Genomic DNA, 136,504 nt, shown 5'->3' with positions numbered 1-136,504 from the left:
TGGCAGGGAGGCGGCTGCCAAGGGACCGTCAACAAAGTGCAAACTCTCAGCAAAGATCGTTCTGTGAAAATCAATAATCTCTCAAAAACGAATAAATGTCTACATTTGTATGAGCTGGTAATGAAGACTCGTCAGCATTGGCTCAGGCGGTTGACCAGGTTATCCAAACGATCGAAGGGTTGGCGGTTTGATCCCCGCTCCCGCCAGCCAACTGTCGTGTCCTTGGTCAAGACACTTCACCCTCCCTGCCTCCGGTGTGGCTCCACTGGTGTGTGAATGTGTATGAATGTCCCGGTGATGGTCAGTAACAAACTTTCTGTACTGACTAATCATGACCTAACTATTCTACTACAAGGTTTGGTGACGGTAGCTTCGGTATCTTCAGAGCTGTTGAGCATTTATGACCAATTATGATCCATATTTCAATATAGAAAAATCCTAAAAATAAACAAAATGATTTTCGGACATAATCTCTTTGTAGTTGGACAATAGGGTTACGATTCGTACAGAAAATTTGGGGACAATAGATTCAGTGTCTTTAAAGCTATTAAGGATTTTGGTGTAACCCTTGTGCTACCTTAGATGACCCTGTGCTGTCTAGATGACCCAACTCCCAACATTAAAGTGCCTAGGATAGCACATGCCCACCATCATGTGAAAAAGTGTATTTAGATAGGATCCATATTTTTTTTTTATTCCTGAAAAAAATAAACAAAGTATGACATAATTTTTGTTGTAGCAGGACGATAAGGTCATGATTAGTCATCTGCTTGAGGCCTTTTGGACTTCAAGTAAATCCCTATGTCATCACCATTAACCCATCAACAGTTCTTCTGAAAGCAAACTGTTAGCTGGATTACATTACAATCTGATTACAGAAAGAAAAATGTACCTGAAACAAGAAAAAGCAACTTTGGCATTTCCTAATTCAGCATCCAGGTAATGAGCACAACTTCATGTAGAGCCTGAAGCTAAAGAGGGTCCTGACACAGACTTTAATACGCAGCGCTCTGACACCTGCTAATTTATATGGCCCAGCGCACGAGTCTGACTCGCACCGTGTCCGTTTCTGGGTGAGTGGGTGCTTAATCAGCCTTGGCTGCAGATGTGTTATTTGGGATCAGTGCAGGAGAGCACTGTGTGGTTTTACCCGGGCTTCTGGGCTGTCCCCATGCCAGCTGGCCTCTGCAAAAGGACACACACCTCCTCCCCTCGAGTTCTGTCCTCCTCAGCAGTCAGCTCTTCGCTGTTGACTATAATCCCAAACCGCTGCTGTCAGCTCTGCACGGCCAACTCTGCTGATCAGTCTTATGGAGGGGAAAGACGATCACAATAATGCTGATCAGAGGCAAAAGTCATACGCTGGTGGCTCTTTTAGAGCTGGAAGAATCTGTGTCTGAAAAGAAAACCTTAAAGTCCAACTCCAATCATTTGATCTATTTCAAAAGTGTTTCCAATGGTCTTTAAATTATGATAATTCTATTGTTAGCATCAATCAGAAAACCTGTTGTTTTGTAGGACAAAGTTTCTGCAGAACGGCAGGAGTTCATTAGAAGTTCACCCTCTTAGTTGTGGGCCTAACTGTTGGTGTGGAGCAACTCTGCCCTCCTTCCCCTCTCCGTTGCTGAGAGCTTTCAGTTTACACTTTCTCCTTCTAGAGAGGGTACACAAAGATATAAACATAACATTACCAGTAACACAAATCACAAGCAATATCAGAGCTATCCATTCGTTCAGTTTAGATCCAGATTCCAGCTCAGACCAGGAAAACAAAGACGTTCATGGATCTGTTTGTCTGACAGTGGATGATCAGAATGGAGCAGAGCAGGAAGACTGTGGCTCGCCCAGTGTATTTTCTGTCATTAATTGCAAGTGATGAAGAGCATATCTTTTTTTCCTAAATTTTATTGATTCAAAATGTTTTGAATAAAGAAATATTCAGAAATGCAATTTTGAGCTCAACCTTCTTTAAAACACCAAAAGCCCAATTTTAATTGGAGGGGGCCTTTAACCCTTTCACCCCGGAGCTTAAGCTTCATTGTTGTCGTTTCTTTAAAAAACATAACTGTTTGACCGTAGGATATAATTCCAACTAATTCTAAAGTGAAGAAAAGCATCCCGACAGAAGGACATGAAGGCAAACTCCTCATGGAAAAACTCTACAGGCTACAGGTTTGCTCAAGAACCTCTCTATTCTCTGACATTTGTTAAAGTTAAAACACATTTGCTGACATTGATAGTTTAGACTTCTCAGAGCTTGATACGCTGCTTCTTTCTCTGCAATTTACTCATTTTCAACTTTGTAAGCATTAACATGTTTAAAGAAGGGTGCTGGTTCTGTCATGTTTCATCTTTGATTGAGAAAATACAAAAGGCTAAACTCTTATTTTGCTTATGTTTGCGAGTCAAAACCAGGTTAAAGCCGCATCGAAATGCAACAAAGCATAGCAAGGATTACACATTTTTGATCATATATTAAAAAACCTTTTTCTTTGGCTGTTCTCCAAAATGTGCTGACAACTTTTTATTGGTGTATTTTTATCAAGGTTCTGTCATGAGAGTCAAATCTTTTCTCTGGTCACTTCCTGAATCCTCGCCTGAATCTCTCTTCTTGTGTCTTAAGAGAAGAGGCCAAGTATTTTTAGAAGATCCAACTATAGCTCCGCTTTCTTACCTCACAAATGCAGGCAGGCTTTTGAAAACATGTCGTCATCTGTGGCGGAGAGGCATACAGGGGTCTCTCACTGCTGGAACTGGGAGCATCAGTCCCATTTCAAATGTGACCAGGCTTTTAATGTTAAACAAATGAATGCCAGTTAATTGCCGGCAGAAAGTGATGATCGGTTGCTGTGATCAGATTTGGCTTTAGAGCGAAAAGGTTGATCTGCTGGTAGTTGTGCTTCTGCAAAACACCCAAAAGGGGCTTCAGTTTCCTGCCCACATCTTTGTCTGTCAGGATCTTCTAGACCAGGGGTCTGCAACCCTTCCCACTCCAAGAGCCATTTGGATCAGTTTCTCACAGAAATGGAAACACAGGGAGCCGCAACAGCATTTGGAAAACCCAGTGTTTCCAGCGAACGGCATCACTTCACTAGTTTCTAAAGTTTTCACTTCTCCTTCAACCCTATCCTACATGCACTGTCTTCAGAGGCGATCCTGCCTAGTTTGACGCCCCGGGCGAAACAAAATATCATTTATTTTACTTTATTATTAAACATAAGTAAAACATACTTTTATAGTTGAATTCACAATGAAGATATAGTGTGTAGTTAGTTCACACCTAACACACATCAATTTGTGTTTTCTTTTTGAAGGCTGGCTGCTTCTGGTAAAAACTCCCTCATGTTTCTGTTTATTTTTTTCATGAGCTGAATTCAACAGAGACACCAATTATGAATCAATTAATAAAGTAATGGAGTAATCGACTCGCCATGATATGGTAATTACCCCTATTACCATTGTTCATTCCTCTCCGGGAATCGAACCCTGGATGCGTGGTAGCCTTCCACCTTACCAACCAAGCTACCCAGCCGCTACCAGTCATTTCCGTCAACTTCATGAATGAACATCAATAGAAACTAAAGAACATATTCTTCTTTTTGTGCTCTTTTGTGTCTGATAAACCTGAACAAAAAAAAGACAAACGATTGTGTTCATTACATCTGAAGCATTGACTGTGTATGGGAACAGAGAAGTTAGATATCTATCTATCTATATATAAACTGTACAGACCAAAAGTTTGGACACACCTTCTCGTTCAAAGAGTTTTCTTGAATTAACAATGAATTAACACGTTGAATTGTATACATAACAAAAAAGTGTGAAACAACTGTTGGTAAGGTGCATGAAGTGGATAAAGAACAGAGGAAAGCCGTTGTGGTGGATGTGGCAGTGCCAAGCGATGGGAACATCAGGAAGAAGGAACATGAGAAACTGGAGAAATACCAGGGACTCAGAGAAGAACTGGAGAAAGCCTGGAAAGTGAAGGTGACAGTGGTGCCTGTGGTAATTGGAGCACTCGGGGCAGTAACCCCCAAGCTGGAGGAGTGGCTACAACAGATACCTGGAAAGACCTCAGACCTCTCAGTCCAGAAAAGCGCAGTGCTAGGAACAGCTAAGATACTGCAGGACCCTCAAGCTCCCAGGCCTCTGGTAGAGGACCCGAGCTTGGAGGAGAAACCACCTGCGGAGGGTGAGAGGGGCGTTTTTTTGGTTTTTTTTGTTTATAACTGAAGGGTCCTTGTCCACACTTCTGTTCGTTTTCTTTTCTCTTTTCTTTCTTTTCCCTTTCCTCCTTGAAAAATGGCTAAAAGTAACAAACACTGATGTGACGGTTTATATTATTGCATTTTGCATCAAAAAAAGGGGGATGTTGTGATTGAGTGTAGTAACATGTGTTGACCACTAGCCACTACCAGTTGGTTGTCAAGTTATTTTATATGCACATAGTTCCTGTTATTCCTGTGTTATATATTAGAATCAGAATCAGAAATACTTTATTGATCCCACACGTGGGAAATTTGTTTGTCACCATAGCAACTGACAGCAGAGGGGAAAAAAAGACTTAGAATGATATAAAAAAACAACAACAAAGAAAATGTAGCATAAATGCAAACATCAAGGTAGTATAATTTAAAAAGCTATTTACAGAACAGTGCAGGTAAAAAGATGTGCAAAAGACATGTGCAAAAAACAAACAATAATGAAATAAATAGATAATAAAAATGCGCAAAGGTTATCTTTTGCATTGTGATTTGTTGTACAGGGTTATTGCATTGGGTATGAATGATTTTTGGTACCGGGCAGTTTTGGAGCGGAGCTGTCTGAGCCTCCTAGAGAAGGAGCTCCGCTGTTTGTCCAGAACAGGGTGGAGAGGATGCTCTGGGTTGTCCATGATTGAAAGGAGTGTGTTCAGTGACCTCCTCTCCATCACTGCTTCAAAGGTTTCCTGTTTGCAGCAGATGACAAACCCGCCTTCCTGATCAGCTTGTTCAGTCTGTTGGTGTCACTGACTGCAATGCTGCTTCCCCAGCAGACCACGGAGGAGAACAAGGTGCTGGCTCCACAGACTGGTAGAAGATCCCCAGTAGTTCCTGTTGAGCAGAAATGATCTCCAACCTTCACCTGACACATAAACATTCATGCTTCAGTGCCTCATTAACCAGATGTGCAGCTTCCTTAACCCTTATGCTATCTTAGATGACACCCCCCCCCCCTTACATTGACGTGTTATTCCTACCAAGGTGGATAAAGGTTGGAAATATTTCATGCAATCAATGGACACCAGTGAAGATCACAAATCATTGAAGGAAAAAGGTTCAGAGCACTGTCTAGTGGGTCTAGATGACCCAACTCCCAATGTTAAAGAGCCTAGGATAGCACAAGGGTTAAAGGGAATTGCTGCTAAAAAAGCAGGAGCACCTTGGCTTATGAGAGTCCACCTTCACCTGGTTAGTTTTGCAGAAGAACACCAGCTGCTTAACATTTCTTTAGTATTTTCAGTGTTCCAGAAGAAGGAGAAAATGTTTTTTGTTCAACAGTTTGTATATGTTTTTACCATGACTCATTTATAGCTTTTCTATGACCTCAAATGTCAATAACAAAGGACAACAGGGACATTTCCCATTATGAAGTACTTATTCAATCTGTAATGTGTAGTTTCAATCAGCTTTTACTAAAATCAGGAAACAGTAGAAGTCTTTTACTATAGAATAAAATGGTCTTTGACAAAGATGCTGCCAAGCTAATATTTTCCAGGGTCCATGTCACGACTGCATAACCACTGCAAAATGATGGAATATAGACAAGAGACGGGCAGAAAAAGAGGGCTTTAAGAAGGGCTTTGCTGAAGCAAGCCGATGAAATATACATCACAGAATGCTGTTCTTTTGAGATCCCACCGCAGTCTCAGGAGGTGCAGGGGTGGGATAATGGAAATCATACTCTGTAGTCACACAGAGAAGAAACTCAAACACTGCAAGAAACAGAGAGGATGCAAAAGCGGAAGCTGTTCAAAGAGCAGCAAGCTTGGTAAGAGCATGAATTTCAGAAGCAGGACTGGGTAATGTTAATCAGGGATGCAGAGGGCTCTTGATGATTTTAGCAAATGTGAAGAAGATCACAGGAATGTCACGGAGATGCACATTACTTGATCAGGGATAGACAATTGGACAATCTGCTGCTGAGGACGAGGTTTACAATGGAGAACAATGTCAGGGCGATCACTCACATTTTTTGAAATTTGTGGAATGTGTTCTAAAAGCATTTTTTTCCTATACATTACATGCACTATCATGCTGTCTTTGTGTAACTTGTCTCCCTCTGTGTCTGTCTCTGTGTTTGTCCTAATGTGTGTGATGGGAGAGCAGAGGTGTCTGCTGGTGAAAACATCTGAATCCTCTGCTCCCCACTACTGTGACTCATCATAGACTCTCAGTGTGATCTGAGTTTATACAAAAAACAGCCAAACCTAGACAGACAGACACCAGAAGGAAAGCACTTGTGAGATAATGAACTTTAATGGAAATGTTCGGACTGTTGGAATTCAGCAGTTTTAAGATCAACTCGGACTTTGCATCCTGCTTTGAGTCTGTTTGTCTTAAGGAGGCTGCTCCTCTGCTGCTGTGGTCTGTGCAGCACCTCAGACATCTTCAGTTCAGCCAGAGCGACAACAATCTGTGCTTTTTCTCCCTGTGGATCCAAATTTGCAGACGGAGAAGGGCAGCTGTTCCGCTAACAGACAGCTAGGTGCCGTTATCACGCAAAACGCTTGTTACACAAACAAGCTCAGATCCTGCTTCCAATTTGAGACCAATTACACGGTGCTCACAGGCCAAAGGCAGACACACAGATCTCAGGGCAGATTAGGGATTAGCCCGGCATGCCCAGCGCAGGGCTCTCAATGATGCTAAATGCTGCCAGTGATCCAACAGATGGGCAAAATGGGAGACAAATCGAGATGTGTGAGTGTCTGCAGATGGCGAGTCCATTGATCGTGAAGGTTTGATCAGAAGCTGCAGCTGCACTTGACAGGGGGCAGAAAAATCATTTGACAAGATTTTGTGCTAAAGAGCATCATCTGTTCTGATTGTGTAAAACTAAATAAACGAAGGCGCCATGACAACGCCGCAGCTTCCACGGTACTTTTCTCAGCCTGCATGCAGTAACCTGGATACTGGCCATATTCCCACTGGTTACTGTGGTGACACTAAGAGCTGCAACAGAGCCTCCAGTGTCTCATCAGTAAATGAGTGCGAGGTGATTTTTTGAAAAAGAAGAAAGTCTTGAACCATTTCACCTACCTGAAAAGGCCATGGCGTGTGCTTTTCCAGAAAATGTTCCCCAAGATTTGTCCTAGTTGTTCTCTGGTAAAATAATTTATGCAAAATGTTTGTGCTGTTAGAAAGGGGAGAGGTGTGTGTGTGTGTGCGTGTGTGTGTGTGTAGGTGTGTGTAGCGGGTGGGGATTCAGAAATATACTAGTTTTAAGTGTTTTTTTTTTTTAGTATATAAAATTTAACCCATCATTCTAGTTTGACAAACAAGTCAACACATTCCCTCCACAAACAAAACCAAAGTTTACTTAAAGCACAAATTTAGGCTACGTTCACACTGCAGGCTGAAACGACCCAATTCCGATTTTTTTTCCCCTATGCGACTAATATCTGATCTTTTCATGACAGTCTTAACGACACAGATCCGATCTTTTCAAATGCGACCCAGGCCACTTGGGGATGTGGTCCTGAATCCGAAACATATCCGATCTTTTCAAATGCGACCGCCGTCTGACCGGCCAGGCCACATGAATCCGACCCGTACGTCATTGATATGCTACAAACGTAATCATTCTGCGTTGAAGTAGGCGGGAACGAGAACACAAACATTAACCATGGCGGACGATGCTGCTGAGACCAGTCAGTGGAAGGGAAGCGAGGTCACCGATTGATTCATATTTGGGGTGACAGCTCTATTCAGGCCAAACTCAAGGGCTTTTATCGCAACCGGGGGGTTTTCGAAAAAATTTCCAGCTAAATGGCCGAGCGTGGTGTTGAACCTTTCCCGCGATTACTTTTTTTTTCTTTCTCCCCTTTCCGACCGTGATCAGAAGCGCGGGGGACCCAAGGTGGATCCTCCTCCTCATCCCTGTTCTGACCCTTAGATTCTCCAGGACTCTCTAGAACGGGTTAATAAAGAGTCAAAGGCATTTATTCTGGGGTAAACCTTCTTTTATCACCGTTGTCCTTCCTCCGTAACACACAACATGAATGCGCGCCCACTGCCTGTCTCATCATTCTCTACCCCGCTACGCGCTCTCTCCTCTCTCTTACACACACACATCCACATCCCCATTCCACAACAGTGGGTCCAGACGATCCTGGCTCCAATGCCTTCTTAAAATGAGAAGATTGTTATTGTGCTGGCTCCTTTGTGAAAATGAATGTAATAATGCAGAAAGAGCTCTGCTGTTGACAACACTGTTGTTGACATCCATTGTTAATGTTAGCTACTTCCACAAACAATGAGTGACGTCGTTCACCGTTGAGTACTCTTCTGCACTTCTGCACTTCTGGGTCATTTCCCGTCCACACAAAAGTTTGCATTTAATTGAAAATGTTAAAGGACTTGCAAAAAAATCAAATTTTTCAAAAAATCAGAATTGAGCATTAAGCCCTGCAGTGTGAACGTAGCCTTAGTCTTGCTTCAAGTAGGGAAACATTTCTTTTATGAATTGCTCCAAATCCAGATGAGTAGTCAGTTCTTATAGCAGTAGAAACCCTATTCATTTATGTTTTTTCTCTTCTTTATTTTATTTTCTTTATTTATCTGCTGTCATTTATTCTGTGTTCTTATCCTCTTCCCTCCTCCTCCTCAACCTCAGGGGGCGAAGCATTGTTGTGCTTTCAGACCAACGTTGCAGTTTTAGGCAGAGCTGCTGTAAACAATTTAACCACTTAAAATATAGGGTTAAAAATAGTTTTTCTGTGGGATTTATTAAAGAAATGTTAAACTCACAACAAACTTTTTTCATTAACAGCTGCTCTTTACTGTCAGTTTACAGCTTCGAGCCTCTTCAGCTTATTTATTATAATATAATGTATTGAATAGTTGGATACATAGCACATTGCATTTCCTGTTCCATCACATTCATTAATGCTCTCAGAAATAATGTAACTTACTTTGTAACCCTTGTGCTATCCTAGGCACTTTACCATTGGGAGTTGGGTCATCTAGACCCACTAGACAGAGCTCTGAACCTTTTTTCTTCAATGATTTGTGATCTTCACTGGTGTCCATGGATTACATGAAATCTTTCCACCTTTATCCACCTTTATCATGGTAGGGAGAACACATCCACTTGGATGTATTCAGACTGAAAAGTTTTTCTGGATTATTGGGGGAAACGAACTCTGGCTCACTTCAAGGGAACTAACTGTTTCCAGTCTGAATACACCCTGAAAGAACAATGGCCCGTCTGGCCCAGACTTTGACCAAACGCTTGGGGGGAAAAAAGGTGAAGCTTTTATAAGCTCCACCCACTTCAGTGATTCTCACACCCACAATTTTAAAGCAGGGAAGGGACTTGTTTGTTATATACTCTTACTGTAGTGGCAAAATATGATAAATGAAGAAAAAGGGGAGCATTCGAGGGGATCCTGCAACTTTTCCATTTGGCAGCTACATGGTTTGGAAATTTGGAAACTTCATGTATCAGTTACAGTTCTGATCATCGTCTTGAACTTCTGACATTATCAAGCTTTATCCATTTGGGCTACAAATACACTGAAATGCTAGTCTCTGAACCACTGTCACTGTCTGATGGTAAAACACTATCAAAGGGATTCTTAATTGTCTTTCATCTGGAACAACCACAAACCACCAACCAAGGGGGCCACCCAATGCAGACTGCAGTTGCATCGCAGGCACCTGCATTTTTGCATTGCATGCATCCAATACTAACCCAGAATCCTTTTCACGAGCATCCTTCAGTCAGGCTGTTGTGCTTTGAGTGTCTGTTCTTCCTTGTTGAATCACAATAGACCGTTTTTGCTCAGTTTAAAACCCCTTTAGTGCTGATATGAAGAAACTTCCATCAGAACCTTTCATCCACTCTCAGAGAAAACTCAACTTGCTTTTAGTTTGAAAAGCCATAAACAAATGACAAACAACAGAAATCCACGCAGCCTTCAGTGTCTGACTGCAAACGCGGTGCATTTGATGAAGGAGATTCCTGCATGCATGTCAAATCTGTGCTGCCTGCAACATCAACGTAACCAGACCAGGATGATGAACGTTTCTTTTGTTGATTACACCCGGCCTTATGAATAATGTGTATGTCACTGAGTTTGCCAGGAAGACCTGAACACAAGCAGCAGGTTGGGGATTTTGGACTGAAGATATTTAAGTCTTACGAAACAGAAAAGAGGAAAAAAAAATCACTGCAAAGGTGAAAATCTAACAAAGTCCAAAGAAATGCCTGAAAGAGCAGAAACCAAACTGGATAAAGCAAAAGGAAAAACAAACCAAGTACAGACAGGGAGGATAAGACAAAGGAAGACAGAAACACAAGGAGTCAAGACAGCAGGTGAGTGGTAGGAAGCAGGTGTGTGATGGAAAAAGAACAGCAAGATAATCAACAGGACTGAAAACAGGCTGTTAGCAGGAGAAACATGGAAAATACTCACAGGGATAGAACGTGTAGTTCATTTACAGAAAGGAATTTAACCCCTTTAATTAAAAACAGTTTTGCTGAAAGATCAGCATCCATGTTCCTCAGCTCTCACAGAAAAGTGAGACAAATTATTTTTCTAAGGATATTTGAGAAAAAATGCCACTTAGAAAATAATAACTTGGCTTTAACTTTGCTGCAGGTTGTAGAAGTTTAACCCCCCCCCCCCCCCTTTTCATTAGGACAGAATCTACAGGTTTGAGAAAAAGTGGCTTCGGCTTCACTCCATCCAACCAGGTTTAGACACAACTCAACAGCTGTTCTATCCTATGACCCCCCCCCCCACTGAAATCATGTGTCCATGGATTTCATGTAATCCATGGACACAGTGAAGATCACAAATCATTAAAGAAAAAAGGTTCAGAGCTCTGTCTAGTGGGTCTAGATGACCCAACTCCCAATGTTAAAGTGCCTAGGATAGAACAAGGGTTAAAGGAGGAAGTGCTTCACATGATCTTCCTCCATCATTCATGCGGTTATGGAGAAAAGCCCCACATCAAAGTTTTTCATAGGTTTTCCTGCACACACCGCTTTACTGAGAACACTAATTACTAATTACAGAGCTGTCAAAAATTTCATAACACTACATACTGGGTACTATTGCATCACCATAAATATAAAACTGGAAAACTTCATACACATTCAAAGCTGTAGATCCAAAACACGCTTTGGTGGAGTTGATTGAATTTAGACATAAAGCAAATTCAACAGTAACTATTGCATGATTAGGACCTCTAGAAAATGTAACAAGGAGGCAAATAAACAAGTAAATCTGCTAAAGAGTCTTCATTTTCTGTCACTCAAGCTTCATTTTGAAATACTTTACAAACAAAACGCAAACATTGTTCTCACATTAGCATACATGATAATATGGAAAACAGGACTGTTAGTACATTTCCAAAGGATTTCATTTCTCAGACTGTCCTTCCTACCCCTCTGTTGCACTGCAGAGGGGTCACTGTCGAACTCTGATGCCACACTGCCATCTTGTGGTGTCTCAGAAACCTCATCACTGCTGTCATTTCTATTTTATTGGAGCTAACAGGTTTGCGAGCTGAATAAATAGATCTTTAGACCTTCTGTCCGGCCCAAACAGGAATCTTGTTTTGGAAAATTATATAAAAAACAAACAAAAAACAAAAGTACTACAGCAAAATTAAAAGAAAATGCACAGGCAAATGACAGAAAAAGCAATTTAGGTTTGAAAAGTTAGAGAAATGCAGTAAAAAAAGGTGATCTGCTTGCTTGCTATATTGCAGAAGTGTAAATACACGACGGTACCTAATATTACGCAGCTCTCACTGACACAATGTCATCCATTGAATTACTGAGGGCATACTTTCATGTGTGCACTTAATGCATGTTTTTTTTTTTTTTTTTTTGCTACAGGCTGCATAGCACAATGCTGGCAGCTCACAGCTAGAAGGTCCTGGTTCAAATCCTGGCTGGCTTCTTTCTGTGTAAAGTTTGCGTGTTCTCCTCGTCCATGTGTGGGTTTTCTCCAGGTACTCCGGCTTCCTCTCACACTCCAAGAACATGCAGTACAATGGTGTTTCTAAACTGTCCCCAATAGGTGTGACTGTGTGGTTTTGTGGCCCTGCAACAGACTGCCGACCGGTTCAGGTTGTACCTCGTCTTCACCCAACAGTAGCCGGGACAGACTCTGGCCACTGTGAAAGGGATTCAGCGGGTACAGAAGATGGATGGATGGATTTCTTGTTACCTGCTTTGTCAGTGTTGTTTTGCAGAAATTCAACAAATCAGAAGTTGCTGTGGCAAAAATAAACCACAAAAACAATCACAATCAACACCATGCGTGAATGTACATTTTTAAATTCTTAAAAATGAAAGGATTAAACCATAAACATTACTTCTGTTTCATGGTATCTTCTTCTTCCTCTTGGCTCACAACTTCAGTGTTGGATCGTCCACAGCTGTTTGTGCTTCAGGTAGAACTTCCTTCTGTGTGTGTAACCCTTGTGCTATCCTAGGCACTTTAACATTGGGAGTGGGGTCATCTAGACCCACTAGACAGTGCTCTGCCATGGTAGGGAGAACACGTCAATGTAAGGGTGGGATCATCTAAGATAGCACAGGGGATAAGGCCAGGATTTCTGCTGGTTTATGACTGATCCACCTGTTTACAAACGTTTTATTTCAGAATGGCTCTTCTCGTTGCGTTAGGTAGGACACTGCAGCGACATCTAGTGGTCATTTTAAATGTGTGTTCACTAATTGTGTTTGTATCTTTGTTTACCCTTAAGTGTTTATTAGTTAATATGTTAACATGGAGGCATGTTTGCTTATTTTAATCCGTTGTTTAATAAGTTGTGGTTTTGAATGTGCTCAACTTCACCTGTGGACAGGTTCTGCTGCTTTGCAAAACATCCTCTCATGTGGGGCTGATGAGGCTGGGAGGCAAAGATGTCCTGAACAAGTGCCGAATATGAAAGACATGTCCTAACATGTTGGGATCTTTTTTATTTTCTAAAATAAAAGGCTTTTCAGGATTCTGAACAAAGTTGATTTGAAAACCAAGATTTCTGAACGGATGGGCTAAGTTGTGCTGGGACTCTAACCCTTGCGCTATCCTGGGCACTTTAACGTTGGGAGTTGGGTCATCTAGACCCACTAAACAGTGCTCTGAACCTTTTTTCTTCAATGATTTGTGATCTTCACTGGTGTCCATGGATTACATGAAATCTTTCCACCTTTATCCACCTTTGTCATGGTAGGGAGAACACGTCAATGGAAGGGGGGGTCATCTAAGACAGCACAAGGGTAGAATCGTTTGGTCTGGGATGTCTCTCCAAATTGTTGGAGTATTTCTGCAAAGTGATTGCAAAGTTTAAAGTGATCCCGGACAGCTGACCTTGTACCCTCTCTACTTCCTCCTAGGATTACGTCGTTTCTTTCTAAGATCCTCCAAATCTCTCTTTCCAACATCATGATCTGCATGAGAAATGTAAAACCTTACTCAGATCTGGACTCAATAGTTTATTTAAAGCAGAGTATCAATTCATGACTGTTTGTGTAAATATCCCAGAGAAGATGTGGACATCTGTTGGATAAGACTAGCTTTCAGTGTTTACAGGAGAGCAATCCCATTTGGAAATCTGAAAGTGGAAGCTGATCACTCTCTGGGAAGTTCAGTTGTCAGCAAATTGTGCTTAACTTACTTTTCATCTCAGTAAAAGGCCACTTATGTGAACACAAAGACATCAGTGGAACACAAACACTGCTTTCAGCATCAAAAGCCCGGCAAATCATTGTGAACATTTCAAATGTGTTTTTGATGGAAACATCTGGTCGCAAATGAGTTTGTTGTTCCCATGACAACGTTTTCTCCGGAAGGCCCACTGAAGGGAGGATCTGCTGCTTTTGTGACTGTACTTAGTGTTTTCTGTCCCCAGCAGAGCTGCGCTCTTGCACTGAGTCATGGGAAGGCTGCTGCACTGACTTGGTTTAGGTCAGAGAAGTGTGGATGAGCCTCTTTTGGACCCCAGAAATGTCAGCCTGGCCATGTCTGTGCTCCAGATTCTGCTGATAAATACAGACACTGCTGTGGCATCTTCTGCATCCCTGTACCTGTGCATCATCTGAGTTTTTTTCCCAATCTCAACCTTAAGCTCTCTTTGAGAGGTCTTTAACTTCAGCTTTCTCCAACATGGATAAATAAAAACCAAACTAAATGTAACTTTATGATATTTAAAGAACTTTAGAAACTTATGAATGTTTTTTTGTTTAACTTTAGCATTATTTGCTTTTTGCAGCCCCTTTTATAAAGTTTTGGGGTATTTCCTTCATATTTTTCTTCTCGTACTTCAGAGTTCCATGCATGCATGAGTGGGACAGGTGTCATTGCAACAACCTGATTTACTGTTGGACAACCCATCTAACTTCCATGGAAATGCACTTCAAACACTTGGAAGGACAGGTGCCTTAGCTGATCCATGTCCACAGCTTTCATGTGTGCCTCCCTGGACCTGTGATCTCTTCCTTTCTTCTGGATAGAGAGGTGGATCCTCCTGAGATGTGCTGGTTTCATCCTGAGAGCAGATTGGCTTTACTTTAACTCAGGGCTTTACATTTTCTGATTCTCATTATAAAATGTACCTCATTACACTGAGCAGAACTAAGATTAATCGACCCCAAAAGTTTAACACAAGTAGCTAAAGCATTCTTCAGTTGTTTATAATGACTAAATACATGAAACAAAGAAAGGATTCATGTTTAGAGGAGCCTTTTAGTCCAACTCATGAAGGAGCCCAATTCTGCTTCAACAGGAACTTAGCTTGATCCTTCTTGCCTCAAATAGAACGTCTTCATTTGGAAATGAAAATCCTGCAGAGCCTCCCATAGATCCTGTCTCTAAATACTAAAGAATTGAGTTATACAAGTTTAGATTTGTGTATTCTGTAGACAGTCTTGTGTTTCTTTAAGAGGCACTTCAACAAAGCTGAGATGACACCTGATCAGCCTGAGCCATCAGTCCACGTGATGGCTTCTGCATGACTTGCTGAGAACACACTTGTTTTTTCTTCTCACGTTGGCTTTCAAAGTACGAGATCAGAGTTTTGAAAAATTCTCAGGACTGTCTTCCTTTGAACAGTCTGGGTTTCAGATCATGTCTGCTGAGTTACACAAACAGACACACAAGGAAGTGAGAAGTCACAAATGCCCCCATGCGACGCAAATGCTTTGCTGACTCAGCATCAAACACTTGCAAGACATCTGCAGATATCCGAAAAGATATTAGGGTGAAATGAAACAGTCGAGAAGAAACACATCAAAACTTAGTTTATTGCTATCATTCATATTCACACACCAAATAATCATGCATAGTGTTTTCATGTATGTACAGAGTATGAACATGTTACTGGAACGTATAAATACATTTCACATGAACTGAAGTTGAAGCTCAAACTGACAACAAGAACATTTCCAAAAGTTTCTAATATTTTCTGTCACCAAACAGAACAGTTTGTGTCCTGGCATTGTCCTGTTTTCATCGTTGGATAACTTCTCTAAGCCCCGCCTGATTCTGGAAATAATGGACGGAAACTGAAAGACAGTGAAAACTTAGATCTGATTCCAATCAAGCTAAAGTGAGAGCATGACTGTGGAAAAAACAGAAATCTCTGTTTTACCATGGCACTCTGAACCTGCTTCAAAGATCCAGGTGGGCACTGAATGAGACTTGGTTCTTACCTGGACATAAAACATGTTCCACTCTTTAACTTGGACAGTTAGTCTACATCAAAATAAATTAAAATGAAAAGTTTGACTTGATCATGCAGAACATAACCTTTTCTAGCGTCAGGCAAAGGTGCACATTTGTTTGTAGGTCGCATTTAAATAATATGACAAACTGAAGCAAAGAGAAATCTGAGGAATAGTTATATCGTATATAGTAACAGTTAAACCAGGAACGTGTGAAAGCTGCTGAATCCATGTAAAAGAGTGAAAATACACAGCGATAGTTAACAGCAATAAATAAACATGCATCTGAGTTCCCAGTCTGAGGTGGGACGTTCCTCTGCTCAGTGACTGCATGCTTTTTCTGAATCCCCCACTACTGCAGTAAAAACTAAACTCAACAATGTAAACATTTTAAATGAAGAGAAAAATTCCTGGTGACTAAAAAAGCCAATACCAGACATTTCATTTAAGTCTTTGGTACTTCGGGCACATCACTGCCAGCAACCACACAGCAGCATCTAAACTGACATGCTCAGTGCTGACAAAGCACAAGGTTCAAAAGTCTCAAGCATAGACCATCCAGACCATTTTTGATCACATTTTCTATTTCAACAGGATGTCATCCTGTTGAAATATTCGGGTCACTTCGTTTATATTCAAATCCCTCTGCAAAGTGTAACTCATGAAAATCCGGCTCCAGCTTCAGTCTTACAGAATAAATCAGAGAATCTACAGCTTGTAAAGACCAGTTCTGCATTTCTTTAGCAGCCATGTTAGTTGATTTTTGCTACACTAAACTTTACTACCACTAACCGGCAGGCAGAGCAGCTCAAATGACCCACAGCAGTTATGAAGGGACAAGTCAAAAGGAGTCAAATGAGCCTGGCTCCTAAAATCTAAACTTCTAAAAACGAATCTTTATAGAGACAAATCAATTGCTTTAGTAAAGAAAAGAAGCCCTCTCATTTCTGGTTCACTTCATTTTCTATTTTAACCTTAAATCACAAACATCCAACAATATTTGCAGCCTCCAGCTGTGCTCCTTGTTTGAAAACCCACAAGCCATGAACATGTGCTTGGTGACATCTTTGTTCTGTTCTTTGCAGATGTTTTTTTTAGCTGCACTGTCAGTCACAACAAGTGGGGCAAACAAGTGGGGCAAACATGGGTCAGAGGCTGGAAGCTAAGGAGATGATGGCCTGCAAATTAAAACAGCTCAACTGTATTTGAGCATGGTTTCCATCTCAAATACAAAAGAAAAAGATTTCAGTTCCTAGAATCAACTTCAAATACAAACATCCTGGTACGAACAAGTCGCAGCATTTTAAATAAATTGTATTCAATTGAAACGTATGAAACTGGACCAACCACCCAAAAAAAAAAAAAAAAAAAGTAGAGGACAAAAGAGACATTGAAAGATCTGGTAAGAGTTTCCCCTCTGAAGCAATGCTTGATCAAATACTTTTAACTTTCTCAGTGAGCGGGCTTATTCCACGCTTCATTTAAAACTCTAACTGTTCTATTTGAAGGCAAAGATGAAAGACTGAAAATCCAAGTATGAACAAGTGGAAACAAAATGAAACAGTATTTTGTTGCCACTTATCAGTGCTGATCATAATCCTTAAAGTTCAACTACCAAAAGCTTTTGGAAGCATCATTTCTTCCCTTTTGGTGTCAGAATCTCTGAAATCCCATTTTCTCTGGACCAGGTCGATCACGCTTTAGGGCAATGACAATCCCGGAGAGACTGTTAACCAAGCATGTAAATATCTATGAAGATGCTGAGATCACAACAAAATTACCTTATATGATTATGTAACTTTGGACACAAATCTAAGATCAGAAAGTGTTTGAGCCAAAGTCTAGACCATGCTAACGCAATGCTGTCTGGACAGTGGAATACACTTCTGGTCCTGAAACAGTCTTTGTCTCCCGCTCTCCAGGGCATACGATGCTCTCCAGCAAACACTAGAAGTAAAGATAATATGTCCAGTAGAGGAGGTTGACAATGACAAAAGACAAAGGGAAGGTGACTCTGGAGTAGTTGTCTATTTGGTGGGGGTTCTCCACATGACAGCAGTATATAACACGGAGGATTTTGCGAAGCATGGCCAGAGCAGTGAGGCACCAGTGGGTGGGCTCTGGAGGGGTGGTCTCAGACTTAGGCTCGCTGCCTGAAGGACTGGGGGGCCTGACTGTGAGCTCTGTTGTAGTGGGAGCTGGGGGAGAGGTGACTGCAGCCTCCTTGCGTCTCTTGGCCCTGTGGGGGTGACTTGAAATGGTTGTGATAATACCATTCATCTCATCATCCATGTCGTGCAGGTGGTGGCCATACTGTAAGAGAGGTATTGTCCAAAGAATAGGATTGGAGTAAAATGGAAGCATTAAAACACACATTTTCTCTGCAAAGTAAACAAGATGTGAATAATTGCAAAGACTATGACAGCAACCACCACAAAAGTTACAAGGACGAGGACTGCAACAACAAGGAGCACAACACCGAGGAGATCTATGGAACAGTATGTGTGAGAGGGCTTTACCATCAGCATGTGGGCATCAGGGTGAGTCAAGGTGCAGAAGTGTGCCACGGCATACTCAATAAGTGCCCCAAATATGAAGCTGAAGCAGATTCCCAAGTAGACATCGATGGCTTTGATGAAGCAGTTGGCATTGGGGAGAGACGTCCGGGCTCCCATCATCAAAGTGGTCATGGTGAGGACAGTGGTCACTCCTGGTTCACCATAAACGCACATACGGGGAAGGAAAGACATCAGAGATTGGAGGCATTGATAACAGAGATCATTTAACCAGAGCATTTTCAGGACAACATATAGAGGCATAACCCTCATGTTCTGTGAGAAACGGCTCCATTCCAAACCACAAAAACAAACAGTCCAGAGACGGACTGAGCTGCATTTACACACCCCTCTTTGAAAAACGCCAAACAGCTGTTTTTTAGTTGACTGCAGTCAACCAGTCCATCAGTTTTGGGATCACACTCTCTGAGTTGTTTGTCCCAGGACGCACCAGTTAGACAGCCCTTATTTCTGATGGGTTACAGTTGAGTTGCATCACCCAGGTTCTAGTGAATGGTTCTAGGTTCTAGTCAGTTGTACATAGGTTCACGTAGGTTCTTCCAATGTATAAAATGACTTGTGCCTTAGAAGCTAGAAATCATTAGGCTAGTTATGAAATTCAAGTGATCTGTGAAAAGCTGATAGTTTTCTGTTTCAAGCTTTATAAAAGTGAAAACAAACTGCATGATGTATAAATCCAGAACTAAGCAATAGCAGCAGACAATCAGAATCAAAAATACTTTATTGAGGAAATGTGTGCGTTACCGTAGCAGCATCATAATCATAAAAAGAAAATAGAATAATATAAAAAAAAAATAAATGCAAACAAATAAGGTGGTATAATACAGATTCAAATGAGATTATAAATGCACACTTTAATCCGGCTGTTTTGATAGTTCAAATTTTATTTCTGTAGATTAATTTGATAGTCCAAAAGTGACTAGTACTATGGCCAAAATATTTTTAGAAACACTTTTGTACCTTCTTCAGCGTCAAAAGGGCTTACCGGTATTTGTCTCATTTGCACACATTCTCACATTCATACACAGAAACACACATTCATACACTCACGCACACACCTATGCACAAACACCTACACACACACACCTACACACCCACACCTACACACACACACCTACACACACACACAATGTAAATAAATGGCGGTGTTGAACCCAAAACACAGAGGACCACATGTGTGGAAAACTCAAATACATGAACCTAAACATGAAGAAACAGGGAAACAAGAGAGAAAAAAATAGGTTGACAACAGCAGATGAGCTGGTAATGACAAGCAGACACTTAAATACAGAGGATGATTAACTGAAATGAAGGCAGCGGTAGATAATTAACAAATGAAACCAAGAGAGATGTAACTGGGAGAAAACAAACCCAAAAACATGATTTTACAAGAATCAAAGAAAACAAACCAAAAACAAAGGACACAATCAATCCGACACACACACTCATATTCACACGACAAAGCTGGCAGAGGTGCCATGCAAGGGGCGGACCAGAAACACTGTGGGGTTTAATGTCTCACCCAAACACAACTCAACATACAGACACAAGACCTGAGTGACCGCTCTACCCCTGCATCATGGCTGCCCCAAGTGTCTAAATTGAAGAGATTCACAAAAATATCTACAAAATATTATTAGGTAAAAAAACATACATAGCCATCAGCACTTTATGACCTATTCTCAATATGGACTTCATGCAAAATTAAGCCACATGGACTAAAAGAAAAGAAGCAGTAGGCTCAAGTGCCAAACCCCGCAAGCAGAGAAAGGAACAAAGTAGGCGCCACCCCAGGGGCTAACCTAGCAGGCAGCCAATCCTCCCAGACTCCTTCCTGCCAGTAGAGCCTTCCCATCCTATGAACAATATTCCATACAGGTCGGGATTGATCGACCGCCCACCCGAGCTCGCCACACCCAGACCCTGCATGTACCAGATGTACTGGTTCTGTTTTTCAAGATGTTCAAACATTTTAACTGATACCAGACTGTAAAGAAAGCAGATTTACTGTTGAGACAGCTTTTTGTCCAACATCAGAGAAAAAGAGCTACGAAAGTTTGACAAGAAATGTTGAGGGTTTTGAAGGCCCAAACTAAAGGGCATGAAGGATGGATGTGTTGTCTTAAACCTCAAACTAAACCTGCCTGTTACCAAGTATTTCTCATGTTGTGGCATCAGAGCAAAAGACAGATTCTGTCACGGCAGCAAGCCAAGCTCAGGTGGTAAGGCAAACCTTCCACAGTGGAGTCATGTATTCATTTCATTCAAAAAATTAACTGGGTTTTATTTGTATTTGGTTAGTATGCAGTGTACTTGGCAGGTTTTGATCATGTTGAAGATGGAGTATAAAGGCTTCTGTTTCTCTGCTTGCATATGTAAAACATGCTTACCTATACAAATACGTGCTGGAACAGAGGACAGAGAAATCCAAAAGGAAACCCAAGAGAGGACCACGAGCAGGCTTGAGGGGACGTATGTCTCCAGGATGAAATACAGAATGCTCCTCTTAAGCTCAAAGTGGAAAACCAGTCTAGGATAACGTCCTTTGAGATAAAGCAAAGAAATAAAAAACGGAATCAAATCAAATATATGATACTATTTTGGAAGTACTGACATAACATAAGTAAATGCAGAGTTTGACATGTTAAAGACAACAAATACAGATAAAACGAGTAATCATCAAAACCTTTTTAAAACGGTAGTGTTGTCTGTCATGATGTCAGATTTTGTGTTTACACATTGTTATTAAGATAGCAGTGTCACTATTTGCCTCATATTAAATTGTAGGGGACAAGTATGATCTTGATGTTTCAACACAGGTTAAGTGTCAATGCGTTTCTTAAAAACCCACCCCAATGAAAATGGTGTTTTTAACATGTTCTTTAAATGCCGTTTAAAAAAGCTTGTAGCTATGAAACTGATTAGAAACTAAAATCTTCCTGGGCAGAAGTCTTCCTGCTCTGCTCCATTCTGATGCATTCACTGTCAGACAAACAGATCCATGAACGTCTTTGTCTTTGTCTGAGCTGGAATCTGGATCAAAATGGTAAAACTGGACAGGTCCAATGTTCTGCCGTTGTTGCAATAGTAATGTCAGCTTGGGGTTGTTATGGGTTGCAAGCAAATGTGGGGGGTGTAAACAAAGGAATGATGGGTTCTCAGCAGAAGCTTACTTCTTCGCCAACAGTCCCGACCACAACTCAGAGGTGAGTTTCTAATGAACTCCTGCCGCTCTGCAGAAACTAAATAATTGTGCACAGCCATACCTCTCTGAACTTCTCTGAGCTTGCTCTCTAACCCCGGTGCCTCGAGTCTTCTGATCAGCTTTTCCTGGAGGAACCGAGGTCCAACAGGAAGTTCAGAGGGGAACGAGTGTTTTCAATCTGTGCAATGTGTTGCCACGGAGCCTTCAGCAGGCATAATCACTGTCTATTATTAATAAAACATATTAAAACCCATTTTTATTGCCAGGCTTTTGAGGCAGCATGAGCTGTTTTGGTTTGTTTTTATCTGGTGTTTTTGTAATTTTACGTCACTTATTTATACATTTTATCTTTAATTGTTTAGTCTTTTTTTTGTCTTTTGACTCAGGTCATTGTATCCCTTGTGCTATCCTAGGCACTTTAACGTTGGGACTTGGGTCATCTAGACCCACTAGACAGTGCTCTGAACCTTTTTTCTTCAATAATTTGTGATATTCACTGGTGTCCATGGATTACATGAAATCTTCCACCTTTATCCACCTTTGTCATGGTAGGGAGAACATGTCAATGTGAGGGGGGGGTCATCTAAGATAGCACAAGGGTTAAGGCTCCATATAAATTCATAAACTATAACTATAATTGGGAACACACAACAATATATCAAAATATGATTGAGGTGGGATCTTAAGCTGAAGTGTGTTCCAACAGATTCAGTAAAATATAGATCTTGATGAAATAAACCAAATAGGGGACTAGATACATGTGGTTTAAGTGCAGTGTGTTGGTATGACATTGACTGTCACAACTAAATAGTTGCTCCAAGAATAGAATATAAATTCAAAAAACATACTCTGGTTCTACGTGGTTATCCAGGAAAACAGGCATAGATGTAAACTTAGCCATTTCTGGTACTATGATGTTACATTTTGATTTTTTTTTTTTAAATTCTTAAGTGTATTTTTCTTACAATCCCTCTGACAGTAAGTTTACTCTCAGGCAGATTTGACATTGTGCTGCTCGGTCTTTGAGAGGAGAACCACAGCTATTTTAGCAACTACAGCCTTGTGCTGGTTACCAGTTTCATAGACGGCTTCTGACACAGATGTGTAGTGGTCCTCCACGGTGTACTGAGCCAGCTGGAGAGTGTCCAAACCACTGACGGACTCGTTTCCTCTGGTCCAGTAGAACATCACATCATTGATGTTGTAGCCCCCTGCACACAGAAAATCAATCTTTGGATTTCATGTACAACCATCTTCATGTACTTGATGTACCAGCAACGTTTATCAGGCACATTTAAACCTTCTACTGATCTGAATGGTAACTTAGACATCCCCCCCACGACTTTTAAGGCAAATGGCAGTGCACTTAAAGAATACACATTTTGGACTTGAGAATTTTAAGCCCAAACGGATCATTAAACACCAAAAAGTCTGTTGAGAAGCTGAGAATGCTGAGAAGATATTTCACCCTGCGGCGCCCTGAAGTGGTACTTTTGGGAATAACTGGCTCTTCTTAAAGTTTGAGGCTTGTAAGAGTCATGAACGTATAAAAGCAGTAGTGTTTTTTTCTTATCGTTTAGCAGATATTTGTTTGATACTGTCCTCTGCTCTAACGCCGTTCACTTGGAGCTGAATAAATCCTTCATGTCCAAAAGCTTCTTGGCACTGTGGCTTGTTGAGATCCCAGTCTTTAGGCATCTTTAAAATGCTGTTTGATTTGGTGGTGCTGGCAAAAACAGAATAGTTCTAACTGCAACGGTCCCTTTGTGGTTGAATGAACAAATGCTTTGTTTTTAATCTTGTGGAGTTGTTGCACTGGAAGCCGGCTTCTGCCTTCAGTCAGTCTCCTGCTGTCTCAGGCACTGTAACACCTTTGTGATGAACCGATTATTTTATTCAGCTTCTCTTTGGGGTGACTAAAAACAAAACAGCATCACTCTCTTAATTAGCAACAGCATAAGCAGAACCAGTACAGTGTTTGGAAATCCATCTAGAGGCTCTGAGCTGGAACCTCTGCATTCTGTTAAAGGTTTTTGCTGTACTTCTTTACTGTAACGTACAGTTTTTCAATCATTGACATTTTTCTCTAAAACTATCTCTGACAGAGATTTGCAGACACTTTCTTCTAGAAAACCAAAATGTGAAGAAAAGAAACAAATTGAAACTTGAAATTGATAAACTATACACTATTAATGATTCTAATCAAAACAGACAACCCAAATAAGTATAGAACTTTAAATGCAGTTTTGCTCGACAACCTGTCAGTTCAATCAAGTTTTTATCTTTCCACATATGATTGACAATTTTTACACCACATAAGTGCTTAGTCAAAATGTTTTCAGAGACACTTTACCACAGGAAGTGCTTGCTAGAGCACTTCACTTCCACTATCAATAAATCAAAATGTGTGAAAACATTGTCAAAACCACGAATGATCCACGTTAAAAATCGCAGAAAAACCACGCAAAGAACACGGAAGCCAACGTAGAGCGTGAACCGTGCATGACTATTCCGCTGTTTACATGCAACTCATTAGTGATTTGTGCATCAATGACATCTTTTTCACGTGAAATGATCGCCGTTTGCGTGACAAGTCTGTTAGACATACGTGGAACAGTCGTGGAAAGACACAAATTTGTGTTTGTATCTTGCTAAAATCACGCACATTTGCATAAGAATAACATAGTCATTGCATATAAACTACGTAAAATACGCATAAACTGCATATTTCTCAACCGACCAATAATTTTGAGCAGCTCTAAACAAATTTCACGTAAAGACCCGTTGGCCGAAACCAACCAAACAACAACAAACGACGATTGTTAGAAACACATAAATTATGTATATCACACATGTACGTATTGGCTGTGTGACGTGGCCTTGATGGTTCACTTTTTATAGCCTGTTTTAAACTCAACATGACATGAATTTCTAACCAAATCCCTCGCTCAGTCACTCAGGGAAATCTGTAAATCAGTAGAAGCTACACACATCAGAATACTATTCATTGAAAAAAAAGGGGTAGCAGCTCATGTTTTCTTGAAATGACTAACAGCTTGTGCATGTATCACTATGTAGTTAAGGACAGAAATCAAAAGAGCTGGAGTCAGGAAATCCTGCAGTTGAAATGGTGGAAACAACTGGGATGTTAATTGCTAGGAGCGATGCTGCGCTCTGATCCCGTTACAGCTGAGTTGTTTGGTATTGCAGCTCTTTGTGGGTGGGACAAAGACAAAAGAGGCGAGAATCAAAGAGGATGTTAAAACAAAGGCTACTCCAGAACATCTGTAGAAATATTTTAAATCGATAATTTGAGTGACAGATACCCATCAGACACTGTTAAATGCATTTCTGGTGTCCATTCAATGCATCAAAAGGGTGAGAAAAGAAGGAAGGGGAGTCCTGGTGAAGTCCTCCTCACTCTTGCCTCATCCCATAACAGACTAAACATGCATATTGCACTCTGCCCTGGAGAGCTTAGATAACCTAAATAACACTTAAATAAGAAGTCATGCTAATTTAATATGATCAAGGATGCCAGTATTATCTAGAGCTTTTGATGCATCAATTCACCAATACACACTAATGCAAGGCATGACATATAACCAGGGTCCTCTTTTCAGATTTCCATGGAGCAAACAGGAAAACTAGCTTTCAATAAGGCGCATTTTCCTCATTTATCTGCAGAGGGAGTAAGAGAACAGGAAGAAACATCTGGCTGTTGGGGCTCTTTTATTAAGCCCATGAAATTTGTGTGTGAAATTGTCATAAATTTGCTGTTGCTCACTTACACCCATATGGGCTACATATGGCTACAGGAAGAGGGAAATCCCCACTTTTAGTGCTGAAACCTCCAATGAATTTCTGTCTTCTTTGCTGCAGAAGAACTTGTTATTCTTCTGACGTGATACAGCAACAAGGCGGCACAGATTAGAGACACAGATGGATGGTGACATGCATTAAAAGAAGCCACGGGGGGGGGGGGGGGGGGGGGTACATTCAGCTCCACTCTGAAGCGTGGCCCCTTCCAAAGCAAATAGACAAAAGACATTTTTTTAAACGTGCAGCACAAAAAGTAGTTTCCAAAGGAATGAAGCCTACTTCTGACTCCTTTTGCTGTCAGAACTCTGTAAATATTTTACTGCAATCCTGATTTAAACACCCCACACACTCCCACCACATGGCTCCTTTTTAATCTCCTTCCTGTGCAGAGGATCCAGTTTTGGCACAACATTAAAAGAACTAAATCCTTGAATATACATCTTCATAAAGAGACACAGGGACAGAGCAGGAGGGAGAGGGAACCTGAGGAGTACAGGATGAAGAACAAATAGAGCAGCAGGAGGAGAGAAAACATTTGTTATTTTGTTGTTGTTGTTTTTTTTTGGGGGGGGGTCACATAGAGAAATGAAATAGCAGACTTTTAACCCAGAATTAATAAAGCAGGTAAGGATAAATATATCTTTATACCTAATTTTGAACTCCATTGTCTTCTGTCTTCTCAGTGGCCTAAATGTTTCATTTGCCACTGGAGTCCTGAGGGCTCTATGTGGATCAGAGCAGCCTTACCTGCCTGGATGTCATTTATAGCATGGAGCTGGCACACACAGCCATGAGGGTGGTGGGTGGTGATGGGTGGGGGGTTTCCTTCTCCCACCCTCCGAATGCCAAAACAAGACATCAATGAAACATATCATTTCTTGATCGGTTCTTTGAGTTTTGAGTCTGCATGATGCCAAAACAATCCGGGTTGATAGTAAAGAGGTCAAAGGATCCTTTATGCTGATGAGTTTCTGAATTTACACTGCTGCTTCTGTTATGGCATTGTTGCACAGAGAAGTATCCTTGATGAGCCTTTCAGCCCCAGCACAAATTTCTAGGAACTTCAAGAGTTATGAAGACTTTCTTGCAGAAAGGTAGAAGGTAGAAGGTTTTCGAGAAGCAACAGAGTCCAACGTATCAACAGATCTGAGTTCCCTGGTTAGAGGAACAGGATCAACGTTGCAGTGTTGTGCAGCGCTCCTCAAGCTAACATCAGTTTGATAAATAGGTCTAAATCAAGAAATGTAGTGTCTCCCCCAGGGGAGGGGTCAAAAGAGGAGTAGAAATCTCACACACCCCAGGGAGTAACAACTAATAGGACTTCAACTTTTAACTTTTACTTTAATTTGTCACTGGAACATAAAATGAAAAAATTAACGAGTTGTGAAAAAAAATGATCTGATGCGGAAAAAAACAAATTGACCTTCAAAGACTAATATTTTCTTAAAGCTGCATTAGAAACATCTTCCCACACTGGTAGAGAATTCTCCCCCCCCCCCCCCCCCCAATACAACTTCTATAGATAAAAAGACCCCCCAGCTCTTATGAAGCTTCACCTCTCTTAATTCAATTCAGTCTAGGAGTCTGTCTGGATGTTTGGTCATGACCGCTCAGGCAGCACTTTTGCAGTGTTGGTGATCACTGCTGTGATGTAAAACCCTTCAACCTCCAGCACCACCACTTCCTAAGAACCAACACCAGATCCTGTTTGGGAGAACATCACAAAGAAACCATGTCAAATCCACGTGGTTGTAGGAAAAAGACTTTCCTCTGTGTCCATAGACCGCGTGGGGAGATGCGGGATGAGAAGAATGTGTCAAGCTCTCCTTAAAAACACAGTTGGGAAACAAAAGTGAACAAAAGCACCAAATTGGCCTGAGCAGCTTTTAACAATAACATTGACTTCTAAATCAAAAGCACACCAATCTATTGAGCAGGAAATGGCAGGAAATCCCACATCTGAAACATTTGCTCCATGAATATTAATTCATCTTTTTCTCTCACAAAATTTTCACTATCAACAAATTCCTTCTTTAATCAAATAAAATATAAAAATCACTAACAATTCCCTGAATGCGTTTAAAGCCATTAATGCCTCGTTCACACCAAACGCGATCCAGGCGGTGACTTTGCTACTCGATGCCGGTCCAAAAATGTGCTTATGAGCTTGATGCCTCTGACGTGTGTGGGAGGAGCTACAGCCAAATGTTTTTAACCTGATTGTTACATGGAGCGGTGTCTGTGTGTATTCAGTTTACAATGCATGACAAGAGATCAGGTTGATTTCTTCTAAAGAGTTCTATAAAAGCGTCTGTAATCAAGTCTCCATGTCTGGGTTCATAGGATCATTCAGAGATTCTCCCAGAACGGTGAGGTTTACTCCTGCTGCAGGAGCCAAGTCTGCATGACGGCCGTCTGCTGTGTTTCCGTGTCTATGTGACCCCGTTTGACAACTGTCTGTCCAAGGAGGGAAAAAATCAGAAAACAATTACAGGATCTTTTTATTGTTGTCTCAATGAAAATGCAAGAAATATATATCCTAAAGTTCAGTAACAGAATAATCTGCTTCTCCCCATGTTGGATTAGGACTCCACCTGCTGATTGTGTCACTGAGCACGTCACATGTGCATCTGAGTCCCTGATTGGCTGACGTGACGCATCGTCCTCGCCAAAATTCAGATTTTTAAACTCTGGACGTGTCGTGCTGCGCTGCCCAAATTGCGCCCCAATGCTGAAATGGTGCTGCTGCCAGTCTGACACGCCATGCGAATGGCGTTCGGTGAACGCAGCTTTAGTCTTATGCACCTGTACAGGTCAACCCCCCACACAAGTGCCGCAGGTTTTTGGGTTGAGCCAGTAGAGGGTTGCAGAGAGGAGGGGCTGCCTCTTAGGGGGGCAGATGTGTCTCACAGTTCCCTTGAGGCTCGTCCTATGAAAATGGAGCTTAGGATTGTAGCGTGCAATATCTGTGTCTGAAATTTACAAAAACCCCTTTTGTCATTTAGGCTTAACTTTATTTAAATTAATGACATTTGTATCCTTTTTCCTTTTTTTGTTGTTGGACCAGACAGAAAAGAAGAAGATGAAAGAAGGGAGGGATGTCGGAGACTGGGGGTAAGGGGACAGAAGAAAGGGGGGAAAGGGGAGTTAAGGAAGTCAGGAGGATGATTACAGAGGAGGTGATGGGGGGGGGGGTACAATGATCAAGAAACAAGATGCTGCAGGATTATCATGATTATTCTTTGCTACAAATGTCAGTGAAAAGGGGCGGGGCCTGTCCACACACATACTCAAGTGTTACAAACATACCTGTTACATGACACAATCATTTCTATTTTGATGATCCTATTGTTAGTTTGATTTAGACAAGAATAATGATGCCAAAGGTAACACTCCAGTAATATTACTGTCACTTTAAATATTATACATATTTATCTTATTTTCATTTAGCCTATTATTATTTGTAGTTGTATCAACATGATCATTATTTGTATTAATGTGGTTACTGTCATGATATTGATACTAATAATTCATTTATATGGCATCTCTTTTATTTGTATTGATTTATCTATTTTTGCCAACATTATTGTTCTTAAATATACACTGAGCAGGCTCAACTACACCCAACACACACAAATCCTTTATGTCAATCTACATCTTCACTTTCTCTGCATTTTTTTCATTTTTTGATTACGGTCTTTGCTTGTTGATTTAAAATGATGGGGGTGGGATGGAGGTTTATTGAAGGTGAACACACCTGAAAACATTACTTCATAAAAACATACATAAAGTGAAATAACAGAAAAGATAACTGAACCCAATGTGGTAAAGTATTTCTGCTCTGTACTTTGTTTTTAGTTTCTTTTTATGTATGACTTAGTTTTTTAATTCAGGTCACAAACTCTCCTGACCTGCAATGACCCAGCTTCTGACTGCTGGGAGACATCATCAGTCCTTAAAGACACACGTACGCATGCAGGCGGTGCAGAAGATGAGAGGAAGTCATGTGTTTGATCCCTGAGTTTGATCAGGTTCACTCCAGATCAAACCCGCACAGCACTCTGCCGCCACAACTCTTTACGTTTTCTTTACTGGGTAAGAAGTGTCCTTACAGCTTTCCAGTTGCAGTGTGCACGTCTGCTTGTCCATGGGATATTTTGTCAGGTCCATGTTGCAAGCCACAGTGGTTGTAATCCTAAAAGCAGAAGAAAACAACATTTTTATTAAAGGTGTATTTGAAGAATATAATGATATTCTTAAATTTAGTTTAAGCTGAAATGTTTCCTGATTAGAATTTAAAGATTTTAAATAGTGCCTTACTAATATTTTCTTTTATTAAAACATTGGGGTGGAAATATCATTCTTTGAGGACAGGATACGTAATAAAACAGAGGATGAATGGAGCCATTAATAGTGAGATTTGGGGCAGAAACGTCTCTCCATCAGTGAGCGCACTGAGGATAAAACATGGCTGCAAGCACGACAATGATCTCAAACACATCGCACAGACAACCCAGTGGCTCCTCAATAAGAATTTCAATAAATATGTTCAAAAAACAACAACACAATGTGACTTGCTGGATGCTTTGTTTACATTTTGTCTTACTGCTGACGTGTATCTATGATGAACATTACAGACTTCTAATCGTTTTAAGAGAGACAAATACACTGACTAAAACCTTTGAAGAAAAACTAAACCAAGCAGCGTGTTGACTCATTGGCTCATTGTTCTTAGACCAGGGGTGTCACACCTAACTATACTGTACAATGGGTCTTAATAATAAAAAAAAGACTTCTATAGCTTAAGGGTTTATTTAATATTTATATAGAACTTTAAAATTATCTTATTAATTAATTCTACCTGCAAAGCCTGCAAAACAGAAAAATCAACCAAATAGAAAATAATTCAACTTCTCACTGACTATCAACTGTCAAAAATATGATTAAGAGGAAACAGGAGTGTATGTTACAGCAAGAAGAAAACTAAAACATAAATAAATTAATTAATTAAAGCTCAGTTGGCTACTTTGTGATTCACAGCAGCTGATGCTGGACAGTAGAACCGACTAAAGTGTATCTAACAGCTGTGGGGCTGACTTGGGGCCCACCTTGACTGCCCAGGTACTACAGGTGTCCTGGGTATGACAGTGAACCTCAGATTTTGCTTGGAAGTTATAAAATCTACATTCTTGTTAAAAAAAATCAGAAGGTCCTGTAAATGCAACAAAAAAGAAACTGGCTCATTTTACAGCAAGAGCACAAATTCACAGGATTGACGGAAGATATTTTTCATAAAGATGACTCCTGTGTGATGATTAGTTCCCATTTATAGAAGAAGCAAGGACTCCTGCTCATGGGCTTTAAATAGGCTCTCAACCCACAAACACAATGGAAGTGTGTTGATGAATTTGTAGTGTATTGGCAGTGCACCCAAACCGGCTCCAACAATGATCAGTTTTTATCAGGCAGGCCAGATAGCTGGCTGTCCTGCAGTTCCAGATTTTTACCCCCACTATTTGTGTCTCTTTTCACAGCCTCTGCTCCGTGTCCCCACTGGGTTTTCCATCTTTTGTTAGTTTTCTTGACTGCTGCGCCTCCTCTGCTCTGCATTTTCTGTCACAGTTAGGGTCTTTGTATCCCCATGTAGAAGCGATGCTCCATGAAGATGCACATTCAGACGTCAAATTTTCTTTTCTTTTGTGAAGTCTTGAACACTTTTGAAATAAAGAGAAGCCAAAACCTCACAGACAACATTTGTGTAGCAGCAAGTGTCTAAAGCCATAAAGAAAATCTAAATCAAGAAAGAAAATTCTGTTTATCTCTGTCCTGTAACCACTTTGAAGATTTGTGGTCTTAAATTAAGAGCCCCATTATTTTTTGTGTGCTAGGAATCAGTCACTAACCACTTGGAAAGATTTGAATGTAAAATGTATTAATAACCCCAGAAGGAGATTGTTATGTGTATTTTTTGTTGTTTTTTTTAAGCAAAAATCACTCATTTCCATGCAAGAGTGGTCACAGCAAAAAGCACAGAGTGAAGACTGTCAGGTGAGAATCATTGCTCAGCATCAGCAACCCTTCCACATGCAGTCAGGACTTGACCCACAAGTTAGATCTCTCTTTCCACATTCTAGTGTGGGATCACAGACACTGCTAACGGCTGCTGAGTCTGGTTCACCATCTGTGATCTTCTACTGGATCTGTCAGTAGCCTTCAACCAAAACATACCCCCTAGACCCCTTTACTCCCGTTTTGTTCTCCCTGCTTTTGAAAAATTACAAATGATGGAATATTTTTTATGAAAAAAACTTTATGTTAACATCCCTGTAGGAAATTGTCTCAAACACAAAGTTCAACTAAATCCAAGCTGTGAAAATGTTTCAGATCAATGCAGCAGATGTTTTGTGAGTTCCAGCCAGCTTGAGCATCCCATAAAGAGAAATACTAGAACGCACTCAGCAGAGCATTTCTGGTAGCAACAGCCTTGATACGGATTTGCTGTTTGTGGTTTGATGCTCCAAAGTTGGATGTTACAACCAGAGACCAAAATCTCCAGATAAGATGAACGGTAGTTAAAAACCAAATGATTATTTTACAAAGAAAAACTATAGGTGTTATTTAATAAATGATATCATGTTAAATTCAAACAGAGAGGAAGTCACATCATCAGAAAACATCAGATAAAAACAACTGTTTTCTTTTCTAAGGAACTCCTGTATTGATTTCTAATCAATCTTTGTCTTCTGCTTTTGGCGTTTTCACGCCGTCAATGGAATGGTTGATTTTCAATCCCACATGAGTTGTTTGTGTTTTCGAGCTGGAACCCCCCCCCCCCCTCCCCCTCCTGATTCTGCTTCCAGTTGATTCATTTTTACATGAAACCAGAACAGAAACAGCCTAAAAACATGATCATGTTTTGGATTCTCGTCATTGACAGTAAAGATGCAGCACTCTCATGAGGGGGGGGGGTTTTCAGCTCAACACCGGCTCTGTCATGTTACAAAGACACTACTAGTAAAGTTCCATACAACGGGCCTCTTATTATATGTATTAAATACAGTTTATATGAATGTTCTATGAATTCATTTTGTTGCATTCATCCTCCACGTCTTAAAGTTTGCACCGTCTGACTTTAAACCGTGATCACATGTAGACGACACACGGAACAGCCCTTTAATCATTTAGTATTGATCATTGATCATCAGTGTGTAACAACACCGCCGTCTCCCAATCAACCCTTTTTCTTAAAGTTTCTGTTGCTGCTGTTAGTCCAACAGGTTTATCCTCCAGTTCAGCCTGGATCCTGGTAAAAATCCTCACGTTCCGCTGCTGCATCAGCCAAAAACTGAAAGCTACACGGAGGCAACTAGCCTACAGGGGGGTGTAGGGTAGGGGGCACTTCTAACTTTTTTTTCTCCCAACCTCGGGAAAGAAGTTTTTCTTTGCTTGCTGCTGTTTTCACATCTGTGCTTTGCTAGAGATGGGTGGGCTGACCTTACTCCAAACAACAGAAGCCCAAGAAAGCGGAAAGCTGGGAAAATAAAATCCAGATTTTCACAAAAATAAATGGTCTTAAACAACAAATCTGAATTAATCAATAAAAATGATTTATGGCACGCCTTAGCTCAAACACTTCCACTGCTGCATCAGGGATCCTAAACCATTTCTAAAAATGGACTCCAACACATCCTCTGTTTGGATTCTTGGATCTTGGTCCTCACATGCTGCCTGGAGGAGATGAAGGCACGATAACCTCCTTCAGCCAACTTCTTCTCCTTTTCGTCTTTTTTGTCTTCAGTGTGTCGTCACAGCATTCAGCTTCCTCCATCTATCCCTGTCTTCTTCACCCTCTAACACCAGCTACACTATATTACCAAAAGTATTGGCTCAGCCATCCAAATAAACCACTTGAACTAACTACAGGTGTATCAAATCATCACTCAGTCATCCAGACTGTTTTCACAAACATTTGTGAAAGAATATTCCGCTCTCAGGAGCTCCGTGAATTCCAGCCTGGAACTGTCATTGGACGCCACCTGTACCACAGATCCAGTGGTGAAATGTCCTCTCTCCTAAATCTACAGTCAGCTGTCAGCTCTATCAGAACAACATGGAAGAGTTTGGGAACAACAGCAACTCAGACACCAAGTGGTAGACCACAAACTGATGGAGAGGAGTCAGCGGATGCTGAAGCACAAAGAGGTCACCGACTTTCTACACAGTCAAATGCTCCAAACTTCATGTGACCTTCAGATTAGTCCAAGTCCAGCACACATAGAGATTGATGGAATGGGTTTCCATGACCAAGCAGCTGCATCCAGACACACATCACTGAGTGCAATGCAAAGTGTCTCTATGTTAATTTTGTATCTGTTTTATCTGTTTTTTTACAGGACTTTTGGAAGTTCTTTAACCCTTTAAGACCAAGGCGGTTGAGGTTCTCAGTGTTAAACAACACGTTCACTGCAGATAAATTTATCTTTTTTTTTTCTATCTTTTTTACAGGTTCTTCCTGGACTCGTTTGGCTCAAGAACCTCAAGAAGATGACTTTCTTGTTGTTCTCTGACAGTGCTGTACTCAAATAATAGTGAGACACAGTTTCTTGCATTGCAAACATACTCAGCCCGTCCAACACATTCTCCTTTACCCTTCTTTATTCCCAGGCCTACTTCTGTTCTTTTGTCTTTACTACAAAATACATACCCTAACAGAATCAAACAATCAGCTAGCCTACCTCAGAGCATAAAGGACTGTCCCGTTGGGGAAGATGCGGATCAGTCTGTTCTCCACAGTGATGTCATGTAGGAAAGATTTCTTGGAATCAACAATAAAAGTGTCAGGGACCCAGAGGAGCTCCACCAGTCGCCCGTCAAGGCTCAGGCTCTTGTTGCCCTCGAACACTAAACGCTCGTCGGTCCAGCGCTGGCGAAGAAAGATGGTGGCTGTGTAGTCCTGAAGAAAGAGCGCAAACAAACTCCTCAATGATTTGCTGACAGGGATATAAGTATTTTCCAAAGTAAATTTTGGAACTCATCAAGAAACATTCATTCTTTACAACTAGTTTATTCAGACTTTTTGTTTTCACAGTGTTTGCATTTGGATAGAAGGACTAATAAGTCATTCTTTTTCTGATGTGGCCGTATGTAAAGTAACTAGCCGTACAGAAGAATAAAACCAAAGCTCTTTTATGTCACCCAGGTCAACTTGTCCTGGTCAGGGATTACTGGGTTGCTGGAGGCCACACAACTACTTTCTGATAAAGGTGGGGTACACCCTGGCAGAGGTTTGTGACCTGAGCCTCTGTAGCCACTTGTGGCACTTTTACCACTCTATTGTGGCCGAGGAAAAAAAATATCATGCTGTTTTTAAGCCTAAGCCTTTTAAGTAAACTGTTTCCATATATATGTTTACATATCAACTTCAGCACACTAAAGAATGATTTTTTAAATGAAATATGAATTATTTTTCGTGAGTTCATTTTCCTACCCAGAAGTAAAATGACTCGACCTCTGAGGCACCGCCTTTTGCTCCTTGTGGGTGACGCCCATTTCCTGACCATGACACAGGAATGAACATTATAATACACCTAGAAGCTCAAAATCTTGATTTTGCATATGTGTTCTTTAAGGTTAGGGTTGTGTAAAGTTGTTTTAATGGTGCTATTAATATTACATTAAATAAAGAAGCCTTGTGTGATCTATCATTCCTCCAGACTGCACAAATAACACTGAAGTAAATGATAGAAAAAAGTTTGATCTTCTTTATGCTCTGTTTATTATTATACGATTAAGAGAGCAAATTATCTTAAGCTGTAAAACAATGTTTAGTTATTACACAACGGGGAAAGTTGTACATACGTCTTTTTTTTTCTTTTGGATCTGTAATCAAAGAAGTCATATTTATTCATGGAAACATTAGTGAGTAGGGAAAATAATTATGGTCCACCAAAGTAGACTTACCTGTACATAAAACTAAAGAATGTGTCTTTGTTGACCTCTGTTCTTCACTTTTTCATATTGAAATGAATTGCTGCAGCAGATGACCCTTTGTAGCACAATTTGTCTTATTTCTATAGGAATGAATATGTGCCTTTGTAAAGAGTAAAAACCAAAGCCATTATATTTCCATGGTTTAGTCAAAAGAGCAAAAGTTTAGCTCTAAATTGAAAAGACAGTTACATAAACACAGCAGGGTTGTATTTTTCTAAAGGGTGAAACAAGATTTTGTGGCCTTTAATAAGTTTTGGTCAATGAGAAACTGGCCTCAAAAGCTATTTTAGTGATGAAGGTTGCAGACCCCTGGCCTGGACGATGTGCCAGTCCATTGCAGGCCACTCCCACAACCACACACAGTCACATTCATACCTAAGGGGGGGAATTAAAACAAGAACCAAACCTTGAACTTCTCTAAATAAAGACTCTCTTAATCTTTATCTAAAAGAAACACTGTAAAACTTTGGGTGGATTTTAGGTTAATGTGTGTAGTCATTAAATTGTTTATTTTTGCTAAATGTTGAACATTTAGTATTTTTGCTCTAAATCCTGTGTGGTCCTGCACGACATAACCTCTTATTCATCTCTATATCTTCGCATGTAGTAAAATGACAATAAAACTCAACTTAAACTATTAAATGGGTGCATTATAAACCTAATTTTAGGAAAATTGTCAAATGTATGTGTTTCCTTTTCATCAAAAGAAGCAGCTAATGGCCAAAGGTTTGCCAGACCCTTTCCCTTCATCTTGTAGCTACTCTGTCACCCATCATGGCAAAAGTTCTACGGAGCAAAGCATCTATCTACCAACGGGACTTCTCTGTAGCTCACACTGTATATATGTCAAATGTTTAACCCATAGAAGGAAACAAAACAGAAAAGAGTCATTAAACATAAAAAATAAGTATATAAAAAATCTTACCATGTTGATCTCTGAGATGGTGTCAATACTGGCGATATCCAAACTCATGCCCACAGTTACAGGACCATCTAGAAGAAGGGCAAATAAATATTTATATTAAAATCTACTATTGTTCATTTAGGTAATTAAAAGCAGTAAAAACATATTTACAACTATCTTTGCGAACATTTCCTAAGGAGTGTTTAGTATTAGGCTGAACGTTCTTTGAGGGAAGTTTTTTTCATAAAATCTTAAATACTTGTATATAAAACTTAAGATTTACGCCTTTTGTAAGTCTTTATTGCAAAGCCAGCTGGAAAATAACTGCATATTTGACATTTTACTATTTTGTGTTAGTTTTATTGTTGTGCTTCATATTTTTCTAAGACGTACTTTCTTCCTTATGCCTTACTCACATGCACGTGTAGGGGGTTAACCTGAATGGGTGCTGCAGGTTTTTGGGATGTCTGGATCTGGTAGAGAAGACTGGCTGCATCTCTAGTGGAGAGCAGGTGTGTTGCAGTTCCCCTGAGCCTCATGCAGCCAATGTAACCCTTGTGCTATCCTTTGACCCCACCCTCACATTGACATGTTCTCCCTACCATGACAAAGGGATGCGGGGTTAACAGCTAAACACCCCTTTCAAAATGGTTTCAGCTGAACATTCAAAATGGCTGCCAAGCAGCTTAACAAACATTTGTCCAAACATGCCCTGGTGAGAAGCAGGTGAGCAGAAAAACAGGTAAAATCAGGTGGACACAAGTTGACACACACAAGCAACAAATGCCACTTTGTTACAGTGACCTTAGAAACAACTCCAGTCATTAGTACGTTAGTATGTTAGTAAGATGCGAGTACTGTCTCCTAACTGACCGTGCACGAATGCTGCACACACGGGCTGTGCAGGTGATACATACATGGCCGTCGGATGACCACAAAAACTACACTCTGATAGTTATTTATTATGTTTTACTAGTTATAAATTAGACACTCTGTCGACTTTCCTGATTTGTAACAGTCAGGCTGAGAGCAGGAAGGACACAAGAAGCGCTCACTTGTCACATAAAAAAGCACTAACGGACTATTTGGGGGTCAAAATGATGAAAAATCTGTACGAAACGCCTGTGTCTCACCAACTTTCCCAAGTGTTGTGTAAGTGTTCACTTGTTGTCCCCGGCATGCCCGTATAAAGAAAGTGTGCTTGAATATTTTCACTCTACAGGTCTTCTAAAGTGGTCTTGATATTTTGTGCAGACCACCAGTGCTCCGTACCATTTGGCCCAATTTATGCCCACAAACAGCCCATGTGTAGTCATATTTGTAGTTTAACAAAGGCTTTTATATAACTTTTTTTTTTCTTGACACATTGTATACATAAGAGTTTTTAATTTTATTGTCAGCTGAAATCTTTATTTCCTCGCAGTGTATAGAAGTAACTGTTTATGTTCTCTGCTAAATCTGTCTGGTATTTTTAAACACATGTCTGTATTAATTACTTGTGTCCTTTATTAATATTTATCGAATGTAGACAGAGCCCTTTTCCACAAACCAAATAGTTTTAATAACATGAAAACGAAACGCCCGCTGGCGTTCCAAACAGGAAGTACCCACTGGTTCCAAGAAGCCAAAATTCCATAGAGAAGTGAACAGCTGCTTCTCAGTCATTCTATTGTTCAGAATAACCATTCTGGATCTGATACATTTTTTAACATGTTCTTGATAAACCATAATATTTTTCCACTACATTTTTTGTTCAAGTAATATACTGGCCGATCAGATGCCTGGATAAAAGCATGTGCTCTTGCATTAAACATTTCAAGGGTTTGATGACAGATTATCCAAAGCTAGCTTTCAGTGGAAGGGCTGTGGAGTGTGGAAAGCGTAACATGCTCATTCCTGATTGGTGAGAGTGGTTGACATAGAAATGTGATCTCAGACCAACTCTGACCAATCACTGCTACCTGACGATTTCTGGTTCCAACATGGTGACATTGACTGTGCTCTTATACAGTCAATGAAAAGCACAAATCAAAATGCCCAGGTTGCTTAATAATCCTTTTTTTTATTAACCCATTGAAGTCCCACTTCGATCACATTTTGATCTATTTTCAAGGCATTTAAATTAAATTAGTCTCTGAGTTCTGGGCAGGATTGTTAGAGCAGAAGTAAGCCTTCTCATAGTTCATTTGTTTTCACTCCCTCCTGCTAGCTTACAGCTCCTCACACCCCCAACCTAATTCAGAATTCCGAACTCTGTCTCCCCGTCTGGTCACCAGCAGGAAACATCTTCAGAGTTCTAGCCACACTCCCTGAATGCTGCTCATCTGACTCTCATTCACTCAATCAGCCACAGCATACTTAAGCTCTGCACTGAGCTCAAGTATTGTTTGTGCCACTCTGCCTTCATTACCGAGCGTTACATCTGGACCTGATCTTCTGTCTTCTGACCCTGACTCCGTTTGTCTGCCGCCTGTCCGACCCTCGCCTGGATTTTGACCGTCCTGTCTCTCCTCTGATGATCTCATGCCCGTTATTGACTCCTGCCTTCCTGACTCTGATTTGGCTTTGTGGACTTTTACCTGAGCTAATAAACCTGCATTTGGATCCAGCCGTCTGCCTGTTCTTGTGACACTAACATTGGTGGTGCAACAAAAACAGCGAGCAATACTGTTGCTATGCAGTCGTACAGTTTAGATCCAGATTCCAGCTCAGACAAGGAAAACGAAGACGTTCATGGATCTGTCACGAACTGGTGGTGGAGGACCCAAATGCAGGAGACCAAGCTTGGTGACAGGAACTAAAACATTTAATAGGCAAACTGAAACATGACAAAAATATGAGCAGAAACAAAACTGTGACACAGCAGAGCAGATGACCTGACAAGGAAGAACAGAAACCAAGACACTTAAATAGGCTGAGGGTAATTAACTGAACTGAAGACAGCTGTGGATCATGAACCTAAAGGTGGAGTGACTGACAAAGAAAACCAAAAACATGACCAAGAACAAAACCACTGAATCCTTACAGGATCTAATTGTCTGCCTGTGGATACATCAGAATGGAGCGGAGCAGGGAGCTTGTGGTCCACCGTTTTCATCGGAGTTGGTCTTTCAGGACTTTCATGTCTTTTCAAAACATGAATGGTGTATTTAAAATTAAAATTGTTATTCAAAAGTGTTCTGTTATCAAAATGTGAAGGATGGTGGACTGTTTGTTCTCAATGCAATGTTTAAGCTACGTTCATACCAGGCATGTGCGCATGTTCAAGAACGTGCTAAACATGCATTCTTGAACATGCATGAAGCCCATGATGGTCACACTGGACTGTTGCTACCCAATACTAACTTAGTGCAGAATGCAGATGCGGTGTAAATCTCGTGAATCTTTCCTCAGGCTTTGTCTTTCACTGCTCTTTTCTGATATATGACAGACTTGGTGACACATAATTCTGGCCAGGCCATAACCGCAATTATTAGCCGGAAGTTTTGTACGGAGATCCCAAAAACGGACTTAAAAACCTGCATAGCGATGGGTGAACATAAGAGTTTTGAAAGTCTAACTCCAGACATAAGTAGAAATGGCAGAAGTGACAAAGTTTCGGTCTTTACTTTTTAAAGTTGGAATTCAAGGCGCACAGGTACATTTTAGTATTTTTGTTTTCCTGTTTTAACAACTTTAGCTTTTATCTGTCCTCATGAAGAGGCCCTTTAATGAGGTTCCAGATGGGATATAAAACTGTGTGAGCTTGTCAACAGTGCAGTTCTTTTTATGTTTCCATCAGCTTCACGCTGCCAGCACAGTAATAGAACACCGAGTTGTCCTACTTGATGGAAGGAACGTGTGCACTGTTAGTCTTTTCTAATTAAATCACTTATCTATCATGATTTATCTTTAGACTCCAGCCAAGAATGGTTCTAAAGGCAGAATTTCAAAGGAGGCAGGTTTTACAGACATAAACACTGCTCTCGAAGAAAAAATACTTTTACAAATGACTACTTTTCTGTATTTTTTATTAGTTTCTTTTTTCCTTCCTGGTCTCATTGTTGAATCAGTCTCTCTAAACTTATAGTTTAATCATGAAAATGATGGATTTTATTTCTGTTCCCTTCAGCTTTTTTTTTTTTTGCTATGCATCCACATGATAGTTGCGTTTGGGAGCGACTTGTGAGTCAAAAGTGATGATGTAGTTATTAAAAAGGGTAACAGATCTACAACTGCAGCACATTTTCCTAACCTGTTAGCGATGCCCGAGGCCGTGTGGACCAAGAGGGATGCTTACTCGTGTTGAAACATAAATTATGCATTCAATACTGAAAACCCTAGAAGTAAAAATGCCAATACACATGTGAGGGTGTTTTTCTGATGAAGTCTTTGGCAGCGCTACAAAAATGAAAATGATTTTACACCAACATTTGCTTTGGGGAAGGATATAGTTAGAAAATAAAATCCTTGTTCTATGAAATTCATTCATAGTTTAATTACTCAAAGCCTAAAATGCTGCCATAATTCAAACCACAATTGGTATAACAAATTGTAGCTAAACTTCTAAAATAGTATTTACAGCTTTTTTTTCTTTATGCATTTTTTTTAGCTGAAGACAGACAGATGAAAACAAGACCCCAAAATAAAGTCATTTCCTTCTGCATTCCAGTGTGGCTTTGGAGGAACCAAAGCTAATGCTGTATTTAAGAAAATGTTCTAAAAGTAAAAAAATGTTACATTTAATTCTTAATGGTGACATGCATTACAATTGAAACTCTTCCTGTTGAAGCATTTTCATGTGTGTGCATCTTTGGGGTTTCCTTACTGTCAAAGAAAGGTCGAAGGTATTTGTTGTATCCCTTCATCAACCTGTGAATCGTAGGAGGAAGGATCTCTCCTTCCTTCATTTCCGCGCTGAGCAACGAGTTCTCCAACAACCTGGAAGATGCAGAGGAAACCTCAAATTAAAGTTTGTACTTCTTTTGCTTGCAGAGGATGTTTTTTTCTTCTGCTCTGGTAAAACCTGCAGGTTCAGTAGCAAATGTTGTGAAGCATCTAAGAAAAGGTTTGAAAAAGTCAACCTTCAACAAAAAGATGAACAGAAAAGGACAAAATGAGTATTTTAATTAATAATAACGGTATGTCTTCCTATGACTTCCATCCCCTCGTGCCTTTGATGTTGATGCTTTTCTTCCTCATATATTTTTCATACTTTTCTCATATGTTGGTGTGTCCTGAAGACACTGAGGAGAAAGAAAACCATTGTGTTGCTGATAACTGCACCTTCCTGTTACGTATTTGCTTTTGGCTTTAAATCTGCTTCAGAAAACAGCGAGTTTGCGCTGCAGAGACAATGCTCCAGGGAGCTGCAGTGATGTAAGAGAAGCTCAGAGCAGGCAAAGCGCCATATTCAGAGCCAGACAAGAATTTGTCTCAGAATGAGAATGCTCGTTTTCCATGTCACCTATTTGGAAAAAAAATCACACAAAAAAACGCACTTAACATGAAACGTATTCTCAACTTTTTATTTTTTTTTATTTTTGGCACCCAATCATGTATGACATCAGGGGTGGAAGGGGAGATGGTGGAGGAAGACACTGAATCTTTTTTTTAAAGAACATTTTCAAAATTATTCCTCATTTATTACATTTTATGAAATTATTTCAGTTAACACAGAACAATAAAGAAAAATATGATAAAAACGGTGCCATGTGTTGGCTGGAACTAATTACCAGAATATAATGTCTTGTATCAGCAGCAGTGAAAAGGAGCCAAAAATGAAAAAAAGCAGAATGCTTTCAGGAATCATCATCTCATTATGACCACTCATTGCTGTGCATTTCATTTTTCATTAAAAATCAAAAACTATAATTAAATGTCTTTAAGAATGTAATTTCTTACCTATTGCAACATATCAGTTCATTCTTTTCATCAGCTGGACCCATTTAAATACATGACAGTGCACATGGAGAGAGAAGCATTTTCCATTAAAGGTTGAACAGAAACCAGTCTGCTTTGCTGTAGCTGAAAGATTTGGTGCATTAGCCACTTAGGAAAAGCTGTCTTCTGCATTTTCTAAAAGCACTCTGGTCCTTCTCACATCATGAAATGTGCTTACAGATCACCGTGATTAGACCCACTGTTAAATCCATTATTGCACACAATGCATCAAAGCTTCAACTCATTTCAGGACTTTCATTACAATGGCACTCATTCCCTAATAGCTCATTTAAACTCTATTAAATGTAATCAGAGTGTATCAAATTAAAGAGTAAGAATATGTTATTGCAACAATGGGAGAATTGGAAACATACTACCAGGGTGCCACTTCAGACATAAAAGCTCAAGTTTTTGGCCATTTTCTACTCTTAAAATAATACAGAAAAAAACAACAATAGAGTTAGAGTTTTGTTAGTTGTCTATACCTGGGTGGGAAAAATTTGTTCTCTGCATTTAACCGTGCTGACATCTCAATACTAAAAAGACGGTATGTATGTTTTTTTTTCACGTCAGCCAACAAGGGAAGAACAACCATCTGTAGTGGTCAATGGAGAGCGATTGGAAGTCGTACAACAATTCAAGTATCTTAGCTTAATCTTCGATTCAAACTTAACTTTTAAAGATCATGTAAAGAAAATATGCAATATTGTCAAATTTAATCTGTCAAATTTTAAGTGAATAAGGTCTTCTGTGACTACTGAGGCAGCAAAGGTTTATATGCATTCATTGATTTTTAGTCATATAACTTATTGTCTCACTGCATGATCCCAGACAAATGAAAGCACTTTGAAACCCCTCAAGTCTCTGTTTAAGGGAACCCTGAAGATTTTAGACAAAAAGCCTCTGAGTTATCATTACTGTGACATTTTAACTAAGTATGGCACAGGGGTTCTCAAAGTGCGGCCCGGGGGCCAATGGCGGCCTGCCGGAAGATTTTTTGTGGCCCTCAATAAAAGAGAGCCAGAGCAGGTTCTTTTAAGGGAAAAATGTTGTGTTGGCGAGGAGAAAAGGTGCTTTCAGGCTAAGTGGACAAATGCTTACTTTGTTCTACCTCATGGATAAAGTCATGTGCCGGATTTGCAAGCAGGTAAATGTAATGCTCAAAGAATTCAATAAAAAATAAAGTAGCTGACATTGTTTGTCCAGAGCAGAAGAAAAAGTTTAAAGAAATAAGTCTGTCAAGTGTTACAATTACTAGACGAGTAGAAGATCTGGACAGAAACCTCCGACCACAACTGGGAAACCATCTGGAGGGCCTGGTTAACTGTACAAATGACACTTGGTCATTAAAGTTTTTAAAAACAACTTTTTCTGTTTATCCACCTTTTTCACCAAAATTGGCCCCCAGTCTAATGCCGAGTTACATATTTGGCTACAAAAACTTTGAGAACCCCTGAAATAGCGTAATGGATTTTGAAAGTTAGAAAATGTCCATGGATGCCTGTCTCGTTTTTAAAAATGTAAATGGGCTGGCCCCTTCCCCCATTATTAGATTTTATAAGCAAAAAAGCAAATGTTGGAATAGGCACCACGTCTTTAACTCAAGGGGACTGTAATGTACAAAGGGGAAGGACTAAATTTAGCCAAACAGTGGTGTCAATCAGAGGAACAAAGTTATGGAATACGCTGCCACAGCACATTAGAAACTGGGAAAACTATCCTACCTTCCAAACAAGTCTTAAACAATGGCTGAAAACAAACCAGTCCTGCAAACATTGATGATAAATAATCTTTGTACATATCATTATCACTTATATTGTGCTATTGTATTGTGTTGTACTGTAAATGTAATTGTTGAACCTTTTATCCTGCCTTAGGACAACGGATGAAATTTAGCTCCTGTGCTAACTCTGGCATATTTATGTTGAAGCAGCTGCTAAAACATTGTTTAATATGCACTATCCTCATTGAAATAAATAAAATAAATTAATCCATCCCCTAGGGAACAGTGAGCTGCAATCACAGCTGCACTTGGGAACCATTTAGTGGTTTAAGATCTGAGAAGATCTAGCATGAGCAGAACTGGCTTTGACATTTTACTGTAAAGAAAAACAAAAGGCTTTATATTTTTGAGCCCTACAGATTCTAAAATTCATCATATACATGGCACCAATTTAATTTATAAGAGTTTAGGCGAGGAGCTCATTGGGGAAGAAGCAAATGCAAAACACTGCTTTCACATTCTGTGTCATCGTACTCTGTGATAAAACCTTTTTCCCACCTCACTCACATTCATCTCCATCCATCAGAATCCCGGCATATGAAAATGTCCGTCCTGTAGCATCAAGCCCAGAAGTAATCCCAAAACCCATCCATATTTTCCAAGAGTTACAGTATTGCTGTGTTTAAAATGAAGAGAATTAACCCCACGCACATAGAGGGTGCAGGATTGCTATTTTTGACATGCTTTACCAAGTCACAATCAAAGATCACATTCAAATGAAATATATTTTGAGAGTTTTTCCTGCTATTTCAAATGGATCACAGTTTTTGTACTACATGACACATGCATAATTTGATATATTGTTAAATACTTTGTAGTTCCCAGTGGATTAATTGACTGCTCTACTTGCATATTTTAGACGGATCTAAGATGCTACACATAGCAGGCTAACCTTTCAGATGGCTCACAGATTCAATCCCTAACTTTCTACACAATCGTGTGACTCGGCAGAGTCTGCACCAGTCTTTTCTTCTCACCATCTGACTCAGGCTACAGCTGAAGTTGACTTTAATCTATTACGGAACAGCAATGAGAGGATGAAGCAGGGCGACACGCCGCCTGGTCCCCTCACACACCATCTACTTCAAACCGATCTAAATAATCTCTGCCAACAACAGCATAAGATTATCATGCAGTTTTCTCTCTCTAAAAATGACATGTGCTCGATAATGAGTGCTGCAAGTCTTGCACACAGAAGATGACACAGTAATGTCATGTTAGCTTTGGTAGTCCTTTATTTTGGAAGGCATTAAAAGAACCAGCAGAAACCCCACCACTGGAAAAACAGAGGAATCCTTCATAGCTTTCCTTCTGTGACCACATTAACCACATAATCAAGTTGTCATCTGGTTGATTTGTAAAACCGTCTATGGCATGAAAATGGAATTTAAACCAAAAATGTCCAAGTGAAGGCTGTTGTTGTTTTCTTTTAAATAGAACAGATAATTAAACCTGACTCCATTTTCCCATTTCTTTGATTCATAAATAAAGCCATAAATCAACAAAAGGATTTGTTTTATCGTTTCCCAACTTTGAAGACAGCAGTGACATCAAACAGAGACAGACCTTTACCTCTTGTAATGATGTGGGCCTCCACACTCTCTCTGCTCAGTCTTTTATCATTTAAAGCCCTGTTTGTTCTGCAGATCTTATGTGCCACCAACCAACATGTGTTTAAAAATAAGAATGCTGTATTGTAAGATCTATCATTTAGTATAGATACATATAAGCGGATCAATTATTAAATCCACCTTTTCTGCACAGAATCCACCAAGTCATGAAATTTTAATATTTTGGATGCAGAAAACATAAAACTAAGAAAATAGTTTAACATCAGACTCACATTGAAACTGGGGCAGAAGTTCAGCCTCAGGCTATCGGTGTTGGAGGTTTTCGTTGCTGTAAAGCTGTTTAAGTCGTCATCAGAGCAGCGCATGGCGCTTTCATCTTGCTGTTGTGAAATGCTGGGAAATGTAGCTTTAACAAGGAGTGGCCTTTCAAGGACAGGTATCAACTGTGGCTACAGAAAGACCCTGAAATGATTTTTGCACCAGAAACCTGCAAAATGCAGACTTTGCTCCAAGTCCTTTGACAGAAGCAGCATGAGAGAAGCGATTTTTCAAGAACTCCAAAAGCAAAGAACTCCACACAGGTTGGACTCTACCCTCATCTGTTCATGAAAACTAGAAGATGAGCTGCAAATAAAAGCTGAAAAGACACCAAGTGTCCGTGTCACAGACATGATCCGTGTAGTTATGTAATTGTCACCATATCACCAGTCGGTTAGTTTTTCCTACTTTATCCACAAACATTAAAGAGCAGTCTTGGGAAAGTATTACATATTGACCAGGATGAACTGTTTAGTTATTTATTGTGTTTGTGAGTCAATCCCAATGACAGTATTGAGCACAAAGCAGCAATCAAAGTCTGTGGGTGACCTGCTGGACGCTCACGTTGTGGGTGTGGTCAACTTTGTCAACTTCGCTGTAATTTTTTCAGATTTATGCTATTGTTTCTTTCAGAATTCGTTTTCATATTTTTTAGGACTACAGTTGTAGTCTGTTCACTTTGAGAGAAAGAGGAATGGCATAAGTGATTTCTGTGGAGTTTGCTTTAACTCTACTGTAATGAGTTCTAGTGATGTTTAAGAGATTACCGGTATTTATGGTGAGTAACTGAGAAACTACTTTTGTTTGTCTGGGGTGTTTTCTTGTACTTCATTGATGTCCCTGCCTGCCTCTGCAGATTCACATCAAGGTAAACTCTGGCTGTAATTCTTTTCTGCATCACCACAGACTAAAATAAAGTGTTCATGCTGGTAAATAGAACTACATCCAACGTTTGGCTCTGAAATGTTTGTGGATAAAGTCAGTAGGAAGAATAAAACAGACCGATATGGTGACGAGCACATAAACTTAACGGATCATGTCTGTGACACGGACACTTTGTGGCTTTTCTACTTTGAATTGCAGCTCATCTTTTGGTTTTCATGAGCAGATGAGGTCAGTAAGTTTGTAGTTCTTTGCTTTTGTTGTTCACTGATTCTTGACAGTTGGGACAAAATATTTATTATATAAAAAGTATTTTGTATGGATATAAAATATGTAAGGGTTAACCGTCCTCCGCTTCGCGTCGGCCGGTTCAGGCTTCCACGGCGTGCGTTAAAAAGTAATAACCGCACACTTCGAAGGCCATTAACCCGAATTGAAAAGGCACTTGACTTTCCAGGCAATGAATACATTTGAAAACTAACAACTATCCAACACTGAGTTTGTGCTAGGCCTGCACAATATACCGCAAATTTATCGGTATTGCAATATCAAGCCGTGCTATATGCATATCGCAAAATACAGAGAAAATTGCAATAAGTAATTACCTTAAATGTGCTAAAACAATCTTATGGCAACTTGAAACATTTAATGAATCAAATAAATCCCTTTTTGCATTTCACCAATCAGATGGAGCCCTTCACGTTGTTGACCAATCAGATGGAGCCCTCTTATGTTAGACGTTAGCCTCCTGATGAGGGTCATTTGGAGGATAATTTTTAAACTATTGCACTGAAATGGGAATTATGTTTTTTGTTATTTTGCTCTTTGTTTATAAACCGCAAATTATATCGTTATCACAATATTAATCTCCAATATCGCGAGTTGTCCTCATATCGTGCAGCCCTAGTATGTGCTCTCCTCAAATTTGACTAATTCTAGAACTTTCAGAGGTTTTAATTCTTCTGGGGTCATCCTGAAAATGATCACCCGCTTCTTATCTCTATTTAGCAATTCCCAACTCAACCAACTAGAGAACTTATCTATGCTCATTTTCCCTCCACTGACTGTTGCTCATTAAGTAGGTCAGCTGTGATTCAGAGGTAGAGGCTATTCAATTCCCAGCTACCTCTGCTTCTTAATGAAGTGCGCCTGGGCAACACTGGACACTGAGACCTTATGCAGTTTGGAGTGTGTGTTAAAATGAGGACTAGACTAAAATGTTCCAACAAGTAAAACAAGATTACACAAGTGAAGTTCAGACTGTTTTATCTTCTTGCTTTAAATGAAATGACAAGCTTGTTAACGTGGCTCCAAGAACTTTAAAATTTCGTGGGCCTTCTTAGACCATACATGATTTTGCCTATTTCCCCTTCTCCCTGATTTCACTGCACTCCGCACTCATCCCCAGTTTTCTCTCCGTCATCCTTTTACCCTCATTCCTTCATGTACCCCTCTGTACACTCCCTTACCCTCCAAATCCCATTTCTGTACCCCATCAGATTTCCCCATTCCTTCCCACCACAGGCTGCTTCATGATGTCTGATATCTCTCATTAAATCCTTCTTGTGCAATCATTAGAAAGAGACTTCATATTAATAAGACCACTTATCAGTTACCTACTCCTCCCTGAATCACACTGAAAGGTACAATGAAGAATCATGTTTAAAAAAAAAAGCGTTCAGCCGGAGCACTCTGCCTGTTTCACCTGACTGTGTCAAATTGGCTTAGACAGTGGGGTGACTCTCCCAGCAGAATATCGCTATGCTGCGTAGAGTTTCACTCACATGGCTTGAAGCCTGTTGTTTCAGCTGGCAGGAACCTTGGATGGTAAAGCCCTGTTAGTAATGGTCCTGACAGCACTCCTCTTCTACCATGCTACATTTTCAATCTGGGTCACCCTGCGCGACCCCGTTTTACCCACACAAACAGTTTTGCTTAAGTTATTCTGTTTGTTTTTTACACAAGCACCAAATGATGTCAGCTGAACCAGATTGACTGAAGGTGAAACGTTTTTTTTTGATGGAAAGAAAGATGAATGAGATGACAAAATAGGATGAAAGAGAGCAACATATCAGGAAATCAATTTCTAATAACAGAAAGCCTAATGATGGCGACACACACATTTGTCATTGGTGCTCCTGAGAGTGTTAGAAAGCATCTTTGAGCAGAATGTTTACGGAGGCTTCTCATTCCTTCAGTCTCTTCACGTCCCCAGGCTACGTTTGGCTGTCTAAACCTTCAGCTACAGATAGGGATGAGACTGAGCTCTCAAACCTGCCAAACAGTCACTATCCACTGAGCTCTGACAATGAAAAAGAAAGGTAGCTCTTCAGAGTCTTCCAAGAACCACCATAGTCGTTAACATGGATAATTTATCAGATTTCCCAGGCAGTACTGTCATGAGATTGAGAGCCTAGATGCAACAGAGTCCTCTTTAAAAACATAAACAAGAATTTGTCATAGTTATGTAATGCGGTTCCCTTCTGTCCCTAGATGACAGAATGGTGAGGGGAGTACATATTTTTCAAAAAATATACATTGACAAACACAGCGTACCTGCCCACAAAGCTGCATATCAAGAATAGCGAGATGACAGAGTCAGTGCCAAAGTGAGCAGAACATCTGGAGTTTCTGAAATAAAGCTTTTGTTTGTCTGTAATACTCTTGTTGGAACAATGCATAGAAGTTTTTCTCATTTTTGCTTTTTATGCATTACCTAGATAAATGGGTGAAATAATCATGTTTGCAGAAGTGTGTTTGTCCAACTCTGTTTCACAGGAAGGTGGAGGTGAAGCCCTCGGGGGAAAACGACTATCTGTGCGTCTTCCCAGCATCCTCCTGAGAACTAGCGTGTTAGCTACGTCTAGAATGAATCGAAGGACCCTCTGTGTTAGTTTATCCATGAGAAAAGGCTTTGCAGGTCTGAAGCTGATGTGGGAAGATAGAAATGTCGTAATTAATGTTTTCTAATCGTGCTGTAGCTGTGCTTTCCTGTTCCCCCCTTTAGAGCACAGCGGATGTGTAACTTAGGGGAAACCCAAAACAACTTAATAAAGGAGAGAGAGGGACAGAATTTGCGCCAGAGTGGAGAGAGATTGTTGCTGGGTATGATCTCTGTTCGCTCTCCTCCTAAAAGGTACCTTGGTCTGTCGTTTTCTTTCCTTTTGTTGTTATTCTGATGTTGTAGGTTGGTTTAACCCAACAACTCTTTCAGAACAGAAGTTTTTGAGTTTGTGCAGCACATTAGCTTAGGTGCAATGTGCATTCTGGGTATTGAGGTCGACTGGGATCAGGACAGGTGGGAAGGCATTGGAAGGTGGAAGTAATTAAAATAAACATCGGCACATGCTTACACTGTATCAAACAGACACAGACTGCAATCCAAGCAACTGTAGCATTCACAACAGTCTCCCCCCACGGCAAGAAGGCCCAGGTCTGGGTGGGATCTTTCTGTGAGGAGGATGTCAGGGTATGTAGCCTTGGCTAGGTAAGTTCAGGAAGTTCTCTCAGGGCATATGTGGATTTTCTGACACAAAAAACCCTTTGTAGATTTATTGATGATGTTAAATTTCATTTAGTTTTTTGCTGTATTTCTTTTTCTATTATGCTTTTTTAACTTTACCTCTGTTTTATATTCTTATGTGTAGTTTCTTTCTTTTCAAATCTGTAGTTCATTCATTAACATCAGGACCAGATGAAAGAATGCTGTTTAAAAAGCATATAATTGTTACGTACAAACTACAGTCGGCGAGCCACAGTCTCTCTCCTCTGCTCCATTCTGATCATCCACTGTCAGACAAACAGATCCATGAAAGTCTTTGTTTTCCTGGTCTGAGCTGGAATCTGGATTAGAACTGTACGACTGGATAGCTCTGATTATGCTGCCATTTTTTTTGCACCGCTAATGTTAGCTTAAGGTTGTAAGCGGCTGTAAGCTAGTGCGCGAGAGTGTAAACAAAGGGTTGATAGGAAATCAATGCAGGCCGACTGCCGGCCAACAGTTCTGCCCACAACTCAGAGGTGAATTTCAGCCACTCTGCAGAAACTGTGTCCTAGAAAACAACACAGGTTTTTGGATTTTGTCTTAAAACGGCAAAATCATAATCTTGGAACGCTTTAAAATTGGATCAAAAGATGATTGGCATGGAACTTTGGTTTACGTTACATGCAGACGTAAACAAAAGTTGTAGAAGAAAAGAGGGCAAAAGAAATTCACCAAAAGGACAGCTAATAAATACGACTGAGTTTCAGGGCCACCCAAAAAAAATAAAAGTAAAATTACGAGATTTAAAGTCGTAAATTTATGGAAAAAAAACTCGTAAATTTAAGAGATTAAAGTGGAAGTGAGCGTGCAGAGCAGCAGGTGAACGCCGCGCAGCAGCAGAGCAGACCGACTAAACATAGTTGAACAGGTGAGCTGAATGTTTATTGACAACGTTCCAAATGTCTGGAAGCTCATTTGTTTGATCTACAATTTATTAATGTTTTATTTATTGATGGGTGGTTTTCAGGATCTCTGCAGCCCAATGAAGCCATCGGTGTCCCTGCGGCTGTTCACTTCAATCCTTTCTTCCTCCATTAAAGACAAGATCTCTACGTCTGTGTGACTGAGGAGGAGCACTTTTTCAACGTTCTAATGCTAATATAACAGACTGTTTTCTTTCCTTTTTATTGTTTTATGTTGAAACAGGATGTTTCCTCTGGAGGAGGGGGCGTATGTAACACTGTTTGGTGTTCGGATGACAGGTTCATGACGTAATGAGACAAATGGGTATGTGAATAAAAAGGAAAATAAAGTAGCGGTCCTCTACACCCAAACGTGCAAAAGGTTTAGAATCTCTTTGTTTTGTAACCCTTGTGCTACCCTAGGTACTTTAACATTGGGAGTTGGGTCATCTAGACCCACTAGACAGTGCTCTGAACCTTTCTTCTTCAATGATTTGTGATCTTCACTGGTGTCCATGGATTACATGAAATCTTTCCACCTTTATCCACCTTTGTCATGGTAGGGAGAACACGTCAATGTAAGGGTGGGGGGGTCATCTACGATAGCACAAGGGATAAACAGATCCGGGAATAAAGCTTCACAAAAGGCTCCACATATTTCATCTTCTAGCTAGGCTCCAATGAATGGAAAACGTTGGTGTTTCCTATGCCTTTTTCTCGTAAACTTACAAGATTTTAAGTCGTAAACTTACGAGATATAAACTCGTAAATTTAGATAAAAACCGTAATTAAAAAATTTTTTTTTTTTGTAAACTGGCCCCAAAACTCTGTCGTAAATAAACATGAACAAGTTTACACAAATGTTTACTCCCCATGTGGCGACTAAGCCTCACCAAAGAGGAGAAAATGTTCACAGCTGGCAAGTGGTAATTTTGGGACCCTTCAGAATAAAAGTCTATTGCGGTATATTTAATTTATATATTTATATATTTATTTATATGTGCTAGCTCCCTAATCAGTTTGAAAAAGTCATCATTTGCTTCTTAACTGCAGAGGGAAGAGAAATCAGGAATGCTCAAGGTGCCCCTGTTTGTCACCACCAAGGCCCCGTTCACTAATGAGTCCTCAGGGTGTTCTGCCCCTCTTACCTGTCTTCTAACAGTGAATTTCTAATTTATCTCTCCTTCCTCTTTCGTCTTCTTCTCACCAGGTAAACAGATTTCTGTCTGATGATGATTGGATTGAATAGATATATGTTCTTTTCAAAATGTGGGATCACAAATATCTAGTTTAATTAAGCATTGAAAAAAGGCTTTTAGCGCACCTGTACATTTTCTCTTTAATTAAATATTTTAATATCTAAGTAGCAAGGCCTTATTGGACTTAAATTCAGCTGCTTTGTTAGATCAGATCTGGTCCTGCAACAACTAACTTTGTTTTTTTTCTGTCCAGTGACAGATATTTCAGATGTTTGGTGCTCATCCATCATTGCTGCAGTTACTATCCTACCTTAATTATCTTACAATCGGTGTCCCTTTGTTTTTGTTTGTCTCTTTTTTGTCCTCTGAGAATCCACCTGGTTACAGAGTAGGGGTGGGAGAAATAATCGATTATTAGATGCATAGATTACAATAAATAAAAAGTTCTGAATCCTTTTATGATTTTAAACAAATTGATAATCAAAAAGTAGCAAGCAGAAATCACACTGTATGGTTAAATCCGGAGGAGAAGGAGTGGGAATCGTACTGGTGCTACCAGCGTGAGTGCAGCGTTAACAAGTTCTGTTGCGAGCACGTCCAATGGTCAAACAACCATGTTCCAAAGAAACCTCCATCGGAAAAGGCTAAGCGAATCTTCTTTCTCTTTCGGCTTTTCCCATCAGGGGTCGCCACAGCGAATCATCCTTTTCCACCTCACTCTATCATGGACATCTTCTACCCTAACATTAGCCAACTTCATGTCCTCTGTTAAGACATCCATGTATCTCCTCTTTGGCCGTCCTCTTGCCCTCCTGCCAGGCAGCTCCATCTCCAACATCCTTCTACCAATATATCCACTATCCCTCCTCTGAACATGTCCAAACCATCTCAGTCTGGCTTCTCTGACTTTGTCGCTAACACAGGCAACATGAGCCGTCCCTCTGATGTACTCGTTCCTTATCCTGTCTAACCTGGTCACTCCTAAGGAGAACCTCAACATCTTCATCTCCGCTACCTCCAAATCATCTTCTTGTCTCTGTCTCACTGCTACCGTCTCTAACCCATAGAGCAGAGCTGGTCTCACCACTGTCTTGTACACCTTTCCTTTGAGTCTTGCTGGCACTCTTCTGTCACACAACACTCCTGACACTTTCCTCCACCCGCTCCAACCTGCCTGCACTCGCCTCTTCACCTCTTTTCCACACTCCCCATCACACTGAACTGTTGACCCCAAGTACTTAAACTCCTGCACCTTCTCCACCTCAGCCCCCTGTAACCTAACGCTTCTACCTTGATCCCTCTCGTTCAGACACATGTATTCTGTCTTACTACGACTGACCTTCATGCCTCTTCTTTCCAGAGCAAACCTCCACCTCTCTAGCTGTTCCTCCACCTGCTCTCTACTCTCACTGCAAATTACAATGTCATCCGCAAACATCATTGTCCAGGGAGATTCCTGTCTTACCTCGTCTGTCAGCCTGTCCATCAGCATAGCAAACAAAAAAGGACTCAAAGCTGATCCTTGGTGTAGTCCCACCTCCACCTTGAACTCCTCTGTCTGACCTACAGCACATCTCACCACCGTCATACTTCTCTCATACATGTCCTGAACTACTCTGACATACTTCTCTGCCACTCCAGACGACCTCATACAGTACCACAGCTCCTCCCTCGGCACCCTGTCATACGCCTTCTCTAAATCTACGAACACACAATGCAGCTCCTTCTGACCTTCTCTGTACTTTTCCAACAACATTCTCAAAGCAAAAATGGCATCAGTGGTGCTCTTACGGGGCATGAAACCATACTGCTGCTCACAAATCTCCACCTTCTTCCTAAGCCTGGCTTCCACTACTCTTTCCCACAGCTTCATTGTGTGGCTCATCAACTTTATTCCTCTATAGTTGCTGCAGTTCTGCGTGTCACCCTTGTTCTTAAAGATCGGGACCAGAACGCTTCTCCTCCATTCCTCAGGCATCTTCTCACTCTCTAAAATCCTATTGAACAACCTTGTTAGAAATTCCACTGCTGTCTCTCCTAAGCACTTCCATACCTCCACAGGTACGTCATCAGGACCAACGGCCTTTCCGCTCTTCATCCTTTTCAGAGCCTTCCTAACCTCATCCTTTCCAATCTCTGCTACTTCCTGCTCCACAACAACCACATCTTCCTCCCTTCTTTCCCTGTCATTTTCCTCGTTCATCAGCTCCTCAAAATACTCCTTCCATCTTTTCTGTACACTCTCCTGGGTTGTTAGCACCTTTCCATCTCTGTCCTTAATCACCCTTATCTGTTGCACGTCCTTCCCATCTCTGTCTCTCTGTCTGGCTAGCCTGTACAAGTCCTTCTCTCCTTCCTTTGTGTCTAACCTGTCATATAGCTCATCGTAAGCTTTCTGTTTGGCCTTTGCCACCTCTCTCTTCACTCTACGCTGCGCTTCCTTGTACCCCTGTCTACCTTCCTCAGTCCTTTCTACATCCCACTTCTTTTTAGCCAACCTCTTCCTCTGGACGCATTCCTGTACTTCCTCATTCCACCACCAAGTCTCTTTACCGTCTTTCCTCTTTCCAGATGACACACCTAGCACCTTCCTACCTGTTTCCCTGATAATTTCTGCTGTAGTTTCCCAGTCATCTGGAAGCTCATCCTGACCACCCAGGACCTGTCTCAACTTCTGCCTAAATTCCTCACAAGTTTCTTCATTCTGTAGCTTCCACCACTTGGTCTTCTTTTCTGTTTTCCCTCTCTTCTTCTTCCTGACCTCCAGAGTCATCTTACACACCACCATGCGGTGCTGTCTGGCTACACTCTCTCCTACCACCACTTTGCAGTCATTAACCTCTCTCAAATGACCTCGTCTACATAGGATGTAGTCCACCTGAGTACTCCTACCTCCACTTCTGTATGTCACTCTATGTTCCTCTCTCTTCTGGAAGTAAGTGTTGACTACAGCCATTTCCATCCTCTTCGCAAAGTCCACCACCATCTGTCCCTCCAGATTCCTTTCCTTCACACCAAACCTGCCCATCACCTCCTCATCACCTCTGTTGCCCTCACCAACATGCCCATTAAAGTCTGCTCCAATAACAACTCTCTCTCCTCTGGGAAAACTCTCTATGACCTCATCCAACTCACTCCAGAATCTCTCCTTCACTTCTAACTCACAGCCAACCTGTGGCGCATACCCACTGACTACATTCACCATCACCCCTTCGATTTCTAACTTTAAGCTCATCATCCTGTCTGAGACTCTTTTCACCTCTAGAACACTGTTTACAAACTCCCCCTTCAGAATCACACCTACCCCGTTTCTCTTCCTATCAACACCATGATAGAACAGTTTGTATCCTCCTCCAATACTACGTGCCTTGCTGCCCTTCCACCTTGTCTCCTGCACACACAGTACATCTACCTTCCTTCTCTCCATCATGTCTGCCAGCTCTCTGCCTTTCCCTGTCATTGTGCCAACGTTAAGAGTCCCTATTCTCAAACCTATGTTCCTGCCTTTTCCCTTCTCTCTCTGGCCACGGGCCCTTCTGCCTCCCCTCTTTCTTCCACCAACAGTAGTCAAATTTCCACCGACACCCTGTAGGTTAACAGCATCGGTGGCGGTCGTTGTTAACCCGGGCCTCGACCGATCCGGTATGTCTAAAGTGTTGTGGATGATTCGCATGGTTATTTTGGCAATTTTTACGCCGGATGCCCTTCCTGACGCAACCCTCTCTATTTATCCGGGCTTGGGACCGGCACAGAGGCAACTGGCTTGCAACCCCTGTGGCTAGATAGAAAAGGCTAAGCGAATAACAAAGTCAATCCGATATTTTATAGCAAAGGAGTTAAGACCGTGTTCTGTGGTGGAGAACGAGGGCTTCCAAACGTTGCTCCACATGTTAGAGCCGAGATGCAACATTCCTATCCATCGCTTCTTTACCAACACGGTCAACCCAGCACTGTATAGAGACAAAAGCTGAAGTCATGGCAGCAGGTGGATAGCATTAACGTGTAACGCTGGGACGTCTATTCCACACAATCATACTTCAAAATAACTGCTCATTTAATAACCGGCATCTAAAGTCTCATGTCCTCCAAACTCAGATAATGACTGGAAGCTGCATTGATCATTGTTTATAATCGAATCACTGCCTCCTGAATTGTAATCGAATCAAAGCGTGAGGTGCCTCAAGATTCCCACCCCATTACAGAGAGAGGTTCTGCTGGGGATTTCCTCCTAATCTTCCATTTTGCGTGGGTTTACCTCTTCCCAGCATCTTTTGCTTGCTCAGTATAGAGAATATGCTTCAAACACTTTTGTGTAATCTTTTGGTTCCACAGAAAATGTAGCGGGGCTAACCGAGCGGGCTTTTTCGCTTCAGTCTAATGACAAAGTCTCTCTCCACAGATCTGACAACTCATCTCTTTATTCCTTCCCGTCTCAAAAACACACAAGAGATGGGTCCAAGCAGCCCCCGCACATTTCACAACCGATTAATTCAGCTGAGCATAACCCCTGCAGATAGCTGAGCAACACTCTCAGTGGACCCCCCCCCCCCCCATTTAGCAGTGTGCTCCACTCCAACACACTTCACACTCTTACCCCTTATTTCATTGATTCAAGTTGTTCCTCCCTCCCCAGGCCCTGTACACTTCCCCTCCATGTGTTACACAAATCCTGAAGCAACAATTTAATGCTTAGTGTTGGGCCTTCATACTCCCATCCAACAGCAACAAAGTTAAGAAGCTAGACTTTAGTCAAATAAAGATGAATCCTTTTTTTCACATAGCCTTACAGTGCCAAAACACAGTCCTTCGTTGTGTGCACATTCTGTATGTTGAGGAAACTTCCTGGTTGAATTTCATGAAGTTTAGTGGAGAAGAAGCAGATTCTTTGCTGCAACAAGGCTCCTCTAGCATCAGAGAATTTTCTGTGTTGCTCATCTCATCAGTATAATAGCCTGATGCATTTAATCATCCTTATATGATGTGCTAAATGGTACACACGTCCTCAGGGGATCGCTTCAAACTGTGTGAATTATGTCTTCATCATGCATGTATGAATATTAGTTATTCAGCACATCATGAACCAAGCCCACACTCAGTAAGGCTTTAAAGTCCAGCATTCGGGCGTTTTAACACGCAGAAATATTTGGTAATTGTATCATTAATAGAATGTAATGGGAAATACCATAGAAACAGGCCTGTCTTCTCTCCACGATGGACTGCATTTACAGGTACCCTTGTGTTTCTGTCACTGTAGGTCGTCAGTGAGAGGACACACTCACCCTTGTTACAAACTGCAGCAATGCTGCAAACATAAGTTCAATACTCCAGGTGTTGTGAAAAAACTTGGATGAGTTGACTGTTCAGCAGAGATTTTTCTTTTTTTGCAACATGTGAGATGATATTTTGGACTAGTGGCTCCTGTTCTGGTTCATAAAAATGATTCTCTCATCAGGGACTGAGAAGGTTTCCTCAAACCTCTTAGCATCTAGAGGGAAAGGCAAGAAATCAGGCTATCCAGCAGGTTCTAGGCTCACCTTGCAGGCTTGTGTGGATAAAAACAACAGTTTCTGTCTTTTATGCTATCCAAGGCAACTCCCTAAGCCCCTCCACAGGGGAGAATAGAAGAACCCCCTTCTATCAAATGCTGAACATTTGCTGTCTTCTAAAGCCTCCTGCACTTTTTCTGAAGTGTCAGAAAATGACATAAGAAATGTGTGACTTTCCCTCAGTGCAGGGGGGCAGATGCATAAAATCTAGAAGATTCTGAAAATATATTCAAAGCAAAAATGCTAGTGTACTCATGTGCTTTGTTTCCTTTTCAAAGACCTGTGCAACTGAAATGACTGCACACAGCAGTAAAAAGCAGCAATGAAGATGCATGAATGTGATGCAGACGATAGGTAAAATGGAAAAAGTAAAATGGGTTTTTACGGTCTGACTTCAGAATCCACAGAGTAGAAAATCTCCTGACCGGCGGAATAAACATTATAACTTGCAGCAAATGACCCTAACAGAGATAAAAGCAGAAAAAGCAGAGAGCCAGAAAACACAAACACATTCAAAAAGCTTTTTCATCACCAGGGCAGCCATCTTTCAGTGACTTTTCTGCACAGTTGCATTTATTTACCCACAAAATAAGGTTCACAGTGCTTTGCACATGAGTGTCTTTTAAATGAATAAACGTGTGCGAGTGTGTCCGCAGGTCTCTGACACCAACAGGACATTCATGTTCAGATGACACTTGAGATCCTTTCACACTGAGTGTGCATCTGTTCCAGTCTGGTTCATTAGGCAAGTCTGGAAGCTCGTCTAAATTCTGGTGCAGACCAAAAAGGCCTGAAAATGAGGGTCTCACCTGCCACGGAAAACTGCTGCGGTTCAGCAGAAAAGAATCACGACTACAGAGAATGGAGCCTAAATAGAAAGAGACAAGAGGAAAAGAGTAGCAGCAAAGATAACTAATGTGCTGTGCTTGATGCTGTCAGGACGTGTTGGTGATTATCAGTATCAAATTAGCAGTTTTTTCCCCCTTCCTATAAAAGGAGCAGCTGTTGCACCAGCATGATGTTTGCAGGTGATTTGAGCTGCTCATTGTGAAAGGAAATCAAGTCAAAAAAGGGAGAGACTATTTTTTATTAAGGTGTTCCTAAAAATCATTAGTCCTCAATCACATCCCAGGTTACAAGTCATAATAAACCACTTTGGTATAGTGATCATTCTTGATTTGTTGTTGTTGTTGTTTTTTTACTTATGAAGTGAATGAACATTTGCAGAAAGAAACATTTTTTAAAGGAAAAGTCATTTTAGTTCCTGTTGAAGGTCAGTCAGCTTGAAGTCACCAAATGAGCACATCAGTTCTCTTTTTAAATGAACTGAGAGGATCATTAACAATGGCTTAAAGAGATCAGATTACTCTGAACATCACAAGTATGTGCGTGTGGTCTCTAATTTTTATCCCAGATTGCCTGTAAGCCAGCACCTTTGTATATCTGTATTTGTATCTCATTAAACCCTTTGTTTTTGGAATTTCCTGCTTCCCATCTCTGCATTTGGGTCCTTCACCAACCCCCGACACAACAAAAAATATTTTATTGTACAAGAAAACACGTTATTTTGTAAAGTAAATAAAATACTATAACAGTTGGCCTGCTTTGTTCAGACGTTACAATGCACATCATTTACATTTCTATAGTTTTAGACAACCGGCAGTTAAGTAGGCATAAGAGGAAGTGGGATTTAACAAAGTCACCTTTTAACCCATTGCTTTGCCTACATTAAAACCAAAGGCAAAATAAATTGTTTTTTTACTTTATTTTTTCTACTGTGTTTTTCACTGCAAATCTAACTTATTTTTCAGTACAATAATTCAATTCAATTCATTCATTCATTTTATTTGTACAGCCCAAATTCACAACAACAGTCGTCTCAAAGGGCTTCGTATCGGTAATTGAAAAAGTGAAACATGAACTCAAAAGGATCATGAATACATAGAATTCAATAGGAAAATACTGAAATGAACTAACAAACTGACTAAGCTAAACTGGACATCCCTGCCCTTAACCCCCCCTTCGCGGTATGGAAAATCTCCTAAAAAAGACGGATTCAGGAAAAAAAGAAGAAACCTCAGGGGTGTCCACAAGAAGGAGGGATCCTCCCCCAGGACGGACAGGCGATTTACCAGAACTCTTAGAGAAGAATTAACTTATCAAACTCTAAAATTACATATTTAAAGTCCAGCAGACGAGCTTCATCCCGATGGAGTTGGGGGGACAGTCAGGAAGTACACTCAAAAAACGTTCACTTTGAATGAACATAAAAAAATTATGGAAAGGATTTCCACATGATTAGATTGCGTTACTTGAACAAAAATGAATCATGTTGGTCCTACTTAATTTATTTAGGTTGGCTCAACTTAATGTATTTAGGTTGGGTCAACTTAATGTATTTAGGTTCAAACTAATAAATTTAAGTTGATTCAATTTAAATAGAGCAGTTGCACCCAACTTTAAATTGATATTGTTGCTCACTCTAAAAAGAAAAAAGTTGATCCAATTTAATTGAATCACTTCAATTGGTCACACCTAAGTAAATTAAGTTTATTTAACTTGAATTTCTATTTATTTCTATAATTTTATTTATTCATCTGTAATTGATATGTCGTTCCAAAGTTACAACCAATGGGTCTTTTAATTTTCACATCAAAGACATGAATTACCCAGCAAAGTCCCACATCACAAGACAGGAGCTCAACTACCGCGAACTCTGTGTTAAGTATTGGAACATTAACAGTTTGCCACACAAGGGGGTTGGTCATCATCCTCTACCAAACTTTAACTCATGGTGCAAAAAAAAATAAACATAACAGTTTAAATCACTAGTTAAAACAGAGTAAAACAGCTAGACAATAAAACCCATGGACAAAAACTCACACTTAAACCCCAATCTGCCCAGATAGACAAAGAAAATGGAATCCCACAATTCCTTGCGATTACTAATGCATCCAATTTAATGGTATCATGTTGGATCAACATGATTGAAATTAGTAACTTTTAAATGGATTATTTTTATGTACAATCGACATGATTCATTCACGTAAGATTTACAAACATCAAATTTTCTGGTTGAAATGACAAGTTACTTTTTCGTTAACTTAATTGGCTGGTAATTTCCTTTTTTTGAGTGTAGTAGAGGCGAACCAGAGACAAGGAGTGCAGTTCTAGTGCAGTTTCCGTGCTGTGGTGGGGTCTAAACCCCGACTGAAAGTCTTCAAAGTGGCTGATGTCCTGTAGGTGGCAGTAAATCTGCTTAACTACAACTCTTTCTAGTGTTAGCAGCTTAGCTTGTCCCCCCCTTGTCCCCCCCTACGGTCTGAAGCCTGACGCTGAAGGTAACACTAGGATTTTTGAAATAAAGGGGAGGTTTGATATTGGTCTATAGTTGGCCACGTTGCCAGGATCTAAACTGGGGGTTTTCAGAAGAGGTCTTTACAATTGCATATTTAAATAATCTAATAATTAAATAAACTCCTAATGTTCAGTTGTACATTACTAAGGTCCTTCTCCTGGGCTCTCTTTAGAATTGTACTCCTCTATATGTGTTAAATTGTATTGCCTTTGCAAATATCAAACAAGAGTGACTCAACTTTTAAATTACAGCCAACTTAAATCTTAAAAGCTGGCCACATCTTCTGGTCACATATTCAGATGGAAATCATGCGTTAACAGATCATCCATATTAATTGTTTTAATCTAATATTTGCTCATTTGTGGATTTCAGATTTGCTAAAAAACAGACACAAGCAGAGACTGAAGACAAGCAGTTATTCCTTTTTTACAGCTTTATCTCATTATAAAATAAATGAATTCCAATGGTAAAAATGATAGAATTATTTTAAAACAAATCCCTGCCGTGACTATGACCATGAAACTTAGCACGGTGAAGATGTGATCGGTAGCTGATGAGGAATTTGATGGTTATCGATAACTCCCAGTTATTCTCTTTTTGTGGTTATTCAAACAGGGTCTAGATATAGAAAATTATATAAAAATTTAGGCTGGATTGTTAATCGATTTTATGGTTTAATTTGAATTTGTTGTTTTAGATAACTTATTTTTGGGAAAATGGAGATTTTATTTTCTCAGCTCTCAGCTCTCTTGCATCTCCGTTCCCCGGAGTAAAGTCAGTCCGCTGGTCTGTGCAGATGTGAAAACAGCAGCCAGCAAAGAGGAGCTACTTCCACGAAGCTGGATTTTTGAGTCAACATTGGCAAGGACCCCTTGATGCAGACAGAAACGTTCTCACCTCAAACTGGTTTCGCTCAAACAACTGCTGTTTTCTTAATAGAAACTCTGAAAGACTCCTTCATATGTGTCAGTTAATTCTCAAGGATTTAGAAGTAACTGTAAGTTTTGGATGTGATCGCAGTATCACCAGTATGAACAGTCCAAAAGCTACAATGTGTTAGAAAACTTAGACAATAAGCTTTTATTAGACTCAGTGCTTTGGCAGAGTGGTTGCACTGATTAGGGATGTATGAAGTAAAAGCCTGTGATCTTGACTTTAGAGTTCCTTCAACTGGGATAAGCTATCCACATTGTTCTTAAGGCACACTCGCACTTCTTCATTAAATCTCTTTCTATTCCACGGTTGACAGAGAACCTCAGGGGATGGTCAAATTATAGTATCTGGTTAGTATTAATTAAAATGTCACTACAAAGCAAAATCACAGTAATAAGAAAGTTATCTGTAGTGCCAGTTTTGTTGCTCTGCAATGGAAGATGGCCTTTGGAGCTCTGTGCTCATGCTGCACTTACAGCACAGAACTCGTATATAATTTTTCTGCTTCCAAATTTTACATTAAAATATAAATGGCAATGTCAACCCTGAAAAACTAAGAATCTCCGATGAAAGGCCATCTATCCACTCATCCATCCATCCAGTCACCCATCCATCCACTTGTTTTACAGAAATCCACGTTCTGATAAATGTAATATAGTTTTTAACAAGCTGTTACTTGTTTTTGCTTGTATTTTTATCTTCTATACACTCTCCCATCCATCCATCCATACACCCACTCATCCATCCATTTATGCACTCATCCATCCATCTCATTCATCATTCATACACATGCACACGCCAGTGGAGCCACACTGGAGGCAAGGAGGGTGAAGTGTCTTTCCCAAAGACACAACAACATTTGGCTGGTGGGAGCGGGGATCGAACTGCCGACCCTTCGATCATTGGACGACCTGCTCAACCACCTGAGCCACTGTCGCCCCTAATCTATGACTTTTTTTCTCTTAAATTTACGAGAAAAAAATTGGAAATTTACTACTTTTTTTCTCATAAATTTATTTAAGATCTCGTAGTTTAACAGTTATGACTTTTTTTCTTGTAAATTTACAACACAAAAGTCATAATTAAAAAAAAAAACTTTGGCGTAAAAACAAAGATCTGATCGTGATCTAAAATTTATGTAGATTTTGTCTTGGTTTGGGTTTCTTTGCCTTAGTTTTTGTTTCCATTTGTTTCTGTCATGATAGGGAGTTCTGTTTTCTGCTTTATTTTGAAGGTTTCCTGTATGTGTTAGTTATCAGTATTACTTCCCTCGTCCCAATCTCTGCTGTTCGTTTTCACCTGGGTCTTGGCAGTCCTGTTTGCATTTAAGTCTTGTCTCTGCTTTCCTGTTGTGCTGGTCCATACTGTCCAGAAAGCAAACTACCCTGACTTTAAGCTTGAACTCTGGCTGAAATCCGCCTGAACTTGCTTACTCTGGGTATGTCGGTTCCAAAAGACCGGATATGAGTTGGCGTAATTACGCTCGACTTGGTAACCCTGGGTTAATGCACATGCACAGCAACTACATAAAGACATTCTCAATGGATCGCAGATTTCCAGAGTCACCATGGAAACACGTGGAGAAATAAAGCGCTTCAGTGAGACGGAGTCTGAGATTTTAATGACGGCGTATGAAGATTATACGTCCATCAAAAAAGTAATACGGCTGCATCATCAGCAAAAGAAAAAGTTTCTGCTTGGAGAAAAAGAACAGAAAAAGTAAACGCACGAGTTTCTGATCGTATTTCCATTTTCATTGTGACGCATATATATATATATATATCACTTATCCAACTTAACCTTTGTGGTATCCTATGGGGTCAAGATGACCATTGACGTGTTCTCCCTACCATGACAAAGGTGGATAAATGTGGAAAGATTTCATGTAATCCATGGACACCAGTGAAGATCACAAATCATTGAAGAAAAAAGGTTCAGAGCACTGTCTAGTGGGTCTAGATGACCCAACTCCCAATGTTAAAGTGCCTAGGATAGCACAAGGGTTACATGAATTACTTCAATTGATAGCAAGTTAATTGAGTTAAATTTATTCAACCTAATTTCTTACGTCTATCCAATTCAATAATTATTTTTACAACTCAAATTTACATATTTATCTTACTAAATGTAATATTATTCTAATTCAATTAAATGTTTTTCCATCTTAATTTATTGTACTTCTTGAACTCTCATATGTCTAAGTTTGAGCCTGCAGATATACTCATTTTTATAACAATAAAATGATTTAAACAAAATGGATTCGCAACATGAAACATAATGCCATTTGCCATTTCTCCAACTTTAACATAACACCATTATGCTGTAGTGGTGCTTAATAAACTCATCATCCTCTCCCGTCTTCTCACTTATGGCGCAGAAAGAATTAAATATAACAGGACAAATAACTCATCAAAACACAGTAAAACAGCTAAACAACTGAACACATTTGGTCAAAAACCCACACCTAAACCCAAATCCGTCCAGACAGGCAAAGGGAATGGTATCCCACAATCCCTTGCGGTGCCGATCTAACAGCAGTGGAAAAAGTATTATCTGAGCTTCTTCATCCACTAAATCATATTCAAATGGACACGGCATGCTGCTTCACCTCTCTGAAAACAAACTAACCTTCAACTAAACCTGCTCTGGAGCCAGGTCATGTTCAGAGTACGAGTTGCCATGGCAACTTGACATACCCTGAAACATACCTCCATTTTTGGAACAGAAAGCTGATGTTATCCACTTCCTTAGTGGTAACTCACATAACCTGCTTTCTGGAATACCCCCAAGATAGTTGTGTTACGAAATAAACCCCTTGAGTTGGAACTGTGTGCCTCCCGTCTCTGAATTTTGGGTCCTTCAATAAACGTCCCTACCTGAAAGATTTGGCAAACTGATGGCATTCTGTACAGCTGACACAGCACAGAGGAGACTGATGACATCACGACACAGTGCGCTGTTTATAAAAAAAATCTGCATAACAGAGAAACCGTGAAAGGTGAACTGCAATATAGAGGGGGACCACTGTAAACACAAAATATGTCCACTTCTGGTTTTTAGAAATGTAAACAAATATGCAAGATTTATGTTTAAGAACATAACAAAGCAGCTAATATAACATTCTATTTACTGTTCTGATGAAAGTTTGCTAATTTCCCAACAATTATTCCGGACCTTGACTCACTGACTGTTAGCCACCAGAAACCCAAACCATGTGAACAGAAGAGCATAATAGTTCTGATTCGAAAATATTGCTGGCATTTTAAAAATGAAAGAAGCTGAAGATGAAGCTGCATCACTGTACAACCAAAATGTGTCACCTCAGCCAACAAAAGGGGTTTTGACAAACCAGCATGGAAAAGCTAAAATATTAAAATTAACTGACTTACAACAAGACAGAAACTTTTGGGAGGAAAAACATACAAAGCATTAGCAACCACTGACAAGGAGGATGATTGTTTATTTCATGAGAAAACCTACTTCTTACCTATTGTTGTTTTCTCTAGCACTTCCTGTGGACTGGAGCCATGACTGACTTTCTCCTGACAGAGTCCCAACTAGGTTTTTAAATACCCATCTGCACCAATTAAGCTTTTCTACAGGTTTTAGAATCGACTCTCTTCTTTAAGCTGCCACATCAAAGAAATGGAAAAGTCTGAAAAGTTCAGGTGTGGCACATAATGTTGAACAGGACACTGGTGGAGCAGGAAAGCAGCTGCAGAATAATAGTCCCAAAGCTTATTGTGCACTGAAGAGCTGCACTACACAGAGAATATCTTTCAGCAGAACTCGGTGAAACCCAGAGGGTTTGCCTTATCTAAAATGTATATAGTGCACTCTGTGCTTTGAAAGAAACTGCAAGAAGAAAGATGTTCCTCCTCATCCAAGTCCCCCAACATCCAATCGCTCTCTCTATGACGTTGGCCGGGATTATGACCCCAATTGTATGCAATGAGAGATGCATGTGGAGATGGATCCTGCCTCATCAGTTCTGCTCAGCAGCATCATAAATGTGGCAGTGGAATTTCATTGCTTCTTGTGTGATGCATGAGGAGCAGTTTTTGAATATTGATGGTTCAGAGGAAAATGGTACATCTGAGCAACTCTTCTATCTCCTCTGGAGCCCACTGCATACTCATATTTAGAACTGTTGCAAATCAGAATCTGACATGACTTGATTACTTACTGACTATTGTAGCAACACTGCAGTTGTACATCTCTGTGGTTTTCGTTTCCTCTTTCTCCATGCTATGTCTTACCTGCTTATGAGGATGATGGTGAACACGGTCCCTCCAGACACAGAAGGAGCCATGGCTGCCACAGGGAAGAGGACGGTTGGTGGAGTTTACCTGAAACAAGAAAACAATGAGAATGATATCTTAAACAAAAGCATATCAAGAAAACAGATACAGGAGTGATTAGATAGATCTGTATTTTTTTTTATAATTTTGATTTGAAATGGTTTATTTCAAGCAATCAAAGCAATAATAATGCACAAAACAATACAATCATCAGTTATACATTCATACAATGACAACATACTACTTCAACTAAACATGAAATTAAATATTGCTTGAAAGGTAGTGGAAGGAAGCGAATTCGTGTAATCCCACCCCTGCTCTTTTTTTATTTTATTTTATTGTTTTTACTTGTTCTGTCCAACAGCTGAGCAAACAGATTAGAGCTGAAGGCCTTTTGTGTTGGACAGGTTTAACTATCACAAAAAGAGGTTAAATATCTTCGAAAAACCAGAGTGTAAGTTTGTATAAACCCCTTTTCCTATTTAATTATTTTTATTTGTTACATTTAGTGTGTGTGGGGAGGGAGAGGGGAAGAATGCTGGGGGGGAGGGGGGAGAATAAAAGGAAGAGAGGTGGAGAAAATGGGGGATACAAGCGCTGATTTGAATAAGTTATTAATTTAAGCTGTAACAATTCTACCAGATCTGCTGGAAAGACAAATATTACATCAAAGGTTTCTCTCCTGTCGTTTATTATCAACAGTTTGTTTTTCCAATGAGATATCCGTCTCCCTGGTAACAGTAGCATCCCTGTGCCATCCGTCACAGACTCACAGTTGTGAAAAGTGGGACAATCCTTTTTACATCTTTAAAAAACACATTCCTGCAAGTAAAATGGCAACATAATGACCACACATTACTGTCTTCCACCGGAAACGCTACAGTGGAACAGGCATGTGAAGAAAGGTTCCTTTTTCTGAAGGCCCTTCTTCATCTAGTATCCTCCTTCATTTTTAAGTAATGATGGCAAAAGCAGACAGAAAAAGCAGAGTTGAACAAACCACTGACATCTAGCAGATTAGGACACCAAGCAAGGCTAAGGAGATGTGCTAAAGCTAGCTCCCCTAATCCATTTTATCTGTTTGAATGTTTCTTTAGACCAGAGGGCCCTAACCTTTTTTAGGCAACAGATTTAACTATGGGATTTAGGGCCTAAAATTACCGTAGGTTAAAGTGACAAAACCTACAAAAAACATAAGAATAACAGCTAAAAAAAAAGATCAGGATTAGACACACTTGTGATTAAATGCTAAAATAACCACAAACAAAAAAAAAATTGTCTAGTTCGCTCTTCATGGAATCCTCACTGCTTTTGGACTAATACGTTCCAGGTAGGTGTCTGTAAAACACAGGAACCAAGTAAATAAAATAAAACTATCTGCAATCTATTACTCTACTTTGTTGCATTGAAGGGCAGCGTTTTCTTAATCTATTACTTTTGCAAGACATTACTCCAAACATTGGCTTTCAGAAAATGAAGCCATTAAGCCGATATTTACAGCCGACACCTAAAAAAGATAAAGATGCATTCACTTGTAATTTTACGCTGGTTTAAGATAATTCTGAATTTTTTGTGTATTTTATTTGCATTACTTTAATCAGAATCAGCTTTATTGGCCAAGTACAGAGCATGTACAAGGAGTTTGGCTTCGGTGTGCTTTCGTGCAAACTAAGCAATGCATAGAATAGGTGTGAAAGAGTAAAGACAAAAAAGGTAACTAATACCTAAAAAAAAATGAAGATACATATAAGGATAAATAAAATAAAAATATAACAGTAGTTCCGGTGTGACAATTCTGGGGTTTCTGTTCTGTTCTGTTCCGTTCTCTGTGACTGGTCAGGACTTCATCACAGCGACAGCTCAGGGGAAGAATGTTACTTTGTGGCGAGTGGTTTTGGCGAAAATTGTTCTGAAACGCCGCCCTGACGGCAGAAGGCTAAAAAGGTAGTGTCCAGCCCGCTTCCTGACCCTGGACTTGTACAGGTCCTGAATGGGGGGAAGGGTGGAACCAGTACTCCTCTCAGCAGATCTGATCATTCTCTGCAGTCTGTTCCTGTCATGTTTGGTCGTTGATCTAAACCAGACTGTGATGGACGTGGTCAAGACAGACTGGATTATTGTCGTGTAGAACAGGGGTGGGCAACTATTTTGACTGGCGGGCCACATAGGGTTCTAAAATTGGATAAAAGGGCCGGTCCAGGAGCAGATGCGTGGAGTGAGAAAGAAATAACATGGAATCTGGATGAAAAACTTTGGATTGAAAATGATATTATAAAACAGAGCAATTAAGAGTTTTTAGGGTAAAACGTTTGCCCTCCTGTGCACTAAAACCATGGAAGTCTTCCTCCTCAGTGTGGGATTGGAATAGCGTCAGATTTTCTTGGCCACACTCTCTCTCAGCATCTCCTTCGTTGTCGCCGTCAGTGTCATTCTGAGGCAAATTTACTCCTGAGCTTGCCAGTCCTCTCCGTCACGCAGAAGACCGGCTTTTCCAAACCCGTTGGTGACGGTGGATTTTTTCACACTGCTTTAACGATTGCTTTTAACTTGAAAGCTGCGTCATATTGTAGTGGCGGTCACATGCACGTTGGGTCTAATGGCAGCAAAGGATTGTTGGATGCAGCCAAAGTAGGGCTGAGCATGGGTATTTCCTTTTGTTGCACCATGACTGAGGGGGTCTAAGAGCAGAAGTGACGTCCATGCTGTTTTGCTGCTTTGGGTGTGTCAAAATAGATGCGCTTGATTGCAGAAATGAGATTCTACATTCAGCTCCTCTCATTTCTTCCTCCTCTCTGAGACTGTTTGGAGTCATGCTGGGGGCCTCGGGGACTCGGACAGCTCTCCAGGACAGCCAGTTGATTGGCAGCTCAGTTTCCAACAGTTTGGCGCTCATTCTCCCCGCTAATCACAAAGCAGGAATTTACATTAAACTTGCGTCTTCCTCAACACATAGTCAGTATTCCCCCTGTCACTCTTCTCTTCTCACTCTTACCTTTTCTGCTCTAGCGCCCCTAGCGGCCGTTAGAAAAAATGCATAAATTTGCCCCATCATTGAATAAGCCGCAGGGTTGAAAGCGTGTGACAAAAGTATCGGCTTATAATCCGTAAATTACCGTAAATAGTGGATCCTCTCCCGTCATTTTCCTGCTGAGATTTTGAGGGCTACAGCTCCTCACATGACTCACAGTTTGCGCTAAAACTGAACAGCTGTGTCCTGCACATCTGTTTCTCATCCAGTAATACTGAAAAAGCATATTTCTATGTCTTCTGCTGCAGTTAATCATATTTCTGCGTTACCATTTCACCAGTACAGAGTCCCTCGTTTATTGCAGGAATTACTTTCTAAAAATAACGGTGATCGTTGAAATCCATGGAGAATGGTTACAGACGTTTATGGCAGTAAAACTCCTCACTGCTCACTTTCTACACTTTTCTCAGACAGACATGAACATTTTCACCCTTTTCTCTTGTTTAAATTCTCAAACCTTCGTAGAAATTAGGTCCTGATCTTAGAATGAAAATAAAGATCTGATCGATCACAGATTTCTGTAGATCTGAAGAGCTCTGCGTTTCTGTACAGGAGACACGGCACGGAGGAGATTTAATTGACAAGGTCTCCAGCCAATCAGGACACAGAACAGGGTTGCGCTGTTTAAAAAAAAAGCAGCATAATCGCTTTGAAAGAATGAGCTAAACCGGGAAAGATGAACTGCGATGTAGAAAGGGAAAACTGTCTTCTATTCTGTTTGACAGAGATTTGGGTTTCAGGTTGGAGCTCAGACTGCAGAAGGGTGGAAGAAAAGGTCACGTTCTATGCAGGTCTTGATCATGTGGCCAGATTAAAGAAAATAAACATGGGTCTCTGATATTGTTCAGGTGGCCTGACCAAACATGGAGGCGGGCCGGATCCAGCCCGCGGGCCGCAGTTTGCCCCCCCGGTCTAGAAGATGGTCAGCATCTTCTGACGCAGGTTGAACTTCTTGAGTTGTCGCACTAAGTACAACCTCTGCTGAGCCTTTTTCGGGAGTGAGACAATATAATGGGTCCACTTAAGGTCCCATGAGATGGTGGACCCTAGGAACCTGTGTGAGTCTGTTGTGGGGACAGTGCTGTTAAGAATTGTTTTTTGGGGGGAGGGGGGTAGTTCCTCCTGAAGTCCACTGTCATCCATAGTTTAAGTAGGTTCCACTCCAGGTGGTTCTGGTTGCAGAAGAGGACTAGCCGCTCCACTTCTCTGTATGAAGTCTCATCACCGTCCCGGATGAGCACAACAAAAGTTGTGTCATCTGCAAACTTCCGGAGTTTCACAGAAAGGGCTCCTGATGTGCACTCACTAGCTGCGTTTACATGGACAAAAATAATCGGAATGAACACCTGATCGGAAGAAAAATGCGTCATGTAAACACGCCATTCGGAATAGTCTGCCCCCATCAGACTCATTCGGATCAAAATTTCTTTCCGGTGGATTTTGCCGATTGTTGATCCGATCGTGGTGCATGTAAACAGTTCATTCTGATCGTGTGTCACTACTGTTCTGGTTTAACGTTGCACATAGATAGTACAGTGCTCTAGAAAAAGCTTTGGAGCGCCAACAGGACCGGGGGGGGGGGGGGGGGTGGTAGTATATGGGTGAGCTGCCGGACTCAGGAGAACCGTGTCTCGGACTTCCAGCTCGCACAGTGGCTTTGGGGCGCTGTGTGAGCTTTTTAAAGCAGAAATGTCGCTCAGTCCTTAGAAACCGTCCTTAGAAATAATCATGTGGATTTGTGTTGCCAGTCGTGTCCCGACAAAATAAAGGCTGATGTTATTCCCACATATTTACGTGCAGCCAAGATGCAGATTGCTGCATTTCCCGCCTGGATTTTATGTTCATCCAAGGCTAAGTGTTATTAGCACGTGTTAACCTCTCCTGGGAGCTCCGTTCTTCCACAAAAAAAGCACTGACCCCACGGATTAAAATTAAAATGATGAGCGAACAGGCGCTTCATAATAACTATAACAATAACAAAAGTACCATTAAAAGATCATCTCGTATATTACCACGTGTGTGGCAGCTCAGCTTGTTTACACTGGAACTCATTTCCTCTTCCGGTATTTCAAACACTACTGCGCATGTGCCAATGATTTATTCCGACCGAAAGAATGACCCATGTGAACGTTTGTTCTAATCGGAAAAGGTTTTTCTGGGCCCATGTACACGGTTGGATTCTAATCTCTTTGAACCGATCAAGATATTTTGCACATGTAACCGGTGTAGAGGGAGCAGAGCGGTGGGGAGAGAACACACCCCTGGGGGGCGCCAGTGATCAGAATCCAGGTGCTGGATGTGATGTGTGTCTACTCTAAACAAAGCAGAACAGGAGTGTTGCATCGCTTCAAACACATTTTAACAAGGTCTCAATATTATTTTAGTTCTTTTTTTGAGGTCTGTGAACTTCTGTCAAGTTTGACTTTCCTCTGCTTTGTCTGCGTTGTTCCAGGACACACAAAAACCATAAACACATAAAAACATTTTGCTTCTGGAACAGTTTTCTGATAGATCCTTGCACTTTCTGGCAGAATTGGATGATTGCTAGAGGCACAGAAACCTTTTATTGAACCTACAGTTCCATCCATTCTAAACAGATTCGTCTGCCCTAATACAGAATTCTAATTCCTCCCTGATAACTACAGTAAAAATGAACTAAGCTCTGAGTTTAACAGGATTTTACAGACATTTTCGCTGTTGTCAAAGTCTTTGATTAACATACAGCATGACTTCTGCTTGTGTAATTAATACGCTAGAATACTTTTGGATTTTTACCAAAGAGAGCATCAATTAGGACTGAATAATGCTGAGAGGGGAGTGTTAAAAAGATATGAAAGCATTTTGCTTTGGAATGAATTATTGATGATGTTTACATAATGTGGGTTAACATACATATTTGATTGAAAAGTCATAACAAAAATGCACATAGTAAAACATAAAGATTACCAAGTTCAAACTAAATCACAGTGGGCTGTGCTGGTTAATGCAAATGATAAATTAATAATTCAGTGCTTCAGTTCTGAAATCCCTTTCTTTCAAAAAGTGGTTCAGTCTGCGAATAACATGACTAAACAATGAAGAAATACCCCGTAGATATGTGAGAATTGGAAAAAATGAAGAACACTAGTGTTGCTCAGGCATATTGTTACTCTTGTGTATTCAGACAGGAAAAATCATTTAATCCACTTAATGGGGGGGCAGTCAATAATACAGTCATAACATAAGTGTCATAATTAAATTGCATGACTTAGTTCTTACATACACACACCCACACACCAACAAGTAGCCTGCAAGCAGCTATTTACAGGTTTGAGGTCTATTCATGCAATAATGATGGAAGATTTATCTCACAGACTTCTGCACACAGACAGCTACACACAGATTTGCACAACCAATATTCTTGAAGAGGGGTGTAAAAACAGTACCCATGCCCATATGTGTGCAAAAGTGAATAAGCAGGTGGGTTGAAGGAATGTGTGCTTCTTAAGGCCCGTTCACACCGGGACGAATTTCGCCGGCGATTTTCGCCGACGTTTAACGCCTCGTGACTAAACAAAGGGCACCGATGTGAGTGTGCACACCGACGTGAAAAAACGCCACGCGTCAAAGCGTCCAAAAAAAAAAACCGCCTCGGGTTCGTTTTTTTTTTTCGACGCCTCGCGTCGAAATCTATTCGACCGATGAGAATGGCGCTTTTGCACACGTGTCTGGAGCTTCTGAAGTTACAGTAAAACACAACTTGGGGGCGCTCAAACACAAAACTTCCTTGCTGAGCACACATACCAGCGAAGAAGATAGACGCCAAGTAGCGTCTACACAGCCGCAGAGAAATAATGACGGACATTCTAAAATATCCCCGAACCAAGCACCAGTTGAAGCTACTGGTGCAGGAAATATTCATGTTTTCTTTGTATTATTCTGACAAGCGCGTAAATACTTACTCTCTTCTTCTGAGTGAAAAGCGACTTTAAGAAGCGTAAAGTTGCGCAGCGCCACCTTGTGTACAGGAGTATTTCTGTTTACATTAAGCGCCATCTAATGTCAGGGAATGAAATTGCATGTTCGCTCGGCTCATCGTCAGCGAAAATCGCCTGGGTGTGAACAGAAAAAACGTGGCGAAAAACGCTGGCGAATAACGCCTGGCGAATATTCGTCCCGGTGTGTACGGGCCTTTAGAGTGAACTCCAGCAAAGGCAGGAGGCCCGGCACCCCACACCCGGACCCAGCCTCCTTCCCCTATATCAGCCACCCATATATGGAAGAAGCTCATTTTGGCTGCTTGTATTCGGGACCTTTTCTTTCTGTCATGAGCTCTGGGTCAGGAGGTGAGTATTGAAACTATTGGAACATTCTGACAAGAATTCTGAACATTCTTGATGTTCTATGTTCATGAAAATGATAGTGGCTGATTAAAAACATGGGGGAAAATTGAGATTAGAACTAAACATTTTCATTCTCTCCAATCCAACTACCGTATTTTACGGACTATAAATCGCCCTCTTTTTTTCATAGTTTGGCAATATACTCCGCAGCGACTTATATTAGAAATAAATTGAAAAAAAATATATTGTTAACCCTCCTGTTATGTTCATTTGAAATTATGAGATAAACAGTCTGCTATGATTGTGTCATAAGAGGTTGTGAAAGTTATTAGTTCTTGGTCTCAGATTTTGTCAAATAAATTTCCCGTCAAAATGCGACTTATACTCCGGTGCGACTTATAGTCCGGAAAATACGTCTTGTAGTCTGTATTTAAACATGTGAAAATACTAACTTCCTGGTGCATGTAGAAAGGAAAGTGTATGCCATTTTCAATTTTGTGTGACAACAAAAAAGTAAAATATCTCTTTTTAGACAAAATGCTAAATACCCCAAAAGAAAAACTTAACATCTGCAGCTTAAGAAAACAAGTTTTATATTATATGTTCATGAATTAAAAAAAAACATTAAAATATTAGTTTTCACAGTCAGCTTTATCAACATTGAGTCAGTTTCATTTAGGCAAATGAGTATGGTTGATTGCTGGTAAGAAACTTTTGTTCTGCTTCTTAGATCTAGGTCTGTTGGGATTTTTTTGGTTCAGGTTGTAATGTCAACGCACTTTTTGCAAGCAAACTAAAACTCATGACCAGCAGCATTAGTTGTGCCGGAAACCGCATATGTAGGCCAAAAACACAAGGAGCATAGGAAAATACATCTAGCTGCACCACCATGCATCTGGTGGGTCTTGCAAGAAGCTCTCTTATTTTAGTGATTATTTACAAAGACTTACATTTAGTGAATGAACAATGTGATGTGAGGGTGCAAGTAGGTCACGTCAGGAGGAAACCTACTCAACAACCAGTATTTTGTTGACTTACACCCACAACACAGAAAAGGCTCATCAGTGCTGCTTGTAGTGTAGTTCCAAAATCCTCAACACATCTCATCTCTAATCTTAGTTATGACTTATTCCAACATAGATAGGCAGGAAATGCATGTTTCCATGATGATGTCTTATTTGTTACATGGCCTTTTTAGAGGAAAATTGGTGCATGAAGTTTCTGTTAGCCATGTCTGCTGCATCAAAACAAACACATATTAAAACAAAATGTTACATCTCTGAAATAATTCAGATTTGACATCATTTCTGCTTCCACTTTGTTGCAACATAATACCTGAAAGAAATCTAAGGAGGGACGGAGGGCATTTATGGTCACCTCAAACTCAGGGGGACATTATGCTAACTTTTTCATATTATTTGCATTAAAAGCAAAATGTCAAAAGCTGAACTGCAGGTATCTCAATAACGTTAGGAAACAGTCCGTCATGTTATTCAAGAGATAGTTATTTTTAAAAAGCGTCCAGAGTAGTTTAACTGAATCTGCCTTTTGTGTCTGAAACCTGTGGAATAGAAAAAAGGCCCAAAAGAAAAATAAATGGATAAACGTTTTCTGAAAAACGGTAGATATGAAGCTTCCCCCTTCCAGTCAGTGTATGTGTATTCATTCAGAACGTCATGAAAAGTTCTAGTCAGAGCGGTTTCAGGATGTGCTACACAGACTGGCCATCCTGATAAAAGGGCGTTCTAATGTGAGAAGACTGGCAGCGGCCCTATAGTCAGCTGTGAATCCATCTGCTGGCATTTTGATCTTAAGCTGACTTGAAAAGGGCAGCAGCAGCAAATATAAAAAGATATGTCAGGCAGAACTGAGTCACTTCATCTAATTCTGATGCTTTTCCCTCATTTATTGTTCTTCAAAGTACTTGTGCTCGGCATTTGAGATGAATCACATCAATGACATGTGGCCTTCCAGCTGCTGGTCTCCAGCCCACTAAAAGTCACTCCCTCCACAAGTTTGTCTCATTTATTTTCTTCACTTTCGCACATACTTTATTGGTGGGGACAGTTTTTTTGGTTATTAAGATCTTCTGTGTGGAACACTTAATGCTGGCTCAAATGTAAGCGGTAGAAAAGTTGGCATCTCATTAGCCAGTCCTCTGTGGATCAGATATGAGAGCTTTCAACCAAACTGTCAACTCATTTTGGGTATGAGCCTTTTTGCACACGCAGTATCGCCAACATTAGAGTAAAGAAACAGCCATTTGAAAAAGAGTTGACTACATAACTGCTGTTGGTGTCTGTAATTAGTGAATGTAGGTGTGTATGGCCCTGGAATGGACTGGTGACCAGTCTCAGGTGTCATTTGCCTTCATCCTGAAGTGACCCGCACCAGCGTTGAGTGGCAAAGATGGGTAAAAATAAAAAGGATCAAAGAGAGAGAACGACTCAGAGCCATGTTGTTGTCATTCTATCAAACAATGTAGAGATTTTCAATGTCGACAACAACAACCAATTTACAGTGTTGCATTTAAGGGACGCTCTGTCATTATTCTGAGCTGTAATCCGGGGGGGAGACGCTCTCTGTTGTTGAGGAAAACATAAATTCTTGTGATCCCAGTTCTCCGCTGTTTAAACAGCTCGGACAGTGGTAAAGGAAGCAGAGCACTTGGGAAATTCTACCGAGAGCTGACCTTATTATGTATCCTTCTTAATATGTATTATTCATTTTAACTTTTTCTGTGAAGAGCAGTGTGCTGTTTGAGCAAAATGCCACATTCAATAACCAGTAGGAAATGTTACCTTCAAATGTTTGGCAATATCCTGATAAACACATAAACAAAACAGAACATCTCTATAGCTGCATTTCTATTATCTATAAAATTGCACAAATTGGATTTGGGATAGTAAACACCACAATTCAAAAAAACACATTTATCTAAATAAGCTTTTGTGATTGGAGGAGGGGTTTTTGGGGCGTATCGAAATCAACATATTTCGCAAAACAGCAATGGAAACACTTTCAAATTAACTGGGCTTCTTGGTAGGAACTGGCTGCCATGGGCGCTGTATAGCGGGCGGCACCAGAGGTCCCACGCGTCACACAGCTAATTAAAAGTTGAGCATATCATGTGTAATTGTTGGTTGGATCCACAGCTCCTCTGGAAAATCACCAATCACCATTTCCCAAAATCGCTCCTTACACGTGGGAGCGGCAAGCGTAGCCGCTCCCCATGGCCTGAATAAGACGTTTCCTTTGATAGAGAATGATGAGTGTGGTGGGGGGCAGATTTGTGACAAAGATGGATTCATTAAAGGGCTATTGGCAGGTGCCTCTGACAGAGAGGGTGAAACAGATTGCATCATTCATAACACCAAGTGGTTTGTATTCCTATAATGTAATGCCTTTTGGGTTAAGATATGCACCTGCAACTTTTCAAGTGGGTTGGAGGAGGTCTTACTGGTTGTGGAGTCTACCTGGAAGACTTGGTTGGGCTTTCAGACGGCTGGGAGGAACATCTTCAGAGGCTTGTTGAGTGCTTGGCTGATGTTAAATAGCTGTAAGTTTGCGAGAGCCACTGTGGTGTATTTGAGACGTGCAATGGGCCTTGTACGGCCTTTGCATGCCAAAATTCAGGCCAAAGACCAGTGTCCAGCTCCCACAACAACAACAAAAGCTGATGCAATTCCTGGGCATCGTGGGTTTTGTCGATCCACAGCTGTGGCTCCTATCACTGTTCAAAGTCAAGAGCAAGTTGTTTTGGTCTTCTTCTTGTCAAAGAACATTTGAAATGGTGAAAGCTTTACTCTCTAATGCTCCCGTCCTTGCTGCTCCTCAGTGGGACAGAGCATTTTGTTTGCAGGTGGATTCTGGCTTTGTTGGGACTGCTGGAGCAGTCCTTTTACAAGCTGACCAGATGGGGGTGAATAGGCCAGTGTGTTTCCTTTCCAGAAAGTTAAACCGCCACCAGTTGAACTACTCTATCATTGAAATCCAGGCTTTGCTGTGGGCTTTCCAGCACTTCGATGTCTATGTTGGATGTGGCCCTGTTGTTGTCTACTCAGACCATAACTCTAACCTTCCTTAGTAGTCTCCAGATGCCCCACCGTCTTGTGCACTGGGCGCTAGTCCTTCAAGGATACAACCTGGAGGTCTGTTACATCAAAGGTCAAGACAGTGTGGTGGTCGACACCTTGCCTCGTGCTCACCACACTTGGTTCTTCTGTTTGTTTACTCCATTTTACAAACATGCACTTCATTCCTAGACACACATGCAACACCACATCTTCATGCTTTGTTATTAATTTTGTTTATTCTTGATTAGACATATTAAAAGTGCATTGAGTGCGAAAAACCGGTTCTTCTCCCCCTCTTATTTGTTACATTTTAGAACCAGTCGAAACAAATAGATTTCCATAATATACAATGGTCTTTTAAGTAATGGTTTGATCGTGCTTATGAGATAAAAGTCATAAATCTGTGGTTCAAACATGCAACGAATGGTAATATTGGGATAAACTTAACCTGCTTTAGTGCATCATCATTTCTTATAGACAATTAAGGCAAAAAAAAACAACACATCTGATGTTAAAATATCCCAGCTTTTCAGAGAAAGCACAATGTATGAAAACAGAAAAGCTTAAACGCATTTGGCATTTCTTCCTTAACTTGGCCTGGCTGGTTTGCAAAGATTCAGACTTCAGCTCAGTTCTTTTTTAGATCTTCATCATTTCTTCAGAAATTCTACAAGACAACTGTGACCAAAATAACTCTAAAAGAATCACCAATGTGATGGAACACAGTTGTCGTGTGGATTAATGTGTGGTAAGACGGTTTCATTTTTGTCATTGCAGAGTCTTCAAGGTACCTGGCAGTATCTGAGCAGCATCTTTGTATAAAGGGGGCGTGTGAAGTCACCTCCCAACAGGCACACTCTCATTTTTCTATTTTTTCTGTCTCTCTGAAGTTCAAACACACTAAGGGAGAAACACCAGGGGCTCAGTGGACTCATTGAGGTGGAGACCTCTTCTCAGCACAGTTTGGAAGCTGCAAATCAGGCTCTGGCTGACTTCCACTACTCATCATAAAAGATGCGTCCCCAGTGTCTGTCACTCTGCATTACTGTTGTTAGGCTAAGTTAGCAGCATTGTCACTCAAACACGAGCCTTAAAGGAGGAAGGGCTTAGTAACAAGAAACAATTTTAAAAGTGAGGGTTTTTTTTACCATTTACATATGCTATCTTTCATTTTTAAACAAAAGTATTCATTGCACTAATACACTTTATGTTTTACACCAGTGCCACCACCCTACTCTCTCCATGAAGATAAAGAAAAGAAGAATATCATTTATTTTAGTGGGCATTTTCTCTGGTATACTGCTAAAGCTTACTGCCTCCATTGTTTGAGTAGAATCTGACACTTAATGTCTCCAAGGTTGAGCAGAACAAATGAAAAACATGAAGTACAAAAAAAATTAGGCTTTTTATTTAAACTAGCAAGCTTGAAGGCCAAATCTGAGTACATTTCCCACCCCTACTGCTTCTCTCTATACTTATCCCTCCAAGCGGAGACATATGGAAAAACAGTGTCTTCAAATTGGGACGTTACTACCACTCGGTGACTTCATCAATAGTCACCATTCCTCTATGTGAGAGTGTAGCTGCCAATACTTGCAAAATACTTAAAACTGCTTTTATTACTTTAAAAAGTCAAGCAAAAACAAAAAGTCATTGCTAACATCTAAATGTAAACTTGAAGAATTGTGATTCTTCTCCAGAGCACAGTGAGAAGCAGACGACCGTAATGGTAGAAGGACCCAGCCCTTTGTCGCTACGGCCTCCCCTTAAAAAGACAATTTCAGGCACCACTAAAGCTCCAACTACCCCTAGGGAGAAGCCAGAGGGGTAGGGACGGAATTTGGGATATCATCTATGAAAGTCAACAAGACCAATGACAACAATTTACATTTATTGCAGCACAAACCACCTTTTATCAGACCTTTTATCAAAGTGTCTAAAGATTGTGCTTTATATTGGACTCAGAATTTTTTAATCAAAAAATGACAATTTAATCCTTAACTCAAAAACCACTGAAGTGTGGGTTTCAATGTTTAACCAGCCAACGAAAAGCAAGCATCGAACTGAAAATGACCTTAGATTAAAATGAAAAACTAACAGGTAAAGTGACCACATGCATAATGCCACTCTGTATACTAATAATTGGTCTGTTGTTGCATTTGAAGGACATTGACCAAGAAACCAGTCCAGTTTTTCTGTTATCCATGTGTACTCCTACATTTTCTTGCATCTGTGACATTTGGAATTTCATATTTTTTTCCTTGGCTCACCAACATTTTTCAATTTAAACCTAAAACATAATGCGCTAGATAATTTAGTCTTTTCTTCTCTGAGTGTTAAATCTTGTTACCACAAGAAAATATATCCCAAGGTGAGTATTAGACATTAGCTTGGCTCAAGTTCAGGATTTTGACCTTTCAGCAATTCTGTCAAACCTTATAAATTGGTGGACAGATCTTAATAAAAATAATTGGTAGAGAAGTCAAAAGAAGTCTGGGTCCACTTTTCCTGGACATAGAGAACTGTGCATAAATGTGTCCCACCCCGAAGACTGCTTTGTTCAGCACGTGTGATGGCTCTGGCCTGTGCTTGGGCATGATTACGTAAACCGTGCTGATGCCCACTTGAGAAGCATGGCCACGGCCAGCTTCAGTGGACAATGTGTTGCTTTAGACCTGTGGGTATCGGTGATGACGTCAAAACGTACCACCACATGCTTCATGTTCATGAATCAAAAAAGTACAGAAAAGAGTAGTTTTGCTTAAAACAAGAACCAATCGCAAAAGAAAAGAGAAGAAAGAAAATGACCAGTAGAAATGGTCTTTTCTGATCACCTGTTCCTTTCTTTTCTGTCTTTTTATCTGATGGCTACTGTTTTCACACAACACTGAATCAAACCCGAGTTTACCTGTGAGTAAACTGAGACCTGTCTATCAAAGTAGTAAAGTATTTGTTTTTGTCCACACTAGAGTTTTATTAACATGCCAACTATCAGCAGAAATGAACTGTGGTGCAGATCAGCTCTGGTGTGAATGCTTCTCTATGCTGAGGGCACACGTTTCTTTTTATCCATGCTTGCCTTTATTATCTTCCTATACTGATTAACTTTAAGGCATGCTTTCTTCTTTTATGTTTTAGATATACAACAACGTGCCATGACACAAACACACACACATTTGTATACACACACAACCACTGAACATTACACATTAAAAATGAAAGCCAAACCAAGTATGTAATTGGAAATGAGAGCATTTAAACCATTAGTATCAGAATGCTGAAGCTTTGACTAACTTCCCTTTTAGTCAAACCTTTTGCTCTTTTAAAAGTCAGAACTGATAATTCTACCAGGGATGAGATGTTTTAAGAGCAACTTCATTTCATGGAATGCAAATACTTTCATACAAAGTTCAGATGATTTTAAGTAGACCAGACACCTTTGGATTAAAACCAAAATGGCCTAGTGATTAAAAATGGGTTGAACCACTAAAGCTTGGCATATGTGACTGCCTGAGAGTCACCGGCCCCTCCAGATGCATCACACTGCCCCTTGGCCTCTTTTTTAATAAATGTGTTTCTTAATAAGAGACGCCTGAGAAAAACCATTTGATGTAAAGATCTACTAGGACAAGGTGACAGGCCAAGAATGAGCAGAAACAGAAGGAGCATTGCTATCACGTTACTTTGACATGCAGTGACACATAACACGGTCTCTGAGTCAAAGCAAGGTCCCAGAAGACAAGAAGACAAGAACCAGAAAGTGACGCCGATGCTGCCATGCATCTGTGCTTCAACTGAAGGCAAGCAGCTAAAACAGTTGTGTTCAATCCATTATGCAGGGAGCTGAACAGAGCAGGCCCATATCAATACACCAGTTTAAAAAGCTGCAAATTCTTTAAAATAAGTCTTTTGTTTTGTCCATTTGGGATGAAAAAAAACTCTCTTTCAGCCTTATCTACCTCCCCTTCTGTTTGTTTGTGTTCAACCAGCAATAAATAAACCTTCATGTGATCCGAGCGTCGACTACAACCAATTATAACTCCTGATCTGAGAATGTGAACTCACCGTAAGGCTTCATGGAGCATTAGCATCATTTTAATTACAGTACTTAATGCAATTGAATCCAAGATTTGCTGCAAGCAGTCAGTCGCCTGTTGACTTGACAGCTTAACTGTTTTTATGTGACACACATAGAGCTGCTAAATAAAAACAGACAAACTTGACCATCTTTAGGTGTGCAAGTCTAAAGAGAAAGAAAATAAAGAAAAAACTCTAGTAAAGAGAAAGGTGAGGAGTTTAGAGAGATCTCCAAGAAACACCTAACATAAGGAAGGAAGACGAATAGTGGAGCTCTGCTGATCTGTCTGTGACCCAGAAGGAAGTCTCTGCAGAACACTCTGAAGGATGCCTGACAACATGAAATCCACCCAAGGGAGAGGGGAGTGATGGAGAAGAGGAATAAGCCATGACAGAAAGCACAGACAGAGCCTTTTTGGAGACGGTGATGTCTAACGGAGGACTTAACGCCAACAGCTGTCTGATCCACGATGCTGGATTCTAACTGAACCCTCAACAGGTATCTGGTATAAACGCTTTATTTGTAGAATGTATACCCGTTACCAAAAGGCATGCATTTACATCTATTCTGCATCTAATACATAACGATGTCCAGACCAAAACATTATTAGTGACTTACTTGAAATTCTGCTTCAGCTAACTAATGCATGACACATTAAAAGCCAGATTGGCCTTACGGGTCGGATAAAGACCAACAATAGAGGATCTCATCCGCACACCGAGGGAGAACTGGCGCCAAAGCTCACGCAGGTGAACCCCCACAGAAACAGCAGAAGAACCCCTCCTCCGAGGTAACATCCAAAGGTAACATCCAAAATATTGACCTGATTGACATCATTCCGATCCCACTGAAAGGTTTCAAAGCGACACAAACACTTCAAAGTTCTGTGTGTGTGCCGTGCTCGTGGACGCTTTAAGCACGCACAGGCGGACTAAAGCGCGCACAAAAGGATTATTAGGAGAAATAACGCACCTCGTCCGAATGATAAGATTTTACCATTCATTTTGGTTGCTGAATTACGCGTACGTCATTGAAGTTTAATGGAAGTTTACCTGTTCCCGCCGATCGCCGCGAGCATGTCGACTGTCCGCGCGTCCGGGAATCGGGGATCTACCAAAAGTCCCTCGGAGAGAACGAGTCTGGTGTAGAGTCGCTTTCCATTCAGACTTTCTTCTCTCTCACCTGCCAACCCGCGCGTGCTGCTCTGTTCGCGGACTCCCACGAACCGGTCCGGACGAGACGCGCCGCTGCGCAATGACGCACTCCAAAAAGGCGCAGCAGATAGAAGTCCTCAATCACAGCGGCTCGACTTGGAGTGGACCGCAGGAAACACGATCCAGTCAGCTGTGCCTTCTCTGTAGATTACAATACAAAACACTGAAAAAATCTCCTGACTCAACAAATGACTACACTTTTTCGCGCATCTGTGATTTTTTTTCTTAATGCCACACCCTCAAATAAAAACAGACGGAGCGATTTTGGAACCATCTTAAAATCTTTCTGAGGCATCCCCCTCTTTTCCAAAGAGAGGTCACCACAGGATAATGGAATACCCTGACACACAGAGCATGCTCGACTGTATGTAATCTGTCCATTTCTATTTTGGTACTTTGAGAAATCAAGTGACAATAATCGTGTCAGTGCACGTTTAACGCTTCACAGCAGCTCTTAAAGCTATTACCCTTTCCATTCATCCTTACACAAAGACAAAGCAGGGGTTTCTCTGAAAAAATAGACTACACTTATGGGTGGTAATTCGTGGGCGCTTTTGACAGGTGTCTGACGCAGCAAGCTTATCATTCATTCCAGCCCCTGGTGAAGCAAAACTTTAGAATGGCCTGAGGGAGGTCAGAGGCAGTCAGTCATTCAGTGAACAGCTGATCTATCTGAGGGGCTGCAACAGTCATGCTCTCTCTCTGTCTGGCCATGACAATGGTGTTGGTTATTCCCTTGTTTACCAAAACCCTTTCAGTTTACAAAGAGAGGGAACACAAATTCCCTAAATTAAAACATAGCTTCTATCAAAGGGGGCTACGTTTACCACAGCCTTCATTCTGGAAAAGGAACAGCTCAGCTCAATCTATTTTAGTGGGGTGTGTAAGGGAGTGGGGGGATAAATTATAAGGCTGGTTTTAAATGTAAAGATTTGTAAGATGAAAAATATGGAAGCGTTTCTGTAGCAAAATTCAAAATAAAAGTCAATACCAGAAATGCTTTTTCATTTTCTAAATGAAGCTGCATCAAATGACTCAAAATGAAAAAGCAATCCTCCAAACCGCTTTTGCTTTTTCTTCTTCAACATCGCTCATTCTGTCACTTAATTAAAATGATAAAGAAAATGCTATTTGACTTTTTTTTTCAAACGGATCTTTAGTAAATGTGTAGCAAAAATAATTTAGAAATGTCTAATTTGACAATTAAAATGGATTAACAGAAATGCTGGATTGATTATGTTCGCAGGGTGGATGTAAAAACGAAAATGCAATTCCTTCTTTGCATCATCGCTTTAATTGAGTGACAGAATGACTGATGTTGAAGAGGAAAATGAAAAAGCATGTTGAAGTATTGATTTTTCTTTTTCTTTTTGAGTCATTTGATGCAGCTTCATTTCTAAAATTCAAAAGCATTTCTGTCAATCCATTTTAATTGTCAAATTAGACATTTCTAAATGAATTTTGCTACACATTTACCAGAGAATTTTTTGACAATGAAATATCAAATTCTATTTTCTCTATCATTTTAATTAAGTCACAGAATGAGCGATGTTGAAGAGGGGGAAAAAAAGCAGTTTGCAGGATTGATTTTTCTTTTTCATTTTGAGTCAACAAATGCAGCTTCATTTAGAAAATGAAAAAGCATTTCTGGTTTTCACTTTTATTTTTAATGATGCTACACAAATGCTTCCATAGAAAATGCTCAGGGGTGGAAAATGTTCAAGATTTTTGCTGATAGGAGTTGACATTTCAGCAAATTTGACTTGAGGTCATCCCTTTGTATCGCCAAAGGAAAGCAATAAATAAATAAATAAGCACAGATTTGTCCCTCAGACCCTTCAGGCCTCGCTGAGAATGTAAAATATTAAAGTTCAAAACAGCCCAGTTAGAACAAAAACAGATGCTTCTGAAGGAGGAAAAACTTTTATTTAATAAACATCCCCATACAATAGCCAGGGTGTTGGACATATATTTGAAATGTTGCTCTTTGCACATACTATCAGTGTTTCACCTCTGGTTTTCCAACATTTAATGAATAATTCCCAGCTTTCATCAGAAACCTTTCCCCTCTAATTCCATAATGCATATGTGTAACAGGGAACAGGTGAAAATTTAAAGGGTTTGAGGCTCATATTCTCCGTCCAGCGACAAGCTTGCATGAATCTGCTGTCGGGATCTTGTTGCGGACACAAACGCAGGATACAGGACTCCAGAAACAAAAGTCTTTAATTCAGCACTGAACTGAATGAAAACCAAGGCTAGATTTCTCATGAGACTCGAGAGGCGACACAAAACGATCTCGCAATGAGTGGAGGAAACACACGGACTAAATAGGTGGACAGGTGGGAGAGGAAAATAACTGTAAGGAAACAAACGACAAGGAGCCAGAAACAGAAGGCAACAACAAAACTGAAACAGAATAAAGAAAATGAAATCTGTCGCTTTGAGATTTCTTCCATGCGTGTTCTTAAGTCGGGAGAATGACCAGAAAATGCGAACGGAATAAAAGTAAGAGTTTTTATTGTCCCTAACAAAGAGCTCTAAACAAAATAAAACAGATCAATCTGGGTGCCCAAATCCAATGCCTGCAAAACGTAAGAAATTACATTCGAATTTACATGCAGCTTGTCTGGGGACCACGCCTCTTCCAAAGCATGGCCCTTTTAAAATGTGGTCCGAGTCCCTTCTCCTGAAAAACATCATGGCGGCCGAATCTCCGCCACTGGTCGCTAGAGATTGGCTGACAGAGGAGCCTGCCCACTTCCTTCAGCCCATACTTGGAATAACAGCATCCGATTCCCGCTCCAAACGTCCGGAGAGTTACTTCACAGACGGACATTGTCCGGCCACCGAATGAATCCCCAGGTGGCAGGAACTCCCCAGCAGGTAGTAGATCCTGAAGCTTTGTTCTCCACATGTGAGTTGGCTCCTTCAGAGGTTCCCACACATTGAATCAGTCAGAGAAGATTCATTTATGATCTTTGACACCATCACAGCCCAGGTCTCCAAATGGCATTAGAAAATCAAAGTGTCCCTGCAGGGGGGTGAGCTTGGAGCTGCAGTCAAAACCTTCTCACATATGCAACTTAATGTGGCAAGTAGGACACGCCCACTAATTGTGAGGCAGCAGAACACACTTGTGTTAATTTGGTGGCGGTGCTTTAAAAGCTCTCCTCCTCTTCGTTCAGACATGAATTTGTGCTGTGCCATACATCCAAGGCATCGGGAAGTAGAGCGGGGGTTGACAGGCAGGTAAGCCGGGCTTTGAGTTCTCTGAACCGAATAGGGAGTGGGAGCTGACAAGTAAACTTGTTCACAGCTCCATGCACACAAGAAACCGGCCAGACTTTGGCGCATCTGCAACGTAGCGGCAATGATCTGCAAGCGTGACGTGACTCTGTTTACCTAGATCTGCCCTCCTCTCAGTGACCGGTATGTTTAACTGGCTTCCACCTGCACATACAAGTAAGGCTCCTGCAAACTATTTTTCTTTTTTTTCAGGAACGTGTTTTAGGCTGCACGCCCTCCTCACCCCGCAAATAGGGGTTTAAGCTGCTGCTTTGCTTTTATTGTTTTTATTGTGATTTCTGTCCGGGTCCCACCCCCGCCACGACGGAACCGGTTAGAGTGAACGCCCAGCTCACGGAGACGTCGTTGCTGTGGCATCTCACCTGACTGTGGACGACTCCCACCAGCTGATCGGCGGTGGTTGGGCGGCTTACCAGCGCCCCGGAACACTAATCATCTTTTTAACCTTTACTTTTAATTGTGTGTCTTTTATTGATATCGTCAATTTTATTCTTGTTTCAGGAGGTAGGAGGCCGAGGTGGTGGACTGCTGTGTCTGGTGGTGGGTCCCAGTGTGCTGTGTGGTTTCCCTCACGTGTGCAGTGATTCACAAATGGGTGTTTGCATTGTTTTTATGCTGTTTTTAGCCACCTCGGTAAGCTCCTCCTCCAGAACATTTTTAACTGACTTTTACCAAGGATTGTTTTATTAAAAGGTTTCTTAACATTGTTTTTAACTGAATTCTAATAAATTATATTTTAAAACAAAACCACAGCCTCTGCCTTGGTTTAGAGCAGGACCTGCACCTGCCTTACTTCAAAATCTTTTCCTGGGGCTCAGCAGCCCCAGGTGGCGTTGTCAACCAGTTTTCTCGTGCTGCCACATTCTGGCGTTGTCGGCAGGATCTTTTAAACATTATAGGCAGAGGCTGGTGTGTTTTTAAAAGCGATTTTTATGTTGGAAACCTTGATGTTTGTGTGTCATTGTTCTTAAGGCAAAGCAGCAGCATTTTTTTTCCCCCAGTCCTCGGAGTTTAGGATTTTTACATTATTTTTTTTTCCTGCTGAACAGAATGGAGGAAGAACTCAGAGAATTGAAGAGTTTAGTCTCCCAGCTAAAAGCTGACAATGAGAGACTCCGTCAGGAACAGGTTCACACACAGTCGGAACCCATAGCGGGTCCGAGCACTGATGTGCACGCAGATCTCCCTCCTACAGCTTCTGGATCAGTAACCGAGAGACTAATTTTTGTTCCCAGGGATCGCAGATGCCCCATGTTTAGTGGGATGTCCAACCTTTCTCTGGATGACTGGTTGGAAGAGGTACAAGCCTGTAGTAGGGCCAGACATTTGTCTGTGTCTGAACAGGCCTTTTTTATGTTTGATCACCTGGAAGGGGAAGCGCGTGCAGAGATAAAGTTTCGGCCCACTGCAGACAGATGTGATCCGGAGAAAATTATTTCTGTGCTGCAAGAACTCTATGGTTGCTCACAGTCCTATGTTTCATTGCAGGAGGCCTTTTTCTCTAGAAAACAGCAGGATGGGGAGAGCTTACTGGAGTTCTCCTTGGCACTGATGAGTTTGATGGAGAAGGTGAAACAGCAGTCACCATGCAGGATGACAAACGCAGAATCGCTGTTAAGGGACCAGTTCACTGAACATGTGCTGGACAGCTCGTTGCGGCGTGAGTTAAAGAAATGGGTTCGGGGTCATGCGAATGCTACATTGCTAGAGGTTCGGAGAGAGGCCATGAGATGGGAATGGGAAGGCTTACAGGGTGGCACTAAGGGCCGCAGTAATTCTCCACCTTCGATAGTGGGTATGCAGTATGGGGTGCAGGGTGGCTCCCAGCAAAAGGCTCATACTCCTCCCACATCTGAAATGGCCGAACTAAAAGAGCTAATTAAATGTCAGCAGGAGCAGTTGAACGAGCTCACAAAAAATGTTAATGTTTTGCAGAAGTCATGCCAGCAGGGTCGTGTACAGCGCAACCGGCAAATAGTATGCCGGCGGTGTGAGCAACCTGGTCATTTTGCACGAGAGTGCGATGGAGTAAGAGTTCCCCATCAACCCTCCTCCCAGCCGTGTAAGGTTAAGCCTTCAGCGTCGGAAAACTAGCGCCCACCAAACCGCAGAGCCACAGTTTGGTTGGGGCAGTGATGGGCTCACAGCAGATGTCGGGTGACGTGGGTGATGCTGGCCGGCTGATATCAGAGTGCCCCTACCTAAATGTAGATATGGGGGGTGTCCAGGTCAGGTGCTTGTTGGATACTGGTTCAATGGTGACTACAATCACTGAAAGTTTTTATCAAAAACATTTTGAGCCTTTAAGCAGAGAACGCCTCCAGCACTGCAACTGGTTGCAGCTCAAAGCAGCAAATGGGTTGTCCATCCCTTATGCTGGGTATTTGGAGTTGGACATTCAGTTTTGTGGCAAACTGATGCCAAATTGTGGTGTGTTGGTTGTTAAAGATCCACCCAGTACTACCATCTCTCAGGCACCTGGAGTTTTAGGAATGAATGTTCTCCGAAAGTGCTGTCACGAGCTGTTTGGTGGGCGCGGGATCGCCATGTTCGAGTCATCTCTCCTTTCGGGGGTTCCAGAATCTGTGATGCAGGTATTGCAGCAGTGTCATCGTGTCATCACACAGGAGGCGGGTACGCCAACAGGGCGGGTAAAAGTCAGGGGGGCGAAGGTCTGCCGCATTCCAGGTGGGACCATGAAATTAGTGGGTGCTACCTGCTCCGAGCAGTACTCTGGTTGCACTGTGCTCTTTGATCCCTCAGACTGTAAGCTGCCAGCTGGACTCCTGGCGTCTCCCTCTCTGGTGGAGGTGGTTCGAGGTACTGCGTACATCCCCATTGTTAATGTTGGTTCTGCAGATGTTTCGCTGTATCCTCGCACCCTTTTAGGAACCCTGGACAGAGTTCATGTTGTTAGCCTGCCCGCTGGAGTCACAGAGGTGGCTGTCGTGGGGTCGCAGGTTGCGTCAACGGTACCAGCCCAGATAGAGGGCCTGGATCTGTCTATGTTGCCGGCTGAGGACCAAGGTGAGGTAAGGTCCCTTTTAAGCAGATATAGCTCTGTCTTTTCTGCTCACGATGGGGACTTGGGATGTACTAACCTCATCTCTCACGACATCCCACTCCTCGATGACACACCCGTCCGGCAGAGGTACAGACGAATCCCACCCTCGGAATACGAGGTTGTGAAGGAGCACATCAATCAGCTACTTAAAACTCAGATCATTAGGGAGAGTAGCAGCCCATATGCCTCCCCACTGGTGCTGGTAAGAAAAAAAGATAGCAGCCTTCGGATGTGTGTCGACTTCCGTCCCTTAAATGCGAAGACCCGGAAAGATGCGTTTCCTTTGCCCCGGATCGAGGAGACTTTGGACTCTCTGGCTGGTGCGCGTTGGTTTTCCACCATGGATCTGGCCAGTGGTTACAACCAAGTGCCAGTAACTGAAGCTGACCGCCCAAAGACTGCCTTTTGCACCCCATTCGGCCTATTCGAGTGGAACCGGATGCCGTTTGGGCTTTGTAATGCTCCCAGCACATTCCAACGTCTAATGCAGAGACTTTTTGGTGACCAACAGGGCCAGACTTTGCTACTATATCTTGACGATATAGTGGTTTTCTCGTCTACCATTCCCCAGCATTTAGAACGATTGGAGGTGGTGCTGGGACGGCTGCAGCTGGAGGGTCTCAAGGTAAAATTGTCCAAGTGTTCTTTCCTCCACCGGGAGGTGAATTATTTGGGACATGTCATCTCAGACCAGGGTGTTTCCACCGACCCAGCGAAGTTGGAGGCCGTGTCTGGATGGCCACGTCCAACCACTGGTTCGGAGCTGCGTTCGTTTTTAGGGTTTGCCAGCTATTACAGGAGGTTTGTGGAGGGTTTTGCCAAGTTGGCAGCCCCCCTTCACAGGTTGGCAGCTGAGTGGGGTGCGAAGAAGTCCAGCAGGCGAAGTCCCCAGACTAGCACTGGCATGTGGACGGAAGAATGCCAACAGGCTTTTGACATGTTAAAGGTAAAGCTGACCACCGCTCCAATACTGGCATATGCAGATTTTTCTCTGCCCTTCATACTGGAGGTGGATGCCAGTTATGCAGGCCTTGGGGCTGTGCTCTCCCAGGAGCAGGATGGGAAAGTGCGACCCATACCATATGCTAGCAGGGGTCTGAGGCCCACGGAGCGAAACATGTCAAATTATAGCTCCATGAAACTCGAGTTTTTGGCCTTGAAATGGGCCATGACCGAGAAGTTCCGGGACTACCTGTTGGGCCAGAGGTGTGTTGTCTATACAGACAACAACCCTCTTAGTCATTTGTTTACAGCTAAGCTGGGTGCCACCGAACAGCGTTGGGCAGCTCAGCTGGCCGCCTTCGACTTTGACATAAAGTACCGGCCCGGTCGGAGCAACAGCAATGCAGACGCGCTGTCACGTCAACACTCCCTGAACTGTGTGGATGTTGATTCTGTGGTTCCAGGTACATCTGTCCCACCAGCGCTACAGCAAGCATTGGGGCCGCTGTCAGTCGAGGCTGCTCAGGCTCCGATTGCTGCTTTTGTCGAACGAACGCCTGTGGAGCTGGGTAAGTTCCAGCAAACGGACCACACGATTAAAGTCGTTTGGGATTTTTGGAGGCGCCAGAGACGTCCGGATGCGGCAGAGCGGAAACAGATGTCCCCTGCTGTGCTGACTTTGTTTAAACAGTGGAGTCGGCTTACTGAAGTCTATGGTGTTTTATACCGCCAGGTGTTGCGCCCAGATGGGGCCGAACCAGTGATGCAGTTGGTTCTGCCAAGCTCTCTGAAGAATGAGGTTTTAACCCAGGTTCATCAGGAGCACAGCCACCAGGGGATCGAGAGGACCTTGTCGCTTTTAAGATCGCACTGTTATTGGCCAGGGATGGCGTCGGAGGTCACTCAGTGGTGCCAGGCATGTGAAAGGTGTCAATTGGGAAAAGATGCCCCCCAGCCGGCTCTTAGTCTAATGGGACACTTGATGGCATCACATCCTAATGAAATTTTGGCCATTGATTATACCCTCCTGGAACCAGCAAGGAACGGTGTTGAAAATGTGTTGGTTATCACTGACGTTTTCAGCAAATATACCATAGCAATTCCCACTCGGGACCAGTGTGCCTCCACGGTGGCCCGCGTGTTGGTGCAGGAGTGGTTTACAAAGTTTGGTGTCCCAGCCCGTATCCACTCTGACCAGGGTCGCAGTTTTGAGAGTTCTCTCATTGCGCAGCTCTGCCATCTCTACGGGATACAAAAGTCCCGCACAACCCCGTATCATCCGGCAGGGAATGGCCAGGTTGAACGATTTAACAGGACTCTGCACAACTTGCTGCGTACTCTGCCTGTTTCCAGGAAAAGGGATTGGCATGCATGTTTGCCACAGGTATTATATTACTATAATACCACACCACATCAGTCAACAGGGGAGTCTCCCTTTTTCCTCATGTTCGGGCGGGAACCAAGGCTCCCTGTCGATTTCCTTCTGGGAAGGGTAAATGATCATGGTGGGGGTGGTGTTCATGAGTGGGTTCAAGAACACCAGGCCCGGTTGCAGGTGCCTTATCAGGGAGCACAGGAGCGCCTGAAAGCTTCTGCATCCCGAAGGAAGCATAACCATGACCAAAATGCAAAGGACTCTCCACTGACTGAAGGGCAACAAGTACTGGTCAGAGACTTTAGTGCCAGGGGCCGCCACAAAATTCAGGATTTGTGGAGTTCTGTGGTGCACAAGGTCATTAGAGCGCCACGTGAGAGTGGGTCCGTGTACACCATTGCTCCAGTTAGCAACCTGGCTCGAACGAGACAAGTCCACCGCTCATTATTGAAGGCATGGTTAGGCGAGCCTTTGGTGGAGAATGCTGGCCTTGGCGAGCCTTTAACATCAGCTTGCTCTAGCTTAGAGGAGGAACATGAGAGTGACTTTGACCTGGCGATTCAGAGAGCATCTCATCCATCAGCCACTATAGAACAACCAGTTGTCCCACCAGTGGTGGTCTCTGAGACTTCCCGGCCAGCGGCAATTCTGTTACCCGACACAATTGGGGCCACAGCCGTCCCACAGAGTGACGCTTGCGAGCAGGCGGTACCACCCGTAATATCACCGACCCGGCCTGCTTTACTGGAACATGGAGTTCGCAGGTCAAACCGGGCAACTGCTGGTCAGCATCAAAATCCTCATCACCTTCCAAGATCAGTAGCAGAGACTGTTAGAGGAAGTCAGCCATTTTCCAATACAGTTACTGCTTGGTTTAGACCTTGGGATGGAACTTGACATCGGGACGATGACAAAAGAAAGAGGGGTAGATTGTGGCAAGTAGGACACGCCCACTAATTGTGAGGCAGCAGAACACACTTGTGTTAATTTGGTGGCGGTGCTTTAAAAGCTCTCCTCCTCTTCGTTCAGACATGAATTTGTGCTGTGCCATACATCCAAGGCATCGGGAAGTAGAGCGGGGGTTGACAGGCAGGTAAGCCGGGCTTTGAGTTCTCTGAACCGAATAGGGAGTGGGAGCTGACAAGTAAACTTGTTCACAGCTCCATGCTCACAAGAAACCGGCCAGACTTTGGCGCATCTGCAACGTAGCGGCAATGATCTGCAAGCGTGACGTGACTCTGTTTACCTAGATCTGCCCTCCTCTCAGTGACCGGTATGTTTAACTGGCTTCCACCTGCACATACAAGTAAGGCTCCTGCAAACTATTTTTCTTTTTTTTCAGGAACGTGTTTTAGGCTGCACGCCCTCCTCACCCCGCAAATAGGGGTTTAAGCTGCTGCTTTGCTTTTATTGTTTTTATTGTGATTTCTGTCCGGGTCCCACCCCCGCCACGACGGAACCGGTTGGAGTGAACGCCCAGCTCACGGAGACGTCGTTGCTGTGGCATCTCACCTGACTGTGGACGACTCCCACCAGCTGATCAGCGGTGGTTGGGCGGCTTACCAGCGCCCCGGAACACTAATCATCTTTTTAACCTTTACTTTTAATTGTGTGTCTTTTATTGATATCGTCAATTTTATTCTTGTTTCAGGAGGTAGGAGGCCGAGGTGGTGGACTGCTGTGTCTGGTGGTGGGTCCCAGTGTGCTGTGTGGTTTCCCTCACGTGTGCAGTGATTCACAAATGGGTGTTTGCATTGTTTTTATGCTGTTTTTAGCCACCTCGGTAAGCTCCTCCTCCTCCAGAACATTTTTAACTGACTTTTACCAAGGATTGTTTTATTAAAAGGTTTCTTAACATTGTTTTTAACTGAATTCTAATAAATTATATTTTAAAACAAAACCACAGCCTCTGCCTTGGTTTAGAGCAGGACCTGCACCTGCCTTACTTTAAAATCTTTTCCTGGGGCTCAGCAGCCCCAGGTGGCGTTGTCAACCAGTTTTCTCGTGCTGCCACATTAAGGAAGCTTCTTCAAAGTTCAAAGAACGTTAAAGCACACACTTCAGCACATGACTAATCTTCAATGTAATAAAAAGTAAGACTGAAAACCCTAATCAAATGACCAAAAATATAAATTCCTTCAATAATTACAAATCCCACCCCAAATACCCCACATCTGCCCCTCGTGTCCCTGCCTTCTCTTCCTGTCACATTTGAGTCCCAACAGTCCTCCACCTGAGCCTTCATTCATCTGAGGCCACTGCTGCTGCTTTCAGCAAAACCATTTACCTTGGACCTAAATGACCACGGGCTTGTTTAATGCATAATTTCCAGTTGCAGAGTCCCATCATTTAAAGCTTTGAAAGGCTCTCCTTTGGTCTTGAGCTTTAAAATGGTCAGGAGTTTGCCCTGTTGTTCATGTTGAGGGACATACAAGTGATAAACACACAGTTGATAAAGTCTTTACGTTTTTCCAAGAGGTGAGATAAGTCTGCAGGAAGAACTCTGGTGCTTCTACCGTAGCAGCAGATCACTGATGCATCTTGCACAGCTTGTTCCTCAGTGACTGATACCCACAGTGGAGATCTAGGGCTACCGCAGGTCTTCCATTCCCATCAGACTGCACAACTTATCTGTATGACCAGGTCATCAGAAAATTTGCACAAAAATTTAAATTATTATTTGAAGTTTTTTTACGTTTATTTTAAATTTTTAGGTTTTTAAACTGTGGTTATTACAAGGCTGAGGATTTTATCTTTCACTTCAAAGTTAAGATGAGATGTAATTTTATTATTATCACTAGTTTTATTCTTTATAATGACTGAATTTCTCCCTGCATGTGAAGTAAAAGAAAAGTTAATTTCTATTCACTCGTTCACTACTCGTTCTTTGGGTCATGACCCATAGCTCATGACCATAGGTGAGTATTGGAACATAGACCAGTAAAATCACCAAAACGGGCCGATACAGCGACCGCATAATAGCCGACATTGCTCTATTCCGCCTGTCCATCTCCCACTCCAATCTTCCCTCACTCGTGAACAAGACCCCAAGGTATTTAAACTCCTCCACCTGAGGCAGGAGGACTCCAACCTCCCAGAGAACTACCTTTCTCCGGTCAAGAACCTTGGCCTCAGACTTAGTGGTGCTGACCCGCATCGCAGCCGCTTCACACTTGGTCGCAAACCGCCCCAATGCATGCTGGAGGTCCTGGTTTAATGAAGCCAACAGGACAATATCATCCCCAAACCAGACCCCCTCCGGTCCCTGGCTGCATCTAGAAATTCTGTCCATAAAAACTATGAACAGAACCGGTGATAAAGGGCCACCCTGCTGGAGTCCAACATGCACCGGGAACAGACTTACTGCCCTCTTTGCGAAACAAAATCCTGCTCTGGTCATACAGAGACCGGACAGCCCTCAGAAAGGCTTCCTGGACCCCGTACTCCCAGAGCACCCTCCAGGACGCCACAGGCGGCGTGGTTGAATGCCTTCTCCAAATTCAGAAAACACATAAGGACTGGATAAGCGAACTCCCGCGAACCCTCCAGCACCCTAAAGAGGGTGTAGAGCTGGCTGAGAAGTGGATTGAGATGGAAAACTCAGAGACTGTACTTTAAACACTTGTTATTGCACAAGCTTTAAAGAGTTAATTCAACATAATGAACACAAAAGTCTAGACCAAAGGAAGATTAAAACCTGCTCTTTGCACACATGGCAAACATTTTTAGCATTTAGGTAATGTCTTTGAAAAGTTATGACAAATAAACAATCAGGAAGAGGATGAAGACATTTTCATATCTGTTGACAGGAACTTCAATGTAAAAAAATGTTGTACATGTTGAATTGCTTTGGAATCTTTTATTGTTCTCCACATTTTATGTTAAAGAATTTTCTTGCTATTCTAAATGGATATGATCATGTTAGATGGGTGATCTGCCCTTTTTTGAGCAAAAACAGGTCAAAGCAGTAAGTTTGACTGGAGTCCTTCCCCTGATCTAAGAGGCTGAAGTAAGTCGCATTAGTCCAACGAAGACTGACACACACAATGAGTGGTTCATTTACACCAGGTAGCTTTACAGAGCGCTGGTCAAAACAGGTGAGTCTTCCAGAGACAATGAGAGACTGACAGGTTAAAGCTGATGAACGTAAAATCAAAACAGATGAAGAAGGCACAGGTTTGTGTGCGCGTGAGGAGAGGAGGAGAAAAAGTAGCCAGACTGTAATGTCTGATACTCAAAAAGGTTTGGATTCAAGTGCAAGAACATTCTAGAGTCTTCTTAGCCTCATGTTCACTCAAAGGTCAGCAAAGAACTAATTTAGAAATATAAATTCACTAAAAACGCACCAATCATGCCCTGTTTTCACCAAATGTTAAAGCTTTTAGAAAAGCCAAAATCTGATCATCGTTGGTAATTATCCGTCTCAGCAAGAGATCAACATCACTTGAGCTATCTCATCTTCATTACACATAAACCTTATCGTATCAAAGCACAGTTGTGAATTGGCTAGTAGCTCCTTAGCACCCCCATTAAACAGATGCCGCTGCCAGAAGGGAGCGTGGTATCTAGGGTAAAGTGTTAGTGGCGTTCTTGCTTTCTTTTCACAGAAGCAGATGTCAGAAGGATTCAGACTGCCTTGTCTTCCCTCCTGAGGCTTTCATACTTTTAAGATTCTGGTGTGCTTCTCTTCAGCAGTTTTTTTTTCTCGCTCAGACCTTCTCCTGCAGGCTCCACATGGACTAGATTAACCTCAAGGGCAAAGCAGAATAATGTATCTGTAGATTTATTGGCTAAATCCCACGTGCATGTTGCAATAGCATGTCACTTGCAAGGGAAGTCATTATTAATGCAGCAAAGAGAGTCACTTTGCAGCTATGTGGTCTCCTTATGCACACTTGCTTTTGTCAGACCTTTTATTTTCTCAAGTGAATTTGAGAATCTCTGTTTAATGATTGAACTGTGTTCATAAAATGAAGCACAGCAGGTTATTCAGCAGTTACATCTCCATGCCTGCGACATGATTCCCCCATCTTATTTTTACATTCTAGTTTCACCATTTGATCTTTGCTGCTCCTTCGTTTCCTAATGTACCTGCAAACCCAGGAATGCTGATGTATTACAGACAAGTATTTCTGTTTTTTGGCCCAACTTGGTAATATTCTGGTCTTTCCTAATGAAGTACAGAAACACTTACTTAAGCTTACCTAGGCTCAGGTGTGCACAGTTCTCATTACAGAGGGAGTATGTTCAGAAAGAAGCTCTTCTTTTACTTTCTGGTATACGTTTCAAGGGTGGTTCCACTAGTAATTCTACTCATTCTCGACTAAACCCATAATTTAGGAAATTCTGGTCCATTGAGAATGTGTTAAATGTAAAGGATATAGGTTTAACTCGTGATGATGTGTGAACAAGACTCCAAGATATTTGAAGTCACACATCTCCCCCTGTCAGCGGCAGAAATTTAAACCTGGCTCCTCCTCCTTGTGCTTGAAGTGCAAAACTGAGCTCGGTAACCTAACATATTGCTTCTGGTCGTGCTCAAAAGTTCAGCAGTTCTTGCGTGTTATTGTTCTGGAAATGAATAAAGTTCTATCGGCTAACTTGAACAAAAATCCCTTGTTCTTGCTGCTGGGATTACCTGACCCTGTTATCAGTGATAAGTATAATAAGAAACTTTACAGAATGCTCACTTTTTGTGCTAGAAAGTGTATCCTTATAAACTGGATCTCTGATAAAATCTCCTCCAAAGCACAATGGCAAAAAACTGTTTTTAGTTACATGTCTCTCGACTATTTAACTTGTCAGCTACATCACAAAAATATTTTTGGAAAGATATGGGAACCTTTCTTGTTGTATGTTGGACTAGATATTTCCACAATTATTAAAAGAGCATTTGTATTTTGACCTCAAGCACGTATGTACAACACCGGCTCTACTGTTGTTTGATCTTTCTTTTTGATGTATGTTTTGGTTATGACTGCAGCACATATAATTTCTGTATCCGTGGGCCTGTTCTGTTCTGTTTTGTTCTGTCCTGTTAGTATGTTGAAAAATAATGAATATATAATTTAAAAAAAAGATATTTGAAGTCCGCCTTCTGCGGCAGGACCCTACCTAGAGAGGACAACCCACCTTTTTGCCCGTTGAGAACCATGGTCTTCATCTGCTTCACAGTTGACTGAAAACCACCCAGAACTCAGTGAGGATTGTGGGATAATGAAGCCAGCATAGCAACATTGTCTGAACAAAAACAAAGATATAACACTGTGGTCCCCCAAACCCAAATTCTCCTATCTCCTTGCTGCACTTAGAATTTCTATTCATAAAAATAAATTCATAAAAATCATACGATCAAAGCGACAAAGGCCCTTCTTTCCAGGGTTCAACATGCACAGGGAACTGATTTTACTGACTGCCAATAATACAAACCAAATTCCTTCCTAATGTATTTAGTCTAAGCAAAAATAAAACATCTTATTTATTGTTTTATTAGTGGTTTTGTTTTGGGTTTTACACCACAATGTTCCAAATGTTTAATTAGGCTCACTAGTTTTGCTTAAAGAGTTGTTTTTTTTAGATTGATGTCATTTGTAATGTTTGCAAAAGGAATTTTTTTTCTTTTTAAGAAAGCTGTGTAAGGCTTACATCATCAGTTTCTGCTTAACCCGTTTTTCTGGCATCCTTCAATAGAGGCTAAATACTTTTTGACCTCAGTAATACATGAAAGAAGAAGAGTTTTCATCCAAGTCTTAATAGCAAAACTCTATAATTTTAAATGAAATTCATTATTTTTACAAACTAATGCTAAAGATGTTGGGAGTGCAAAACGAAACAAACAAATGTGACAAATCTTTGGCTAATTTTGTGACATTTGTTATTAAAAGTGGCTAATTACTAAGGACACCAAACAAATCTACCAAGCAACAAATCTGTTGCTAGTCTGATGAAGAAAATCAAGGAGGATGGCACTGAGCCGGATGGATGAGAGATCATGTTCCAGATACACCATGATTAGCCCCGCCTCTCTCTTCTGTTTGGCCCGCGAGCATCGGGCACATTGTGTTCCACATTTTTTTAAGAGACGAATATAATTAGGACACAAGTTTGCAAAAAATGTCAGGCAGGCACCATCATTGTTGGTCTGGTGCTGTGGACACAAAAAGCTCATAATCTTAATGAAAATTGACAGAAAACTCCCAGAACCAAGAAATTGAAGATGCATTTCAGAGAAAGCAAAACTGCTCAAATGTACCTGGAATAGATTTGGAAGAAATGTTAAAAAGAAGTTTTGAAAGAAAGTTTCCTCTTTGGAGAAACCTTTGGTTTCTGTCTCTTTGGCCATAAGAGGAAACATCTTTTAGGGACATTTTCAACAAAACCAAATTTCTAAATGTCATGTAATGCAGAACGATTTATTGCTGAGAAAAATTGTGAGGACAACCTTCCTGGAGGATGTAATCACAGGAAATGTGGAGTGAGCACAAAAACACTCAGCCTTGCACTAAAGGCTCCTTTAATCTTCATTGAGGAAAACGCCTGCAAGCAGTTATCAGAATGTTATATTGATTCATGCCCATCCAAACAAAGGGGCAGGATTTCCTGTTAACAGCAAAGAACTGCAGCTCTGCTGATGCAAATTCAAACAAAGATCGTTGAGGATCCCAGAAAGACTGTAGAAAGTGCTGTGGTAAGATGAAAGGAACAAACAGAAAATAAGAGAGACGTCCTTCTGTGGAATTGTCTTTGGCTCAAATGTTCAGCATTCTGTTTAACCATCTGCACACCTTCAATGAGGAATTATCTGTCATAAAAAAAGATCATGTGGAGACAAATTCTGTGAATGTTTGCAGAAAACAATCAAACATAGATGCAAACAAAATCCTTTGAAATTAGATTACTACGACAAAATAAAACCTCTTTTTGGTGAGCAAATCCAGCATGGTGACACAGAAATGATGCAACGCTTTTTCCAAATAAAACTTCTGCAGACCATGTATTAGAATGGAAAACCATCAGTTGCTCTGTATTGCATGAAAACATATTCTGGAAAGTCTCTGCTGAGCTTTAGAGAGTTTTTAATGAGCCAAAGAAAATGCAAATAAAAAAAAACTTTAGGTAAATCTTGGGGGGAATTAAGAAATCCATGACCGTAGTCTGACCTACCATATTATGCAGTTTAAGCACATTTAAATAACAGCCTGTCTCTGGCTCACAACATTCTAATTAGGCAAAGTAAACTGACAGAAAGGCAGATTAACAGATTACTGTAGCTGCAAAAGTACCAAGAACTTATTGTGCTTTGACAGACTTACTGAAGTAAATGTGTCAAAGATGGACACAAATGTCTGGCAGCAGGAGATGGTTGTGCTCACAGTATAATAAAGTGACTCCTGTTGATTATCTGCTTTGGACATATTTCTTTTGGCTCAGTACATCCATCCATCTTCCTCCGCTTATCCGGGACCGGGTCGCGGGGGCAGCAGACTGAGCAGAGATGCCCAGACTTCCCTCATCCCAGCCACTTCCTCCAGCTCCTCTGGGGGGACCCCGAGGCGTTCCCAGGCCAGCCGAGAGACGTAGTCTCTCCAGCGTGTCCTGGGTCTTCCCCGGGGCCTCCGCCCAGTGGGACATGCCCGGAACACCTCTCCAGGGAGGTGTCCAGGGGGCATCCGGACTAGATGCCCGAGCCACCTCAACTGGCTCCTTTCGATGTGGAGGAGAAGCGGTTCTACTCCGAGCTCCCCGCTGGTGACCGAGCTTCTCACCCTGTCTCTAAGGGAGCGCCCAGCCACCCTGCGGAGGAAGCTCATTTCAGCCGCTTGTATTGGCTCAGTACAGTTTAGCGTTTCAATGAATGACCGGACTAGCTCAGCTTCACATGCTTGTGTGCCGTTGTGCAGCCACAGATGTGTTGTTGTGATTTCCTGTAGCTGTGGGGACTGCAGCTAACTGGCAGAGGTGATGTAAGGCTGCAGTCCAGAAAAAACATGATGGGAGTGCTGCAATAAACTGCTGTCATCGTGACATATGAACACAGATGCATCCTGGGACCGGCAGAAACAATCTGCCAGAAAGAACTCAGCCGATAAGAACCAAATGTATTTTTGATCAGGACACTGACTAAACCAGGGATCGGCAACCTTTTTTACTCAAAGAGCCATTTGGGACCGCCCCTAATGAAAAGAAAGCACACGGAGCCTCAACCCGTTTTGACATCATTATATATATTATGCATGTATATATTATTCAAAGGTGCTCATTACTTCGATCTTCAAGGACATGAGTGTAGATCGCGGGCCAGAAAAGATTAAAAAAAAAGTACTTCTTAAAAATCCACCAGCCAATCAAAATCCTCACTGAGAAGTACGGGACTTGATTGACATGTAGATTGCCCAATCGGACATCGTCTGAAGCATACGTTGCTGCAAATGCACATTGTGTTCTTAAAAGGATGATACCGCGGCCTCGTTGGGAGGAGCCACCAGCTGAAGTTCTGGTCTGATCGCTGCATGGAGCGATGTGTTTATCAATGCATGGTAGACACTGAGAATGTGGAGAGATCAGGTTTATTATTTTGAAGAGTTCTATTTGGTAATCATGTTTCCAAGTTTGAGTTCATAAAATCATCCCGGGGGAAAGTCTCTGCTTCAACTCCTGCAGGGAAAGCTGCGTCTGAATCTGACGCCCGTGTTTGCATCTCTCTGACAGAGTTTGAAGCCAAAGCCCCTCCTCCGCCTCTTTACCTGCTTTTCCTCTCTACCTGTTCACCTGTTCACATCCTCTGCAGCTGAGATTTGTTTCCCCCGCGCTCCTCAGTGTGTCCTACACAGAGAGCACAAAATACGGTAGTCGGGGCGCTCGAGCGCAGCACAAGGATGAAAGAGCCGGACGCAGGTTATAGCGGGGATAGAGCGGGTTAAGCAAATGAATGGAAGAAGGCGGCCCGCTGAAGAAATATTCAATATTGTACACATTTTATTATTAGTCTGAACTATCTTTTATGTAGAAAAATCTTTTATTTTGCTAAATCAGTCCAGTGCGGAAAAAAAACATCAACAAAAGTTGTGTTGGGTGGTTTTTGGCTGGGTCTGGCGGTTTTCAGATGACTTTTGGGCTGGAAAACTGTGACTCTATCTGGCAACACTGGCGCAAACTCTCAGTCTGTCATCAGCGAGTTGCTCTCTGCCCCGCGGCACGTAAAGTTCCCGGCAGAAGATCACTCCGGACCGCGTGTTTCCTCCTGCTATCAGCTCTGCAGTTCTCGCGCGATAAATACGAGCTCATTTAGGAAGCTGGTTTTGACGTGGTACACGCTTCGTACGGAGCCAGCAGATGAACAAACTAAAATAAAATTTAATTATTATCAAATACTCATTATTTTCCAAAGTCACAGGGACTCACAACAAAAGGATGAAATAACCACATGTGGCTCCGGAGCCATGGGTTGCCGACCCCTAGACTAAACACACAGGCGTCTTTCATTGGTTGAAAACGGATCCTAAACGCACCTGATTAAAAACTGGACTTTATGTTGTTCTTACAAATAATTACCAGTTATTTGATTGATGGATTTTATCCAAATGTATCCCACATATAATAAATGACAAACATTTCTGCTATAATCCCGTTAACTCTTTCCAGACTTTCAAATCCATTTGTTAAAAGTCAGCTCAATACATTAAATGCAATTTATATTATGGTCCGGGTGAATCCTCCATTCTGATTGGCTGCTGGGTGTGGATTGTTACGGCTGTGGCCAAATTTGGTTTGGATTTCTTTTTCCTCTGTGTGTTGTGTATTTTCTTTTTGTATCAGAGTGGGACTTCTGTGTTTTCAGGTGTGGTGCATGAAGGCGTGGCTCGTATTGGACCCAAGCTGATGGAGGCAGCTTTAAAAGCACCACATGGACCTCCAGTCTGTGAGAAGGGAGTCTTGCTGCAACATGTTTCCATTGCAGCTTGGCGCTCTTCTCCACCTGTATTGTTGTGTGTTGCACTTGGTGGTTTCTAGTATTTTGTACTTGGTGGTTTCTAGTATTTTGTACTTTGTGGTTTTGTGTCCACTCTGTTTATTTTTCTGGTTTATAGTTATATTAAGTGAAGCTGTAGGGGTGAACTGCCATTTTCTTCAGTACTTGTTTTCTCCTGTTTTTGTTACTCCAGGGAGGTTAGAGTTTGTCTTTGTTTTCTCTTTTATTTCATTTACAGGTAAGATGACATGTATCAGTGAGGTGGGGTTTTGTTTGATTTTGGCTTTGGTTCACCCTGAAGCCTTTTTGCTTCACTTTTAGTTAATGTTGGTTGTTTATTTATTTGTAAATAAATTTGTTATATTTCTATGGAGACATTCTGGTGTTTTCTTAATTGAAGTTTGGTGACAAAACTTTACTTTTTATGTTATGCCCCCCTAGGTACCCCTAGACACAAAAGGGTTATGACAGGATTAAAAAGTAATAATCCACGGTGATAATGTACACCAAAGAAAGTAGTTCTGGTCAGATACCTTAAATTTTCTGTATCACTTCGCTGGCTTCTTCAAAACAAACTTTTGCTTCATCTGGACAAAAACAAGCAGTTAGAGGTGAACTTTTTCTGTCTGAACTGATGCTTTATTTAACATGTCGTCAGCATATATCTCCCTTTCCTTTGCCGCTACACTAAAGGCTGTTACCATAACAACATGTCACACAATATATTAAAAAGTCCCCTTTTTGTGAAAAACAGATTTAAACTGAAAATAAAAACAGGAATAAAGTACTAAAAATTAGCTTTGGTTCCATGTGCAAAATGTCTTTGATCGGATGAGAATTGAACCGTGTACATGGACCCAGAAAACCATCCAATAACAAATGTTTACACCACACTTTCACGCCACACTTTCAGTCGGAAAAAATAATTCAGACATGGAGAAATGGCGTGTTCTGTTTAAAAAAAAAAAAAAAGAAAGCTGTGGCATAGGGCGAGAGAATCTTCTAAACGTGCTTCTATTATTATGATTATTATTAGTTGCCTGTTCGCTCAAATATTCTAAACATGTGCGGCCAGTGCTTTATTCTCATCCGAACATTACCTTGTTCTTATTTGATACTGCTGTTACTCTCTGTGCGCGATCAATCTTTGAATATGTATATTTTACATCCACACCTACATAGATTTCTGTGTTTCCTCTGACACAATGAGGTGCCTGTAGAAATAGAACAGAAAAACGGTGTGCTCCTGTTCTTAGATTTCTATTGACTCTTTCAAGTTGGGAGTCAGACATGTTCTTAGTGAACTGCATTACAGTGACTGATGTTGCTGAGGGCTTTTAACTGGACATTAACATAAGATTCATCTCAACACCGCAATGTGTGAAGCCGGCTGTCTCAGCCTGCACCAAATGCATTGCCTTGCATTGCTCATCTATCATGCATGCGCCATCTGCCTGGGGATTCACTCCACTCTTTCCCCTCTGCTCAAATGCATTGTGTCTCTTCTTCAATGTGTGTCTCCCTCGCACCGAGACGCTGTTATCAGCTTCTGCCACTGATCAGGTGGCAGGACGTACACTGTCTCAGATTAGTAAATCTGCCATATTATCCAGAAATGTGTGGGAGACAGCAAAGCCTTGTCAAGCACTGGAGAGGTGCGCTGTATAATCTCTGTGAACAAACTGTGCCGCAGGACACAGCAGCTGTTTTTCCTCCTCTATGATGGTGGAACACTGCCTGATGACTCCAGTCGGATTGGACCGTTGAGCTTTTCATGAATGTGACGGAAAATAAAATACTCTAGTTGAATCAAATAGCACCGTCTTACAGGTGCACCTGAACCCCACCTGTGTAAGGGCTGGAAGGAGGGGGTAAGATTCAGATTTGACTATTTCACCAATGGCTTTTTTTTACATGTTGGCAAACCAGTGGTACTAACCAAGGCCTCTGCACTGAAAAGAATCCCAGCCGCATCTCTCAGGCTGAGGTCACTGTCCAGAGAGGGTTCTGCACTCAACGCTTTATTGACTCCATGAACCGTTTCCTCTTGTGGAACAGGGCTAATCAAAGCCAAAGACACCACTCTAAACCTGGGAGTGACACTCAGAGCACTACTTCAAGGCCTGGATGAGAATGCTGCAGTTATTTAGTGTGTGAACAGTGTGAATAAATGACAGAGGCAGGAGGATGGCTTCAGTAGCTGTAATCCACACTTCAGACCTTCCATCCATTGGTTTGAAGTACAGTTCCATGTATACATTTGTGTGTGTGACCATCGCGCACCAAACATCCAAAGACTGGCCATGCAGCGACACACTCACACATGGAGAAAAGCAGCCGTGCAGACTGCTGTGCATCATCACTCCCGTTCATTAGCATGCATCTGACTCTGAGCAGAACTACAACTTAAAGGAAAGTGATTTCTAACATTATCATCTGAGTTTTCGTACATATGGTGAGTTATGCACTTCATCAAACTTGGTTGTGGCTGAAGAAGATCGTCAGCTCCAGTTTTCCCATTCTAACTCTGTTTCCAGTTCATACGATCCAGCATTGGCAGTTCTGTTACAATCTCATCCACTTCTACTGTGAGTGCTTCTGTTGTTTTTTTCACCACCTCAGCTGGCTTCAGAGACTTTTGATGGAACCACTGCAACATATTCTTTCTAAGATCATGAGCATTCATGACAGCAGAAAAACTGGTAAACGACTGGATTTGATCAGTATTTTAAAACTTTGGATCAAGATTACAATTACCAAATCCTCTGATCTGACTATACAGATCACGGCTTTTTATACATATGTTTCAAAACTTTTCTAGATCAGTTCAAATTCAGTCAGATCTGCTCCGATGGGGATTTCCAGATCCGTCCCGCCCACAGGATCAGAGAGGAGAACCTGGAAAAAGGTGGAGCTCTCTCCCACAACCAGGAAGAGTCTGCAGGACCAAACACCAGGAGTATTTTGATGATCATTTTAAAAATCTGACAAAGTGATTCATCGTATTTTGTTGATAAGTATTCGTCATGAGAAAGTCTCTTTTGTTTGTGGATCTTCTTCAAAGGAACTGGTTTGATTCAGCAGGAAACTCACTTTAAAAAAACCTCCTAACCAAATATGACTTTAACTCCACTCTGTTTCTCTGCTAAAGCATTTCTGTCTGGTTCAAAGATGTTACCATGCAGCAGACCAACGGACACATGTGATTGTTTTATCGTTGCAGGTTTAGAGGCTGTGGAGATCCCAGAGGAGAGTGAGAAACCTGCTGCTCTGGATCTGCAGTCTTTCTTCCACTTATTTGACATGTCTAGCATAACAAAGTGCATCAGCGGACAAGTGCATCAGCGGACAACACACATGTGATGTCAGCAGAAACTGATCAGTCCATCATTCCAGTCCATTGTGTGGGAAGACTTTGAATAAAGTCATGTGACCATCCAGCAGGGGTGGGCAACTATTTTCTGCCACATAAGGTTCTAAAATTGGATAGAAGGGTCGGTCCAGGAGCAGAAGCGTGGAGTGATAAAGAAATAACATGGAATCTGGATGAAAAACATTTGGATTTAAATTTATATTATAAAACAGAGCATTTTAGAGTTTTTAGGTTAAAACATTTGTTCTCAATTTAGAGCCAATTGCACCAACAGCTTGATGTACCTCGTGTAAAACTTACAGATATGCTGCATTCATGTGGTGTTTAAATGACTGGAAGAATGAAAAACAACAAACACCACATGGATGATGGAGAAGGTCCCCAAACGTTTTCTTGTGAGGGCCACTCTAACTCTTTTTTTTTCTTCTATAACTCTAAACTTATTTTGTCTTTCTTTTATTGTCAAGCCCTTTGGTACCTTAAGGGAGTTGTAAAGTGCTATATGGATAAGGTTTCATTCATTCATGATTCTTTTAATAAAATAACAATATTTATGAAATAAAAAAATCGCAAAAAAACAAATCTTTTTGTGATTTTCAAATACAAAAAGTCAGGAAGAAATAACACGGCATGGAGGAGATTGATTGACAAGGTCTCCAGCCAATCAGAACACAGAACAGGGTGCGCTGTTTAAAAAAAGCAGCACAATCGCTCTTAAAGAATGAGATAAACCGATGAACTGTGACGTAGAAAGGGAAGACTGTCTTCTGTTCTGTTTGACAGAGATTTTAGAGGGTTTCAGGTTGGAGCACAGACTGCAGAGGGGTGGAAGAAAATATCACGTTCTATGCAGGTCTTAATCTTGTTGCCAGATAAAAATACAAAAATACGGGTCTCTGATATTGTTCAGTGGGCCGGACCAAACATGGAGGCGGGCCGGATCCAGCCCGCGGGCTGTAGTTTGCCCACCCCTGCCATCCAATATTCCCTTTGGATTCTTTGGATGTGGAAAAACAACAGTGGTGAACTTTAGGAAACTAACATGTGAATGGATTTGACATTCATTCTAGTTTACTTGTTTGTTTGGACACAGATTTCATTTCCACTTGATGATCTGGAAGAAATCCAAGAATCTGGAAAACTTCCCTGTTCAGTAGCAGGAATTTCTGTCTGAGTCTCACTGCTGCAAGTTTGGATGAAGATGATCTGGATCCACTTTAGGTCAGAGAATCGGATTGTTCAAAATGAACCACAATCGACCATGAATCGAATCAGCAACCACAAATACCTAATTGAATCGTTGTTAAAATGAACCGTTAAACACCTAAAGCTCCGGTATAATCCTTTATTAATTAAGATGTTTTTATACTTTCTTGAAATTTGTATTATCTGACCTCACTTTCCATGTAATAAGTAATGTTTATCGTGTTTGTCCATTGATTATTCTGAGTTATACCATGGTCGGGGTCAGGGGTGGCGAACAAGGTTGACACCAAGAGCCGAAATTTTTAACTGTGAGAGTCAAAGAGCCACACACTGACCTGCCCAGACATACACACACAAACATGCAATTAAAGCCATATTATTTTCCATAGCACACTCCTGTCCCTACAACACAACAGCTAGTATTGTACTTGTGTTTATTTCAAGGAAAGTGTCCACCCTCAATACACACATCAAATGCAGCTTAGCCAGAGTTAACACAGCGACTACCCTGGAGGTCAGATACCCCCTCCACACACGCACGCACGCACGCACCCACACGCACACACACACACACACACACACACACTCTCTCTCACTCTTTTCTCTGCCTCTCTCTGACACACACAACTACTCAGTGACGTGCAGTGAGGTTGATGGCTGGTGAGGCACTGACTCCTCTGAAGTCAGATTTCTGATGATAAAACTGAATATTTCACCGTTCATCCAACAGTATTTAACTGGTAATTCTTTGCATCTCAACATTCCTCTTTCAATAACCCTTACACCAACAAATACACAAACTTATGGGCAGGGCATCCTTCTGGTGTCTGAATAATTCATATTCACAATAAACACATTAAATACATTACATTTCAGATATGTGAAGCATAAATTTAACTTTAACCCTAAGTAAAACATTTTGCTTTTATAACTTTTTGCATGAAAAACTGATAATTGATGGAATATTGAAATATTCACACCAGCATGCTCAGTCATGTGTGTTTTCCAAACTACATCTCAGAATTTCTCACCTTGCTGCAGTGATGGATGATGATCTCAGTGGGATTTCTCTGGTTTCTAGTAATCCTCTGCAGATCAGGTTTATATTCAGTTGTAGCCTCTCTGATCAGTTCCTTTACGTGAGTGTCGGTCAGAACGGACTGATGCCTTGATTTCACGTGTTTCAAGGTAATAAACAGAAACTCACAAACATATATTGAGGAGAACATCACAGCAGCTTGAGAGCAGCTCTTTTACACACGGGGATTCTTCTGTTCTCCAAAACGGATCAGGGCCTTCTTTCAAAGAGATTTCAGCTCAATCATCTCCAGTTCACTCGCTGCCTCATCAGTGACAAACGGGGATCTCAGTCAGTCAGTCTCTGGATTAAAGGATGGATGAGAAAAGTGATCTGCGTCGTTTCTGCTGCAGGTCCTCAAACCACAAAGTCAAGTTTCTATCCAGCAGCGTCACGTTCTGCTTTATTCATTCTGATTGCAGCTTTCTGCTGTGAGCTCCACAAAGAAGGAAAGTGGCATGATGGCCGTTTTGAATGTGCACTTTGAAAAGCTTCAACTTGTTAATAAAGGAGACCAATTTGTGTCAGTTCAGGAAGAGTTTTTCATTTTCTCCGGGATACGTTTAGTTCTTTTCTGCCATGAACTATTTTACTGCTTACAAAAGCTCATAATAATAAACATAGTGACCTGGTATTCTGTTCAATAAAAAAGTAAGAATCTTCCCATTTTTCCAGAAACGTTCTGTGTTTATCTTTATACTCTGAATTAAGCCATTTTAACCATGAAGATAATGGTCTGCACGCACATCAAACGTCTAGCTATTTCTTCCGGCATTGAGCGTAACCCGCGCAAATGATTGGCAGTCATTTATGTGTCAGGAGAAGCATCAAAACACACACACTGCCAAATTAATCTTATTATTATTTAATTTTAATACCCTCTGATGGATTTGAGTGTGGTTTAAGAGGGAAAATACTATGAAATGAGGTACAGTATATAGAAAATGTGATGAGACGCATCGAGCCGCATGCCGTAAAACAAGTTCTGGTCACAAAGCATAAATGTTTTGTATCACTGTGCTGGCTTCTTTAAAACAAACTTTATCTTCATCATCTGGACAAAAACGAACGGTCGGTAAGAGGTGAACTTTCTCTCTGAACTGATGCTTTATTCAACCCATCGGAAAGATCAATATATATATATATATATATATATATATATATCGCTTTATATCGCCAAATCTTGCCTGCAGTGGTGGTGCAGCGCCTTGTTACATTGCCATGACAAGGCGCTGCACCATGTAATAACTAGTCCGCTTTTTGTGAAGAAAGCAATCCAACTCAAGAATTAACTAAAAACTGGTTAATATTTATTCCTTTGATAAGTGATCATGGTATAAGCGGGTTAATGGCCTTCTGAGTGTGCATTATCACTTTATAACACACTTCACGGAAGTTTAAACGCGTCGGACGGTTTAGGCCTCCACGGCATGCGTTAAAAAGTTATGATGCATATTTCGTCGGACATTAACCCTTACATAATGAATTGACAGAAGGTGAGGCAGGTAGTAGCTCTGCTTTACGGAAGAGGGCGATTGTGAGCTCAAGTTTGTTCTTTGGTGGTCGCCAATTCAGATCTATAGGAGGCAGTTATTCTATGTTTTAATTTGACTAAAAAATGGCAAATGTAATATCTCAGCTCAAAAATGTCTTCTCTTTCAATTAAAAGTAATAAACACTGGTCGTTTGTTAAGTGCTGTATACTTAAACAGCGCTTTCCTGGCTTGATGTAAGGGCCAAAGTATTTTATATCCATTCCATGTCTTGCCCAACCTATTGCAGACCAAAAAATGTAGTAGCAGTTAAGAAATGCAAAAATATCCTGTAATCGATAGTGAGAAAAGCAGGAGTTGGAGCTCTTAAAGATCAGGTTGGAAAGGACATCTCTTTGAACTCTTCATCAAGAGAGAATGTCTGGATCCACAAGGTTAGAAACCCTGAGAGAAGAACCGGCGAGCCAGGCTCTGACAGCCTGCTGTGTGAGACAGCTCAAACATGTACTTCACTATATGATCAGGGATGTTTCTCTAGTGTGGTTTGCTGGTGTCAGTCCTTGTTTTTATGTCTGTTGGTATCTAACCCAGTCTTTCTTTAGTCTGTCTGTTTCTCTGTCATGTCCCTGTCTCTTGCTTCAGCATATGTTCCCTGCTGATCTCACTGTATTTTGATTTTAGAACTTCTCCATTATCACCCTGGATTGTTGCACAGAGGCTCTTATGTTGGTGTTTTTGACAGTAAGAATGAAGTTGTTCTTGCTTTCAACTGTCTGTCTCTGAGTACAAAGCCTGTATTCTGATTTGCCTCACTCTTTGGTTGCTAACGTTCTCTTGGTTAATATTTTTGATGTTATATACAATAAAGACACAACTTGGACATCTTCATTAAGTGTGGAAGGGAATTTCAAGATTTTTTAAATTGCATTTGTAATCGTTCAATCGCATTGACTTGTTATTGATGGTTCAACATTCTGATGCAGCTGTAAGGTAAAGCAGTAAAACACCTGGGTTTATTTTTTATTTTAGTTTTTTTAGTTTTCGTTTAGTTTTTTAAACTTTAATAACAAATATTGCACATACAAAATACCGAACACAAAACTCCACACTGTGTGCAAAATACAATTTTCACGTTCTCCAGGAAAATGAAGAAAAAAATCAAAAAAACATAATAAACGAGCATGTTTCAACTGTTCTGACAGCTTATTTGTTAGTGGAGAATTTTATACTGTTTACATACAGAACCATTTCTTTCTGAAAAACACAAAATACTGTTTTTTTGTTGGCATATTTAAACTTGTGTATAAAGTATTTAGCCATAATTATGAGTAAATTAACTACATATATTTTCTCTGCATGAAGTCTCCCCTGTGTAAAATATCCAAAAATAATTTGCTCATAAAATAATCTATAATCTTCACATAGATGAGTTCTTATAAAATGTATCAAATCTTTCCAAAATACACACCTGGGTTTATCACTACTTGATTTTTGTGTTTTTTGCTGTGACGTAATATATTTGCAACTGACCTTGTCTTAGGGTCTCACCTCCCTAAATTACATTTTAAAGTTGTGTCATGGTAACTAAACTTTAAAGAAGGTTTTAAGTCCAATTGTCATGACTGAACATCAAAACGTCATCTGCATGAATGAAAACCTTCACCAACACCGCCTCCTTAACAACCTCCCCATGTTTCTTCTGGAGGAGGCTCTGAAATGCAGATGAACACATTCTACTGTAAAAAGCCGAGTCTGCCAGGGGGTGTTGCAGTACACAAAACAACAGGCTTATCAGAATCTACCAGGTGAAATTTGGAAGTGCTGTTCTACCTGAGAAGAGCAACACTGGAAATTTTTAGATTTCTAAAAACGCTCAGTAAATTAGACTGGCTGTGCAGAACGGCAGAGGTGTTTCTTATTGTTGCCACCCCAGTATTGGATGTGGCTTATTTTCCCAGACAGAGACGAGCAGCAGTGACTAGTTAGTTTGTTTCCACAGAGCACATCTTCGTGAAAAAAAAAGATTATGATAAAGCTTGATTTGCAACAAATCTGTAAGTGTGTAAAAACGTGAGTAATAAAGTGTAACGATGTTCCGTGGGATCATAGATCTGTGTGTATTGAAACCAGGATGTCGAGAAAAAGATGTATTTTCATAAAAGTGTCCTTCTTGTTTTACACTAAAAATAAACACAAAACACTTCATACTGTAGTGATGTGGAACAGAAGCTGTTCCTAAAGCTGCAAGATGGGTTGATCTCCTGTCGCTTCTTTGTTGCACGTGAAGGAAAAACTTAGACAAAGAGTACATCAGTTCCTTGGGATGTCTGAGGAAAACTGACCTAAATAGGGCAGTTGATCACCCAAAGCATGTTAGACAGGAAGTGACATCAGAGGATCAAAAACAATCCGCGTACCATAAAAAAATCTGATTCTCACATTTGAATGGAATTAACATTTTTCTCGTTAAAGTAGCTTTAAAAATGTAAAATGTATCAAATACATTTTCTCAAAAGTAGCCAAACAAAGTCAAACATACAAGTGAAGAAGTTATCTTAATGAAAGAAATTGTCAGGCATTAGACCCCAAAACTCTTCTGTAAATCTAAAAATGACAGATGTTAAAATCCAAAACTGGATTTGGAGGGAAACAAAAGAAAAATTGCCTTAAAAAACATATTGTTGCTCATAATAGTATGCAAAGATCATATTAAATGTCACGGTGCCTCGGTCAGCCCCGCCCCCTCAGCTCTGCTCCTGACTTCCACCAGCTGTGACCACTTCATCTCATCAACCTGCCTACACTTAAGGAGATCCAGCCCATTCATCGACGCCAGTTCGTTAACTCCTAACGGTGACTACGCCTGGTCAGCCTGCTCAAGTCCCATGTCTTTGTCCTGCCTTGCTCTCATGTTCTGCCTCTCTGTCTCAGGATTTACCCAACGAAGGTCACCTGTGTGGAAGTCTGCCGTCACTCACCTGCCGTCCTGAACCGAGCTCGGAGCACTCCAGCCGCAGTGATCCCTCCAGCCTCGCCACGAGCCACGTCTGGATTCCCCCCTGTCAATGGATTACTCTCATCAACCCCTCCTGTGATTAAAACTCACTTACCAAGTCACTTACCTGTCTGATCATTCTGAGTTCCAGCGTCTGGGTCTGTCTCGCCTGAAAACCATGACATTAAACAAGGAAAGCTGTTTTTAAAGATTAAAATTCTATCCTTTTTAACCAAAATCAAGCCTTAACGACGAAATGATTAGAAAAGTGGCTGCGGAAGAATGCTAAAATAACGTGAAAACTTGCCAATGAAAAATACAAGATTGCCCCCAGGTATACTCCACATATAGTAAAAGTTAGTGATTTGGCAAGCAGTACAGTACAGAGCATAAAGTCACCAGGAGGAAGGAGGCGAAATGCCAATGGGCACTCAAATAATCTGTTTCTTCAGCTTCACCCCCACAGTTCTGTCAGCTCCATGCAGCCGCCCGCCCACTTGAACTGTGTGGAAGACCTGCGAGCACTGCTCCTGCTAAATAACACAGATTGACATGTTTATCTTTTCTTTCTTTTTCTTATTTCTATTTATTTATGTATGGATTTAATTTGATTTTTTTGGGGGGTCGGTTTACGCCAAATAACAAAATCCCACATTCTCTGACAAAGAGATGCCTTCATCACAACAGTTGAAGAACATATATAACATATATGACCCATCACAGGTTTTGAAAACTTTCAAAGGCTCCAAACACACACAGAGCTGCGAGTTGATCTGCTAATGAAGTTAAAAGCTAAAAACAGCAGTTTTACTGTTTCTCTCCAGGGCTTTGATGTCATGCTGATGCAGTAAATTCTCTTTGACAGCATGAGGCGAAAAAGTGAGCAGTCATTATCGAGTTTTTCATTTATTTAACTGCATTAAAGCTCTTAGATTAGTGAATGAAAAAGTTCATTGCCTCTCCAGTTATAGTGGTGGGGGGCACTGTAGACCTTTGGAGGTGTGCCTGTGGTTGCTTCAAAAGATTGTTGGGGTTTGGGAGCCATACTGACATAAATCCAAACCAACACGAGGCAGCAAAGGGCTGTGTTCGCCTCATATTCCCCATCTCCAGTAGAAAGACAATATTCAGTTGTAGAAAAAGAGGTGTTAACCCGTTTTTTTTTTCCAGAAGTGGAAAAGTGGAGGACCCTCTTCTGGGGGGACACAGACCAAGCCCTGATATTGACCAAAGGACCGGGATGCAGAGGGATGTGGTTTGCATGGTGGTCAGCTTGCCTGCTCTTTTTCTAAGATGATGCTCAAAGTCATGGTTCTCACTGCCTCTCTAGAATATCTCTTTCATCACCTGAGAACACAGAACCCCTGAGGGAGCCTGAACTGCTGGTCCTGCTGCACACTGAACCAGAGGCCCTTTGAGAGATTTTACTGAGGCATTTGAGGGGGCAGATTTAAAAATGAAAACATCAAAGTCCTTCTCTCTAGCACTTAAGCCTTGTTTGTCGTTGAAAATGAACTCAGAGATGCATAGTTCCAGTATCCCAAAGGAAGCAAATGATCAGCCTGGTACATGAAACTCACCAGGACGATGTTTGATTCAAACAAAAGCCTTTGGACTCGTGCTGGTGGTCAAGTATGGACGTCTGTAGGGGAGAGCATCAGGACAAGTCTGACTTCCAGATGAATGATAACAGTTCGTATTGCACCATTCTAACCAGTTCCACTTCATGTTGGCCCATGGCTGAAAGTTTGGATCAACATTGAGGGACTGTTTGAGTAATCTTCTCAGGACTGCCGTTCTGCAGTGACACTGACAGACTGTTAGAGGGAGTGGCCAGGGGTGGAATTTTTCAATTACAACCTCAGCCAACACTACCTTCCTGTCTATAACGTTCTACAGAGTTAAAAACCCTACAGAACTAGTAGGGACGCAAGTGAATTCTAGCATGGAATGGAGAAACGTTAAGTACAGCAAGATGTCGCAGGTACTATTCTCAAGCAGATGGAGCCATAGAATGAAGGAAATGGATTCTCAAAGAAACCCTCCCCACTGCAGGGCTGGAGCAAAAACCATGGAAACGTTTTATCCACCCCTCACCGCCTCACAGCTATGTCTCCATACCAGCTAATGTCAGACAGGAATATACTCACAGAAAGATATTGGTCCTGCAGGCATGATGTATTACATTGTATGACTATTGGAATGAATATCGACTGAATAGCACTTGATCTCCTTCCTACGTTGTGTATTCAGTTGCTATGCCACAGCACTAGGTGTTGATGTAGACTTCTATACGGTGGCCCAGAAGGGTCACAACACAACACATTAACTTTACACACAACACATTAACTTTACACACAACACATTAACTTTACACACAACACATTAACTTTACACACAACACATTAAATTTACACACAACACATTAACTTTACACACAACACATTAACTTTACACACAACACATTAACTCACAACACAACACATTAACTCACAACACAACATAATAACTCACAACACAATATAATAACTCACAACACAACACATTAACTCACAACACAACACATTAACTCACAACACAACACAATAACTCACAACACAACACAATAACTCACAACACAAAACATTAACTCACAACACATTAACTCACAACACAACACAATAACTCACAACACAACACATTAACTCACAACAAAACACATAACTCACAACACATTAACTCACAACGGAAGTAAAGCTGCAATTGAAGTGCTTTTATTCTGAAATTTCCACTGGGCTGAGTGGCTAACTGCCTAACAGAAAGTAACGTCACAGTGAGCTGTGGAGGGAGCATTATTTTCTACAAGAGAAGCTAGCAGCAGCGTTGCCAGATTGGGCGGTTTAGGGTGTAAATTTTTTAACAAAGCACTTCCATTGCAGCTTTACTTCCGTTGTGAGTTAATGTGTTGTGAGTTAATGTGTTGTGAGTTATTGCGTTGTGTTGTGAGTTAATGTGTTGTGTTGTGAGTTAATGTGTTGTGTGTAAAGTTAATGTGTTGTGTGTAAAGTTTATGTGTTGTGTGTAAAGTGAATGTGTTGTGTGTAAAGTTAATGTGTTGTGTTGTGACCCTTCTGGGCCACCGTACTTCTAAAACTTCTAAAAAGCCGTGTTACACAGACACTACGTCTCTTTTGCACATATTGCAAAGATGAAAACAGGTCATACAAGTGAGAAAAGTTGTGGTCCTTATGTGAAATTTTCACAGATGCATTACAAATGAACCACGTTAAAACAACGGAAGAGGTATGAATAAACCACGCCAAGAACACGTAACTCGTAACATAGAACATGAACCGTGCTTGATTATTGCAGTGTTTATAGAATAATAATGGATTGGATTTATCTGCACTTTTCCAGACGGTCAAAGTGTTTAAAATGTGTCCATTATTCATTCACTCCTCATTCATACTTGGCACATTGGAGTGGAGCCAGTGGAGCCACTCTGGAGGAAGTGTCTTGCCTAGGGGCACAGCTACAGTTGACTAGGGGGAGCGGGGATCGAACCGCCGACCCTTCGTCAATTTTATGTATTTAATTATTTTTATGCATTTATTCTTATTTTCAAATTTATAGTTTATATTCATCTTATGTCTTTAATTTTAGCATCTTATTATGATTTTAGCCCCATTGTTTCCAGTGGGGATCTTTTCTGCCTTGCTGGCTTGGTCGATGGTTGCGGTTGTTGCCCTTGCTCGGGCGGCTGGAGTTTAACATTGCAGCCTAGTGGCTGTGGGGTGGACCACATTGCCGTCCCGGTCTGGGTGGGCACTGTGGCAATGCTCCTATGTGGCCGAGCTGCTCCTGGTATGAATGGATCCCCAAATAGTGTTTCCTCATAGCAGAGTCTTAAGTTTCTTTTAGAAAGTTACTCTTATTAGTATTCATTGTGTTTGGGGTCATGGGTCGTATGTGTTAACAAAGGGGAGGGGGTGGCTTTTTTATTGTAATACTCTTTATGTTTTTGTGTTTTTAAATTTAAAGTGTTTCGAGTTGCGCAAGGCATAAGAATAGCTTTTTTTTTTATTAAAAAAGTTTGATTTGAATTGATTTCTTAAAATGCAGTAAATCATGGTTGCTTCAGCAGGCAAAAGCCTCAAACTTTGTGGATCAAATCTCCTCCACAACTCCTGACTGCTGATCAGGTACAGAAAATCTCTCCTCCTTCAATGTCAAGCTACACTGTGTGCATTTAGAAGGTGTGTGACATCATTACCATTGCAAAGTGCTTCTTGCTCTTTCAGCTTTTACCTGTTTGCAGAAGTTTCAACCCTCTTTAACATTCATTAATGTAAACTATAGATGGCTGCAAAACACGTCCACGTGAAGCGTTGCATAATGCTTCATTACAAAGCCTGTCAACACAGGAAATCCAAGGATAAATCCTCTCAACAAAGTGCTGTGGAAGGACATTCTGAACTCTGAATCATTTCAGAGTTGACTTGTGGTATAAGAGGATTTTGTCTTCCTATAATCTTAGTTATCCGAACATGTTTTCACAGAAACATCTTTCTCTCAGTGATTGTGCATGAAAAGCAACTGTGATCGCACGAATAATGAAAAAAGACCATAATGCTTGTTTTATAGATGGCAATGTTTTCAGCCTGACATCTGCTGTGAGCATGAATATGGGCGCCTGCTCACAGGAGGAATCTGCAGCGTTTTCCTACATCTTCAAAATAAAACTGGCAACTGAGCCGCCAGGAATTAGGTGGTTTGAGTGCACCGTGCAGCAGGAAGCAAAGCTTTAAGAAAAATAGCTGAAGCACTCAGGACTTCATCTCAGGAAAAAAATACTTAGCATCTTTTTCAATTTTCTTTGCAGTACGTTGGTTCAGCAGTTCTGTTGTCAGCAGCTCAGACACTAGATTCACCTTTATTCTGCATGAATCTAATCTGAGCAAGAAACAAATCAACCAGAAGAGCCCACATCCAGAAAGGTGAATGAAGAAATGGCATGGTGAGGGCTTTAACTGATTAAAAAGGGAACAGATGTTGAATACGGAGCCGACAGTAATAGACAAGCAGGGTATGGATGGCGTGAGCGCACAGTGGAGAATCTACCAGAACACTCATGGCCTGCAGGCTCTTTAAGAGATGAAACTGACTGACAACAGTATGGAAAATGGACGTTAGAAGTAGCTGGAAAAGCCTAAAAAACGTCTTGGAATCCATTTTCTGAAGCATCAACCCATCTGGGCTTGATCCCTATGGGAGGGAAAATGAAGAGGGAAATGCCCCGATCTGTAGCTGTCTGTGAAAGAAAAGCCACATGAACTGCAAAAAAGGGGAATCATCCTGAAGAATCCTTTTCTCACACATTTACAGTTTAAGAAGCTCCTTTTAATAAACCACTTTAAATCTGCCATCAGATGAAGTGTCTTCTTTTTCTGCAGTGAAGTCGTGTTGTTTTGTTAGTGGGTCACAACTGCTTGGACAGAATAACAAAACAGCTTGGTTCACTGTTTTTGTGATGCTGCTGATGCTTTCCTGCTTGTTAACACTTGTATTATTAACCTCCATCCTTCTGCCAGTAGCTGCGGTGCAGGTTCAGGCTGTGTGTGTGCTGGGGTGGTGGGGGGGTGAAGTGGAGGCAAACTTAACACTTTTTCATGGTTTGTTGGGGGGGATAAAAAAACATTTCTTTGATCTGGTTTCCCTTGGAGCAAAAAGTTAATTTGATTGATGTCTTTCTCCAATTACAACTCTTGATCAGCTAAGCAACACTTTACGTCTCTGTAGACTTAAACCGGAAAAACGTTCAATTTCCTAAAGATCATGGGTCATACAGATCAAACAACAAAACATCTGAAAGATCTTTATCCCAAACTTCCAGCAGTGAGACTCAGACAGAAATTCCTGCTACTGAACAGTGAAGTTTTCCAGATTGTTCCAGATCATCAAGTGGAAATGAAATCTGTGTCCAAACCAACAAGTAAACTAGAATGAATGGTAAATCCATTCACATGTTAGTTTCCTAAAGTTCACCACTGTTGTTTTTCCACATCCAAAGAATCCAAAGGGAACATTCTTAGAACATTCTAGACACTGGATGGTCACATGACTTTATTCAAAGTCTGTCCACACATTGGACTGGAATGATGGACTGATCCGTGTTTGATGACATCACATGTGTGTTGTCCGCTGATGCACTTGGTCATTGTTATGTTACCTACCATAAACCTACCATGTCTCAATCTAAATGGTATTTTCCTAAATTTATAGAACTATTATATATAATTTTAAAACAATTATTCTATGGTATTGGTTGATTTGATTGAAGACCTTCCTCAGACAGATCGATCTGGTTGGATTATAGGAAAAGAAATTGATTACTTGATTAAGTCAATTATTCGTTACACCCCTATGATTTCATCAAGGTTTCTATAAAGAACTGTAATAATTCTTAAAAGGTCAAATTGATCTGGAGAAAACCTTTTTGTAGAGACTTTTTTTTCATGATATTGGAACACTTATAGGAATGGTCAGCGAGATGACTTGTTTTTCCAAAACTCTCGAGGGCAAACAGAATGTGCAAAGCAGCTCCAAGACGGAAATCCAGAGTCAGATAACAAAAATATCTACTCTGAAAACATGAAAACGTCACATATGTAAGACACAAACTCAGTTTCCTTTTTTCATCCATCTAATTTGTGTTTTTAAGCCTGGAGTGACAGTATGGCATTATGTTTGTCAAGCGCGTTTCTTAAGCTTATCATCAAAGAAAGTGAGATAAGACAGGAGTGAGGAGTGGAGGGGGGGCAGTTTCCGCAGCAACATCTCTCATGATGTGACCGCAGCATGAACCCCGTCATCAGGATCGCATGTCCCTTCTGCCAGCTCGCAAATCTGCACAATAATCAGCCTGTTGCAGCTCGATAACAAGTTGCTCACTGCTGCACACTTCATGCATTTTGCATGTTTGCATGAGAACAGAGGAAGAGAGACTGAAGTGAGAAAGAATGAGGCTCGGGCTGGTTGCCATGGTACCACACATCAGGGATGTTTCAGAAGTGTTAAATATCACTGAGTCCTTCTACTTTTTCTCCAACCCTTCCAGACACAGCCGGCTCCTCCCCAACAGGACCTGCACCTGGCTGAAGAGGAGCGTCTGATGTGTCAATTCATGCACACATTCATACAGGAACCCAGCTATAAATACATCACACCTCAGAGGAGCTTCTCATTAGCCAGGTGTGCCTTTCTGTGCCAATAACGTAAAATCTGTTAGGCTCACAAATGCAGAATTTTATTGAGACATGGCGCTCATACTTTTGTGTGGTTGCAGTGTGCCAACATTTCCTGTCCCAGTGAATATACTGTAAATACGCTTTACATTTCTTCAGGATTTAGCCTCAAAAGAAACTTGATAGGAAGCAACAACTTGGCTTTTTCAGCACACATGGATGCCGCAAGGCACACACATACTGTATGTGCACCACCTGCGAATTAAACCAGGCACTCACAAGGGAGAGTCCCACCCTTTATGTATCCAGCCATATCTTTATGCTATCTACCTAACTTTGTTTATCTATTTGGACACACACACACGAACACACACACACATGAACACACACACTCTCTAACTCAACACATTTCTTTGGGTTAAATTCAGTTTATTGTACAATCTAAAAATTGTTACCTGGGTGCCGTTAGGAACCCTCTCCGTTAAGTCCTTTCATATTTTCTTCAGACTACAATGATCTCATATTAGTAAAGGAACAGATGTCATTACACTAAATCAGTGTAGGCTTAATCTCAAGATCTCAGCAAACTCTTTTAAAGACAACTGTCTTCTGTTAACCCAAGACGACTAACACTAAAGCTTCCTTTGTTAAACAAAGATTTTCTTCCTAAAGTGACCCCAGCAGTCTATGTCAAGAGCAAACGTCCTGACCAGTTTTGAAAATGGCACTAGAGAGAGATGGAGCCATTCTGAGCACATTCTGCATCAGTTCAAATGTTTGGTAAGATTAGGTCAAAGGGTGTAAGAAAAATAACCGTTTCTGTGAAATATCGTGATATTTCATTTAGCGATAATTGTGTTAATTTAAAATTCAGCCAAGACAATTTCATTGCTTTGACAGATTACAATGTTCTTGCTTTCTCGGTTTTAAATGAAAAGGAAAAGAACAAGCGAAACAATCAAACATGTGAGGGAGCAGGGATTTTTCAAAACATAAATGATATGACATGATTTCAGTGGTGTTTCAGGCAAAGTCTGATCTTATAGGCTTTACATAGTCTGTCCATATAGACCAAGTAGCGTAAAAACCATCCAGACGTATTTGTAATGAGTGTGAGACTCTTTCCATTATAAACATTTGTTGTACAACATCAATCCGGTCCTCTGTCGTTGGTTGTTCAGGTTTAAGCCATCTTCTTGTTATTGCTTTCTTACTGGCTGCCAGTAGAATGTAGAGCAGTTTCTTATTTTTGTTGTCTAGGCCATCAATTTTACTCAAAACAGACTTTGAAAGGACAAGGGGAAAACCATAGAAATACATTTTGCTGATGTATGTATGTATGTCAGCCCAATACTTCTTGATAACCACACATTCACAAAATATATGGAAGTGATTGGCTCCATTATTACTGCACCTCCAACAATTACTACCTCCCAGGTATTTTTTCTGAGAGGGTGTAGAATAAAACCTCATTATGCTCTTCCAACAGAATTCACACCAAATGTTTGATCCTGTTGTGATCCATTGTTTCCAACATACTTGTTCCCAATCCTCCTCTGTAATAGTGAGCCCTCCTTCTCGCTCCCATTTTTCCCTTACATACTACGTGTTCTCCCCTTACGCGTCAAGATACTCTTGTATAATTTTGAAATTATTTTCGTAGGGCATATTGTTTTTATTGATGTTTTTAAGGTTTTAAGAAACCTCGGGTCATCTGTGGGTATTTTAATTTTTGGTTGAAATAGTGCCTGACCTGTAAATATCTGAAGAAATCTTCAGAATTGAACCTGTGTTTTGCTTTTAGAGTATCAAATGTTTGAAACACTTCCTTATGAACAAATGAGTTGTAATCTGTTAACCCTTTTGCAATCCATAATTTAAATCTACCATCGTACTTGTTGTAAACTTTGAGTCGTACGCACACCATCTGAGAATTTTTGAGTCTTCCACCAAGTTACATTTGTAACTGGATCATTCCAGGTTTTAATCATCATAATTAGTAAGGGGTCATCCTGTGAAGTAAGTTCCCCCTGTAACTTGATATCCCCTAAGAAAACTTTTAACCCTTGTGCTATCTTAGATGACCCCACCCTTGCATTGACGTGTTCTCCCTACCATGACAAAGGTGGATAAAGGTGGAAAGATTTCATGTAATCCATGGACACCAGTGAAGATCACAAATTATTGAAGAAAAAAGGTTCAGAGCACTGTCTAGTGGGTCTAGATGACCCAACTCCCAACGTTAAAGTGCCTAGGATAGCACAAGGGGATTCTTTCAAAGGCTTTGAGCTCTAGATGTTTCCATCCTGCAGCGTATACTGGAAAGCACATGCAGATAAGAGGCCTCAGCTGGGCAGCACAGAAATAATCTTGTAAACAAGGAAGATTTCTGCCACCTTGATCTCTTTTTAATTGTAAGGTTTGATATTTAATTCTGGGTTTTTACCTCTCCATATATATCTTGATAATATCTTATCCCATTCTACAAATTGCTTTTGGGGTATGGGAAATGATAAACAGTGGAATAAATATAACATTCATGGTATAATATTAAATCTTATTGAGTCAATCCGAGAGTGAAGGTCTAAAAGTGGTATTGCGTTTCACCTTTGCAGATCTGACTATAGTTTAGTATTAAGTTGTCTATAGTTCACATCATACATCTTTGTAAAGTCTTTGTGCAGAGTAATGCCTAAATATTTAATTGAGTCTGCTTTCCATTCCCATTTGTAATCATCTTTAATTTTTTTAAGGGGGGCTGTATATCCGCCAAGCCCTCCGAACCTGTGGATATCCCAAGTGGGCATTCACCAGATCCCAACATACAGGAAAACAAAACAAGAAGGATCAAGAGCCGAAACGGAACAGTATTTCAATTCCCTATATCTCAGGCTTGTCTGAAAAACTAAAAAGGATTTTCAAACAACATAACATCCCAGTTCATCTCAAACCAGTCAATACTCTCAGACAAAAACTGGTTCATCCAAAGGACAAAATTCCCAGCTACAAACAGAGTAATGTTGTGTACTCTATCCACTGCAAAGAGAACTGCAATGAACAGTATATAGGAGAAACCAAACAACCTCTACACAAGCGGCTTTACCAACATCGCAGAGCCAACCCAAGTGGACCTGAGTCTCCAGTGCACCTCCACCTGAAGGCCACAAACCACTCGTTCGAGGACAGTGAAGTCCGAATTCTAGCCAGAGAGAAAGGATGGTTTGAGCGAGGAGTGAAAGAGGCCATCTTTGTCAAGAAGGATAAACCTTCTCTTAATAAGAATGGTGGTCTCAGGTTTATTCTTCCATCCATCTACGGCAGTGTTTTGAAACCTAAACAAACCAAACCAGTTCCACCTGAGTCGTTAACAGCTGAAAGAGATGACCAGTTGGGGAGGGAGTCACTGGTTCCCCAACCCCCAGCTGAGGACAAAGGACTCTAAACGACCCGAAACCAATGAGGCTAAGTTGGACAATACCATCCAGTTTCAGGTTTGACTCCTCCCCCATGAGCGCATATATACCAGCTCTTAGACCAGCCAATTCAGAATTGACAAAGCCTCTTGGATAAGAGGTGAAACGTCTTCTAACTTTAAATCCAAGTCCAGATGACAACCCCTAAACCTACTACAAAGGGGGGCTGTAGTTTAAAGTTAAGACCTGGGTCTTGTTTACATTAATTTTATATCCTGACAGAGTGGCAAATTCTTTGAAGGATTCCATAATCATGGGTAGAGTTTTTGTAGGGTTGAGATATTATTAGTAGTAAATCATCTGCGAATAAGGAAAGCTTTTGTTCTTCTGCTGAAACTTTTACTCCTTTGATGTCTGCTCTTTGCCTGATCCACAGCCCAAGAGGTTTAATTTATAATGCAGACATGTTACATCCCTGTCTAGTTCCTCTCTCTAAGGTTATCATCTCAGTGAGGTCTCCATTGATTTTAATCCTGGCAGTTGGTTTGTTATATAACCCTGAAATTGTCTCAATAATTGATTTGTGAAAGCCACATTTGTCGAGTACTTTGTATAAAAACGTCCACCTCACTGAGTCAAATGCCTATTGGGCATCCAGGCTTATCACTAGTGTCTCCTGTTTTTGTTGAACAACTTGATGAATTATAATTAGTACTTTCCTGATCCAGTCCTGTATCTATCTTTGTCTAATGAATCCTGTCTGGTCCTTATGTATCAGCAGTGGGACAATTGTTTCCAATCTCCTTGATATTATAGAAGTGAATAGTTTGTAGTTGATGTTTAAAACACTAACTGGCCGGTAGTTAGCACAATCCAGTCAGTCCCTCCCTTCTTTGGGGATAATAGAGATTATTGCTTCATTCCAAGACAATGAAGTACTTTTCTTCTCCATCCCATCACCCAGTTAAATGTTTTTAATAAGGTTGGAATTAGGTGAGTTTCCATCGTTTTATACCATTCTGGACTAAACCCGTCTGCTCTCGCCATTTTTCCTCTTTTTATTTTTCTGATTGCCAATTGAATTTCTTCACGGGTAATTGCTGAAATCCATTTTTCATTTTGCTCAACCGTTAGAGTCAGTAAATCTAACTGTTTTAAAAATGCATCTATTTTTTTCTCACAGGATGAGATGCTAATTATTTTTCCTCTCAGAACTGCTTTTAGAGCATCCCATAGAGTTCCTGGTCATAACTCGCCATTATCATTATGTACTAAGTATTGTTTCATTTCATTGCTTAATTTGTCTTTGATATTTGGGTAATTTAAGATGTTATTATTTAATCTCCAAACAGTGGATCTTTTCTTTCCTGCCAAGTAGAGACTTACTATAACTTGGTCAGAAATTATACAAATACAATATCACTGTTTTTCACTCTTAGTAGGTAATTTTTGAACATAAATATGTAATCTAGACGAGAGTACGCATTATGAGGATGTGAGTAGTGAGTATATTCTTTTTTTGTTTGCGGTTGTTGTTGTCAAATAGTGAAATGAGACAATTACAACTTAGTTTTAGGATGAGGACCGAAACTCTGTGCCAAATTGGTACAAGTACCATGTAAACAAAAAGTGGATTTCTGTGCTTTTTGGCGGGCTAAAAAGAACGAGTGAGGCCGTGCATAGTGGCATCATGGAATACTGAGCTTAGGTAAAAATGCTGAAGGCAAAACAATTGAAAGTTCTGCTGAACTTCACAGCAAAAGGTTCAGATACAGCGACCTGATGGATCAGAGCGATTTTTACAATGCTCTAAAAAAGGACTGTTGTCATGGCGATGAGTGGTGAAATACGTAGTTACTTCAGCGAGTGTGAAAACTGAGATTCAGCGCTGAAGTGCAGACTGCCATAATGAAGGAAATAAATCATCTCAGCCGCATTCAAGCGCTCCTTTCCTCCCTGCCACGCTGCTTCATTACAGCTGCATGTTTCTAAAAAGCACCAGTTTAAGCACCGTTCAGACATTTGAAGTGTTTTAAAAGTACCAGTTTTCTACAGTTAGCTATGTTGGATATAAATGGCATTCTCCTTCCTTAACCGCACATGCATGGTGATTCTATTTCAGGTCCCTTAACCGGGACTTGAACCAGGGCCTTCTTGCTGTGAGGCAAGAGTGCTAACCACTGCTCCACTGTACACTGATCATTAAATAAAGTTTGCTCTACCATCATTAAATAAAGTTTGCTCTACCATTTTATTCATTTGAAAGGTATGTTAATATTCTGAAAACGTTTTTTCTAAGTCATACTCTTTAAAATAACATTGTCTCTTGTACTGCCTCCGGATATATATCCGTATTGTGACATGTGTATTTTGATAGGACAGATTCGCGAGGGGAGGGGGAGGGTGCAGAGCTTCACAGGTTAAAATGCATAGTATGTTGTCCACCTGGTGGTATTGTGTGCAGGTGGAGATTGTAGAAATATGTGCGGCTGTCATTAATGAGCTGTATGAGGAAGTGGTATCACTTTGAAAAATTAAAGAGAAATAATCCAGAAGATCTACAGTCTACAATGCCTCTCTGTCCCTGCCATGAACCTTTCAAAATCTGTGAGATCTTTTAAGCCGAACGCAGTGAGCGCAGAACATGAACTTACACCGGAACGGAATTTCTCCGCCAAGATCAAATTCAGATTTGGCAGCGTGCTCAGTATTCAGTTTGAAAGACCTTTCACAGCGCGGACAGAGAGGCTCTGTGGACATGGATCTGCCACGGAATTATGGCGTGGTGTGAAAACAGTTTATGAGTCCCAGAGGTTAGGTAGTGAGCTAGCCTAAAAATTCAGAGCTAAGTTAAGTGAAGCATTGCAGTAGTTGGAAAAATCATATAATTAAATGTAACCTAAAGTCACAAAATCAGTATGAAAACAGTGTAGAAACCACAAGATCAAAGGTAGCACAGATTTATGGGCGGGTCACCAAAACTGAAAATTATGACGTGATTTAAGGCAGTGCATGCACAGTGAGGGCCGGAAGAAAAAGTTCACCGGTAATAAGGATTTATAGAACACCGGCAACTTAAGTGCTTTAAAGAAGACATTTAAGGTCCATTATTTTAAGAGACTCCAGGAATAACAAGCATCACAGTTAGTTCTTTTACCCTTTGTCAATTGTATTATTTTATTTTTGACTGCTTAGTTTTAGAAACAGTGACTGTTACATCCTTTTATTTCCCATGCTATCCTTCTGCAACCAGCTTAAATTTTTTACGTCTACAGTTTTTGAAAAATAAAGTCTGGCTAAAGCAGAGGGCCTGGTGTCTACCGTATTTTCCGGACTATAAGTCGCCCTTTTATTCATAGTTTGGCAAGGGGTGCGACTTATACTCCGCAGCGACTTATATTAGAAATAAATTGAAATAAATATATTGTTAACCCACCTGTTATGTTCATTTGTAAGGAACAGAGATGATGTTCCTGGGCCAATTTGATGCATGAGGTATGTTAAGTGTTAAGAGTATGTTAAGTGACTCAGAGTATCAGCAAATCTTTTTTTACAGTAAGATCTTGAAGGCTAACAACATAATATTCTATTTTCCAATGATTTCATAGATTCAGAAATGCAATAAAAATGACAACTGTTTCTACAAATACGGGATGAAAACAGAGTATTAGCCCTTGTGCTATTATAGGCACTTTAACGTTGGGAGTTGGGTCATCTAGACCCACTAGACAGTACTCAACCTTTTTTCTTCAATGATTTGTGAACCTCACTGGTGTCCATGGATTACTTGAAATCTTTCCACCTTTATCCACTTTTGTCATGGTAGGAATAACACGTCAAAGTAAGGGTGGGGTCGTCTAAGATAGTACAAGGGTTAGTTGGCCAATGATGCTTCATGAAAAGAATAAATAAATAAGTATGAGAAAGAATTACTGTGAAATTATGAGATAAACAGTCTGCTATGATTGTGTCATGTGAGGTTGTGAAAGTTATTAGTTCTTGGTCCCAGATTTTGTCAAATAAATTTCCTGTCAAAATGCGACTTATAGTCCAGTGCGACTTATCTGTGTTTTTTTCTACTTTATAATGCATTTTTGGGCTGGTGCGACTTATACTCCGGAGCGACTTATAGTCCGGAAAATACGGTAACTTTGCCATGGTATCTAAACTTTTAAAATATTAGCAATGTCCTCTTGTGCCTCTTAGGATCCAATCAATTTAAACAAGAAAAAAAGGTTGTGAAAAGTCTGTTTGAATGCAAGGTCGTTTCTTTTGCCTGAACAAACCAGAGACAGAGGGAACAGTTTAGCATGGTAATGCATGCCGGAAAAATTGAGGAACATTCTTCTCATAGTGAGCACCTGAATGTTCAGTGGTGTTGTATTGAATATGAAAGATGGTTTGTAGCCAGCTCAACTTGTAGGCATGATAAGGGAAACCGGGAGGAATACCAGAAATGAAAACTAGAAGTATTGATGGCTGACGACAGCAGTCTGAGCGTGACAGATGACAAGAGACGTCCTGATTCTACACTAATCGAATGGCTTTGACACAGAAGAGCGGAGGCAAGATCCACCAGGCCAGCTGTTTACCCTTAACCCACATCACAACAGGGTCAGCATTCCAATCAGAAACCAGCAAGCAGGATAAATAAAACACTAAACCCTTTTTCTGTTCTTTAAATGTTTGTGAAGCAAGGATTTAAAGTCACCAGGCAGCCCTGTTGCTGTGGATACTAACTCTGTGTCAAGGCCAAGTTTCCATCCAATTTAGTTCCAATTCCAGCTGGGAAAAATCAATGCAAATTCATTCCAGCATCAGATTGGATGGTTTTCTTATTGAAGAATCAGGGCTGAATTCTAGTAAAAGTCAATTCAGAGGCAACATCATCCCCACAGCAGATGCTTTTTGATCTAAAACACATTTGACCTCAAACTCAGCATCGAGGATTAAGAAACATAAATTAGTAATATTTGAGGATCATTAGATTGTAGTTCTAAAAATGGAATGGTGATTCCCATGTTTTCATATGACTGGGGACAAAAGAGTGCTTCGGATGTGTTGACAAACCTTTAGAAGTGAGTTAAATAAAGGATAAAAGGTGTGAACTGTAAAAGTGTAAATAAAAGAAGCTTGGCACCAAGATTTTATAATTGGCTAATCTTTACAGAATTAGACACAATCTGAAAATTCATGCAGTGACAGATTGGGCATCGAGTCAGTTTTTGCTGAGGGTGCATTGAGGGTGCATTGAGGGTGCCTTCAGATCCAATCTCCTATGGAGGTTTTTCTGGAGCATAATTAAAAATAAAAGTCAAAACCAGAAATGCTTTTTCAATTTCAAAATGAAGCTGCATTTGTTGACTCAAAATTAAAATGAAAAAGCAATCCTCCAAACTGCTTTTTCTTTTTCTTCTTCAACACTGCTTATTCTGTCACTTAATTAAAATGATAAAGAAAATGGTATTTGGCATTTCATTTTTTAAAAATTCTCTAGTAAATGTGTAGCAAAATTCATTTAGAAATGTCTAATTTGATCATTAAAATGAATTAACAGAAATGCTTTTTCATTTTCACAATGTAACTGCATCAAATGAATCAAAAATAAAATTAAATGTCAGTCCTTTAAAATGCTTTTTCATTTTCTTCTTTAACATCGCTCATTCTGTGACATCATTTAAACGAAAATGCAAAGAGGGGATTGCATTTTCATTTTCACATTCACCCCGCATAAACTGTAGCAAAACTCAATACCAGTGCTCACTGTTCTCCGCACTTTGCCCTCCCAGCAGTGTTGCCAGATTGGGCAGTTTTGATTCTAAATTTGCGGGTAATAGTGGAGTAGCCAAAGTGTGATTTTGACTAGAATCATTCATTTGGTGATACAAGCATGAAATTTGGTGTGAATGTGCTATGTAGGTCATGTTTTAAGACAAAAGTGCTAGCCATCAAGAATTCAAAGATGGCGGCCATTATTTCCAAGATGGCCACCAGTTAATGGAAAAACAATGTTAACCCATAAAGCGCTCAATGTTTCACATCTTGGTGCAAAATTATTGATATATTTGCCTTCTTTGGTGCATCTCTGGTGCATAAGGTAGATTTCCTGCACAAATAAATACTATTTATACCCTTACAGCATCAAGAAGCATTAATACAGTCATAACAGTCATAAACACCATTGCTTTCTGCCAAAAAGTCCTCAGTTGATAAATAGAGTAGAATATTAATAAATGTTAGTAAAAATGATAAATTAATAAAGTATAATAATAATAAATAGAAGATAAATAATTCATTGTTGCCCCTTAAAGGGACTGCTAATACCGGGGTGGTAAAAAGGATGAGCTCTTTTTATCTAAAAAATACCCCAACGGCTTGCGAACCCCAAAGCCTCTGTTCCAAATTACGAAACAGCATCCAAGAGTAAAGATGTAAAGAAATCAGTCGTCACCATGATCAGTCGCCAAGTACTCAGAAGACGTTCCTGGAAAAAGTACACAAACTCACCCTAGTGCTAGAGGAAATGGGCAATCCATTTGCAGAAGAGATAGATGATCTTTTAAAGCTGGATACAAATGACATAGTAGATCCTTCTGCTGCTCAACTAGTTGCAACGCATCATGAGAGAGGAAAAGAGCAGTTCGAAACATTCATGGAGAAGTTGCAGTCTGATAGAGATTTCTTCTACAAGCCAATCAAAAAGAACAATACTGGCTTCTTCAAAACTGGGGCAAAGTCATCCAAAGTATCTGAGACTAAAGTACTTAAGGAAGACTGTCAACTGTTTTCTCGCCTGTTTGTCTCCTGTCAAATAAGAGGATGTGACCTACAAGAATTTTTCAGACATGAGAACCAGCCTTACCCTCCTTCACTCAGCAAGAAAGGTAACATACGTGCATGTACTAAGGCTGATTTGGTGGATGTTCTCCAGGTGAAAGTGAGACTACCTGAGTCAAAGCCAGACTCGGATGTCCTCATTGTGGATGGTTCATCACTGGTAAATGCAGTTGTACCAAAGACATCAAAGACGTTTGAAGAATATGCAACGAAGGACATCCTCCCCAAAATAGAAATGTACAGTAGAAAACACAAGAGAACAGACATCATCTTTGATGTATATCATAGGTCAAGTCTGAAGTCAGAAGCTAGATCAAAAAGAGGAAAAGCTATCAGGAGGAGAGTTACTGAAAAGAGTAAAACGCCTACAAACTGGAAGAGTTTCCTCCGCAACAGTGCTAACAAGACAGAGCTCTTCCACTTTCTTGCTGATGCAGCAGCTAAAATGACTACAGAAAATGTAGTCATTGTGACGAAGGAAGAAGATGCCCTTACGAGTGCCATTTACACCAACATGAGCCTAAAGGAATTGGCTCCCTGTACACATGAGGAGGCTGACACACGTATATTCTTACATGCCTGGCATGCAGCTACAGAAGACTGCAAATCTGTTATGATCGACGCAAACGACACAGACGTCATTGTGATTGCCATATCACAGATGCCTTCTCTCAAAGCAATTGGCCTGGAGCAAATGTGGATTAGATTTGGAAAAGGTGAGCACACTAGATGGATTCCTATTCATGACCTGGTGTCCATCTTAGGATCAGAGAAGACCAACAGGATGCTATTCTTCCATGCCTTTACTGGGTGTGACGTTGTGTCAGGTTTCAATGGCAAAGGGAAAAAGACGGCATGGCAGACATGGGATGTCTTCAATGATGCCTCTGCCACCTTTGCAAAACTTGGCCGCAGGCCATCTGAGATTGAGGAGTCTGATCTACATGTTCTGGAAAAATATGTGGTTCTTATGTATGACCGGTCGAGTACAACATCTTCTGTAGACGAGGCAAGGCTTGATGTCTTTGCGCGAAAGCAGAGGTCATATGACATGATTCCACCAACAAAAAGTGTACTGAAGGAACATGCCAAACGAGCAGCCTACCAAGCAGGTCATATTTGGGGGCAGTGTGTTAATCGTTAGCCAGAACCTCAGTCTCCTTCCAAGTGGGGATGGTCAAAAAACGGTGATGACTGGGAAGTTGTATGAACAATGCTGGAACCCATTTCCAAGAGCTGCCGTGAACTGACAAAGTGTGGATGCAAGACAGAGTGTGGTGGAAGGTGCAAGTGTGTAAAGAATGGACTATTCTGTACTCTACTCTACTCTGTAGTTGCCCTTGCCAGAATTCCTAGGAAAAAAAACTGATGAACAATGAATGGACTTTTGGCCAGAGTAGGTTGAGTATTGTTTGAAATATGGACTCTTAGACATTGGCATATGTAGCAAATGACGCAATTTGGCGGCCATCTTGTAAAATGGCTGCAATATTGGACCCTCAGAATGATTAGTGGTGTTCCCACATCAAACCCAGACAAAGAGAACTCATCAAGTATCTGAGTAAGAACTTTAATGGTACGTAGTACTGCAATATTCTGCCTTAAAAAGGACCATGGCCATCTTGGAAAATGGCCGCCATACTGGAATTTCAAGTGGCTAGTACTTTTTTTTCAAAATCTAATGCAAAATAAATAATTATGCCAAATTTCATGCTAGTATCATCAAATGAACGATTGTTTTACTTATCTGTCCCACTATAAAAATGGTTTAGAGGAGTAGTCAAAATTTAGGTGATTTTAGGGTCGGTTTGGCAGTTCTTATTTTCTCATGAAAATATGTTGTGTGACTGTGTGGCTGTTGGAGTTCTGCGAAGCTTCTATGTACTGGAGCTCCGTGAACGCATCAGGCCGAGTGTGGGAGGAGCTACCAGCTAATGATTTTAGCCGGATCGCTACATGGTGCGGTGTCTGTGTCACTTACTATCTCACTTACAATGCATGAAGACACGGGGAATGTTGAGAGATCAGGTTTAGTTATTTTGAAGAGTTCTTCATGGTAATCATGTTTCCATGTTCGAGTTCATCCCACAGATTCTCCCAGAGAGTCTCTGCTTCAGTTTCCAGGCATGACGGCTGCTGCGCTGCAGGCTGCGGTTTCCATCTGTCTCTCTGACCGAGTCTGAAAGGTGGCTGTCCAGCATTAACCCGAGAGGGAAAATATTAAAACCAGATTTATGACAATTGTATCGATGAAAATAAAAATATATATGTCATAAGATTCAGGAGAAGGTTTAGGATCAGGCTAATGCGTGTCAACAACAACATTTAGCTTTGGGTGCATTTAAACTCTGTACTGCAGGCAATGCCACAATGTGCATCTTGGCTGTAAATATGTGGGAAAAACTTCAGCCTTTATTTTGTCTGGACACGATTGAAAACACAAATTGATGAGTGAGTGCCATGAGTGCACGGTTTCTCAGGACTGCCCGAAGCAGCACTTCCGCCTTCAAAAGCTGCCTCAAAGCTACTCCTCTGCTCAGAGAGTCGGTTCTCCCGGGAGACACAGTCAGACTAAGGTCTGAAGCGTCTTCAGTAGCGTTGTACATTACAAATCACCCTTCCCTTCACTTCACTTCACACAAACACGAAGACTCCGGCTGATTTGATCAGACATGATTGGCTCACGCAGAGCATGTAGCCACACCACGTGAGTACTGACGTCATCGCCCCGCCTCCCCCCTGGAAATGCTCACTGGTAATGAATTTTGCTACAGTTTATGCGGGGTGAATGTGAAAATGAAAATGCAATCCCTTCATTGCATTTTCGCTTTAATGATGTCACAGAATGAGTGATGTTAAAGAAGAAAATGAAAAAGCATTTTAAAGGACTGACATTTAATTTTATTTTTGATTCATTTGATGCAGTTACATTGTGAAAATGAAAAAGCATTTCTGTTAATTCATTTTAATGATCAAATTAGACATTTCTAATTGAATTTTGGTACACATTTACTAGAGAACTTTTTGAAAATGAAATGTCAAAACCCATTTTCTTTATCATTTTAATTAAGTGACAGAATAAGCGATGTTGAAGAAGAAAAAGAAAAAGTTATTGGTGGATATCTTTTTCTTTTTCATTTTGAGTCAACAAATGCAGCTTCATTTTTAATTATGCTCCAGAAAAACGTCCATTATCCCCATGCTGCTGCTGGCGTTTGAGCAATCCAGAGACATCTGTCATCCCAAATAAACCCCTGAGAATGAGTAAATACTCTGATTAACACTTATGTATCATGTGCATGCAGCATTCGTGCACTGTTAGTAAGGGTGTGTAGCGTAGGGCCACTGTGACAGCATCACTCGAATGTCATTTCTTTATTCTTACAAATACTTTACGATACATTTACCACACACACAACAATTGTGCACAACAATCTTACATTCCATTTTCAAGGATGTCCCTTAAGCACATCATTGTATTGGTGTGTACAGCCTCACGGGAACGGCAATACACGCCTGTACTCACCTTAGATGCAGCCCCTCCTCTCTATCAGGTGCCTATCATGGTGTAGGACCCCAAATGCAGGAGACTGGGGTTGGTAGCAGAACCTAAAACATTTAGTAAATAAATTTAAACATGATGAGAAAGAACTGGGCTGCACGGTGGCGCAGTGGGTAGCGCCACAGCGCCACCGCTGGATCTGCTCCAAGGCCCCCGGTTCAAGTCCCGGATGAGGGACATGAAAAACACAATATCAATGGGGGGCCTTTCTGTGTGGAGTTTGCATGTTCTCCCCGTGCATGCGTGGGTTCTCTCTGGGGTCTCCGGCTTCCTCCCACCGTCCAAAAACATGCTTCATAGGTTGATTGGCAACTCTAAATTGACCATAGGTGTGAGAGTGAATGGATGTGTGATTGAGGATGTTCTACCCTGCGACAGACTGGCTACAAGTCCAGGGCATCCCTTGCCTACGCCCAAGTGGCCGGGATAGGCTGCAGCAACCCCGTGACCCCGAAAGGGAATAAACGGTAAAGAAGATGAATGAATGAAAATGAGAAAGAACTGAAAACTAGACTTACTTACTTTACTAAAGTGAGGGTGATCAACAGAAATGAGAACAGCTGTGAAGGATCAACAACATGAGCTTGGAGTGACTGACAAGGGAACAACTTGAAACAAAACATTACAAGAACCCACAAAAATCAAGGAAATAAAACTGACAGCCAAACTCAAGACGACATACCTCACAGTACCCCGCCCAAGAAAGGCGGTTCCAGATGCCTCAAAACAGTAGGAAGGAGGGGAAATGGAGGACGGCTACAACAAAATCCAAAGTTTAGGTTCTTTGTTGCTTAAAAGCAGTGAGGGGTAAAGACACACAGAGAACTCCTCCTCAGGAACAAACAGAAAGAGGAGCAGTCCAGTCAACTCTCCCTAGGGACAGAAAACATTAAGGGGAGCAGCCCCGGCAACCTTCCTCTGGAACAGGAACCACAGCCGAGAAGAATAAACGGCGACCATCCTCAGGGTCAGGGAAACATGAAGCATAGTCCCGGTGATCCCTTTAAGAACAGACACATGACGAAGACAAGCAACCTGCCTTACGATGGTGACAGAGACCACCTGAGGAACAAATACATAAAGACAAATGGCCCCTTTGCCCCTGCACAGGAATGGGAGACTTGATTTTCCTTGGGAACAGATTGACAGGATGTGGAATGGCATGACTTGAACACGGCTGCACGGAACCTACTGGCGTGGTGGGATGTGCCATGGCATGAACTGCAGTGGTGACAGAGCCACTGCAGCAAAATTCTCTCGCTGGGTCCAAGGTGGTCAGGTTATGTTGTGAGGAACTGGTGTTGTCGGACTGGGCTGCATTGTGCACACCCCTTGTGTATGCCTTGACTCACTCTTAAAGGAGAACACAGTCTACCAAGACCAAGGATGACTGGACAATGAGGGGACTCTATGGTGAAGAGGCGGAGGTACTCGTGATGGTGATCCAATGTGATGACTGCTATGTCCTGAGTCAGGAACCGGATCTGGCCGACCCCAGGAGTCATCCGTCTAGAGCAGTCACAGCCACCCGGGCGTTGCAGGTGAGCAAAGGAAGCCAAGGGACACTGTGAGAGTGAGCAATAGCCAGGTCAATGAAATTCCCCACCACCACAGAGTCAATCATAATCGGTGTTTCCGCTGCTTCCAAAGTTTAGGGAAATTGGCAGAGTAAAGGTGAGAACAGGTTCACTCACTGATTTTGCAGAACGTTATGGGTGGCAATTGGGACAGGTGGCCTGGATGGCTGCAGTAGAGGCAGAGGTCCTCCCGGAAACATCTTGCTCTCATCCCAGGAGAGAGCCAGGTGGAGCCGAGTCGCATGGGTCTTGTGGTAGGAACCAGAGGTCCCTGGGAGAAACGGTAAGCAGGATATGAAGATCACTGAGGCTGGGTTAAGCGGCCACCAGGTTCTCAGCAGGTTTTCAAGTTTGTTGGTGAGAGCTATGAGTTGATCCAAGGATAATCCCTCATCGCGGAACGCCAGTTCTTGCTGCTGCTCTGTGGTGAGTCCCTCACAGTCACCAGCGAGCAAACAGAGTCGGAAATCAGAAGATAAGGTCTGGATATCGCACCACATAGCACCTGGGGTTGCTGGGAGATGTGGGCTGTTTAGAACTCTGGAGAAGGTTTCTGCCGATGACTAGAGGGGGAGACAGAGCTCTGACTTCTGACACATTAATTATTATGTTATGATGTTTTTAGGAAAGAAAAAGTATTTCTATAGAAATGCATAGATCATAGAC

At 41.1% G+C, this 136,504-nt stretch overlaps 1 protein-coding gene across 3 annotated transcripts; it reads right to left on the bottom strand.

Annotated features, from left to right (window-relative positions):
* Positions 1–15,506: 15,506 nt before the first annotated feature.
* LOC101156601 (gamma-aminobutyric acid receptor subunit pi) lies at positions 15,507–134,411 on the bottom strand. 3 transcript variants are annotated; one of them, XM_020709247.2, is made up of 10 exons: positions 134,226–134,411; positions 66,663–66,752; positions 41,253–41,365; positions 36,467–36,534; positions 34,287–34,504; positions 29,664–29,746; positions 22,803–22,940; positions 20,915–21,067; positions 18,468–18,658; positions 15,507–18,261 (listed from the first exon to the last, which is right to left on the bottom strand). In XM_020709247.2, exons 2-10 carry the CDS (start codon positions 66,713–66,715, stop codon positions 17,896–17,898), a joined length of 1,383 nt encoding a protein of 460 aa, XP_020564906.1. In that variant the 5' UTR covers positions 66,716–66,752; positions 134,226–134,411; the 3' UTR covers positions 15,507–17,895. The 3 variants fall into 3 exon arrangements, with proteins under 3 accessions (XP_020564906.1, XP_004076927.2, XP_020564907.1); XM_004076879.4 differs by lacking the exon at positions 134,226–134,411 and adding an exon at positions 83,261–83,790; XM_020709248.2 differs by lacking the exon at positions 134,226–134,411 and adding an exon at positions 82,827–82,847.
* Between the last annotated feature and the right edge of the window lie 2,093 nt (positions 134,412–136,504).

The sequence above is a fragment of the Oryzias latipes genome, chromosome 15, assembly GCF_002234675.1.
Source record: "Oryzias latipes chromosome 15, ASM223467v1".
Taxonomy (NCBI): Eukaryota; Metazoa; Chordata; class Actinopteri; order Beloniformes; family Adrianichthyidae; genus Oryzias; species Oryzias latipes.
The sequence above is the reverse complement of the archived record's forward strand: the minus strand, read 5'-3'. Positions and strand labels throughout refer to the sequence as shown.

Excerpts from the sequence above, each read along its gene's own strand:
- LOC101156601 (XM_020709247.2), bottom strand. The coding sequence starts at position 66,715 with ATGGCTCCTTCTGTGTCTGGAGGGACCGTGTTCACCATCATCCTCATA. Across the intron at positions 36,535-41,252 it reads CCTTCGACCTTTCTTTGACA|ATGGTCCTGTAACTGTGGGC; the intron begins GTAAGGAAACCC and ends CCCTTCTTCTAG. Across the intron at positions 29,747-34,286 it reads ACAGTCCTTTATGCTCTGAG|GATTACAACCACTGTGGCTT; the intron begins GTAGGCTAGCTG and ends TTCTGCTTTTAG.